The 134,526-nt window shown below is 49.2% G+C and overlaps 12 protein-coding genes and 5 non-coding genes across 18 annotated transcripts in view; 8 read left to right on the top strand and 9 right to left on the bottom strand.

Moving 5' to 3' along the window:
* Nucleotides 1–2,865, top strand: part of JPT1 (Jupiter microtubule associated homolog 1) — a 10,747-nt gene extending 7,882 nt beyond the window's left edge. The window contains exon 5 of the mRNA XM_054278896.1: nt 1,896–2,865. Within this exon, the coding sequence (XP_054134871.1) occupies nt 1,896–2,044 (149 nt within the window). The 3' untranslated portion in view covers nt 2,045–2,865. The remainder of the gene's footprint in view (nt 1–1,895) is intronic.
* Nucleotides 2,866–3,809: 944 nt separating this feature from the next.
* Nucleotides 3,810–10,480, top strand: NT5C (5', 3'-nucleotidase, cytosolic). The gene is made up of 5 exons (XM_054278850.1): nt 3,810–3,992; nt 9,040–9,140; nt 9,227–9,287; nt 10,058–10,172; nt 10,252–10,480. Exons 1-5 carry the CDS (start codon nt 3,810–3,812, stop codon nt 10,392–10,394), a joined length of 603 nt encoding a protein of 200 aa, XP_054134825.1. The 3' UTR covers nt 10,395–10,480.
* Nucleotides 10,481–11,005: 525 nt separating this feature from the next.
* Nucleotides 11,006–13,141, bottom strand: ARMC7 (armadillo repeat containing 7). Its single transcript, XM_054278865.1, has 3 exons — nt 13,000–13,141; nt 12,775–12,918; nt 11,006–11,930 (listed from the first exon to the last, which is right to left on the bottom strand). The coding sequence occupies exons 1-3, from the start codon at nt 13,064–13,066 to the stop codon at nt 11,593–11,595; spliced, it is 549 nt and encodes a 182-aa protein (XP_054134840.1). The 5' UTR covers nt 13,067–13,141; the 3' UTR covers nt 11,006–11,592.
* A 5,853-nt stretch (nt 13,142–18,994) lies between these two features.
* On the bottom strand, nt 18,995–26,163 carry SLC16A5 (solute carrier family 16 member 5). Its single transcript, XM_054278976.1, has 4 exons — nt 25,944–26,163; nt 22,642–22,785; nt 20,845–21,711; nt 18,995–19,236 (listed from the first exon to the last, which is right to left on the bottom strand). The coding sequence occupies exons 1-4, from the start codon at nt 26,161–26,163 to the stop codon at nt 18,995–18,997; spliced, it is 1,473 nt and encodes a 490-aa protein (XP_054134951.1).
* Nucleotides 26,164–34,740: 8,577 nt separating this feature from the next.
* Nucleotides 34,741–43,718, bottom strand: KCTD2 (potassium channel tetramerization domain containing 2). The gene is made up of 6 exons (XM_054278941.1): nt 43,461–43,718; nt 42,060–42,168; nt 41,403–41,494; nt 40,638–40,733; nt 38,776–38,901; nt 34,741–38,067 (listed from the first exon to the last, which is right to left on the bottom strand). Exons 1-6 carry the CDS (start codon nt 43,716–43,718, stop codon nt 38,038–38,040), a joined length of 711 nt encoding a protein of 236 aa, XP_054134916.1. The 3' UTR covers nt 34,741–38,037.
* Nucleotides 43,719–43,826: 108 nt separating this feature from the next.
* Nucleotides 43,827–46,402, top strand: ATP5PD (ATP synthase peripheral stalk subunit d). The gene is made up of 6 exons (XM_054278844.1): nt 43,827–43,882; nt 44,331–44,460; nt 44,990–45,086; nt 45,582–45,653; nt 45,949–46,011; nt 46,129–46,402. Exons 2-6 carry the CDS (start codon nt 44,339–44,341, stop codon nt 46,258–46,260), a joined length of 486 nt encoding a protein of 161 aa, XP_054134819.1. The 5' UTR covers nt 43,827–43,882; nt 44,331–44,338; the 3' UTR covers nt 46,261–46,402.
* Nucleotides 46,403–47,321: 919 nt separating this feature from the next.
* On the bottom strand, nt 47,322–51,635 carry LOC128938394 (5-hydroxytryptamine receptor 3A-like). Its single transcript, XM_054278575.1, has 8 exons — nt 51,521–51,635; nt 51,186–51,346; nt 50,490–50,599; nt 49,323–49,489; nt 48,399–48,559; nt 48,036–48,246; nt 47,699–47,818; nt 47,322–47,542 (listed from the first exon to the last, which is right to left on the bottom strand). The coding sequence occupies exons 1-8, from the start codon at nt 51,633–51,635 to the stop codon at nt 47,322–47,324; spliced, it is 1,266 nt and encodes a 421-aa protein (XP_054134550.1).
* Nucleotides 51,636–52,831: 1,196 nt separating this feature from the next.
* On the top strand, nt 52,832–52,904 carry TRNAR-UCG (transfer RNA arginine (anticodon UCG)). Its single transcript has one exon. It is a non-coding gene; the product is annotated as a tRNA-Arg (tRNA).
* Nucleotides 52,905–53,140: 236 nt separating this feature from the next.
* TRNAR-CCU (transfer RNA arginine (anticodon CCU)) lies at nt 53,141–53,213 on the top strand. The gene has a single exon. It is a non-coding gene; the product is annotated as a tRNA-Arg (tRNA).
* A 1,525-nt stretch (nt 53,214–54,738) lies between these two features.
* TRNAR-GCG (transfer RNA arginine (anticodon GCG)) lies at nt 54,739–54,811 on the top strand. Its single transcript has one exon. It is a non-coding gene; the product is annotated as a tRNA-Arg (tRNA).
* Nucleotides 54,812–55,670: 859 nt separating this feature from the next.
* Nucleotides 55,671–55,743, top strand: TRNAR-CCU (transfer RNA arginine (anticodon CCU)). Its single transcript has one exon. It is a non-coding gene; the product is annotated as a tRNA-Arg (tRNA).
* Nucleotides 55,744–56,701: 958 nt separating this feature from the next.
* On the bottom strand, nt 56,702–56,774 carry TRNAR-UCU (transfer RNA arginine (anticodon UCU)). The gene has a single exon. It is a non-coding gene; the product is annotated as a tRNA-Arg (tRNA).
* Nucleotides 56,775–57,404: 630 nt separating this feature from the next.
* Nucleotides 57,405–59,580, bottom strand: MRPL58 (mitochondrial ribosomal protein L58). Of its 2 annotated transcripts, XM_054278828.1 has the most exons (6): nt 59,399–59,580; nt 59,007–59,043; nt 58,817–58,876; nt 58,194–58,276; nt 57,925–58,094; nt 57,405–57,642 (listed from the first exon to the last, which is right to left on the bottom strand). In XM_054278828.1, exons 1-6 carry the CDS (start codon nt 59,561–59,563, stop codon nt 57,558–57,560), a joined length of 600 nt encoding a protein of 199 aa, XP_054134803.1. In that variant the 5' UTR covers nt 59,564–59,580; the 3' UTR covers nt 57,405–57,557. The 2 variants fall into 2 exon arrangements, with proteins under 2 accessions (XP_054134803.1, XP_054134802.1); XM_054278827.1 differs by having other exon boundaries at nt 57,925–58,276.
* Nucleotides 59,581–62,514: 2,934 nt separating this feature from the next.
* Nucleotides 62,515–82,326, bottom strand: CDR2L (cerebellar degeneration related protein 2 like). The gene is made up of 5 exons (XM_054278722.1): nt 81,903–82,326; nt 69,349–69,461; nt 67,843–67,991; nt 66,780–66,944; nt 62,515–65,301 (listed from the first exon to the last, which is right to left on the bottom strand). The coding sequence occupies exons 1-5, from the start codon at nt 81,979–81,981 to the stop codon at nt 64,416–64,418; spliced, it is 1,392 nt and encodes a 463-aa protein (XP_054134697.1). The 5' UTR covers nt 81,982–82,326; the 3' UTR covers nt 62,515–64,415.
* A 2,779-nt stretch (nt 82,327–85,105) lies between these two features.
* On the top strand, nt 85,106–112,366 carry HID1 (HID1 domain containing). The gene is made up of 19 exons (XM_054278802.1): nt 85,106–85,308; nt 92,339–92,488; nt 94,794–94,964; nt 97,615–97,728; nt 99,336–99,442; nt 99,911–100,027; nt 100,756–100,978; nt 101,379–101,435; nt 101,531–101,671; nt 102,042–102,132; nt 102,760–102,911; nt 104,101–104,179; nt 104,739–104,903; nt 106,008–106,235; nt 106,714–106,847; nt 108,331–108,411; nt 108,797–108,888; nt 109,603–109,761; nt 110,216–112,366. The coding sequence occupies exons 1-19, from the start codon at nt 85,243–85,245 to the stop codon at nt 110,277–110,279; spliced, it is 2,391 nt and encodes a 796-aa protein (XP_054134777.1). The 5' UTR covers nt 85,106–85,242; the 3' UTR covers nt 110,280–112,366.
* A 1,979-nt stretch (nt 112,367–114,345) lies between these two features.
* OTOP3 (otopetrin 3) lies at nt 114,346–120,088 on the bottom strand. Its single transcript, XM_054278948.1, has 6 exons — nt 119,704–120,088; nt 118,485–118,621; nt 117,671–117,729; nt 116,989–117,107; nt 115,240–116,174; nt 114,346–114,516 (listed from the first exon to the last, which is right to left on the bottom strand). Exons 1-6 carry the CDS (start codon nt 120,086–120,088, stop codon nt 114,346–114,348), a joined length of 1,806 nt encoding a protein of 601 aa, XP_054134923.1.
* An 8,182-nt stretch (nt 120,089–128,270) lies between these two features.
* OTOP2 (otopetrin 2) lies at nt 128,271–132,777 on the bottom strand. The gene is made up of 6 exons (XM_054278964.1): nt 132,381–132,777; nt 131,748–131,884; nt 131,094–131,152; nt 130,333–130,466; nt 129,000–129,889; nt 128,271–128,441 (listed from the first exon to the last, which is right to left on the bottom strand). The coding sequence occupies exons 1-6, from the start codon at nt 132,775–132,777 to the stop codon at nt 128,271–128,273; spliced, it is 1,788 nt and encodes a 595-aa protein (XP_054134939.1).
* Nucleotides 132,778–134,526: the final 1,749 nt, after the last annotated feature.

Genomic DNA, 134,526 nt, shown 5'->3' with positions numbered 1-134,526 from the left:
CTGAATGAATGTGAGCAGCCAAGGAGAATCAGGCAGTGCCTGAGTGTACCTGACCCACAGGAAGGTGGAGCCTGGACCCTGCACGGTGCTGGGACTGTCCCCAGGCAGGGACATTCAGCCCTTGCTGACTCAGCAGCTGCAGGAGCTTCAGGCTTAAAATGAGCTGTTAACCCAGCGCAGCTGAAACAAACAGTTAATGAACACAGCAGAGGATCTCTAGTGGAGATTATTCCTGAGTGCATGGGGACTGTGCTCAGATGCTGGAGTTCTTTGAGATTATTATAAGCATGGATACAGAGGGAGTTCAGTGGGCAAAAGTTGGGTTTTGGTGTTTCTGATAACATTTTGCATTGGAAAAAAACAGAATTGACACAGGATGTGAGGAAAGCTGCTGCTGGGAGTAGGAAGAATAGGAGGCAAAGGGTAGGACTTAGTAATTACCTTGCAGGTTGCAAAAATGAGCTATGGGAGATGATGCTGAGGTGGTTTTATTCAGTGCCTTTGTCTATGACCTGGAAAAGGTAATGAGCAGTGAAGTCTCCAGTTTTCTTGGTGATATTACCTTTTTCAAGTAGTCAGATTGTGCTGATGGTGGGAAAATCTCACTGCCTGAAGGACTCAGCTGAATGAGGCAGGCAGGTATAAAGGCAGGATAATCCCTGTGTAAGCAAGTGTAAAGGAATGAATCTCGGGGGTGAGTGGGACAACCCCCCAAAAACTAAACCATGGCAGCCTTGTGTTCAGCTCTGTGCTGTGGCACTCCCAGGATCTGCCTCGAGTCCTTCCCCTTGAAATTCTTTGAGATGTTTGGAGGTGCCAGCAAAATACTGAATGCCATCAGGGAGAGGGTGGAAAATTACTTACTTTTTCCTGTAAACAATGGTAATACCCCCATATCTTGAATTTTGTGTACAGTCTTTGACACATGAAGTGCAGGGGGTTATAGTGGAGGTCACAGGGAAGGTGAAGATGAAGGGGTGCAGTGGCTGCTCTGTGGGGGGAGATTGGATAGTTGTGCCTGTTCAGTTTGAAGGAGAAGGCTGGAAGAGGAGAATTGGTCAAGATCTGCTAAATCATGAAGCTTAAGCTGAATGTGCAGCAGTTGTTTGAATTCTCCCAACCCAGAATTAGTGATCATGAGAGGAAACAAAGGGATCTGTTGAAAACAGGTGAGGTTCATCTTCATCCCCAATATCAGGGGCTGCTTGGTGCTGATTTGCGCCTTTGGCTCAGAACTGGTCATGCTAACCTGTGAAAATGTGAGGTGCTGTACTCAATTGTCAGCAGTTAGTTGGTACATTGTTTGCTCCAGTATCTAAAGTGCTTCCTGTGAAGAATTCCTTCTGTGCCCTGTCTTTAGCTGTGGTTTGCTCAGAAGGATTTAAAGTAAACTATCATGTTCTCTCCAGGGAGTGTACAATCAGAGCCTCCCCATGCATGGCTGTTCCCTGGTGTGTCCTGTGTGAAGCCTCAGAAGTGTGTCAGATCCTTTTCCCTCCAGTTAGGAAGTTTGGGATGCAGTTTGAGCTCTTGCTGGTGCTGCTGTGGCTCCCAGCACCTGCTCAGACCTGAGTGACAATGCCACAGTCACAACACTGACTGATTATATGTGGATGCCTTAAGCTGCTTGTCATTAAAAAATTAATTGTTGGTGTCCCCTAATAGCAGCTGGCTGAATGTGGCTCTTGCTGAGGGCCTGAGACTGAGCTGTAAGGCCTCAGATTTGATCTGAGAAACACTTCTGAGGGCTGAGTCTGCCCTGCCAGTGGGTGACAGCACTGGAGTGTGTCTGTACCCCTGGAGAAATCTGACAGGAGCTGAGCTTCCGTCTGAGCCAGCCAAACATCTGGCTCTCATCATCCACATCAAAACTTTAAAAGCTTCTTTTCTTCTAGAAAACACTGAGGCTGATGTAGAAGCTGCCCCAGGTCAGAGTGAAGAAAAGTCCCTGCCTGCTGCACCTGTTCCTAGCCCAGTAGCACCAGCACCTGCACCCTCCAGGAGAAATCCACCCGGTGGCAAGTCCAGCCTAGTGCTCGGTTAAACCTTTCCCTTCCTGACTGTTTTGAACTTGTGTCTGTTTTCTTTCCCCCATGCTTGTGAACTGCACAACTTGAGCCTGACTGTACATCTCAAATTTCTTTCATTAAAAAGAAGCACTTTATGTACTCCATCTTTTTTTTTGAAATTAAAGGGTTTTTTTCCACTTCTGTCCTGTGTTTCCCCCAGATCTACTGGAAGTGACATGAGTGTTTTCTAGTGATAGACTTGAGGGAAAGCTTTATGAAGTATTGTAATGTAATTCAAAGGAGAGTAGCTTGGTTCTAAGTGTGCTTAGAGGGTTTTTGTACTGAGTTTTTTTTTTAGAACCCCTTAGCTTTACAAGGGTCTAGAATCCTGGTTAACCAGGCCAGCAAACAATCAGCAAGAGCAGTCCCTTCCTCCACATGTGGGATTTAGGTATCTAAAAGTCTTCATTGACTGCATGTGGTAAATGCCTTGAGCCCTGCTGTGCCATATAAATCATTAAATGGTTAATGTACACCATGCTGCCTTTAAAAACAAAAGAAATCTTGATACTGGACTACTCTGACACAGGGTCTGTGCCAAATAGAGGGCTGATGACCAGAGCCACCTGGCCTAGTGCTGGGAAGGGGCTGATTCAGACTTTATTCAGTGAAGGTGGAGTGGATCATATAAATAAGAATTACAGGGCATTTTTTTTTTACAACTGACTCAATGCTGTGCATGATCATGCTGGTGCTTGACCATGAGGTGAAAATCTCATCCTTTAAAGTGTGTGTTGTAATTTCACAAAGCTGGATTGTTGCTTAAAAGTAAATAATATAGAAATTTTGAAGCAGTGTTTTCTGTGTGGGTTTTATTTCACGGGTTTGGTTTTGCTTTGTTCTCAGTTGTCCTTGTCTCAGCCAACCTTCCCTGCTCTAACAGAGGAGAGTTCTTACACCTGGCTTGAGGTCACCACCATATATGCTGACTTCCCCTGAAGAGAAAATCTCTGTTCTTTTTTGGCTTCTAGATCAGAGAACCGTGGAATATGGCTTGATATATATTATGGCTTACCCAAAACACTATTTTTCCTCAAGGAAACAGAGAAAAGTTTATTTTCCTCATTAAAAAGAAAAAAAACCAAAAAAACCAGAAGACCCTAAAGATGGAGAGGGTGGAATTGAGACCAAGCCATGAAATTCTCTGCTGTTCTGGAAGGGCTCTGCTGCCCAATAAGCCACAGCAGAGCATCTCTATGGGGCTGCTGTATTTTATGGTGCTTTTTCCACCCTTCTGCAGGAAGAACCGGTGCCTGAAAGCACCCTGGCTTTCCAGATCCTTGCCCTGGGGGGGCTGAACCTACCGAACTGGATTTGCTGTGACTGCTCCTCCATCCGAGGGGGTTCCCTGATGTACACCGTGCCCTGCACAGAGAGCATATTAATTTAATCCATAAATTAGTATTTCCTTTGCAAGCCTCGTGCCCGGGGGAGCTTGTTAATGCTCCTCGATGGATCAGAAGATGGTTCCGTGCTGCTGAGGCTGCTCTGTGCTCCTTTCTCCTCGGGCCGGGACCTGGCGGGGTCCCGAGGGGTGGCGGGGGTGGCTTTTGTGGCTTTTGCTCCATTCCCGCTGCAGCCCGGCCCTGTTCCCAGGCGGGGCTGCCCACGAGGCGCTCCGCCCCGCCCCTTCATGCATATTCATATGGCGGATCTGCATATGCATGAGCGCTCGCCGTGCCGGAGCGGAGGCGCTGCGGGAGCGGCACGGACGGCATGCCCGGCATGGACAGCGTGCCCATGGGCAGCGCGGCCGCGCCGCTGCGGGTGCTGCTGGACATGGACGGGGTCCTGGCCGACTTCGAGGGCGCCGTGCTGCGGGAATTCCGCGTCCGCTTCCCGGCGGAGCCGCGCGTGGAGCTGGAGCAGCGCCGCGGCTTCTCGGTGCGGGAGCAGTACCGCAGCCTGCGGGAGGACCTGGCGGTGAGTGCGGGCCAGCGCAGCCTCGCTGCCCGCCGGGCTCTGCAAGGCTCAGCCTGGGACAGAGGTTTTTATAAAATCCCTTAAATTACCTGCAGTTTTTTTGTCTAGATGGGATTCGTTTAAGGAATATTCAAACAATAAGTCGTGTTTGTTTATGTAGTTAATAACCGAATTCGTGCCTACTCACTGTATTTACAGGTTCCTAGTTCCAGGAACTTTTGACCATCAATAGTCATTGATCTGAACTCCAGCAGTTTGGAGCTTGTGGAAATGCTGACTGGATTCATATTCCTGTCTATCAGCCAGTGGCAGGAGCCTGCACTTTTCTGTAGGACAGGAGGGAAATGAAATTGTCATTCTTAGCAGTAAAAAACCAGCGGGCTCAGTACATGATCTTAAAATGAGCAATAAACTTCTAGGGAAAGTGTCCAGCACAGCCTGGGTCAGCATCTGTTCCATTTCCTTACAGAGTCCTCGACTGTCCTGTGGTGACCAGAAGGAAGGGTGAAGTCTGGATTTACAGTATTTGTAATTTTGTCTTGCAGATCTCTCTGTTACTCATTCAGTCATTAGCAAGCATTAAAAATAGCAGCGGTTTGCATGGATGGAGGGTGTTCCACCAGCTTTCTCCTGCTGTTCCTGATCTCTTACCTGCTATGCACTCAGCTTGTCAGGGCATGCAGAGGGAATATGGATACAGGATTTTGTTCTCTACTAACTCAGATAGAACATACATAGTTCTTGTCCTGCTGTGGAGCAATGTGAGGATGTGCAGAGCGCTCAGGGAGCTTTAAGTTATTGTTCTGCTGCAAAGCAAGAGCAAGAACATGAGTAGGTAAAGAAGATGGTTCAGTGAATGGTTTGATGGCAGAATTTCCACACACACATCCCTCTGTAAAGGGCTGGCTGTCCTGGAAGAAGTCACTGATATCAGAGCAGAAATTAAGGCTGCATGAAACACAAAATTAGAAATATTGTGAATCCAGACTTCACCCTTCCTTCTGGTCACCACAGGCCAGTCGAGTTCCTTACAGGACTCTAAGGAAACTGCTGATCCGGGCTGTGCTGAACACTTTCCCTGAGAAGTTCATTGCTCATTTTAATATCCTGTACTGGGCCTGGGAGTTTTTTACTGCTAAGAAATGACAATTCACATTCATTTCACTCCTGTTCCATAGTGAGGTAAAGGCTCCTGCATCAGAGTAAGGGGCAGGAGTGCTGGATCCAGTCAGCATTTCCACATGCTCCAAACTGCCGGAGTTCAGATCAATGACTATTGATGGTCAAAAGCTCCTGGAAGCAGAAACCTGTAAATATAGTCAGTAGACATAAATTAGGCTATTACATAGCATAAACAAACATGATTTTTTGTTTAAATGAGTATTCCTTAAATGAATCCCATGAACAAAAAAAAAAAAAAGAAAGAAAAGGTGCAAGTAATTCAAGGGGCCATGACTTTTTATTTTTTTCTTTTTTGGAAGGTCTACAATCTGATCTATGAGAAAATTGCCCTTTGTTCTATTTCTGGAATCCCCATGCCCTAATTTGGTTCATGCTCATCCTGTTCCTCCCCAGACCTTAGGTGTGGCAATGAAATAACCAGATAACTGGTTTGGATCCTAGCACACCAGCAGTGGCAGAAAGCTCTTATCTTGCTGTTCTAGCCTGACTTCCTAAGGAAATAAGTTTTATGGAGCTGTGCTGTGTGTCTGTCTCCTTCAGTAATCTCCTGGAGCTTTGGGCTGGTTCAGTATCTTTGGCAGGACAATAAAATGATAGTTTTAAAGGGGCTCCTTTGGGGTTTATGTAAATTCCATGCATTAGTTTAAAAACAGAGTCTTTGTTTGTTCTGCTGTGGCTCTACAGAGTGTCTGTGGGACAGGAGAATCCCTGTGGAAAGTCTCTCCTTGGCTCCAGCTGCAGGGAAAGCTTTGGCAGGAGCCAGCAGCCCCCACAGGGCAGGTTGTGGGGCCATGCAGGGAAATGGAGCCTGCAGTTTGTCAGTGCTGAAAGGAGGGGGGCAGCTGGACAGCAGGGGGGCAGCTGGACACCAGGGGATCAGCTGGACACCAAGAGGGGCAGCTGGACACCAGGGGGATCAGCTGGACATGAGGGGATCAGCTGGACACCAGGGGGGCAGCTGGACACCAGGGGATCAGCTGGACATGAGGGGATCAGCTGGACACCAGGGGATCAGCTGGACACCAGGGGGGCAGCTGGACACCAGGAGGGCAGCTGGACACCAGGGGATCAGCTGGACACCAGGGGGGCAGCTGGACACCAGGAGGGCAGCTGGACACCAGGGGATCAGCTGGACACCAGGGGCTCTCTTTGTGGCAGGTGTCAGCTGTGTCTGTCCATGAACTTCCAAGGTGTGGGATATTCTCCTGGCAGGGAGGTGCTGGGATGATGATTTATGCATCACCTCTTCCTGAGTGGTGTTCATGCTTAGCTGGTGCTGAGCAGCTGCCCCTTGAAACTTGAGCCATTACTTTGTTTTTGTTTCTGTTTTGATTGCAAGTTGATCATTAATTCCACACTGTAAATCCATTTTATTTAGAAGGACTTCTGATCCATTTTATTTTGTTGAAGAATTTTTCACTGCACTTGCCTACCTCCCCTCCTGTGTGTGTGGCCATTTTGATTTCTCCCCATGTTTCCTGGCCCCAGGCAGTTTCAAGAAAAAGATTCAATATCCCTACCAGTGGGGAATCTAAAAGGATTCAACATCTCCACCAGTGGAAATCTAAAAATTTCTAGAATGATTTTGAAGTCCTGCAAATGGGAAAGCATAGGGACAGATGTAGTCCCGCCAGTTTTGCATCCAAATTGTCATCTTACTAATGGAAGAAAAGCATTGGTGGCATGAACATGAGGAAAGAAAATGGTTTTACTTTCTTTTTCTAGTCACTTTTTTATGAGAGGAAATGGCTTCTGGTTCCAAGAGTCATCAAATCAAATTTCTTTCTCCAACAAAGCCAGACTTTTTTGTGATGTGGTGGAAACTTGCCAGTTTCTGGTGTCTTGCTGAAGGATAAAAGAGCTTTCAGACATGAGCCCCAAGTCTGTAATTCAATCTCCTTGGAAGAGCTCCAGGGAATTGTTGCTGGGATCAGGGAGGCTTTGCATGGAAACAGAGATCCGGGCAGATCTGATTGCCATGTCTGAACCTAGACAGGCTGCTTCACCTCTTCTGATCTGCGTGTGAAATCAGGCAGTGCTCCCAACTTCCTGGCTGTTGATTTATGAGTATTTGTAGGTGATGATAACTGAGTGAGCTTCAGGATCTGCGAGTCTGGCTTAATGCTCGCTCTTCCTCACCGCTGCTTAATTGAAATGGGTTTTTGTTGATGTTCCCCTGGTGGTGTAGAGCAAGGAGACCTTCAGCTGGAGTCTAAAGAGCTGGATACTTCTAAGCAAATGCTGCAACCTGCCTTTGAAGAATACTAAACATGAATTAAGTTTTCCAAACTGTTCGGTGGCATGGGAATATATGACTTTGATGCTTGTGGAACAATGCTGCTTTGCCACCTCTGAAGTTCACTATGTGACCCCAAGGAAGTTAAGATTTGTGTGTCTCAGGGTAAAGAGATACTGGAAGATTAACCTCTCTGTCTGAAGGTGAAACTTAGGCCTGGAAGGGGCCTCAGCCCTGGTGCTGCTGTGGGTCCTTTGCCATGATGGGTGTGGGATAAGGAATGGGAAAACCCCTCAGCTGTGACCTGCTGTGAAACACTTGTTTAACACAAGCCACTGAATAGTCACCAGGGAGCAATTCTTAAAATTAACTAACCAGAGCTGGATTCAAACCAGTAAATTTTCTAATAATAAAAGGCATGAAAATGTCTTACCAGCAAATTAAGAAGAAAAGGGACAGTCCTACCTGGAAATTGCCCTGGAAGTACTGCTCTTCCTTTCAGAGATTAAAGATACCGCTGTACTCTATCATATTTAATATCTTTTGGACCCATTTTTGGCTACATTAGCCTGGGATAACATTACTCCTCCAGAAATCTCATTTCTTTTCTATTTACACTCACCTAGAAATGATTCTACCTTTCAAGCTAACCTCCTTCACCTCTTGTTTATCATTAAGTTCCTCTCTGGTTGGTGTGGCATCCCACCTGCCTGCGTGGAAGGCAGGTTTACACCGAGAGCAGGTGCAGACACAAAAGGGATAAAGCCCTTTTGATCACAGAGCTCAGCCCAGTGCTGGGCCTGGGAGGGGAGCAGTGTCCCACAGCACCCTCACACCCAGCCCGGATGGGGCTCACGGGGTGCACAGATCACCTCTCACAGAGCCAAAAGTTCTTGGGGAAGCACAGGCATCACCTGTGAACTTCCTGCTGCAGTCTCAGACTCTTTGGAGCAGATTTTCACCAGCCCATGACCTCAGGGGAACAGCTCCATCCAGGCTGGAGCCAAGGCCGCCTGCTCCTTCAACAATATTTGAAGTGGGTGGTTGAAAATCAAAAAGCAACAGACATGGGGCTTTCCCAGCACTCTCATCCTCATCCCTCCCTCTTGCTGAAGGGATCCCCCCTGGTGTGGCTGTGCTGGCCTGGCCATTGGCACGGTCACCTCTGTACCCTGTTTGCTCTGAAGGAGAAGGAGGCTGATGGGCAGTGCCTGCGTCTGCCCACCCAGCCTCAGTGAATTCCTGAGCCCTCAGCTAATCTCAGCCAAATGTGACAGAGGAGGAGAAGCCTCCACTTTGTTCCTTTGGTTTTCACCAGAGCCAGCTGAAAAATACCTGCTGGGAAGGGGTGGGGTGGGAGCTCTGCCTCCCTCAGCCCCCACAGAGACTGCAGGGGGTTGGGGCTGGTTGTGGGAGCAAAGCCAGGCCAGGGGCAGCTCTGCCTCCTCATGAGCCACCAGAAAGTGACTTCTCCTTCTTGTGTGCCCAAGCTGGAGCTCTCCCAGAACCCAAAGGTGAGACATTTTATAATTCAGTGCTGGGGGGAAGCACCAGGGTGTTAGACAGGGGGTGACTGGAGGGTGCTGTGACAGGGCACAGCCACTGCTCATGGTCCTCTGTCTCCTGCAGGCCAAGGTAGCCAGTGTCTATGAGTCACCTGGCTTCTTCCTAAGCTTGGATCCAATTCCTGGAGCCCTGGAAGCTGTGCAGGAGATGTTCCACATGCAGGAGTAAGGACGCTTTGCACCCTGCAGCCCTTTTCCAGAATCTAACACACACTTTCACTAGCCTGCTAACAAAAGCTGTTTCTTTTCAGTACTGAGGTCTTCATTTGCACAAGCCCTCTCCGGAATTACGAGCACTGCGTCGTGGAAAAGGTGGGAGAGAATGGTTTTTATTGAGTTTAATGCTGCTTTTGCAAGGCCTTGCTGTTTCATACTACCCAAGCTGGAGCTACTCCTTTCTGGAGACAGTAGCTGCTCCAGCTGCCAGGCTTCCCTCAGTCCCTGTGTGAGGGATAGGTTCTCACACACACACAGAGCAGTAACTCAGGACAGGGAATCTCCAAGTGCCACATGGTGCCAGCATTGCTGTGGAGCATGTGAGCCCTGGGCTCTTGGAGCTGGGCTGGGACCAGCTGTGTCAGCAGGTGACAACAAAGGAACTGTTGTAGTGTGACCCACAGGGATGGGGTATTCCCAGGGGATTCTACTCTGGAGAACCACCAACCAACAAAACCTACTTCAGTCTAGGTCTGGAGCCTGAGATGTCCCAGAAGAGGTCAGTGCTGTGTGGAGGAGGAGGCTGTAGTGTTGGAATAAATCCTTTTTCTCTGTGGCATGAGAATGGAAGGGGGGACTTTGATCACTGGAATGACTTAGATGGGTACAACCCATGTGCTCTGGGCAAGCAGCCAGTGCTTCTCACAAACTCCCCAGCTGGGCACAGCCAGGGCAGTGCTGAGCGAAGGCTGTCACACAAACAGGTTTAATCAGCACCCTGGGCCGCAGCCAGTCTCCATGTGGGGATTCCTAGACACAGATAAGGTTTACAGGGGGAAGAAATTGCTCTATTAGGGCTGGTCTGACAGGAGTGATGTGCAAACTGAGAGCACAGCAGGATTTTCTCCTGTTCCTTGTCTCTGCAGTATAAGTGGGTAGAGAAACACTTGGGACCCGAGTTTGTGGAGCGGATTATTCTGACCCGAGACAAGACCGTGGTGGCTGCTGACCTGCTGTTTGATGACAAGGACACCATCCAAGGTTTGAACAGCATTTCCATGGCTGGCTGCTGGCTGGGGAGCTGATTCCAGCCGATTCCAGCTTTGCCCCCTTCCCACAGGCGCGGAGCCAAAGCCGAGCTGGGAGCACATCCTGTTCACCTGCTGCCACAACCGGCACCTCCAGCTGCCGGCCCCGCGCCGGCGCCTGCGCTCCTGGGCCGACGACTGGAAGGGCATCCTGGAAAGCAAGCGCAGGCAGTAGTCCAGGGAGGGGATGCTGTGCTCTTCCCACTGCCAGGAAACAACCAGCCCATCCCCTGCCATGCCCAGGAGGCACTGTCACCGCAGGGATCAGCCAGAGAAGAAATGAGCTGCTCCTGTCAGACACAGTGCTCTGGCTTTCTGGAGGACTGCTCTGCACTTTTAATCTCTGTAGTGTTCTGGATGTTTGCTGTTGGAGAAGAGAAACTATAAACTACAAGCGGCTGTGGTTGTATTTTTGTGTGTGTTTAACCTCACTACTGTTTGGTTTGTGCTGTCTGGGGGCAGAGGGCAGAGAAAAAGAGGAAGAAGGCTCTGACACGTGAGCAGACCCAGTGTGGGTGTCTGACAGGAAGCACTGGGCTCAACAGTCAAACCTTTTAAATTTTATCTATTTAGCCACCCTGGTTATTGGGTTTTCTCTTGCCTCATGGCTGATAATGAAAAGAGACAAGGCTGGCTTCGATTTCTTGGCCTGTGTGCTTCCCACACAGAAATGATTACACAGCATTTAAGTTAATGTTTTATTAACAGAAGCTTTTACAAGACAGCTGTTCTCATGAGCTGGACTGCCACGACCCCCCTTCCTTTTTTTTTTAATTACTTCACCTTTCTCACCAGTGGTAATAAAAGACAATCTTTCCACTTCTTCATTTATAGAGTAGCTACAGCCTGCCCTATGTAGTGATTCCGTAGCTGGCTACCTGTGCCACGATTAGAGGACGGCATAACTAGTGCCACAGGGATGGAGAGATTGTGAATTGCCAGGGCAGGGAAACTCCTTTCTCTGCAGGAGGAATGCGTTTCTGTGACATTTCAGTGACTTGAGTTGACACTTAGTGTCACTTGTCAGGGGCACTGAAGGGGAGAGGTGTAGCACAATTAGCCAGGAACTGGAGTGGATATAATTCCACCCAATAACCCGAGCAGAACACCCCTCATTGCTGGGAAGGGTTGTTTGTGCAAGCTGGGTGCTGAGCTGCACTTGGCAAAGCACTTTCCAAAGTGCAGCCATGACCTGCTTTATTTTAAATATTTGCAGGCTTAGCTATGTGCTTGGCCCAGCTGCCGTGTTAGTGCTGTTCCTTCCTGTTTGTTAACCCCAGCACTGGTGGGACCAACTCCCCTCTTTAATGCTTCTCTTGACCTGCTGAGCAGAAAGTCACAACAGCAGGAGGCTCCCCTCTCCACAGCCCTGCTCAGTCTTTGGGCAGAGGAATGCCCACTGCCGTGTGCCTGCTGAGGCTCCTGGCCTCCTCCACCTGCGCAGGGCTGCAGTAGTCCTGCAGGAAGATGGAGGCCAGGTTGCTGAGGCGCGTGTTGGCCGAGAGCGAGAAGCGCAGCATGCACTCCACCACGGGCAGCGCCGTGGTCTGCGTGCGCGACCGCGGCGTCGTCAGGAACATCAGCGTGGTCACGGCCGACACCACGGTCTCCTCGTTGGAGCTGGACAGGCAGTTGATGATGGGCTCCACCCCGTTGGCCTCCAGGATGTATTCTTTGTTTGTTTTATCCAAGCACAGGTTGCAAAGACCACCTGGAACGGCAAGAGGAAAGTGTCTGAGGTGATGCAAATTCACCGCTCATCCTGTTTCTAACATCCAGATCTTCTGTATGTATGGAAAATTCTTAACGATTCCCTAGGCCACGTGTTTTTGATTGTTTCAGACGATGTTCCACCAGCACACTCCTCCTGTGTGTCATTAGAGGGCACTGTTACTGCTGCACATAACTGCGTCCACAGAATGATTCCAGGAATGCCCACTCATCCCTACTGGAAGACACAAGCCAGCAGTTTATTGCAGGTGTTACAGAGAGCCAGAGAATGGAGTTAACAGAGTTAGTAGCCAAGAAGCACAGAATGTTTGAAACTTGAAACTTCGAGATGCAGCCACAAACCTTAAAAATCAAATCCATTTAGTATCATCTCACAGAACCACTCACAGCATCTGGCCCCTTAGCTTATGTTCAGACCATGAAAAATCGTGGTAAGGCAGTTCCTCAAAAGATTTATTAAAATTGTCAAGTAAGCATTCTAGAAGACCAGCTGTCAATAGCAGAATGGACCTGTACAATGTACCTGGCAAAATCTATGTATTAATGACTGCATCTCTACAGGAGAGATTTCAGTAAAAGGTTAATCAGGTAGTGTTTAGGATAAAAAACTAAAATCCTTTCCAGATAGTGTCTTCATTAAGCTCTGTAAGGACATGGAAGACACGCCTGCCTCTGACTTCCCTCCCATTCTGCACTAAACGAGGCTTTATCAGCACAGTGTGAGTTTGTTTTTGGAGCATTTGGGGCGGGTTAGGGACCAAACGGAGCGCGGGGCCGGTGTCCCTGCCCCGGTGACAGCGGAGGGTGCTCGGGCCTGCCCTTACCCATGGCAAACTCCACCAGGGTCTCGTTGTCCTCGCTCAGCATATCCAGGAACAGGTCCAGCACCTGGAGCTGCCGCAGATACTCGTAGTTGCTGGGATCGTAGGCGAAGTTGGCCAGGTTCGCCAGTACCTGCTCCTTGGCCTCTGCAAGGGAAAAGGAAAAGGGTTGGGGATGTGAGGAAATGCTCGACACGGAGAGGGCCAGCGAGCAGCGGCGTTTGTTACCTGTGCTGTCCGTCACCTGGAACTCGGTGACGAGCGCCTGCAGGTACTCCAGCCGACCCAGTTCCATCAGGGAACACCGCACCGGGCTGCCTGTTCCCCCGGGCAGCGTGGGCTCAGGGACCGGGTGTAGCGAGGAACGGAGACGAAGCGGCCACCTCTCCGCGGCCGGAACAGCCTGCCCGCCGCCATTTTGTGGGCGGGACAGGGCGGCGCCATCTCCCCTCAGGAGGCGCGGGAGCGGCCGCCATTTTGTGGGCGGGGGGAAACTCTAGTTTCAGGCGATGAGGTGGTGCCTGCTCCGCGTCTCTGCCTTTTTCTAAATACATGATATATAATTATATGCTTTATATAAAAGTAAATGAGCCTGTGTTGAGATATTTGACTGTCTCATTATATGGCAGTGTTTTGCTGTTAAAACTCTTGGTTTTGCAAAGCAGCTAACCTTTCCCCACTGATTACTTAAATAATTTTCACCTCTGTGTATGTTTTGCTGTTCCATCCCAATGGTGTTGTCCTTGCTGCAGTGCTGCTCCTGGATCAGTTCCAGTTTAAATAACGGGATTGCAATATGTGAAGCTGAGGGAGAAAAGGTAAAAACAGGGCACAATACTTGCGCAGTGAGGGAAATTATCTGGGGGGGAAAAATGAAACAAAGCCAGGGAGTGAATTAAAAGAGCAGCAGGTTATTCTGTTATGAATAAGAAGCTTGACTAGGCCAATATTCAAGCAGCAATCAATTTATTATTTAATGTGGTAAAGTATGAGCAATACAGTGCTGAGTACAGTGGGGGAAGTTTTCCCTCCAACTGCACACCGATAATTGAGGGTTACAGGTATTTACAGGGGTACTCATCAGTTGTTTTTCAGCAGCTTCTATTTCCAATCTTTTACTCATCAGCAATTTTTATTCCAAATTATTACATCACAATTCCATACACTATTGTGATTTTAATTTCTCAGATGTATCTCAAAGGAGTATCCCCAGATGGTGACGATCCAGTTTCTGAAAGAAGAAAGACGAATCCCATCTGGTGGGGTCCAGCTCCCCAGATGTGTGTCCACCTTTTAATTGCAGAGATTCTAAATCTCATAACAGTGATGTCCAGCTTCCCTTTGGTCGAAACCATAAACCCTTGAGGTGATGTTCATCTTCCTTTCTCAAGCTGTTTTTCTCTGCTTCAATAAGGTGTGAGATAAGCATATTTCCTTTATATATATTCCAAAGCTATAGTTTCAAGGATACAAGTAATATTCTAAAATTATACTTCAAAAGGTTATTATTGCAGAGCTTTTTATGGATTAAATGCAAGCAAAAAACAACATCTTTAACACCTTAATTCCAATGCCCCTAAATCAACCAGGGTTAATTGCAAACAAAAGATAGGTTCAAAGGCCTTTTTCCATGCTTTATTTTCCTCAGTTATTATTAGAATTCACAGCTCTCCCATTGTCGGGGTCCACACATTTCACATTCACAAATACACACATCACCTGATTGTACCTGACACGAAACACAGCTTTGCATCTCACAATTCCATCTTGGTTGTACAATGCTTTGGGCACAGAGCAGAGCAATTCCCTTGTCTTGAAGTAACAGCTCAGTGAAACCACCACAGTTTTACGTGCAGCAAGAGGGTTCAATTATGGTGCATGTTGTGTAAATATCCAAGGTAAAGGTTAATAAAGATCATAAACTGTGGGAGTAGACTCTGCAGAAATTTGTACTGCTTTTATTGAAGCAATTACGTGCATGGCTGTTCTTCTGTGGATAAGGCAAGGAACAGGCCGTGAGAATATGTTGTCTTTTGTGTTATCTCAAATACAATTGATTTTCATATCAAGCAAATTAGTCATGGACTGATCCACATGGCACCAGTGACAAGAGTGGTGGGCTGATAACCCCCACAGCTGAGGGCACTGAAATATCTGCCCATGACTACATTAAATAGAAGGATGAGCAAAGAAGCTTTACTGAATGGAGTAATGCTAAATATTTTAACATTGTAATGGTGTGGGAAGACACAGAACATGAAAGGGAAGATACTTATTTCTACCTGGTATAAAAGTTTAAGTCAGGCTAAGTGGTAATAACTTCAGCTCTTAGCATGATTATCACCTGAAGTTGTTATGTATTTATGTGTATGTCTAAATATATACATGTATTTTTATCTGTATATTTGAGTATATCTATCTGAAAATGATCAGCAAAGGTGCTACAAAATGTTTTGCTACTGTAGTAAGAAATCTCTTCTAATGTATGCCTTTGTAAGTGGTAAGTGTTGCTATAGTTTAAAGCCTCATCTGTCATTAAATAGAAGGCGAATGAGTAATGTGGGAAAGCAGGGCAGAGAAAGCAAACACAGGCAGCTAGTCCATACAAACAGAGCACTGCTGGGATTGACTAATAAGGGGAGAGAACTGTGTTTAAAAAGGAAAAATGCGATTACTTCTGTTTGTAAGAACTGCATTTACCCACCCAATATTGGCTGTAGAGTTTAATGGTCTGAGTGCTCCAAGCACTGGCTGTTTGCCAGAGCAGTTCCCAGAGCAGGGGCTGGTCTAGCCAGGGTAGTCACAGCTCCAGGGGCTGTTCTGGTGACTTCCATAGCACACCGAAGCCAGAATTCAGGAAATTTTAATTTCTAGTAGTTGTTTCTTTTCTTATAGCTGCTAGCTGTGTCTGCAAACAGCAAACCAAGCTCTTAAATTAAGTGATTTTGCACTTCGGAGGTGTCTTAGAGCGTGTAAGATTGCTGTAACCTTTATTTGGGGTTTATTGCTATTAAATATAAATCATTAATATTGAACTTTCCCAAGTATTACCCTGGCAGGGAATCTTAGGCTTTTAAGGATCATGATCTTGCAATACTTCAGTGTGAATTTCCCACTGTGAATGTTTCATTTCAGTGAGGAAAGGTGCTTCTTGCCAAAATGCTTATCTTGCAATGGTCTTGCAGAATACCTTCAATGATAAAGGGAGCAGGGGAGGGGCAAGAGGGGACATGGGGAGCAAGGAACATTTCATTCTGGTCAAATTTTGTGGCTCTGCTATTTCTCAGAGATTGGTAACCTGGCTGAGTTATTAGTGTTTGTCCCAAATTAAAGCCAGGGTTGTTTTACTCTCTGAAGGTGTTAAAGAAACTGCTTCAGTGAGGCTGCAGCTGCTTTGTGGAAAGGGGCTGACCTTAAACTAATGAGGGTCCCCAAGACTCCTGAGGACTGAGTGTTGCTGCCCCTGTAGGATCCCTCTGAGGGGGAATATTTATTGTTCTGTAGCATGCTCAGGTTACTCCTGTTATCCTTTGCCAAGCTCCTGCTCAAGGCAGCTTGCAGCTCAGGTTGGAGACACACATGGGAGAGGAGATCCATGGAAAGGAGAGGAGGGGGGCTGTTTTCTCTGTTATGGGAACTAAGACATCCTATTCACCTGTGGAAACACAGCATAAAATGTTACTTCTTGTCTGCTGAGGTTTTGCTTCAAACGTGTGGGTTGTGGATTACTTTTAAAGGGTCTGTGGAAAGTAACCAAAGGGACAACCCTGTTTTCAGGCTTGAGTTCTATTAGAAAGGTTTCAGTCAGCAACTTGAGAAATGTTAAAATAACAGGTTTGTGAACTGGTTGTTTTTCTTCCCAGAAACCTCCCTCTGCACCTGTGAATAAATCCCAGTGACCCCAGTGATAAGTCTGGGAGTATCAAAAAGCACTTCTGAAAAGCACTGTCCTTGCCTTCCATCCTAAATTATCTTGCACAATCAAGAAATGATCAAAACAGGTTTCTTTGCCTTGGTGTAGGAGGAGCTGATCTCTGTGTCAGCTTCATTTGGTGAAGATTTTTTGGTTTTGCCCTGTACATTTCCTTTTTTATGAAGCAACCAAGGCAAAAGCATTACAGGTGGATCAATTGGCTCCATGCAGGAGGTGCCTTCCATTGCTCCTTCACCTAACCTTTGTTTCTTGTGAGAAATTTTGGTGGATTGTAGCTTACACCATATCTTGCCTGTTTTGCCCAGGACATTTGTTGCAGTGGTAGGATCTGGGGCTACATAACCTCATATTTCTGTAAGAAAACAGAAAGGGAATATAGAAAGGTGAAAAGAATTTAAAATTTAGGAATTCCACACAGAGAAAATGACAGCCTGTTCAGCAGCTTAGCTGTTTATTTGCAATAGCTAGAAGAAATTTGGGACTTAATCCCTTTTTATTGCTTTTTTGTGAGAAAGCCCCCTCATTTTCCTAGGAATGTACAGCAGTCTCTTTTGGTAAACTGAGAAGCACCAGTCTCTGTTTACTTCATAGTTATGAACCATGTAAGCATTACATAAGTTAATAAACACATGTGATGAGAGATTAGATATGTATATCTCCCCCTAACCATCTTATTTAAGTATAGGTTTGATCAGGAAATGCAAATCCTCCTGGGTCTGTGATACCAGGGCAGTACAGGAGAAGATCCTGAGCTGTGGGAGCAGGAGCCCTTCTGTGTAAAAGTCACCTGTGAAGCCATCACAGTCTCTGAAGACCTTGGAGTCAGTTCATCCAGAATGGGTTTTTTAAATTGGTTTGTTTGTTTTGTCTGGGGAGCTCTAATGACAGCTGTGGGTTTGTCACTGGGAATGTGATAGGTCAGTTCTCCAGAGAAGCACTGCAGCTGAGTTTGATACAACAGTTCTTAGACAGGCACTGCATTATTGAAAGCTGTTACTTCTTCTGTTTCACTCCCATTTTGTGCTTCCATCTTTTTGATTGTTCTGACGTGTTGGGTTATCCTTATCCACGTGCTTCACGAGCTGTTACCCACATCTGTTGGATCAGAGATGACACAGAATATGAACAGATTGAGCTTCTGCTGCAGCCATTGACAGGGACAAGCCCAAATTCTGGAGATGTGGCAGAGAATGCCACTTACAGTCGAGGCTGTATGGATAGAAAGTCAGCAACACTGGCTTTTCTCTGTATGCTTTCCCCATGGATTTCTTTTTAAGTTCTGCTTGTGCTTATAAGAAATATAAGTTATGTTTGTACAAAGTTCTCTATAATGAGAATGCTGGTGTAATTGGGCTCAAAAGTGTAAGACTAAAGAGCTGAACTGATCTCCACAAAGAGGAACTACAGTTGCTTTGTATTTTGCCCTATAAAAGGATGTATATCCTTTTTCTTAGGTCTAATATCACCCTCCCTGCCCCAAATGGGTTCCAGTTAATGCTGAAATGTGTTTACATGAGCCATGAATTCTCTTTTATGATATATTAAACTGCACTTGAGATATCAGTAGTTATACAACGTAGGCACTCCAAGGCATAGTGGGTTATTTTGGGGGTTTTTTTTGAGGCTCTGGAGTTAAATTTTGAGGCTTTGAAACTGTCCTTGGCATGAAGAACTCCTGTGTCTGCTTCATAGGAGAAAATAGTTGATCTTACTAGAGATTTGTCTGAGTTCTACAACCCATCCAGCTGCTTTTGTATAATATTTAGAGATGTGGTAAATAATAACACACTTCCTGTGGAAATGTTTGACTTGCCACCCCCAACATGGGAAGCAAACAGGAAGCCTGTGCACCAAAATTGCATATTCAGAAGAGGCAACAATATTTCTTTGGGAAGAACTACCCATTAATACGTGTTGTCCAGCACTTCCAACTGGAATGTGCTTGTGAAATTCCAGTGACTTCTTAAAGGTGGTGACTTGACCCAATTGAACTATCCCAGGTTTTGTCTCCTGGTGCTGGGTCCCATGGCTGTTATCCTATGGTTTGCTTTAGGAGAGCTCAGATCTCTTTGTGCTTCATCTCCTTGGCTGGTGCTGGGTTCTGTGCTGGGCCCGTGGTCTGGATCTCTGTCTTGGAGTCTGATAAGGCCCTCTGGAGTGCAAGTGCAAAAGGAGGATGACAGTAGTGGAAATCAGACTGTTTTTTTCTGATCTGCCATCAGTGTTGGGCCATGTGTTGGTTTGTACAGACCACTTCATGGTGTTGCACTTTTCCCCCTGTCTTTATTTTCATATGCTCGTGATGTACTCAACTGCTGGAGGGGATTGACTTACAGCCTTTGGTTCTGTTGACATTTCACTGTATTGATATCTGGAGGGATTGTCCAAATGTACTTTGGAAGCCTCTCTCAATTTGTTTTTTTTTTCCAGAGCACAGAAGCTGAGCCCCATAAATAATGCAGCTGATATCAGGAAGAAGCTGGAGGTGTAGAAGACGTAGTGGAAATCACTGGTTATGTCTACCAGGAGACCTGAAATAGAAATCAAAGCTTGGCCAAAGAGAAGAGGCACTAAAGGCATTCAGTTACATCAATGTTAAACCTGAATCGTTCAGCAAACTGCCATATACAAAAGACAAGAATTCTCTCATGAGTTAAGTTCTCTTCTCTGGATTCTAGTGGTTGTTTAGTTTTTTATTTGTAGTCACAAGTCAGGTGATACTTCTGCAGAAAGTATTTCTCAATACACACAGAAATCAGGAAAGAAAGGAAATTGTAATTTTTCCCCAACCTGCTGCTTAATTTCATTTGCTCAGTAGAGAACCCTTGTGCCACTGCCACTCAGTGGCTTTTGGAATGAGTGACCCTATTACATCCTGGGGCAGAAAATAGAACAACTAGATAGAGAAGTAGCTCAGAAACTTACATAGTAAGGTCTCCAAAATGAACATTTGTCTCTAATCCTGTTTAATGAAGGATAAGGAAATTCACAGCACAGCAAGATTATGACTAACATAAAGTGACCTCAATATAAACCATTTAGAAACATGAGATATAGAGGGAGTCATTTAACACTAATATTAGAGAGGGAAAAGTGATACTTAGGCCAAATACATGATGCCTTCCATCATCATAAGGCTGCTTATCAATGTGGAAATACTGGAATAATGTTTTTTTGCTTGTATTTTTCAGTCAAGATTGGTGATGTTTCTTTCCATGGTGTACTTTTCTATAGCAGATTTTAGGACTGTGAACAGAAATGGAGCTGCTTTTACTGTGCTTTTTTTTTTTTGCCCATCTGCTGCTCCTGTCAGAGATGACCAAGAAGGGACCTTTTTTGCTCTTTGAGAAAAGCGACTGACACGCTAATGGCAGGGAGTACCATGAAATACACTGCATGTTACCACCACATTATTGAACCAGACACAATTTTCCTGCTGAGTAGCCACAATTCATTGTCTGGAGAAGAGAACTAAAGCATGAACTGAGGCTGACATGCTCAGGTTGACATTTGTTATTTGTTGGTCTTTTGAATTGACTGCAGGAGCAGGTGTGTCCTGGACAGGTCACTTAGTGCCATTTGGAGTGAACTGTGAATAATTTATTAGACTGAGAGTCTTAACTAGCTCCTTTCTTGTCTCCAGAGAAAAATTAATATGCTCCAGAACTTGGAAAGAAGACTGAATAGAAGCTTTTACTGTGGGGCTTTTGAATAATGTAGGAGTGGTAATAATTGTGAACACAAATAATTCATTTAATGGGATGTTCACAATTTCTTGAGACTTCATGGATAAAGCAATGCAAACTGGTAAAAAGGTGAAAAAGTTCATAGTTATTCCTGTTGGCTTCTTGCCACTGGAAAAAAGCTGTCATTGCTCCCATATGTATCAGATCACATACCAAGTGAGTAATTTTTTCAGTGTGATCTCGATGCAGCTGTTGAAATTACTTTCCAGCTGTCAAAAGAGGCTGATGATTCTTTTCCAACCGTACCTTTTATACTGCTCCCTTTGCATAACTCACCTACCACCACCAAGGGTCTGGAAACTCCCTAATTCCTCTTCTTGATGCTCCCAAGCACTTGCCACCAGTTTCCAAACCACCACCTTTCCCCCAGCCAGGCTTCATAGCCTCTCTCACCTGTGAGTGGGGCCCCGATGAGGAGGGTGGTGCTCTCTAGGATGGTGAAGAGCCCTAGAGCACTGGAGAACCTGTCCATCTCCACCACATCCATCAGCACCTGGAAGGTGAGCGCCCCGACGCCGCTCATGGCTATGCTGAGGATGACGCAGTAGAGGATGAGCACGCTGAACTCTGCTGAGATGACACAGATGAAGTTGCTGAGCCCGCAGAGGAGCACGGCCAGGCTGAACAGGTAGATGCGTCTTCCCGTGAAGACTCTGTGTCCTGAGAGCAGCCCTGTGAAAGGGCGGATGAAGATGTTGATGAGCCCGATGACGGAGATGAGGAGGGCTGCCTTGCGCTCCTCCACCCCGTTGTGGGTGGCATAAGGCACAAGGAACACATGGGGTAAGGCAAACCCCATCATCATCCAGGTTACTCCAATAGTGTAAATCTGGTAACCTTTGTTTTGACAGAAGATGTCAAAAGCCAGGTACTTCTGCAGCATCTGGAAGCATTTTGTCCTTTTGGTGTGCTGCTGGAGTGTGGGGTGGTGAGGAGATGCTCCATTGGACAGCTGTGCCTCTTCTGCTCTGCTCCCTGGCTCCTCTTCGGGCTTGGCAGACTGTGGAAGTGACCCTGATGCCAGCTGAATGGGTCTCATGATGGCTCCACAAACACAGCCGTTCAGCAGTATTCCTCCAAAGATGAGGAAGGTGTTTCTCCAGCCCATCTCATCCAGCAAGTATTGAGACAGCAGCGGCCACAGCGTGAAGCCGAGGGAGACCCCGGTGGAGGCCACGGCGTTGGCCAGCGTTCGCCACCGTACAAAGTAATAGCCCAGCACAGTCACTCCTGCCTGGAAGCTGAAACATGATCCCAGACCTAAAGATGAGAATAAATGATCTTTCTTTGTTGTCTTAAATGGCGAAAAGAGCCCAAATTCAGGGTGTACCCACAGATGATTTCATCTGCCATTGAAGCATTTTCTGACCTGCCAGGCCACATAGCCCCCAGGGATTGATTAATACTCAGAAACCCCACACCAGGATGAAGAAGGTTGTTATGTGTAAATTAAACTATTTGTGTTCTTGGGTATAGTAAATATACTGATCTAAACTGACGTTTTTCTGGGACATGGTGCAATTCTTAAGTTGCTATGGAATTGTTCATTAAAAGCTTGGATTTTATTCCACATGCAATGAGCAGTGCTGCTTTCCTGATGCTTTCATCAGGGCTCAGGGAGTTGCTTGTTTTTTTCTCAAAGCAGTGACCACTGCTTAACTTGCAAGATCCAGCAGGAATGGTTACAGAGTAAGGAATTAATTTCTCTGTGTTATTAAAAACCAAGAGTTGAATGTCAGTTACATAGGAGAAATATTTGGAAAGGAAGAGTTCCCATCTGTTACTTCTGTTCAAAACCAACAGGTCTTTTGTTAGAAAAAGATGTCTCCATTTTCCCCCAGTTTGGGAGTGGTGAAATACAAGCTCAGGGAACCTGAGAAGGACATTATCGCAACACATTATGTTCCAAGATTGGAAAAACAACAAAACCCCTCCCTTCTTGAAAGACAAAAGGCTGAGAAGCTACTAAAAAGAACAGACATCCTTTTTCTCCATTTTACCCTCTGGAGACCAGTAGCTTTTTCCAGAGAGAAGCACTTCCCAGTGAGCTTGAGTGGGTGAGGTGTGTGCTAAAGGCTGTTGAGTTCTCCTGTTTCACAGATGAGTGGAAAAATGTGACCTCTTAGCTGGGGCTCTCCCACTTCCCATCTCCAGCACAGCAGCTGAGTTTCCCTGCTCTCCAGTACGTACCAGTGATGAGGCCAGCTGTGAGGTACAGCTGGCTGATGGACTTGCAGAAGGAGCTGGACACCATTCCCAGCCCGCTGAGCAGCCCTCCCAGCATCACCACGAACCTGCAGCCAAACCGCTTCACCAGGATGCTGCACAGGGGCCCTGGAAGTAGAGAAGGAAAAGGGAAGCAGTTAGGGATGAAGGAAGTATTTTGTACCTGCTGGATTGCTGCAATTATCAAATGATGTAGTCTAGAGACCCTGAAGGTTTTCCCAGCAGCTTAATGTAGTGGGGGAGACAGGAAGAGAAAATATTTTCTGTGATCCTCCCAAGTGCTTGGCCAGCTTGTTGGCTGAGGTGACAACTGTCATCTGCTGGGATTTTGACCATCAAGTAGGATGTGATGGATTTTCATTAAAACCCTTGGAACTGGACTTCTGGTGAATTCCATGAGATTATGATAAATTACTTGTTTGTTAATGACATTAACATCCTTCATTTTGGGGCAGGGAAAGATTAGATCACATCTGCAGCCTGCCAGTGGGGAAGGTGCTTCTCTCTTCATTCTCTGGGAGAAGAAGATGTGAAGGTAGTTTCTTTTCCTGTTCCCTCGAGAATCCTCAAGGTTTTCCAGGTTTTATTAACATTTTTCCCAATTCTGAACACTTAAGGTTATGGAAGCAAATGCAAAACGACTGTAAGCTGCAGAATTAGGAGTCAGTCTGTGTAGGGAATATAACCTGTGGCATATTTGTGACCTAAATCAACATCTGGTTTGAAATAAAATCCACACAGTCAAGTGAACAGTGGAACATTATTAAAATTAGGAGTGCAGCTGTCTGTATTTTGATCTGCTTGGGAGATTTTCACCTTAGACTTCAGTGGCCTTTGAAAAAGTGTCCAGCAAATGTGACTGGATTATTTTTCCTCCTGCTGAAGACATTAAGGATGGCACTGCTGTTTAACTAGCCCAAGAAGGCATAAATTGAACACTATAAAATAATGAAGTTGACTCTAAAAACCATAAGGGTTTGTTGTGATTAGTTCCTGGTTACTTGTTGTCTGGGTTTCAAATGTTATTTCTCACTTGCCTGGGGCTTTTGTGCTTTCTTTTGCAACAATATCAACAAAAGTGCTGCATTTATATGAGTTAGTGCAGTGTGTTCTGTGTGCATGGATATCTAGGAGCAGGAACCTGTAATGGCCTGAAATTCCCTTTTGGACACAGATGTAGCACCCTAGGTCTCTCAAATTATCTTATAACAGAATAATCACTAATGGCTTTTACCTAGGAACGTAGCACCGATAATGGAATATGTTTGGCTGAATTATGAGCTGTTGTTTGCCCTGTGCCCTTCCCCATTTCCTTCCATAGCTCTCCTGCATGGAACCTTCTCCCAGTACTGACTGCTCTGGGAACAGGCTGCTCTGCCCATTTCCCTTTCTCTTCCAATTTTTGCAACAAATAAATTTTTTTCCCCTTCAGTTCCTCTGAATTAAAAGGAATAAATGTGAAGAAAAGAGAGTGGCACCTTTAAGAGATACTAGTGACGACAGCATGCAATTTTGGGAAAGATTTAAGTGCTGAAATGTAACTGGAGAACTTGAATCAAGTAAAGCCTGGTCCTCTCCAAAGGAGGTCAGAAGTTGCAGCAAAAGCCATATGTGCTTGGTCTGAGAGTGGAGTTTTGATCTCTCTTTTTATTTTGTTTTTTTTTTTTCTTCTGGTTTATGTTACTGCTGCCTCCTGCTCCTGGGGGAAAGAATAAATTCTCCTGTGCTCTAACACCCTGCAATAGGAGACATAACCGGCAAGCAAAATACAATTTTTTGGCTGTGGCCTGACAAATTCTATTGTGAATATCAACACAAAGCTATTCTTTCCTTATCTAATTTATAACTTTTGGATCTATGTATTGGCTGTTGTTGTATTACCTTTTATAGTGGTTCTAGCCTCCTACACAACAATTACTTCATTAAAAACGACAGGATAATTGACATTCTTGTGGATACTGCCAGAGTTGTCCTTCCTGGACATGCTGGGACCAAGCTGCTTCTGAGACCGTTTCCCAGAGCCAGCAGGTCCAGTTGGATCCTCCCCACTAATGACAGAAGGATCACAGGGGCTGGAAAGCAGGATGGGGAATGCCCAACAGCTTCCAAATTCCAAGCCCTGAGGATACTGCTTTATTTCTGCTGACTCTCAGTGGTGATTCCTCCCCTTGCCACTTACCTCAACATCTCTTTCCATCTGCATCTTGATATTCTGGACCCAGCTGTTTCTGCTAAGGTGCAAACTCTCAGTTCCATGCAGGTGGCTGCTAGCCATATCCTGCATGGTACAGACTGAACCTGCCATAGCCTTCACATCAGTGTGACTCAGGGCTCTGGGGTTGTTTTTTTGCTTTATAATGTAGTATCAACTTTCACCAGCATTGGAAGGGAGCAGGAATGAACTCAAGGAGAAGCTTGGAAACATGGGCAACACTGGGAACTTTCCTTCTGTTGCCTGGTAGGGTTTGGGTTGTCTGTTTATCAAATAAGCACAGAATTTGCATGGGTCACGAAGCACAGACCACTCATTGGGAAGTCCTTGAGCTGCTGGGGATTTGGTTTTCTCTCTGCAGAAAAAGAATCCCCACATCCCTGTGTGGAATCTGGGACCACTGCCCTGCGCTGCTCCCATGGTTTTTTGAGGGGAAAACCAGTGATTCCCTCCAGTATCCACAGAGCACAATGCTCCTTCCAGCCCTGCAGCCGTAGGTGCTGCCTGACCCACATTCTGCACCGATCCAGCCCTGCTCACATCCACCCTGATGCCTGCGTAGGTGTGCGCTCCGTGCCACCGCCCAAGGAGCTGCTTTTAAGGCTTTGCCTCAGCTGGCAGCACTGAGGAGCTCAGCTTTTGGCATCTCTTCAGCCACAAAGAACAGAGCTGTCATGTGGCATTTGGAAGGAGATGTGCTCTCGTGGACAAGATGAACCAAGAAAGCACCAGAGCTCCAGCACTATGTGCTGGCTTATTCAAAGAGCTTCTGTGAGAAATAACTATGTTTTTGCTGATGTGGAAAAACTGGGCTGAGAAAGGCATTTGCCTTCTTTGACCAAGGGTCTTGGCTGACTCTGAGAGTGACAAAAGGGAGCGTGGAATCTGTGGACATTTAGCTTTGGACTGTGGGATCCAAGTGTCTTGGAAATGCTGTTTACTGCCAAACAGCCAGTCCCTTCCACCACCCGCCTTAATGGAATGCTGAATTACATCCCCCCACCAACAGCACAAGGGCAGGAGGTGGAAGAGGCCATTCCCTGCCATCACTCACCCCCTCCGTGCAGCACGGCCACCATGATGGACGGGAACCACGATGTCTCGCTCTTGCTGGCCTGGAACTCATGCTGGAGGTTGGTGAAGAAGATCCCGATGCAGGGGGGGAAGCCCAGCGTCAGCCCCTGCAGCACCACTGCAGCCAGCAGGACCATCCATGCCCATCCCTGGTCCTGGGGCCTGGCAGTGCCACGTCCTGCTGCTTCTCCTTGGGACATGATAGCTCCGTTCTCCTCTCAGCCAGTCTGCTGGGGAAGGGAGTGCAGCTACCACGCAACCCTCAGCCCAGTGAACAGGCCTTCAGGGAAGAGCTGATGGTGTTCCTGAGGCTCAGAGCACCGGTGAGTCCCACACCTTTCCCAGCTGACACTCTTGACTTCTTGCTCTGCATTTCTTCCAGCACCTCCCTTCCTTCTCACTACAGGATCCTGGCACCAGATTGTTTAAGAAACCACTGCCTTCTCCTTTTATATTTCACAAGACTGTGACCACAGCCAGGTAGAGGACAGGACCACACCTCCTCTGAGGTATGAATTGGCTTTACCTAGTTCCGCCCTTATTTTCCCTTTCACCCGCTTTCATCATATGGAGTCCCCTTGCTGGCAATTGCTAAGGTCACTCAGTCCCCGTGCCGAGGAGGAAAAACTGCAAATGCCAAGCAAAATAGAAACCTATAAAGGTTCTGTGTCACAGCAGAGCTCAGTGTGAACGTTTCAGGAGAACTACACCTACGTACAAAGTGCTGGTGGTGAAAAAATATTTTAAAGGCCATTAATTAATTAGAATCCAGTAATGGCAGATAGGCTTTTGCTTTACCTCTCTAGACCTAGAGCTGCTTCTGAGAGATCCCAGTTTGGATTTCTCTGAGACTGACAGAAACATATAGCAATAGCATTCTGCATCCTCTCCACATGAATAAACATGCATAAAATAATAATCTCTGGCAGCTGGATGAGCTCAGAAAAAGTGCCCATAAGGTCAATGCACAGCGCAATATTTTCTTAGCACTCAAATAGTGTTTTTTCCCTAAAACAACAGCTGCATTGAGGTTTTGTGTGCAGCTTTAGAGATGAGTAATAGTTTGATTTTGCTCGTTATTTCAAATATGCCATGGTGGCAGAAGGTTAGTTTCATACCTCAGGCTGAGACCCGAATTTGTCAAACGGAGGGCGGTGCCGCGTGGCTGCGGCTCATCCCCTGTGCGCGCCGCCCGGTCAGCTCATGGCCCACGGTCAGACCCTTCGGCTTCAGTGGTGACTACAGCCTTTAATGAAGTCTTTTGCAATATTAACCTAGGCATCATTTCTGTAAACAGGGCTCTTATGCTGCCTGGCTCGCAGCCAGAGAGTGAAAAAAAAAAAAAAAAAAAAAGGCTGGGAGCAGAGGGGGCCCGTGGGAAGGGGCTCTGAGATGCAAATCACGGTGGTGGTGCTCAGCACACTTTAATCCTTTGTCCAATTTAGCTGGGCGCAGATAATGCAACTAATTCAAGTGCTTGTCTCTGTGGTGTGAATTAGCTGGATAACAGCCTAAAACCTCTCCCCGGCAACAGCAAACCTGCAAAAAAAGGCAGAAGCACAGCTCTTCTCTGTTCCCAGCTGCCCTGTCCAACTTTTGAGTTTGTCCAGCAGATTCCTGGCTCCCCTCACATCTCCCTGGGTGCCTGCCTACGGGGGAGGACTCTCCAGTGGGGCTGCAGACCCCATGGCTTTCGTCCACCTTCTGCCCCAGGCTGCAGGACACCTTTCCCCTGGGCAGCCCGACCTGCACAGTCGCTGCAAGGACCCCGGGCATCAGGTGCCACACGACCTCCTCGCTGCCTCCTTTACAAAGGTAAAGGAACGAGATTATTCCAGCTCTGGTTTAGCGCCACACCGAGCAGCAGCAGCGCCGCTCAAACCCGCGGGTTAACCCTTCCAAGGTACCGAGATGGGATGGACGGTGTGAGAGTGGAGGGCTGGTGTGTCTTGTCCTGCTCCTCTGGGCTTGATGCTCTTAGGCAAACTGCTGCTGGTGTTGAGCAGTGAGCGTGACAGGACTGGGACACCTGTGAAACATGGGCAGATTTTCACACGCACGTGATCGTCCCTTCTTAGTAGGGCTGGGAATAGGATTGGAGTTCACAGCAATAGCCACACCTGGGTGCCTGCTGAAAACAGTGTGCTTTTGTTGGGAGCAGGCGAAGAGTGCAAAGGTGCTTCTCTCTACCAGCCTGTGGAGCACCTGAGGACACACGGGTGCCCTGGATGGGACACAGGGAACAACTGCCTGTTTCAGTCTGTCTCTCCAGCCTCTGGCAGTCACTGTCTGCCCCGATAAACTAATCCTCTCCTGTTTGTGTCTGAGCGTTGTTTCTTCTTCCAGTGATCCCTGAGACATCAGCCTCCAAACCTGGGATTTTCCTAGCTGTTGTGGAGCAGCCCTGGTAGCTGTTGTTTATGACAGCAGACCAGGAGTCCTTCTTCTTCTTCAGTGCCTCAGTTTCTCTCAGCTCCGATGGGGGAAAAACAGCTGCTGGCATGAGGGGTCCTGGCTGCTCCCTGCAAGAACAGGGAGTGTTGTGTCCCTTTATGCCAAGAGACACAAGAGCCTGGGGCATTTATGTAGCTCACCTCAAAGGAAGAGGTTTATATTTCACAAATACAGGTTTATGTTATGCAAATAATGGTATTTATAGTCTTCAGTAAGAGCTTGTAGCTGGGGCACCTCTGCAGGGAGATGAGCAGCCCACTTCTTCTCTGGAGTCACTGAGGAGGGAGACCCAGGCACAGGGTCCAGCAGGAAAGTCAGGAGTGTGGCTGGGGGGACAAAGAACTGCTGCCCAAAGCAATGGGGCTTGGAGGGGTGCTCAGAGACTGGACAATGCTTGCAGCTTGAGAGCAGGAATGGGATTGGAGAAGAAGGTTTCTTGCATCATCCTGCCATCAAGCTCAGCCCTGGCATGCACTGGACACATATTTTATGAATGTGTAAAATAAGCTGCATGTACAGAAGCAAGATGTTTACTGTAAACTGAGCAGGGTGGTAAACTGCTTTTTGGGGTCACTCAGTGTCTATTGAGGGTAGGAGAGCCAAGCACTTGTCTTGGTAAATACCTTTATAAGTGACTTTTAAAGTACCTTTTCATCCTGAGACCATGGCTTGCTTTGCCATCCTCTCCCATGTAGCTAATCTTGTATACCAGTTGACTTTTCCAAGGTCATCCAGTGAGGTGACAGCAGAGAATCCAGATTTAGCTCTGATTAAAGCATCAGCCCAAGTGGTGCAAGCTGGCCCAGTGCTGTGGCTTCTCTCTGCTGCATGTCACTTGTCAGCAGTTGCTTGCAGCCCTCAGGGGACAGGCTGGGCACGGTGGTGGTGGCTGCAAGTCCCCTGCTCTCTCCCTGTCCTTACCAGCATGTTACAGCTTGGTAAACCAGCCCTGAGCTCAGGAGCCTCAGCAGCAGCTTTGGGGCTTAAAAACTGGGTTTAGTGGTGGTCTTGGCAGTGCTGGGCTAACGGCTGAACTCAATAATCTTAAAGGTATTTTCCAACCTTTAGTTGGAAATGGTTCTGTGATTCTTTGTGGTTGGATACCAAAGTGCAAACGCCTCCGAGCTTGCAAATCACACTTGAGAAAGACCAGTTGAATTTGTTCCAGAGATCCAGATTAGCAAATCCTCTGGCAGATTAATTCTTGCAGAGGAAGTGTGGGGGTTGTTTGGTTTTGGGTTTTGTTTTTTTGTTTAAAGCAAGGGAAATGAAGGGACATTTCAGCTATGGGATTGCAGAGTGCTTTGTGGCAGGGAGCTGTTCCTGCCCCAGGTTCAGTCACAAATTAAACTCTTGCTCTGATCCGTCCCTGGAATGTAGGCAGACCCAACTGAAATCGAGGTCTCAGAGCACCTGAAAACAGGTTCCTGAAGCTGGGACAGGATCTGAACAACCCTGGCAAAACCCCTTCAGACCAGCTCTGCTAGTACTGAGAAAATGGTGCTGTGCCAAGCATGGAGGAAGTGCTGGTTTATCCTGACTTTCCCAAGCAGTTCCCATAGCATCACTCCCATATCCTCCCCCTGCAAAAGGGATCAGGGTCCTTCCTGCACTAACAGGTCTTAATTAGCCCAACCAGCCTCATCTGTATCCTCCTACTACACGCCCTCCATCCTGTTTGTTACCCACCTGCATTTATGTCCAGATCCTTGCATGGATCACTTTTTGCTCAGTTTCACCACTGCTTTCTGCACTCCTGGGTTAACTTGGGGTCTGCTTGGCTGCTTTGTGCTCGTTAATCACTGATAATGTGGCTGTAAGACCAGGTGAGAAATCCCCCTTTTGGGACTAGGTTTAATGGCCATTAGCCAGTGCTGGGATAAAATGGCTTAGCCTGGAGATGGGAAATGAGAGCTGAGGAGACAGCTGGCACCAAAGCATGCACTGACAGCTCCCGTTGGCCTGCAGGAATTCAGCAAGCTGTGGCTTGTCCCCCTCTTTATCCCTGTGGTGGATCTCTGCCTGGTGGGTGACTGCAGATGGTTTGTGTGCATGCTGGCCCTTGCCCTCCTGGCTGCCACCATCCCCTCTGGTCCCCAGCTGTCCCAGAGCCTGTGCTTTGTGTGCAGTGTGGTGCCAAGAAGGACAACATTCCCTGAGGCAATGGGGATCTGGAGACGAGTCAGTGGAAGAAATTGCATAAACTCATGGTGAAGGTACTTTTGGCAGCAGCTCTGGCTCGTGCTGTGTGACACCCTAACCTGCCACACTGCCCTGTGAGTGGGCAGAGAGAGGGACCATGGAGGATCTGAACAGATGGAGGTCCTTGCTAGGAACCTGGCTGAGGTTACTGAGGATATCTGGAAGCTGTGGGTGCTTTTCTTCCAGCAATTGGGAAGGTGAGGGCAGGGCGCGTTCCTAGGAAAATGAGGCTTCTCAAGAAATGAAGTTACCTTGTCATTAGCTGCAAGAAAACTCCTGCGGGTGAGGATGTGGCAGAGGAAGGGAGAAACAGGATGTGATGCTGCTGTGGGTGGTCTAGCCCTGCTGCAGGGCATCTCTTTCACAGATTGATGTTTTGATCCTGAGCAGTGGCTGAAAGTTCCCTCTAACAAGCTCTTAATTATGATTTAAATTGGCTTTTATTAATAAGGAATAAGGGACTCATTGGGAATAGGATCAAAAGGAATGTTTCCTTGTGTCTGACTGCTGGATCTGTGGAGCAGCTGGAGGAGGTTGTGGGGGGTTGAAGGTGTTCAGCCAGAAATTTTGGAGCATGGTTTTTAGGAAGCCAGCTGGATTTTGGGCTCCAGCTACTCAGCTTTGGCTCTTTAGCTCTGGGCAGATGCTCTGCCATCCCAGCCAGGCCCTGCCCAGCTCTCCTGTCCAAGGATGATGTCCTGCTCTGAGGAAAATATGGGTGATGCTTAGAGGTCATAACAGGGTAGAAGAGAAGATACACCAACTTAGTGCTGACACTGAGGCTCATACCCAGAGGGATCACAATGTTTAGTTTTGTGATTTCTGGAAAAGGAAAGGCAGGAACTCTTTATCCCAGTGGGAAGTGCAGGTCCCTGTGTGCCTTAGGGTCATATTTTCAGAGGGGTGTGGAAACAGCAAAACGTGGCCTTGAGCCTTTGTTTCATGGGCAAATCCCCATTGGTTTGGCAAATATGTCCCTCTTCTTCTCACTTTTTACATGTTTCTTTGTATTAAAGTTTAAGATAAAAACACACTGGAACATTAGGTTGAGGGTGACTATTTATTAGGTGTTTTCTATCTGTTTAGTGTTGAATCTGCCTGCTTTTCTAGGACATCTTGAACTCAGTGCTCAGGTTAAAGGCCTGTCTCCTTGCTTGGTTGCCCAAATGGTTTTCCTCATTTTTAGATGCTGTCATTTGAATTCATCAAGATCACTGGTGCATGTTTTCCTGGCTGTGGTAAAGGACCTGCTGCCTAGATGGCCCTGAGCTCAAGGATATTTGTGGTGACACAGAGACCAGTGGAGTTCTCAGCTCACTGATAAAACCTGAGGACTCTGTGCACTTCACACTGGGAAACACCTAGGAGGGATGGAGGCCTCTAACAGGGAATATTACCAGAAGGTCAAAAAAGCTTATCTTTTGAGATAAGCCTTTGCTCATCTGTTACACCACAATCTGAAGGTAATTACTAGGGCATTGCAACTCTTTCTTTACTATGGTTTGGAGTAACCAAATGTGTTTCTCCAGCCTGGAAAGCAAGAGGGTATGAGGCAGTTATTTAACCATGTGAAAGTTGGGTTAAACCGTCAATAACTGCCTCAGAGCCAGATCTAGGTAGAAGGACATGGCCAAGGTCCTTGTTTCCCAAACAAGTTCGAAAGCTGAGTTGAAAATATCTGCAGGCTTCCCGTCTGCAGACAGATCTGGCTTGATTACTTTGTTCCGGGTGAGGGTGGGCGGGTCAGTGAGGAATTGACCTTCGTCAGTGTGAGAGCCTGAGGCGCAGCATGTGAAGGGGTTGTGCAAGATGCAGGCATGGCTGTGGCAGGACCTCTGCATCGCTGTGTTTCACCCTCCCACGTGTGCAGAGGGCAAACGCAGCCTCAGTTTCCACTGCATTTTGCTGGAGCCCCAGGCCAAGCAGTTGGATGCTGATGGGTGCCTGACACTGCTAAAACAATTTTCTATCTTTAATGTCAATTACTATTTCCTCTTTGTCCACAGACACGAACAGGCAGGCCAGAAAAACCAATTAATTAATTAATTGTGTTCCAGGCAAAACTGTCAGGGGCAAGGTGAGGTGCCAGCTGGGGTGACTAATGGGAATGTTGTGGGGAGGTGAGCACCAGCTCCAGGGAGCCTGGTGGGCCCTGGACACAGCCTGGAGGACAAGAGGGGGCCTGAGCCTCTCTTTCCAGAGGAGGATGTAAAATTGCTCTTTTTAAGTGCTTTCCAATGCGGAAAAGTCTGATGAGGGGATTTTCAAGTCCCTCTGCCATAGCTTAGTGCATGCACTACCTAATGACTTTACCCTGGCTGTCAGAAAATGTGATGTTTCATCACTCATCCTTCCCCATGGCACCTGGCAAAGCCACCTGGAGAATTTTTTCCCCCTGGTTGTCTCTGGGGGTAGGAGGGACCAAATCCTGCTATGGGCAAGTCTGAAATCCCTTGGGTGTTTTTGTGGTGCCATTCACCTCCTGCCTTGGTGGTGGCACAGCCCCGTGGACAGAGCCCCTCACTCACAGGAGCTGCTTGTGCCTGGGGATGTGCCCTCACTGGGTGTCCCACATCTTCCTGGGGCAACAGCGCTGGGAGGCAGCCTGGGGTGCTCTGATCAACCCAGACAACAGTCAGGGCCCATAACCCTCTGCTGAGGTCAGTTCTGCTGCAAACCATCCCCCTTTCCCTTCTGCTGCTGCAGCAGCTCTAGAGCAGCCTGGGTTTGGCAACGGGGAGAGCTGAGCTTTGGGCTCCTGGCAGCAGCAGGACTAGCACATTAAGAGCTGATCTACAGGGTTGATTTTCACTTTGGCTAAGTTAACACATGCTGCTAATCCTGCACTACCTCTCATCACTTGGTAATGCTGAGGCATCACCTGTTTCCTGCAGCAAGTAAAAAACCTCATTTTTAAAGGAGTTAATGGGTTCCAAAGCCTTGGATGGGAATGTGAGGGATGGTGCAAAGACCTGGCAACTCCAGCTCCTGGTTCCTGTAGGAACCACAGAGCAATGTTTGTGTCTCCTGCATGGTGCCAGGGCATTGTGTTAGAGGAGCCACCTGCCTGGCACACCTGGAGCTGGTTAAAGGTCCTGCAAAGCTTTTTCCACCTTATGTGGCCTTATCAGACAGCCCTAAGGTGGGGTAGCATGGAGGTTATGGCATTCTGTAAATGCTACCTGTAACCTGAATTTCTGCTGACAAGCCCTCCCTGATGAACAGATATGTGTGTGGTGTCAGCAGTGCCAGCACTGCAGTTTCCACCTCTGCCTAAGACTCTGCTAGCACTTGAAGTGTGGCTTTGCTTTGGGCAAATTCACTGGCAGTGCAGTGAATTGGGATAAATGGGTCTAGAGGTTTGAAAATACTATTTTAAATCAACTCATGCTGTGTGGTGACTTGGCTTAGCCATGGTTTCTGGTGAGCTCCCTGTGTCGGGAGAGTCTCATCCTCTTCCACTATGCTGGTGTTAAACCCTGGTTTGGGGATGTGTCAGCCCTTCCCTGCTCTGTGGCAGTGAGGATGGAGACTGGCAGCCTTCAGAGTACCCACAGGAGGCAACAGCCACTTGCAATCAAGAGTAGGATTAACTCAACTCAAGACTTCTCATTCTTCACTTGTGTCCTTGCTCTTCCTTTTCATTGTGTTGGGCCTGAACTGCCAATGTCATCCAACTTCTGGCAGCACCAAATCTGAAAGAGTCAGACCCTTCCTTCTGTGGTCCAGTGTCGAGTAGGGGTTTAGCAAATGACAACTGCCAAGAAAAAAAATCCTCTTCCCGTTTTAGCTACTCACATTTAGTGGTTGTATTCATGTTCTACGTGCTTGTGGTTATCAGTGGAAATGGTTAGGATAAATTTGAGATTATTTTATAGACTAAAACATCAGAAACAAGCTTCAGTTGTACCTTTATCCCTGAAAGCAGCCTAGGAGGACTCCAGATTCTCCTTTTGGCAAATGATTGTTAGAAGTGAAGCCAGAAGCAAGTGCCCAATCTGCACATTTCATCCCCCATAATGCAGTGTCCGTGTGCTGCAGGCAAAGCAGCAGGCTGCAGACTGCCCCTCAAACCCATTTCAGAATCTTTATTGGGAAAAACAAATTCACAGCATCTCAACTGTTATTCAAACACATTTAATAAACAAAGAGAAACAGTAGCAAAGGGCACTGACACGTGACAAACTGTACAAAACCTCCGGGTAGGAGCCCAGGCCCGGCTACCCCGGCCCTGCCCCGCAGCCAACCAGGCCCCCTTCGCCTCAGCCCACTCAGTCACCCCTGAGAAAAATCAGTTTTTAAAAATGTGCAGAAACAAAGACACTTCAAGAGGATATTTCCAGTCTTGCCATAATGGAACAATTTAGGCCACTGGGAAAGTTTTAAAATAAAATCTAAAGTGTCATACACTCCATTCCCAGGATTAATGCTTTAAAGTGAACCTTCCCAAGAGGCATAAGCACTCTTGGACAGCCAGTAGATCTACCCCTGCTCTCCTACTCTACTCACCACAACATGCTACACTTTTTTAGAGTGAATGGGACAAATTTCATCTTAATTCAACACTAATTTTGATATAGTTGTGACTGAGTGAAAGGCAATGGAAGGAAAAGCCCTGTTTGAGCACAGAAGGGATGCAACTGGTGCATAATGCTGAGACCTGCCCTGTCTCAGGGTAAAGGTGACTTAGCAGAGTCAGGGAAGGAGAAATCCTTCACTTGGAATGTACCTGCTCTGGATGGACTTCATGCCTGGTCCTAAACATCACCCAAAAACTTGAGCATCCAGTACCAATGATTGGTTTTGTACCATAAATTTGTTCTGCTGAAATTCAACAGACCCTGCGATGGAACTCAGAGTCCATGGTCCCCTGGCACCTTCTCACTGCCAAAAGCAGCATGAAAGGGAAAACCAAGATGCAACTTGGATCTTTCTTGTGCTCATCAGGTAAGCAGCTGTGCCATTCACCTGCTAATGGTCACTTCAGGCTCTCTGTGGCTCAGAGGGGAGAGCCATGGCACCACTGCATCAGGCAACCCTCCCTGGGCTTCAGCACGTGTGACACAAAGCAGCCAGGGAAGTGTTTGTTATTCTTGTCTGCTGGAGCTGTACAGAGTCTCCCTCTGCAGCCAGGGTTGCTTTGAGCTCCATGGTTTAACAAGGTGCTCAGCTGGCATCAATGTGGCAAACACAGCCTGACCAGTTCCTCTTGCCTTTAGTTTGGTATTTCTTGACCAGTTCCCAAAAACTCCCTCCTCTGAGGAAGGGCAATAAGACAAATGAGTGTCAAAGGGCTTTTCAGGCTGCTAACTTGCATACATGTGCTTGATTTCTTAGCTATGAGCACAGACAGTGGCTGAGGCTACAGCATAGGGACAGAGGAGGGAGATCTGTACACATCACAGTGTTGTTCAGGCCCAGCCAAGGTGTGTAGTCTGATCACACCAACACCAGCTCACCGTGTTAGAAACAGGGCAGATGGAGGGAAGCAGAGCTGGGTTTTTCAGTGTGATGGAAAGCCAGCTGTGATTCAACAGCCTGTCACTGACACAATGTGAATTCAAAGACATTTGGCACAGCCTGTTGTTACCAGGACTAATCTAGCACAGACAATTAAGCAGTCTGTCTTGAGAATGAGGCAAGGGCTCCACTGGAGGAGGTACACTGGCAAAGCAGGATGGAGGACATGCAGAAGGACTGGAGAGAGGCAGAGCACAGTGGTGCCACTCAGTGTCTCTGCTGCACATCTTGTCACTGAACTGGTTGTTGGACTGTTGGTAGGACCCTCTCAGCAACAAGTGGTTAAGATGGCAAACCTGCCTAATTCTGAGCCAAAACTTTCAGGAGAACATGGCTAGCTGAAGCCCTCCAAAAAGGAGCCCAACCCCTCAGTCCAGGTGAGGAATTTTCTGGTAGCTTATTGAGAAACATCTGCTCTGAGCTTGTCAATGTCTGAATTCCAGCATCTCCTAAGCTTTGCTGTAATGTCAGTTTGGGACTGAAAATGACCCAAGTGCCAGAACACTCAGGCTACAAAGAACAAAGCCAGGATGAAAGGGGAAAAACATGCAGCAAATTCCTATGAAATTCCATTTACCAGACTAGGAGGGACATGCCCTTGGTTAGGGGTGGCACAGAGTAACAGAGGGGAACCAGTGACTGCAGTTTGGCTAAGATAAGAATTCAAGAGAGGCACAAACGAACATTTTGCACATCCATCCAAGGCATTCCAAAAAAAAAAAAAAAAAAAAAGGAAAGAAAACTCACAAAAGTTGACACATCACTTTGGACAAGAAACATTACAATAGTTTGGCAACTTTTCACCAAACCCCCTCCACCCCAGCTCTGTGATGTCCCTCTGTAATTTGAGGTGATCTCTTAAAGGTGGGGACATGAGGGGGCTGCAGGTCACTGTTTGTAAATCAGGGATCTCCTCTGCAAAGGATCTCGTGGGGTCAGACAAACCTGCCTGCTTGGTACAGTACAAAAGAAATTCTGCCTGAAGCCCTCCCTGGTGAGAGGGAAGGAGACAGAGCCCACACTGCTGGAGACAAACAAGGCAAAGCTGAACTTGGCAGCAGCAAGTCCCTAAACCTTATGACTTTACACCAGGCTAAGATATGGCCATGGCAGGGTACTGGGGAGGGAAGATGTCACCACTCTTCCTCTGTGGGGAAGTGTAAAGGATGGGATTATCACTCTATCACTATTTTGGGTGAACACAGGTCTCTTTGTTTATGCATACCAAGTGATGGGCTTTGGAAAATACCAGGAGCCCATGTGGAATAGTGTTACCAGTGAGACCTGTGTCAGATGGATACACAACTCCCCTCCCCTCAGATCTAAACTCAGCTCTTAGGAATTGAACAAGGAACAGATACAAAGCAAGGATAGAAAAGTTTGTGTGGGTTTTTTAGGAGTGCTTGTTTTGTTCCTCCATTTTAAGCCCTGTTCTTCAGATCTGGGGGAGAAGGGGGAGCACTGCAAGGTCCCTGCACTTTTCTGGAGCAGACCTGGGTGCAAGCAATGGCACAGCTCAAATATGGACCTTCCCACCCACAGCAGCCTGTGGAAGGTGGGGTTGATTACAAGGACCTGAGCAACCTTCACAAAGGCTCCGACTGGGAATCCGGCCCAGCCATTGTCGGAAAAATTCAATACAGCGCTGGCCAAGGAAATCAAACAAATACTTGTGGAAAGGACTGTCCAACTGGAAGAGTCTTTTCCTTTCTCGGTTTCCAGGGTAAGAGAAAAGCCTTTGGTTATGACCAGAATTATTTGCCATTGGCAGGACAGGCTCGGCTTTGCTTTGCATTAGCTTGGTTATTGTACAAGGGCTGGGTTGCTCTGTGGAGAGATGCTCTGCCCAGCTGGACTGCCCTGTGACATCTGGGAGTTTGATGGAGTGGACACTTGAATTACATCCGGGATCCTCGCTCCTGAAGAATCTGAAACAGAAGAGACCTTCTGTGAAAACCTCAGACAAGTTTAAATGCACGAGTTCCTGTCCAGAGTCCTTGGGTTTTGCAGAGAAAGGAAGCATGGACTAATGTGAGAGCAGCTTGCAGGCTTTTATGCCACCAAAACAAACGATAGGCTGGTTAAGGGTAAGTGAGCCCCTTCTCTAGAAATCCTGCTCAGCTGCTTGCCAGGAGGTAAAGATGTTGCCTTCTGTTTTAATTCTGGGGAGAAAAAAAAAAAAAAAAAAAAGTGGATTCATGGAATGGTTTGGAAGGGACCTAGGGACCTTAAAGCTTATCTTGTTCTCTGCCATGGGCAAGGACACCTTCCACTAGACCAGGCTGCTCAGAGCCCCATCCAACCTGGCCTTGAACACTTCCAGGGATGAGGAGGGTTGGAAGAGAAGAAAAATCTTGTTTCTCTCTTCAACATCCTTCAACCACAAAACCTAACCTCAAAGGTCCTTGCTACTCTGTTCTCCCTCTTCAAGTTATTCTTTCCTTCAGTATTTTGATCTTAATTTGAAGTTCACAAAGAGCCTTAGCTCTTGTCCTACAGTAAATCATGAAATCTTCCAAGAGGGGATGGAGAAGGCAATGGAAAGCTGATTCACAGAACTACTGCTGCAGCTTGGTGCAGGAAAGGTTTTTCTTTCTAGGGGAATTCAAACTGATACATCTGAGCAGGTGCCTTACCTTGGCCTTCTCACTTGGCTCCTTGACAATGCCATTGGTAGAATTGTTGAGCTCCCTGGACACAACACAGAGGAATTCTGCCTGGTCTTCGTTTCCATAGTTATAGGAAGATCCAATGCTGATCAGCTGTGCAACAGGAGACAGCCAAGGTAACAATCAGTGAGCCTTGATTTTATTCCTGCAGTTGCTGTGAGAGAGGACTGTCCCAGATCTGTTCTGGATGAAGTGTCCCCTGCAGCCTCCTGTGTGTGTGTGTGTAAGGCAGGGACACATCCGAGCTCCACAGCCCTCTAGTGGCACCTGGAGCCCCGGGAAGGAATTCCAGCTTGAAACTAATGCTGAACACAGCAGAACATTGCCCAGCTTCTGGGGGTGGAAAAGGGAAAACAGATTGTGCAATACATAATATCCAGTTCACTCAGATGTGGGCAGGCATTGCAAATTGCCTGGTCCTTGCTGAACTCAGCTCTCAACTGCCTTGTGACTGATGTGGAAATGGGAATTCTTTACCCCAGGCAGATGTTGGATTAGCTGGGGACATGTGGCAAACAGACACTGTCCTTTATGTGGATGCTGCCCAAATGGAGTCTGGTATCTGTGTAAACAGGATTATATTCTATTACTGTTGTGTTGAGGGGGTCTGGACTCAATCCAAGAAATCTCATCTGTCTCATTCATCATTATTACATTAAAAGGACATCCTGGAGTACAGAGCTAATTTGTCATTTACAACTAAGTTCTGCTTTCCAGAAAATAAATCCAAGTCATCTGAAGAAAGCATTGTGACTCTTACTAACTGTGTGTGTCCAGGAAACTTTAATGTGCAGCAAGTACCTTAACTTCCATGTCCAAATAGATTTTGGAAGAGCCAGATCCATATTTATAGATTATAGATGTAAAAAGGAAGATCAGGAAGGATCTAAGGGTGCAGGTTCCCATGAAAGGCACTGCTTGTAGCCTCAAGGTTTTGGGGGTGTAGATATGGATGGGTGAAAGGCAGATTCTGTAAACTGTTGGACAGCAAAACCTGGGTGTTGGAGAACTGCATTTTCATGGAGCAATGAGTGGTTCTTGGTCACAAGATTTCACTATTTCCTTCCAGTGGCAGGTTTTTGGCTGCCTCTCCACTCTGAGATAGTTTTCAGGCATTAAAGAACAGATCCAAAGGAACAACTGATGGGAAGTGCTGTTCCTAATCCTCTGCCTCACTTCATGTCAGCACACTTCCCACAGCATCCACCTGTTCTGAAGCTGGACTAAATGGGAAGACACTGCTGTAAATCCACAGACCCTATTCTCTAGTTTCTTAATATAACATAACACACAGACCAGCTGGCTCCAGTTCTCCTTTCCCAGAAATAAGAGAACTGTGTTTGATTCCAGAAACCAAATGTGGACCTAATGCCATATGCAACTGCAGTGACAGCCCCAGTGACAGAACCAGCTGCACTGCAAACACATCTGCAAAGAGTTCTCCTGTCACTCAGAGCCTCTTCAGCAAATGCAGCAGTTGTGGCTTTGAGGTTCCAAGAAAGTTGTGCTCTGTTTTTTCATGGCTCTGGTAATTTTCCTGGATAGAACTGTTATACTGTGGCCTGGTGTATGTGATAAAATGCAGGAGAAGGGAAGAACTGCCCTGGGATTTGACAAGGAGAAAAGAAGCTCTGAGAGAAAATGAAATCTCTCTGGGAGCCTGAGTGACTTCTGCTCTCCCCTGTCAGTAACTGGACACAAGTGGATTGCTGCTCAGGTCAGGCTGTTATTCAGAAGAGCAGAGCAGTGTGAAAAGCAATTTAACAGGCAACTCTACTTATTCCACATCTAGTTTTCAAAGGAATTCTGCCATTCTTTGGTAATGGTACCTGTTCAAATTTCCATCCGTCGGACATGGTGGACACCATCTGTGTGAGCTCTTCCTCTTGGCACTGCAGCACTCTGTACACGTGTTTCACAGGTCCCTGGGGCACAGAGAACAATGCCTGGGTTTAGTAATTGCTTTACTAGTATCATGCTAGAAAATTAGTATGATATAATTACCAGTATCATGCTAGAAAATTAATAAGCTGCTCCTGCTCTCATCTTAGGAAGTCAGAGCCCCACAGGCTTTCTAAGGGCTTTTCTATCCCACTGATTCCAAAACAGAACCCTGTGCCTGGCACTCTTCTCTTAAAAGCTTTCTAGGTGTCTCAGCTACAGTGAAACCAAAACTTCCTTAGCTTTCAAAGCCATTTGCTGCTTTTTGAAAACATTTCTGAAACTGAATCTACTGGATGTGCTGATATCAGCTGAGCATCAATGGGAAACATGTCACAGAGAGACAAAGGGAAGAAATGGTTTAGAGAAGGAAGAGTTTGAGCTGTTCTTTGCCAAAGCAGTATGTTTTGCTTTATAATAACCCATGTCTGCTCCTGTAAGTGTCCCTTGCCATTCCCTGCAGGGCTGAGATGACTCAGTGGTCTGTGCTTATAAAGCCACACTGAGGACTCTCTGCTCGCCATGCCCTGCATCCACCTAACAGCATTTATTCCCCTGTTACTGCTGAACCAAAGAAGTGCTGCTGCAAGGGCTGCAGCCATGCCTGTCCTCCTGAGGCCCAGAACTGCCTCCATGACCCAGGGGTGCATTACTTGAGAAGTTCTGTTCTCGTTGTCCCGTATCCGCTCCTTCACCAGCCGCACCAGGGACGCGATGTTGTAGAACTCAGCCTCTTCCAGCACCCCTGAGGAGGAACCAAAGCACAGATTCTGTTACTTTGCACAGGATAGAATGAAGATGATTCTATCACAAGGATTCAGCCCTGCTGCTGACTCCAAATCTAGCCCAGATGTCAGAATCCCAAATGTGCCACCCACCTCCTGCTCTGAGGCTAGGAGAAAATGCCTGACTAGCTGTCACCTGCTCTTGTGACTTAAGAGGATCTTTAAGAAAGATGATTCCCCTTTCCCTGGGATTATCAGAAATCTCATGGTACAATGTCCATTTCTTCACCCAGCCCCATCAAGGGAAAGCCCTCAGAGCTGCCTGTTTGGGGAGAACCATGGTCTGTGAGGGGCAGAGGGGCTGCACCAGACCTTGGGCTCAGCACAGTGCCAGGGTGTGCTGTGAGCTGCAGCCTCTGTGCTTGGGAAGACACAGAATCTCATGACTTCATCCCTGCTAATGAGCAATTAACAGTACTAACAGCACTCCTGGGAAACTCGCTCACACTCTCACACAGGTGATGGTGAGGGCTCTGGATGTGCTGTCAAAGAGGAATTCCAGCCTCCCCTGTGCTTTTCTCTCACCTTCCTCTGCGAGCTCCTTGTTGATGATGAGCTTGCCGTGCCGGAGGTAGTTCAGTATGGGCCCGAAGTAGGTGGGGTCTCTGTCGATGAGATACGCCCCGGTCTCGTCCTGACAGCAAAACAGGCACGGCTCAGTGGGGCCAGCAAACAAGAATTTCAATCTAACACAATAAATGCAACAGCTTCTCTTTGAGGACACGGATTCATTTGCCTGCGTAGAGATGTGGTACATTTTTAAACCATTTTTCTTTTTCAGGGTCTGATCTATGAACACTGCAGCCCCAGCAATGCTGGCAGGTGCCTTACATGAAGCACTTGTACACAGTTTAAGGGCCTGGAGAGGAAAGCTGGGATTAGGAGGGCTTTTTCACTGCAGTGAGAACCAAAACCTGGCACTTGTGCTCTGGCTAGGCCTGTTCTCCAGACCAGTTTAACTAGGAGGCTGTGGAGGAAGATGGGATCTCCACTTCTAAAACAGCCAAACTTTCTCCACAGCCAAAACTGTTCTTTTTTTTCCCCTTTTCACTACTGCAAACACACATTGCAATGCTCCTGCCATGTGTCCAGCAATACAACAACTGGCATTAAATAACCAACAACTGACAGCCAAAAGCACCTCTTGAGCAGCTTTGAAGCATTGCCAAGCCCTCTGCAGAACTCTCACATCCCTCTCTTAAGGACTTTAAAGCATTGTTTCTCCTGCCAATCTACTCTAAAGCAATAAGAAACTGCAAACCCACTCAGAAATCTCTCCTCTCCTCACTGATGCTGCTGAGTGATATTTCAATCATAACCAGGATTTATCCTGAGATTAAACTCTGAATGGAGCAGCAACAGACCCGACTGATTCTGGCTGCCCCACTCTCAACACATTTACAACACCACGTGCACCAGATCCCGTGGAAAATCTGCAATTGCAAGAATAATTGTTTGTAAAATCCTTACAACAAACTGCAGTGACTTCAAAACTGTCCAGCCATGCAAGCAATGTGCACCATCATCTTTTATGAATGAGAGTGAAGGGAAATCTATTAAAAGCAGCAAACATGCTCAGGGTGGGAAATGGTAACATTCCTGTTTCTAGGAGTTTCCTTCCTTCCCTCCCTCCCCGCTGTAAGCACCGGGGGAGTGCGGGCGGCTCCTTGAGCGCAGCCCAGGGCGGAGCAGGGATCGGAGCTGCGGCATCCTCTGGGTGCCCCGTTCCCGGGGCTGCCGCCCCCTCCCTGCCCGTGGGGCACGAGGGACAAGCCGGGGATGTGTCACAGTGACGAGCCCCATACCGCGGCACTGGGCCCGGGGCCGTACGGGAGGCTCGGGCACAGCTCTGGGCACCCCGGTGGCACCGGCGGCGACTCGGGAGGGGCTGTCCCGGGGAGGGGCCCGGCCCCGCCGCGGCCTCACCTTGTCGGAGCCGAGCTCGGGCCCGTCCTGGCAGCACAGACGGCACAGGAAGGACTTGGGCTCCCGGCACAGCGTCTGCCGGGTGCTCACGAAGTACGTGCCGCCCACGTTCAGCCGCACCCACTTGGAGGCGGCGGCGGGCGGGGACAGCGCCCCGGCAGCCCCCGCCGCCGCTCCGGCCGCGCGGGGGCTGGGCGGCCCCGGCGCCCCCCCGGGGCCCGGGCTGGGCGTGCGGCCCCTCGGCGGCCCCTCGGCCATGGCGGAGCCTCAGCGCCCGCCCGCCGCCATCGCCGCCCGCGCCGCTTCCGGCCCGCGCCGTTTCCGGGGATGATGACTTCCGGTGAGTTCGCGTTCTGATTGGGCGGCGGGAGCCGAGGGGGCGGTACTTCCCGCGGCGGGGACGGCGGTGTCGGTCAGTGAAGGTGAGAGCGGGGCCGGGCGCGGGAGCGGGAAAGGGGAGCCGGGCGGGGGATCTGGAGTCCCAAGGGTGGGGGACAGGACAGGCTGGGGACGTGCTCGGTGTTGGGAGGCCGGTGGGAGCGGACGGGGGCCAGCGTGAGGTCGTGGCGGGGCTCAGGAGCGACCCCTGTGTCCGGATCCCCGTGCCCCGATCCCCAGTGCCCGCACTCTTTCCGTGCCCCGATCCCCGTGCCCCGATCCCCCGTGCCTGCCTTCCCTCCGTGTGCCGATCCCCCGTGCCCCGATCCCCCGTGCCCGCCTTCCCTCCGTGCCCGATCCCCAGTGTCCCCGTTCCGTGTCCCCGTGTCCCGCCCCATCCCGCCCCTCATGCCGCGTTCCCGGCCCGAGCCGCGCTCCCCAGCCGCGCCCCGCGGTCCCGCCCGCCGTGACCCACCGGTGTGTCCGGGCCAGGCGGAGCCATGGCGGGACGCAGGGCTGCCCTCAAGGCCGTGGACTGGGCGGCGTTCGCCGAGCGGGTGCCGCCGAACCAGCGAGCCATGTTCAACGCGCTGAAGACCCGCAACGATGCGCTGACGGCCCGGTGAGTGCCCGCTCCCAGCCCGCTGCGAGTGCCGCTGTCTGTCTGTCTGTCCGTCCGTCCCTCTTCGGTCCCGCAGGAGTGGCCTCGCAGGTATTAAAGCGGGTCACCTTGAGGCAGCTGGTGGCTTTTTTTGGCAAATCACCTTTAGTTAATCTTCCCCAGAGTAAACCCCTAGCTGCAGCTCTGTGAGCGCACCTTGCTTTGGCACGAGCTTTGTCACTGTCAAATGCTCTACAAATTCATCTTTGTTCTCAAATCCTTTAGCATCCTCTGCCTGATGCAAGTGCTGGCTGCTGCAGGGAGTCCTGCTGGTTGCCTATGGCTCAGTGCTGTGGAACAGCCTCGTCCTGCCTTAAGGGCTGCACCCAGAGGGGCTGAGTGAAGCTCAGCTGCAGGCTGAGCTCTGCCTGGCTGTTCCAGGGGCACAGGGATTTGCAGAAATGGCTTGTTTCAAACTGGAGAGCAGCTAAACTGAGCACAGCAGGCTACTCAGGCTGCTGCTCATGTCTGCTGTGCTCCGTCCTTTCAGGTTGGCTGCGCTGCCAGAGAAGCCCCCGGCCATCGACTGGGCTTTCTACAAAGCTCATGTTGCCAAGGCTGGAATGGTGGATGAGTTCCAGAAGAAGGTCAGTCTCCTTGCCAGCTGGGTGTTGCTTTTTGGAGTTTAATTGGGGCACTGAGAGGAAAACACTGGGATCAGCAGAGGAGCTTGGTTGTGTCAGTATGGAAATTTGCCTCCCAGGACTGGAGGCACCCGCTGAGCTCAGATGGGGCTGGGAGCTTTGTGTGGGGCAGTAACTCTGTCATAGGGTCACTCTGTGGTGTGGGACCTTCCAGCTGCCTTCCAGCGCTGTGGGGAACGGGTGGTGTGTGTGTCCTGGGGGTGGTGGGCAGGACAGAGGAGATGTCTGGAAGCTCCTGGGTGAGCAAGTGCTGCTTGGGAGGGACAGGGGACAGCTGCACTGATCACTTTTGGCTCATTAATGTACATGGTTGTGAGCAAATCCTAGGAAGACAGGAGGGAATGCTGCCCTGCTGCTAGGGAAGGTGACCTCGATGTGAAGGATTGTTTCAGTCAAACAAACCTTAAAAATATTAAAAATATGTCTTTCAATTTACAGTTCAGTGCACTGAAGGTTCCAGAGCCAGTGGATACACAAACTGCCAAGATTGATGCCCAGGAGAAGGAAGCTGTAAGTGAACCACTCCCTGCTGGGGCTGTCCCTGCCTTCTGTGGGGGTGGGAGGGGGTGAGAGGGAGGGGATGTTGTGGATGTGCCCCTGCACACACTTGCCTGGCTTTCTGAGCAAGGGGATCCCTGCCCAGCGCAGGCTTTGGCTGGTTGGGGTCTGCTGGAGGTTGCATCAGTTTCCCAGTGTAACAGTGATGGATTTTAATGCCAGCTGAAAGCCTGGGGGTATGTGCAGGGTCACTCTGGGGCAGTGTGTTTGTCATAACCACTGTGCCCACATTCTCTGCTCTCCCCAGGCCAAGAGCACTGCTGAGTACATTGAGGCTTCCAAGGCGCGCATCGCGCAGTACGAGCAGGAGGTGAGGCTGCCCCTGCTTGGGGAGCATGGTCTGGAGCACAGCCTGCTCTCCTGGCTGTGCCTTGCTCCTTCCTGCTGACCTCTGACTTGTGATTATTGTCTGTCCCTGCTTCCACAGCTCCAGAAGCTCCAGAACATGATTCCCTTTGAACAGATGACCTTTGAAGACTTGAGTGAAGCCTTCCCTGAAACCAAACTGAACAAGCAGAAATATCCATACTGGCCCCACAAGCCAATTGCTGATCTGTAAACTGGGAGCAGTTCAGGGAGCAGTTTAATGACTGTCAGACTCCATGATCTTATAAATAAAGAGCTTTCTCTGTCTGTGGCTTAGATCTTAGACATAAATTCTGAGTAATACAGACGTGGAGCAATACAGTAACTTGCAAACATTCCACTTTTTTTGGATTTTGTGTTTTCTACCCATGAGCTTGTTTTGGTAGCAGGACCAAGCTCCCTGTCCTGCTGATCAAACTGAACCCTGTGAAATGCAAATGAACCTCCAGTCCCTCTCTGTTTCCACGAGGGGCAGGGGATGGAGTTCTCCTGCCCTTGCAGGCAGACACTTGCTCAGAAGTTGAATGTGTGTAGCCCTTTGAGATGCTGGAGTGTGTTTGGCAGTGATTTCTGTGTGTCTGGAGTGTCTCAGGGCTTCTACAGCCACAGCTCTGGGCCTGTTTTCTGAGCTAATTGTGATTGTTTAGGAAAAGCCAATTCCAAAAGGAGGTGAAGAAGTATTGGTGTGTTGAGATGCACATAAAAAAATTACTTTTTTAGTTTTTTTTAAAAACAATCATGGTGCTCCTTTTCTCTTTGCCCTGGATTTCTGCATGGTGCTGATCTCACTGGAACTCACAGAAACAATAGTAAAGACTTGCACTGTTTTATTTAATAATGTGAGGTGGAATTCTTAGGCACCTCCCCTCAAGATGGAAGGTGTTTAATCAAGATGACTGATTGCCTTCTCTCATCTAAGAGAAGGCAATCGGCTCCTTTTCTTTTTGGTCATGTTGGAGGTCAGAATTACAGATAGGTAGAATGAAGGTGTTATCCCCAGATTTTACAACTATTTTATTCAAATACCTTAGTAGCTCACAGAATACTTCAAGAACATCTGCAGTTCTACTGAACCAGAGTACAAAGCACTACACATGCAGATCTTGGGTCCTGTGGCTTTGGATTTTAATTTAATTTTATTTTATTCAGGCAACTGAACTGCAGCTCTATGAAATGACCAGGAACAAAAGACAGCAGGGAGTCAGAAGCAACACAGTAGAGAACAACTGAGCTGGCACTGGGCAGAGCTGATCTTCAGCTGCTCCATTTTATAAAAATCACAGCAAAAAAGAACAGGGACAGGAAGAGGTGGCTGAAGAGAAGCACCTTCTCCAGAACTGGAAGAAACTGATCCAGCTCCTGCAGCTGCCAGAGGCGCTTGGTGGGCTGCCCTTGGGCCTTCCTGGGAGGGTGCAGCAGCTGGGGACCCCCCTTGGCCAGATTGTCTGGGGGTGCCTTGGGCAGCTCGTGGGGGTCTGCAGGAGCGAGGGGCAGGGTCAGCCCTGTGGGGCCACCATGGCTCACCCTGCCCGGGGCACAGTTTGTCCCTGAGGAAACCCACCCTGGCTCCACCCAACATGCAGGAGAATGCCCCAAACCTCCTCTGTTGGAGGTGTTCTGGGCTGTTTTACCTTGCTGGAAGCTCCTGAGGACCTTGTCCAAGCGCCCGGATTTGCGCTGCTGGTACAACAGGAAGAAGGAGTCCAACACAGCCATGATCATGAGCAGGAATGTGCCCAGGAAAAACACCACTGCAGAGCAACAGGAAAACAGAGAAAGCTCTGGGGAATTGGCATTTTCTTACATTCCATTGCCTGGTGGGGAACAGGGAATGCCTAACTCCAGCAGGCTAAACAAGCTTAGCTGTTCATGACTTCAGTGTTCATGAACGTGTCTATCAACACCCAAAACCCTCCTTAGGGCTGGTACCTGGGTGAAAATCGGGGTTTATTTGATAAAGGTGGGTACCTATGATAGGTGGTTTGTTGGAGGAAGTTGGGAGGCTGTTGTTGAGAATCACAGCCAGCATGGAGCTGCCGAGGATGATGGCAATCTGGAAGTTGATTTTCTCCTCGAGAGAGCTGGGACCAAACAGCACAGCCATGTCCAGCAAGTACAGGGCACACGTTGGGAGGATCAAGTTCAGAATGTAGAGAGTGGGTTGTCTATCCATGGAAATCTGTTGAGGAGGATGAGCAAAATTTGATGAGCAGGAGATGACTCAATGTGTTGACAAATGCTGGTCCCCTAATGTAAAAAATTGTCCTGTTTTATACTGGGTTTTTTTTTCATGCCAAATCAGTGCAATATAATATGGAAGTGCTGCCATACCACATAGGTGACCACAGAAAATCCTTTGTCATCCATCATTTCCGTGAATTCCATGATGCTCACGTTGGTGAACTTCCATTCTCCATCAGTTAGGATTAAGCTCTTGCTGTCTCTTATGATCTCAGCTGGTGTCTGTCTCGTCTTCATGACAAAGTCTGTTACTGCTTGGGCAGGAGGCACAGGGGGAGGGAAGTGGAAGAATTCAGGAATTTATTAGAGGTCAGTTATTCCTCTCCCTTTCCCACCCAGCTGAGGGTGTATGCAGACAGGAAGGGGGAAGGTTTCACGCACTGCTCGGGTTTCTCAGCCCATGAGGGAGAAATTAAAAAGGTCTCTGTGAAGAGGCTTCACTGGACCTCTGGAAATGTGGATCAGAGGGGAAACATCTGTTGAATTAGGGCAGTTGTCCTTTGTGGATGGGACTGGGGAGATTTTGTGGCACCTCTGCTTATATTTCAGCCTCCCTCTAGGGATGAACTCTAACTGCAGTTTGAATCCCTGAAACTGTCCTTTTAATGGTTGCATTTGATTCCCTTGGAAATCTTTTCCAACCTTAGAATTCTATTATTAATTTCCTCCCATTTCTGTGGCTTTCAGGTGTGTTTAAAGATCAGTCCTGCAAAATTCTATGTGAACAAGTAGCAGTTTTGCAGGAAGCCTCCTGGTCTCGGGTCTCTTGGTTTGTAGAAACCAGTCCTGGGAGGGGCTTGCCACAGAACATCTGGATTGTTCCAGAGATGTTGCTGGGAAATGTGCCAGGACAGAATGGCAGCATTTTAACTCATTTTCCGTGGTCTCAAATGAGCTCAACCCCGCTCTGAGCATGAGGGGCTGCTCAGGAGCCCAGGAGTTACCAGGGCCCATTTCACCCAGTCCTCCAACAAATGCAGCCCAGAGGTGGTCAAGCTCAGCCTACAGCTGTACCTGGGTAGAGGAATGAAGCTATGCTCAGGTTGCACATCTGGGTGTCGAAGGGGAACTTGAAGATCACCAAGCTGCACGTGAGGGTGGCCTGGTAGGGCCGGGTGGAGTTGAAGGTGCCGTTGTGCATGAGCACCACGTAATTCAGCTCTGGGTCCTGCCCGTTCACTCTGTAGGGGACAGACAGGGAGAGTAACTGAGCCTGAGATGCTGCCTGTGCCTCAGCCCCATAAATCCAGGATGTGGACACCCTGTTGGGGGGCTCTGAGCCATCACCCAGCCGTGGGATGCAGCAGGAAGAGAGGAAATCAGGTCTGGGAGAAGGGTTCCTGAGCCCTTTGGGATCAAGGTCTACTGTAGCTCTGTGTTGAAGTGAAGGGAGACGACCCATCCTTGTTGATCAGCATCGAACTCCAATTTATTGATCTCAGTTACACACTTTTGTAGTGGTGTTAATTAAGCTCATGCATATTGCAAAATCCGAGCTCATCATAGGTCACAGATTACACATTAACCCCTCCTTTTGTTTTCAATACCTGTGGTTTGTTATTGAATCCAAGATTTATTTTCTCACCCTGTTATGAAAGTTCTCAAGGCCTCCATGTTATTGAAGACAGGCTTGAGAATTTAGCTGTTTACAGAAACAGGCTGTGAGAATTTGCTCCTCACAGCTGCCTTTTAAGCCATTTCTGAGCAAAATTCTCCAACAGCTCTGCACCTCCTGAGCATCTCCTGCCTCTCTGTCATCTGCTTCGTGCCCTCACCAGGGCAGGGGCCCATTCCTAGCCCTGCCTCCCACTCCTCTCTCCCTCTGGAGAGCTGGTGGAGGCGCCCATCCCTCTGTCAGACCCTCAGTGCTCTGCTCTGTATCTCTCCACACACTATAAAGGTCACTTTATTCCACAGCAGTGCTGGTTTCTGCTGCTCCCTCGGTTTTAGCTGCAGCCCAGATGGGAAATTTCAAGAGCTGTTACAGTATTACAGAGCCACTAAGTGCTTTGTATAAACTGTGGTCACCATTAATCTAAATTAGGAGGCTCTCAGTTACAGAGAGCTCAAGGGAACAACTTTTAGCCATCTGAATTTATCCCACTTCCTATAATACAACCAACAGTTTGCATCCTCTGTATTTCTGTGAAGCCAGTGGATAAAAATGAGAGGGGGACGTACCGCTCCAAGATGAAGATGGGGGGCGACCAATACGTATCCATGGGCAGAACAATTTCAGAGATGTTACAGAAATCCCAGGGGTCCCAGGTTGCAAAAGGGTTCTGCCATTCCTGAGGGAAGAAGTTGCAGGAGAGAGATGAGCTCTGGGCTGGGCACCAGACTTTGTGTTGAACAGCAGGAGAGAAATGTTCTTGAGGGACCTACCAGGTTCAGGACGAAGTAAAAACTGACTGTCTGCAGCTTTTCCACCTGGAGAAACAAAGATGTTTAGCTGATTTTCTTAGATGTATCCAATGCAGAAGCTCTTCCCTGAGCACAGACTGCAGTAATGGGGCTTGGGAAGAGAGCTCATGGCTCTTGGTCCTACGGCTGAAGAGTGGGAGCACAAAGTGCAATGGTTAGGGAAAATAATAGATTATTGTTAACATTTCCATAGCAGTGTCCTGCAAATGCACTGCCCAGTTCAGGCACTGCAGGGTGTTTGGAGCCTCCTGCTAAGCAGGCTGCTTGTCTGGATGTGACTTCTGGAAGGAGTGAGAGAAAATGCTCCAAATCTTCCAAAAGTGCTTTCCAACAGCAGAAAGCTGAAGTGGAGGGGGCTGATTCTCACCCCTGTGGACTTGCTGTCAGAAGACTCAAACCCTGGCCTAGTAATAGCCCAGTTTCCTGTTGTAAAAACTCATTTTGGGTCCTTACCACAGAGAGAATTGACACCAGAAAGAAATCCACCTTCACTTCCACAGGCTCCTTCGGGTTTATCTTGGGCAGGATGTACGTGTGCAGCTTGTCATGAGAGGAGATGTTCAGGTAGTCAACAATGTCATAGTAGGTGCAGAGGTACTTTGGGGCAGCCCCTGCTGGAAAGAAAATCCCACTTGAAACACAAAAACATCAGGCAACCTGCGAGGATGCTTCAAAAAAGAAAGGGTGTGGAGCTGTGGATGTGAAAAGCGTCATTAACACACAAAAATCCCTTCTCACACAGATGAGAACAGAACTCCTTGAAGGTTTTCAATCCCCCTTGCACTTACCTGTCCCAAGAGAAAAGGTGAGGATGGCTACAAAAACTCCCTGCATCCTCTCCTGCTTCCAAATTAGGAGGAGAGTGGTGCCGTGAGTCTTTTGAGCTGGTCCAGGACACGTCATTGGTTATGTGGAAGTTGATTTGATATTTATTAATGAGGGATGGATTTTTGTAAACACATTTTATCTGTTGGGGGAAGAATTTGCTAATGGTTTGATGCACTCAGCTGACTCTTGGGAGTAGCCTTTAGTTGTGGTCAAGGGAAAATAAGGTCATTAAAAAAAAGAATCCAACAATTTGAGGGAGAGGAAAAGAAAGGGCCCATCCCCATAAAGAAAAGGCAAAGAGGCAGAGCTACTCAGTAGCAAATTTAGTCTCCTTTACAGGGCTGAGGGTTTGCTGCAACCCCAGTGAAAAGGATCGGGGATCAGTGGTTGTGTGACTGAGGGCTGTGGGGGAGGCTGCTCTCCTTGGAGCCTTGTCCTGCTTTCCAGTAGACCACACTCTGTCATTTCCCACTGAGCCCTCCATGCACCCATGGATTTTCTGCTTCTGCCTCCTTGCTGATCTCCCATGCTCCTTGTGTTCTTTTCTGAGTCCTCGCAGTTCAGATGAAGGGCTCAGAGACTTCTGGGGTTTTTTTATGTTTCTGTGTGTGTTCCTCTGCTGCCCTCTTCTCCATCTCTGTCTTTTTTTTTTTTTTTTTTTTTTTTTTTTTTTTTGCTGTCATCCCAGTGATCCTTGTGGGTCTCTTCCAACCCAGGATATTCCATGATTCTGTGATCCTGTGAATGGCTCCAGGGCAGCAGTTGCAGTCAGCAAGTCCCACACTTGATTCCCCCTCTGGCAGCAGAATTCCCCATGGCAGCGGATGGTCCCTCCCCAGCGGTGTCCCATTGCCATGTTCCCTGTCCCCCACGGCCTCCCATGTCCCATTGCCATGTTCCCTGTCCCCCCCGCATGGCCGTGTCCCCCCCGGCCCCGGTGTGTATTTCCCCGGTCCCCGGTCCCCTGTCCCCCGCGGCCCCCGTGTGTTCCCGATGCCGTGTCCCCCGCGGTGTCCCCGGTGTGTATTTCCCCGGTGCCGTGTCCCCCCCGGTGTGTATTTCCCCGGTGTGTATTTCCCCGGTACCGTGTCCCCCGCGGTGTCCCCGGTGTGTATTTCCCCGGTGCCGTGTCCCCCCCGGTGTGTCCCCGGTGTGTATTTCCCCGGTGCCGTGTCCCCCACGGTCTCTGCCCGGGGCTCCGGGGGTGCCCGGGAGGGGCGCGGGGGCGATGCCGGGGCTTGGCAGCATCACTGGGGGCGTTTTAGCGCAGCGACCGCGTGGCCTAATGGATAAGGCGTCTGACTTCGGATCAGAAGATTGAGGGTTCGAGTCCCTTCGTGGTCGGCCTTTTTTCCCCCCTTCCGCCGTTCTCTTTTAAATCATCTTTTTCCCGTTTCTCCGCTCGCATCTCTGCCCCTCGGGGGGCGGAGGGAACACGCGAGCCCGGGCTGGGTGCGGCGCTGCCGGAGCGGCCCCGGCCCAGCCCCGCGGTGCCCCCGGCCCGGCCTGAGGGTCCCCGCGCCGCCCCCTCAGCGCGGGGTCGGGGCCGTTCCCGCGGGCCGGGGCGCGCGCTCTGCGCAGCCCCAGTGGCCTAATGGATAAGGCACTGGCCTCCTAAGCCAGGGATTGTGTGTTCGAGTCCCACCTGGGGTGAGCTCTCTTTTGCCCCTGCTAGCCCCGTTTCCTTGCTCTTTCTCCCCGTTTCAGCGCCGCCGCGTCTCCTCCTCCTCCTCCCACTCCGGCCGCTGGCTATTACTGCTTGGTGGGAAGATATTCCCCAACGCCCTGCCCGAGCGCGGCCCTGGACACGGAGCCTGATGTGGGGAAAGACCAAAGAGCGAGGTCGGGGTGGTCCATGACGTGTTTTGGGACAGCGAAGTCCCCGTGGCAGCTCCGGGCTCTCTCCATGGGCCAGGAGCCGCTGTTGAAGGGATGCTGTGACTGTCTGCTCCCGGCCAGTGGCCCCTGTTTAGATTTCACAGAAAAGGGAAACAACGAGGAGCTGCTACAAACTGCCCCGGGCTTGGGTGCAAAAATGGATGCTTTGTGCGATAAGTTGTGTGGTCCCAGAGCTCAGGTGAGGCTGTGATCAAGGGGATAAAAACCAGGACCCGAGGGTGAGAGGAGAGGTGTTAATGAAAGGCTGATTTTTGGAGGGATTAGCGAAAGGATGGCACTGGCCAGGTCATGGATATCCTTCAAGGTGTCCCAGAAGGCACCAAAGCAGAGCAGTTGCAGTCGTTTAATTACGTCTGGGCAGAGCTGGGTTTTTCTTGACTTTCAGATGCATTTTCCCTTGTTTTTAGGGAATTTCAGCTACATTTTTCTCTCCTTCCTGTATAATCAGCTGCACCCGAGCCCCAACAAAAATCCCATTGATGCTGGTTCATGTCCACCTTGTGTGGGGAGCCTCTTCCCGGAGCAGGACAAGCTGGGATGTCGGGAATCTTTACTCCACCAGAAACCACGTCTGCATGAGGGGCTGGGCAGGGGGGTCACAGCGCTCGGCTGTGCTGCCCCGGGACCAAAGTCCTCCCCTTTGGTAATAATGCCTTTGGGATAATGCCCTCTCAGATTCGTGCCATTAAAAATCTGCCTGGAGGGTCTTTTACTGTGGAGTTAATGCATATTAAAGGCAGCTGTGGTCAGGGTGATGCCACACCAGTAAAACACAAAGTGAAGTTTCTTTTTAAGTTGTTTTTCTCTCTTAGATGTGGGAGGCTCTGCTGCCTGGAAAGCAACGAACCTACTCAAGCCCTGTGCACTGATCACCAATTAAAATACCTTCCTGGGGTGGGCTTCGGGAAACTTTTTCGGGATTAGATAAGAAACAGGTTTTGGGGAGAGTGGCTGCAGCAGGAGGAGAACAACAGGGGGTTAATGAGGCCCGTGGTGTTTTTTCCAGTATTGTTACAGCGTTGTGCTCTAGTGGTGCTTGTCACTGCTGGCACTGTCACTGTGACCGTCACATCTACAGTGACAGTGACCTGTTGGCACACGGGGTCGCAGAGGAGAGGACGCCTCCATCACCAGGGGTGGGTCGGGAGAGCCAGGCGCGCTTTCAGGAGCGATGGAGAGTGGGGGATGCCCTGGGTGAATGTGGGGGATGCCCAGGGGGTGTCGGGGGTACCCGGGGAGCCCCCAGCGCGTGACACGGGTAGAAGCCCCTTCTGTGGGTGACCACGTGGCCTAGTGGACAAGGCGTCTGACTGCGGATCAGATGGCTGAGGGTTCGAGTCCCTCCGCGCTTGTTTTAAAGCTACGGGTTGTACGCGACACATATTTCAATTTTACGGCGCGGGTTTTTGCGCGGCTCGCCGGCGTGGGAATTTAGCTCGCTAAAGGGCCACAAAATGTGCCTGTAGAAAGACCAAATTAAGCTGTTTTGAGGTGAGATATTCTCCGGAAATCCTGCCAATGAGGGGGAATTTATACCCCTTCGGGGGAAGATGAACCGGGGCTTGGAAGAGGCGGCGGATGGGTTTGAGCCCACCTACGGTCGGTTCTTGCGAAAATGGAAGGGCTGAGACGAAGGAGGCTAGGTGTTATCTTACTGCTAGGAGAGTTAATAGTGGGCTCGGGAGAGATTCATTACTTTGCTATGTTACGGTGGGAAGTATCAACCCACTGCCCACCCCTGTGAGCGCGGGGAGCCAACCGGAGTAGTAAGCGTTTAAATCTCTATTAACTCAACCGGGACTCGAACCCGCGATCTATGTTTTAAGGGAAATCTGTCGTACGGAACCACCGTTGTGTCCGCTCGGCCACAGCAGCTGCCTCATTCTCAGCTTGCCGCGCCGCCTCAGCGGGGTCCGGGGCGGCTTCGGGGCTTCACCGCGCCCCAAGCCCGCCCGGCCAGCTCCCGGGAGCCGAGGGCGCTGCGCGGGGATCTCATCCCGCCCCGTCCCCGCCTCGCGGTGGCGTTCCTGAGCCGCGCCGGGAGCTGCGGGAGATGGAGGGGCGGGGAGCGGGGCCTCGCTGTGGGGACTGTTCGGACCGGAGTGATCCCGGAAATCCCGAACGGAACCCCCCGTCCCCACCCACGGCAGCCACACGACCGCCTGGCCAGCAGAGAGTTAAGTGACGGCACCCAGAGAATGCTTCTGCGCAGCCCCAGTGGCCTAATGGATAAGGCACTGGCCTCCTAAGCCAGGGATTGTGGGTTCGAGTCCCATCTGGGGTGACTCTTTTCGCTGCGGCGGGGCCGGGGCTGTCCCGCGGGAACTCCGCATCCCTCCGTTCTCCGCGGGGGAAACGCGATGCGCTCTCCCCGCAGCCCGGAGCGGTTCGCTGCTCTCCGTCTCGCCCCTCTTGGCGTCACCCAGACATTTTTCATGGGGTTAAACCAGCCCCAACCTCGCACTCTGCTTTTAATTCCTGAAATTCCCGGCTCCTCCTCGCCCCGGTGCCACCTGCTCGTCCAGGGCTTTGAGCCTTTGCTTGAACTTCTTCAAAACGGTGGGAAAAGAGCGCCAAGCAGCGGGTGATCGTGGCTGCAAGGTCTCCGGGGCATGGGGAGGCTGGGCTGAGGCTGGTGCTGTCCTGGATGGAGATGGTGCGAGGACGTTCAATGTCACAAAAACATCGGAGTCAGCGACATCCCCGTGTTTGTAAAGGGAGGGCACAGCACGGAGCTTCAGATACCTGCACCTGTGAGAGGGACGCTGGCAGGGACCCCTCCCACGCTCAGGGAAGAAGGGGATTCACCATCCCTGGAAGCGTTCAAACCGGGTGTGGATGTGGTATCTGGGGACATGGTTTGATGGTGAAACTGGCAGTACTGGGTTGGACTTGATAAATATTAGAGGTTCTTTCCAGCTTGAATGATTCAGTGATCCCTTGCAGAAAAGCTTGCGGTGGGGGAAAATGGGTGAGATGAGGTGAAGTGTGAAATGCTCGTGGTGCTGAGCACGGGTGCAGAGGCCAGGGCAGGCCTTTCTGGCGTGTCAGGAAGCATTGGGAGTGCTCCCTCATTCCCCCACCATTCCATTTTGGGGAGGATCTGGGCTTTGAATGCTGTTTGCAGATGGAAATATTCTGTTGGGGGGCAGAGCTGTGATACCTCCGTGTGCCCCAAATTAACGTTAGGGACGACTTCCCTCTCTTATTTGGGGTTTTCCTAAAACAGATTCACCTCTCCCCACCCCAGGTGGGACTCGAACCCACAATCCCTGACTTAGAAGGCCAGTGCCTTATCCATTAGGCCACTGGGGCCCAGCAAAACATTAAAAAAAGGGATAATTTTGATTTCTTTGAGCCTCACAGTAATCACACCTGGCAGTGGCAAACACATCACACCCCAGACCTTCATTCTCCTTAAACAGGGTCCACTAAGGCACCTGGAGGATTCATCCAAAGGATTTTGGTGTCCCACCTCAAAGGCCAGAAGCTTCCTGCACTCACAGGGTGGGTTCTGGCTCCTACTGCTGAGATTTCTGCCAAATTCCTGATGTGGCTTTAGCTTAACTAAATGATGTACTTTGGTTAGATAAAAATCAACAAAAGGAATAAAGATGAAAGGAAGGAAATAGAAGGAAAGAAACAAGGGATACTCTAAGGAATGTACTTGATGATCCTTGAAGTCTTTTCCAAACTTAATGCTTTAAGATTCTACTTTCTACGTAGATGTGTTGTTGAGACTGCTTTTACTCTTCCCTTTCTTTCCCCAAAAATCTAGAGTAGCTTTGTGCTCAGCAGAAGAGGGTGCTCTGATGGAGCAAAGGCTGCTTGAAGAACACAAAGAACGTTTAGAAACAGGAGTGGCTGACAAAAATCAGAAGTTTTAGGTCCTCTCAAATGTGAACAATAGTTATTCTGAAAAATTATTAACAAGCCATCACAGTGTATCACTGGCTACAAAAGAAGATGTTAAATATATTTATTTACACTTTCAGGCTATTTTTATTCAATCCAGCTCATGAGTTTAGCATCATTAACAGCTGCCAACACCACTTCTTTAGGAAGATGGAATGCCAAGGGCTTGGATCTCTGCTGTTCTCAGTCAAAATCTGCCTTCCTGCTCTGTTTTATAGTTGAGTGTATTTTTTTCTGTCGTAGCCGTTCACGGTTCATTTTTTCCACCCTAAAACAAAACCAAAAAATCCCTCAGTGTACAAAGAAAGCATTTAAATATTCAGCTTTTGAGATCTGATGAGCCAACAAACATCCTCAGATAGAAAAAAAAAACCAGTCCCTGTTCTGGGACTGTTAAAATCTAAGCAGTTAAAATCTAATGGATCAGTGATACTCCTTAAAAAAGGAGACTTAAAGGAGTATGACCTTTAAAATTGTTTAAAAATGCTACAAACCAAATTGTGCAACATGATAGCCTGAACCCAAATAAAGAGCATTTTAATGAAGATACCTCTCTATGAGTTTCTGTGCTGTCTCCTTAGACACCACCCTGGGTTTCTCGATGGCCTCCGTGACCATAGCCCGGATTTTCTCCAGACAAATCGCCAGATTCCTCATCTGGTAGCGGCTCTCCTCCGAGGTCACAATCAGCTCACCAGCCCGGTTTATCTTATTCCTGTGCTGAGGGATGGGAAAACACAACGTGAGCACTGAAACCTCGCTGGTTCTGCCACGCTCTGACACTGAGACAGTGAAACCATGGAAGGGGAGGGTTGGTACCATCAGAGCCATTTTTTGTCTCACAGCTTCGGGAATCCAGTCAGCTGATGCCAGGTGGAACCGAACCTCTGCCTTGGAATTCACTGGGAGGAAAAACAGGGTCTTTGTTTCCGTGTCACAGCCTGACTTCCTCAGATCTATGAGGTAATTCAGCCTGATCTCTGCTGGCTTTCAACATGGGATGATTCCATGATGAATTTCCTGAAAGGTCACAATTCTTTTCTTGCTGTGTTTTCACACATCACTCTACAAAACAAACTTGTACCTGTCGTGGTATTTGCCTTTCTAGACACCACAGAATTTATTGCCAGCCCCTGCCTACCTCATTTTTAATGGCAGAACAAGCAGTATTTTAAGTCTATCTGAATTAAGCTGAGAATTTATTGCAGAGTGAACCTTCAGAATCCAGCTGGCTCTGTTATATTTGATCTATGGATAGAGATGGTGTCCCTTGTGGTGTCTGTAGCAGGAATGATCCCTGTAAGTGTTCCTAGGAGCATCTAATGTGTTATCTCTGCTCTCCAGCACTCTGAAGACTCAGAAGCTGTGTTCAATATTTTGCCACATGGTACAGAAAAACAACCGAAAATGGTGATTTTTCCAAGGGAGAAGCTGTTCCTCACCTTTATTCACGTTCTGCCCGCCGGGGCCGCTGCTCCGGCTGTAGGACACGGTCAGGCGAGCTGCAAGAGAGGGGCAGGGGCTGAGCCGGGACGGGGCCGAGCCGGGACGGGGCCGAGCTCGGGGCACGGACTCGGTGCCCGGGGGGGTGCCCGGCTCCCGGCACGGGTGTGCGGGGCGAGGGGGCCTCACCCATGGGGATGTCGAGGGCGAGCGGCTGCGGCTCCTCCTGGAAGAGACAACGGGGGCCGTGTCGGGATGCCCGAGGGTCTGGGGGATCCGGGGTCCCTGCGGCCCCTCGGCTGACCGGGCCCGGGGGCCACCACCGGCGGCCCCGCCCACCGCCAGCGACCCCGCCCACCGCCAGCGGCCCCGCCCACTCCGCTCCTCCACGCTCCCACCACGGCCAAGGCAGCCCTAAAAGCCCCGCCCCCAATTTAACCACGCCCACAAAATTGACACCGCCCCTTTCTAAGACCCCGCCCGCCCGATGAAATAAACCCCGCCGGCAGCTGTCAATCAAAACTAAACCCCGCCCAGACGCCGTCCCTCGCCGTCTTCCTCTTTCCCCCCACCCCTCTGACCGTCGTGCGGGCGGCGGTTCCGTCCTGCTGCGGAGGGTACAGCTTGTCCAGGCTATGGGAGCTCCGGTACTCGGTGCCGGCGGCGGGCCGCTGCGAGAACCGGGCGCACAGCAGCGCCAGCCCCGCCCGCGGCCGACACAGGCCCCGCAGCGTGTGCGCCGCCATGTTGGCCGCCGCGGTGCTCTCCCGCCCGGCGTCCCCGCGGAAACGGCGGCCGCGCGCCGCGTTCCGGGGCGGGGCGGAGGGAGCGAGGGCGCGATTTAGGGGGTTAAAGGGGCTCTTTTGGGGCTGTGGGATGGAGCTTGAGCGTGTGGTGTCCGTGCTGGGGGACTGTGGGGCAGGGAGGGGTCTGCAGCACTAATGGGGGATGTCCTGAGGGCACCGCGGGGCCGTGAGGGAGGTCAGGGGTGCCTGTAGGGTCTGTGCGCCCCAGACCTGCGCGGTGGCCAGCGCTGAAAATGAAAATACATCCCGCTTTTTAATGTTTTGTGTCATTTTTGCGCCTGGAGTGCTTCAATTTTTACATTCTTATCCTCTCAAGAGCGCTAAAGGGTTACATACAAACACACACATGTATATATACACAATTATTTCTTTGAATGCTGACATAGCAGCGGTGGATGTAGCATGCAGGGGAGTGAAGCAGTTGTGGAAATCCTTCAGCTTTTGCTCTTGTTGGAGCTGCCAGGCTGGCTTGGCAAGAAGGATTTGTGTTCCAGAGGGGCAGGGATTGCTATTCCTGGCAGCAGGAAAATGCATAGGCAGGGATGGGCTGTCATTTGCTCTGGTGTTTTGACAGGAGCTGACAATCTCGTATTTAAAACTGTGGATGAAGCCAGAATGGGCGTTCAGAAGCCGATGCAGACTGTGTGACTGATCTGAGCCGAGTTCCATCCAGATAATGCATTTAAAGTCAGGGAACTCAGTCCCCTGGAGGGAGCAAGTCCTGGACATGGATGGTTCTCTGCCCTGGCTGCAGCTGAGCAGCTCAGCGCCACAGAGGGCTCCTCACTTCGCTTTAATTGAACTTCAGAATCCCGGAGTTCTGCTCCACTGCCCTTGTCCAAACTCAGCTGGAAACAAAATGCTTGAAGGAAAAAACCCAGAGCTGTCAGAGGCAAACTGTGCCATCTGGTGACCTTAATTTCTAACAGGGAACAGGTAAATATTTGTGATTTGTAGCCAGAGGGATGGGTACAATACTCAAGGCAGGATGACTCATTTACCAGCTGTTGTCAAACGTGTCTGGTGGTGGTTGTGCAGGAGCACCCTCCAAGGACAGTGCCTCAGAGGGGCTGGGAAAGGAGCTGGAAGGTCACACAGGTGAAGCCAGGCCAATCTAAAAGGACATTTGTTCTGGTTTTGCTTCATTCCCACACTGTGTTGGGAATGAACACTTCATTCCCACTCTGGCCACAGAGCCTCGGTAAAAAGCTGGGTGATCTCTGCTTGGGTGGTTGGAAACTGCTCTCCCTGTCAGGCAGGGCCTGGGATGGCAAGGTCTGACTTTGGTGTGAGCCAAGAGAGCCAAACCTTTGGCATTGGAGAAATGAAGAAATGAACTGCTGGAGAAATGAACTACTTTGTCCCTGGTCCTGGCTGAGGAAGCCACCTCAGCCCCTTGGTGGTCACTGGAGAGCAAAAGCTGTCAGGAGCCATCCCAGAAACCTGAGGGGAAGGCTGAGGAGTCCAAGGATGCAGTCACTCCCTGTGTGAGTGAGGGTGCAGGCTGTTAATGTGTGAGCAAAGTCCCTCCGGGCTTTGAGGGGCCTTCCAGAAGGTCTCAGTTGCTGTAGGAAAGGGAAGATGCTGAATCCTTCCTGTGGGGAGCTCAAGCTCTGAAAATCCTTGAATTTATGCTTCAAGTGGCCCCTCCCTGTTTATAACAACAGGTTATAACCCTTCTGAAGTGTTATTCCAGTGAGAAGCCAGGCCAGATCTGATGGAACTGCACGTGTCTAAATGCCAGCTTTCAAATTCAGCATGCAACCACACAGTTGACAAGCTGTGCCCTAATTATCTTAATGCTGTGAGCTGAGTAATGTCACTGATTTTGCCAAATTCTGAAATTAAGGACTATTTCCTGTGACATCATACTCTTCCTCATCCATTTTAATTGCATGCAGCAATTTTCCTTTCTGTCACGAACCATGGGGGTGTGCTGTTAAGCAGCTGCTGCTCTCTGTTACACCACTTCTCTGGCAGAGTGGTTGCTCAGCACTCTCTTGTTCCCTCTCAGTGGAGTTGTGTAGCTTTCCTTGGTGCTCCAAAAAGCAATTGGAAAAGTTTAGATCAAAGGTGGCACAAAAGGCCAGAAGATGCTTATTTTCTCCTCCTCTGATCACGGAAAGCACCACTTAAGGCAGGAATCAAGTGATTCTGACTCACACAGTCAATCAGGACATGAATATATGGCCACTAATATTTTTGGAGGCAGAAGAAAATTGTTTGCAGCACTTTGCTGAACATGCTGCTGATACATGGCAGCTGTGCCTTTGTCAAGCCAAGTACTAATATCATGTTACTTACATCAGTCATTTTTGGATTTGTGGTTTGCAAAAAAAAGGTCAAAAGAAAAACAGGATTTGAATTGGAAGCTTAGAAATTGTGTGGTTTTACAGAGACTTCCGAGCTGACAAAAGAGAGGTTTGATCGCGTGGCAGTGTTGGCAGCCCAAGTGCACAAAAATGTGTGTTATATAAATAATGCAGCAGAATAGTTCAGCATATTCTCTTTCCTTTCTGCAAGGGCGCCTGAAGCACTTTCTCGACCTAAATTGTACTTGAAAATCAAAGAATTAGCTCTTGTGCTGTTCTTAAAAGTAAAAAGAGCTGTAAGAGCTGTGAGAAAATCAGTGTTTCTCTGTGTTTGAGAGGAGAATAGAGCATTTATAAATATATTTAATGTGTTGTGCACTTAACTGTGATGCTGATCCACATGGGATTGTTTAAACAGAAAGTGAGGGTGATTCCCTTCCCACACCTTTGCAGCATCAGCTGGCTGCAGGGCAAGCACTGCCTGCCTTAAACCAACACTGCTGACATAGCAGTGCCGAGTCAAGGGGTGCTGAACGCTCCCAGGACATCAACGACGCTTCTCTTGCTGTTGTTGTTCATTTTTATTTATTTTGTTTTATTAGACAACTGCTTTCCATTATAAATAAATAAGGCATGAAGGTTCTCCATACTGTTACAGAGCTGGTAGCCACAGCTGTGCGTGCAGCTCCTGATGCATCTGGGGCTGTGGGGCACCTGGAAATGCAGAGTGTGGAAGAGAAGAGCAGTTGGTGGTTTTGAGGAGGAGACCTCTGGAGCAGGGGTGGTTTGCTCATCACACTCCTGCCAGCTTACCTCTGTGGTACTCAGTTTAACAAAACAGGGTGGTTTTGGGGGGGGGGTTCTGTATTAATTCCATGGGGAGTGAAAGAAAGGTTGCTCCTTGTAGCATCAAAGCCCTGGATGTAGGGGATTATTCCATTTGAACAGTCCCTTGGATGTAGGGGATTATTCTATTTGAACAGTCTACCCCTTCCAAAGCCACATTCACATTTCTTTCTCTCAATGTTGCAAAGATTCCAGCTGTTGACCCAAGATTTTGGGATGTAAGCTGGTGAAAAGAGAATCCAGATGTAGCTGATGGTTGCTCCAGGCGGGTACAGAGTAGGTTGCTTACACTGAACTGCTGGGTTTTGTGGCTCAATGCTCAGGGTGTTGCCTAAGCTGGAATGAGATGCTGCTTCTCTGCCTAAAACGTGTCTGACTGTACAAGGTCATCATCTAGTTCATGGAAGCTGGAAATCGGTGATTCCTGAGACTGCAGTGGCCTTTTGGTTGCATGTTTGCATGTCTGTGGAAGCCAAAGTGAGGAGATTTCAGTGCTGGAAAGGGAACTGGAACATGAGAGGCGACAGTGTCTCAGCCAAGAAAGATTATTTTCAGCAGGAAGCTGAAATCTGTCCTTGTGGCTGGGGAGATGTTTGGAGCAGGAGTGAGGGGTGATGTGTGATCCATGCTACTGCCAGGGCCAGACCCCTGACCTGGGAGGTGCTGCATCCCCTGGCTTGTGTGTGAGTCCCTGGGAGTCAGTTTTGAGCCCATGCAAGCTATTTTTAAGGAATTTGCTACAATGGGACGATGACCTCTTGAAGAGCACAGCACAGAGAGCTGGTACCCAGACCGTGAGATGAAAGTGTGTCTCTGATATTGTAATAGCACTTCTTGTCTCGCTGTGGGAAAGCCCTGGGCTCTGAGTTCCTACCAGGCATGGTGCTTCACCTGGGCTGAAATACCAGGGCAGACTGAGAGCGAGTAAATCCCACATGCCTGCAAGGTCTGGAGAGTGTGGACTGAAACACTGAGAGATGCTGATGGAGATGGAACAATCAGTCTTATGTTTCTCTTCAAGTTTTTCCAGTTGCAATGAGCTTGCATTGTAAAGAGCTGAAAAACCTGACTGATTAGAGAATGGCTTAAATAGCAAGACCATGCTGCCCTTTGGGGAAGGCAGAGATAGAAGTCTCTCGGGTTCAAGCATAGGTTCTCAGCCATAAAACCTAACTGGAGGATTGGGCTGCTGTGCTGGGGCAGCCCCTAAAGTTCTGATGGCTTTTTGTATTACTTTGAGGCGCTGTTCTCCAGCAGTGGCAGGATGCTGGAGGACATCCAGGCTTTTGCTTGCAGATAATTGGGCTGTAGGACAAGCTGAAAAAGGGTGGAGGGGGAGACTGGTTTCTTTTCTTTCATGGTGGGGTTTACATTGCTGTTGTGATGTCTGGCAGCAGCAGTAACTCATGCAGAGATCCATCATGTGGTTTCTGAAATCCTCTAACTACAATGTACAATTGTCCCAATGGGTTGTCCAGAGCCTAAGCTTAAAAAAGTGAGTTGGGTCCCTGTGACATTCTCTCGCTTTCAGACCTCTCGAACCTTCAAAGCAGAGGGGCCACGCGGCGTTTCCTGGGGCTCAACAGAAGACGTGGCCGTTGCAATTGCACGTGGGAGCTGCGGAGAGCCAGGACTCATTTGCTGCTCTTGTTTTTCACCTTTGTGGCGTTGATGTCTGCTTTTGTTTTCTGAATGCGGGAGAAGATCTCCTTAAAAAGAGCCTTGTACTCAGGCTGGCTCTGCTCCAGCCGCTTGTCCACGGCCTCCACGTGTTTGCTGATGGTCTTTTCCATGGTTTTCCGCTCTTCCAGCTCGTGCCCCTCTCCTCGGAAGTCCCTGAAGGAGCTGTCGCGGGAGATGGGCCGGGAGGTCTGGACCCCCGTGTGGCGCACGCTGTCCTTGTGCTGCCGGCACTTGCTGAGCAGCTCCTCGTACTTCTCCAGCAGGGCGTGGTACTGCTCGTCCACCTCGCGCAGGATGGACATGCCGCGCTTGCGCACGTTGTTGGCGTGCAGGGTGTAGTTGCCCTCGTGCCGGCTCACGGCGTCCTTGGTCACGATGGCGTTCAGCGCCGTGTCGCTGCAGCTCTTGCGCACCGGGTGGTTTGGGGAAGGGGTCATGGACGTCCCGTGGCTTTTCCCTCCCTCCTCCTCGGACAGGTCGATGTAATCCGCTTCCGGGGCGTTGTTCAGCGGCTCAAGGAGGGCTTCGGACAGGTTGTCCTCTCTGCTGAGCAGGTACTTCTTGACTTGCTTCATCTGCTGCAGCTCCAGGAGCTCTGCCTCCAGCTCCTTGATGCGCAGTTTGCAGTTCTCCATCTCGCACACCCGCTGCTCCAGGTCCGAGTACTCCTGGATAACCGAGGTGTACTCGCGCTCCACCCTCTCCTTCCGCTGCTTCTCCTGGTTCACCTGGGATCTCAGCGAGTCCACCATGGCTTGGAGACGCTCGTTCTCCCTCTCCAGTGGCTTCTGGTTGAATTCTGTGGAAGAGCTGTGGACCTGAAATGCATCCTCATACCTGAAAGAGGAGAAAGATGCTTGAGAGAGTCAGACCAAGCAGTTTGACCCATGAGGGATTTGTGTTTTATTGTTATGTAAGTAGATCTACTGATGTCCAAAAAGGACATGAGCTCATGGAGTGAGATGTGCCTTCTCCATGTGCCAGGAGATCACAAGGTGTGGACACCAAGACAAATCTCTGTCCCACAGAACTTGCAGTTTTATTGGACAGCAGCATTAAAAGACAGGAGGGAAATGAGATCCTAAAATGTAAAAGATACATCTGGTTAATAGACAAGCCACCAGCATTGCAGTGAAGCCAGAATGAATGTTCAGGTGCTGCCAGTCTGAGCTGAAAGTAGGTGGCTTTGGCTTTTTCCTGCTAGAGTCCCTCAGCTGCTCTCTGCACCATTGAGTTCGCCAACTACCCACTGTGTATGGCAACAACCCCAGACCCACCCAGCCAAAACTCTGAAGCACGTGTGCTGCTGCTGTGCAGCCCTGTGTCTGGGAGGTGCTCTGGAGGGAGTGAGGGAGGATTTACATGGCAAGACAAATAGAGATTTTTGATAGAGGTGCCCCTTCTTCATTGCCTGGGAAGTGATAACAAACACTTCCCCCTTCCCTTCAGGAATCTGGGTTTTCCTCCTCAGTGAAGCACCCATGGCATCCTGTTTGTTTAGAACAGACTGGAAAAGTGCAAGTTCCATGGCTTCCCCTGGGAGGCATGGCTGTGGTGGGGGGTATTGAACAGATTTCAGGGCACTGAAGGGCAGCCTGACCTTCAGAGCCAACTGTGGAGCTGCAAGGGGGCCCAAGGTCCTGTGGTAGCGGGGAGAGTGGGATTGGGGGACTGGGGGGAAAAGAACCACAGAGACATTAAGTGGATTTTGCTGGGGGCCACGTTATGGCCTGATTAACATCCTCATTGCTGCTGCAGTGAAAATGTCTTTGGTTCATATCCTCTGGCAGAGGATGCTTTCAGTAACAAAGTTTATTGATTGCTTATCTATTTAAAGAACCCTCTTTTGTGGACAAAGCTGAGCAAGAAATGTCCTCGTGAGGTCAGTGAATTAACACAGTCCTGGGTTTTGAGGAGGATTAAGGCTGCAGTAGTGCTGAAGGTGTTTGTACAGCACTTGGTGTACCTGCATGTGTGACTGGTGTTCCTAGGGAGTGCTGGAGTCATGCAGCACAAAATGCACCATCTCAACTGGTTTCAGTGAGCCAGAGGTGTTGGTGCTGTGCTGGAAAGGCAGCTGGAAAGGGAAAATGGGCTGTGCTGGTTTGGGAAGGGAAGTATCCCTGTGCTGAGATCATGAAGGCTCCGCCTTGCCCACACCTCCTTAGGCAGGTGGGTTGGTGAGAGGAACATCCCCCCTTCAGCTCCAGCCGTGCATTTCAGGCTCTGGTGCCCAGCCTCTGTGTCTGCGGGCTTTCTGCTCCCCTGTTTGTGGGGAGCAGTTTGGAGGGGTTGCCACAGCCAAGGCTCCGTACCTGGGGCTGGAGCACAGCTCCTTAAGGCAGGGGAAGGTGTGGATGGTTCGGCGCCGCTCCCTCTTCTCCCTCCGGATGCGGAGCTGCTCCAAGCTCCGCATTTCCTCCACCTGCTTCTGCAGCTCCTCCACCTGGTTCTGCAGCCCCTCGATTGTTTCTGTCAAGCTGCAGAGAGAGGAGGGAGCACAGGGAAGAAATCAGATGCTACAAGTTCCTAAAAGGTGTTTTTTTCCTATAGAGAAATCCAGTCTAGGGAAGGTGCTTCCAGTTTCTAGCGTGTGCCCTGGGATCATGACAGCACTTATTTTTTGTTGGTCTTTCTCTGTGTGGTCACTCTTGAATGGGGTTAGTTATAAAAAAAGGGATAGGGGGATTGAATGGAGTCCTGTCCTCAAATCAGTTGGCTGAAAGAGTCATCTCTGAGACAAGCACTCTCCTGAAACATCTCTGCACTTAAAACAAGCATCTATTCCTTTTGTTTATCTTGTAAAGAAACACAGAGACTGGGCAGAGATTTTGTTTCATTCTGTCTGCAGATCGTTTGTAAAACACTCTGCTCAGAAATTCCTTCTCCACACAGTTGTTTGCAAATGATGCTGCATTACAAGAACGTGGCTTAGGCTGCTATTTCTAGGGATGACCTTGATCATGGGCTTGTTTTAGGAAAGAAATATTATTGATAAACTGGTGTTTCAGCATGGAGTAGCCAGGGTTTCATGAGTTGCTGGATCTGTGCCTGGCGTTTCTTCAGAGCTTGTGCTGGGGATCTCCCTGATAGGATTATGTGCCTTTTCTTCAAGGAAAATCATCTGAGGAGAGGCTGCTCTGCCTCTCTCCAGGTAGCTTCAGACACTCTTTTATCCAGCCCTTATCCTAGGGATGTCTGTGCTGTGGCTGACCCCTGCTAACCAGCACTACTGCAACACATTTGTGTTCTAAACATCTGCAAAGATGGGCTGATACAAAAGAGAATGGCTCAGATAGCAATGAGAGGCTGCACTTTGGGGCAGGGGAAAGGTGAGCTGAAGGTTCTGGGATCTTGAAGATCCAGGGGAGGCCATACCACTGGATTTTCTGTTGGGAAGTCTTGCTTTCCAGCACCAGCTTCTGGTTTGCCAGCTCCAGGTCCCGCGCTGTCAGGTCCAGCTGCTCATAGACTTTGGCGTGCTGTTCGTTCATCTGCCGCAGCATCTCCAGCTGCTTGGTCAGGTACTGCAGGGAAAAGTGAAACGTGAGCACTCCACATCCAAAACCCAGGGTTTTTCACAAGCAGAAATTCTTACAGCCTTTGCTTCCTCTGATAATGTGTTTTGTGGCTCTGCCTGGTTGAAGCCTCTTCCACAGATGAAATATTCATCCCCCCGACCACTGTAAATATTTTTGTGTCTAAAATACGATTGAACTTCCCTTGCCCTCTGTGAAGGGCACTAACCTCTATCTCTCTCTATTCAGCTGCATTTTTATTCCCAGTACCAAAGAAAGTTGATATCCCTGGGACTGAAAGTTGACTGAAATTGGCCGGTTGGTTACTGGATCGCCTGACAGATCAATTGCAGAAGCTGTGTTTCCTTGGGAATTCAGGCTAAAACTCTGAGTCTGTGAAATATGAGGAGACCTGTGGTTTCTGTGGATTTCCACACCCTTTTCTCTAAGTCTGCTATTGCAAAATCTTATCCTTGAAAGACTAGGAGAGGGGCATCTACTCAGGTGCTCACTCTCAGCTGGGGCCAGATTCCAGATCCTCTGGTGGATGTGCTTCTGATGGGCTGCTGGAGGGGGAATGACTAAATCCATCCACTAGTTCCCTCAAACATCAGCTGTCTGATCCCTGCAGCATCATGTGCTGCTCCTGTGAACTGGCAGACCTCCTCTGCCCTGTGTCCTTTTAAATCAGGGGGTGTCACAGATTCCTAGAAGGTTTCCAGTGGATGAAAACCCTCCCAGGCACAGCAGGTTTAAGCCTCTAAGATCAGTTCTGTGAGCTCTTAGAAATACTGCTCTGACCCCACGGGATGCTTGAAATGGGGGTTTAGATTGCAGCTCTTGGAGAAAGAGCTATTTTATGCCTCTAACAAAGGGGGCTGTGTTATGGGGGTGCCGACGGGCCAGCTGGGAACAAAAACGATTCTGAATCTCTGGAATCAAAGGAAAGCTGCAGCAGAGCAGAGAGAAGGGAGTGTGAAGGCTGACGGATGTGCAGGGGAAGGCCAAACGTGACCCAGATGTAGCCTGGTGCCAAAATCTGGTGCCAAAATCTAGTGTGCACATCTGGGCAGGGAGTGAGGATGTGAGAAAAGGAAAAATGCAAGTTGATAGGGGAACAAGACCCTCTCCAGGGCTGGGATGAGCTTTAATCCATCAACAGACTTTAAAACAGCATTTAATCCGTCCTGCTTCAGGCACTTACAAAGGATACTTCAACTTCCACGCCCCACAGCACATCCCTGCCTTTCTGCTGGCATCTGAGCTGCTGGCACTGGTGGAAGTGCCCCTTTCCCACCTTTGCCCTTAGGTGGCAGCGCTGGCCAAGCAGCCCGTGTCCCCAGCCCTGTCCCGACTGTGTCCCTACCTCGATCTCCTGCACTTGCTCCTCGTTGGTGGCATACATCTGCTGCAGGGAGTCCTCCAGCTCTTTGTTTCGCTCCAGCAGCGTCTTCCCCAGCTCTGCAGCCAAGTGTAAGTCTGAAAAGCAGAGGGACAAAGCTGCTGCAGTTCCCATGGCTGGGTGTGGTGGGATCTCCCCCCACCCCAAAAAGTGACCCCACACCAGGCACAGCAGCACATTTTTCATGACACTGGTTGTACTGGCACGTTTTGACCTGGCTGTATGCTCACAGAACGTACAGGATCTGGCCGCTTGTCTTGCTGGGCTGCAGGAGCAAGGGGAGGCCAAGCTCAGGACTCTGCAGCTCCTCCATGCAATGACAATTTAGTGCTTTGCTGGCTGCAAAACCCTCCTGCATTCCCTGCACACTGTAACCAGGATCAGCCCAGGATCTGGGCTGTGGCAGGTACTCAGCACCTCCATCCCCTATCGCTGGGGAGGGCTCAGCACCTGTCAGAATGGAGCAAAGGGTTGGTAAAGCCCTGCAGGGCCTTGGGGATGCTCTATAAATTACATTATTATCTCTAACGAAGGGAGTGCCTTGCCTTCCCTGTCAGCCTCCATCCATCAGCCTCTAACAGACTGACAGGAGTAATAAAACCCTGCGTGGCCCGAGGGGGCTGGAGGCACCTCCCAGATGTGCTGCCCTGGCAGCGCTGCAGCAGCTGAATCCAAGGCTCTTTCCTTGGGGCAGCTCCGGGGAAAGGACAAACTACTTTGTGTTCACTCTCTGCCACCTCTAAACGCCCTTAGGAAGCTACTGAAAAAGTTGGACATCAGGAGAAATGCAGGGAAAAGTAGATGTTGACAGTGTGGTCAGTTGAAAATGCTGGTTTTGCTGATGGGAAAAGAAAAAGCCTCCAGGCCATGTGAATCCTGTGTTGGCCAAAGTTTGAGCACACAGGTGATGCTGTTTGTGAGGCTGGGACAGCAGAGCTGGCTCTGAGAACAGCCCTTTGCTTTCACAGGAATTGGTTGTCTTCTTAAAACCTGACTATGAGCAGGGAGGGTTCATTTTTCTTGGTGCTTCTAGAGGTAACAGCTCTTAGGATGGCAGAGTGAAAATCTGACCTTAATCCTTGCAAAAGGTAAGGAAACAGGTCCTGATGTGCACGATTGCTCTTTCTTTCTTTGGTGTGGTTATCATGCAGCTGTAGGTAATTGAGGAGTGACAATCCTGCAGGGTGTGAGGGGACCTGGGTCTCCTGCCCTGGCATTTTCTCAGCCTGTTGTAATGCTCCCCTCTAGTCTGCATTTAATGCTGTGTTCTGAAAAGGCTTTGCCAGGGCTGAGAGTAGCTATCATTTTCTTCAGTGGTTCATTTGGCCTTGCAGTTGATTGGGAAAGAGGGATGTTTGGTCACTAAGACAGGAAGAAGGGGAACCAGGACTCCTGGGATGTATCCTGAGCCTGGGAAAGCCCTGACCTCTCACACACCACAAAATGAGGCTCATGCTGACCTTGGACATGAGTGCTTGCCAGGGGTGAGCTACAGTGCTGTCAGTGCCTGGGGTGGGGCTTTCCTGAGGGATGCTGCTGTGCTCTGAGATGTGCTGATTTGTTACCAGTTTGTGTGTTGCCCGTGTTTTTTTCTGCTGGCTCCCCAGATGTGGTGCTGCCAACAGCTGCTCAGGATGTCCTCGAATCTCCCCTTTCCATGGGAATGTGCTCTCCAGCTGTGCCCTGCATTGCAGGGTGTTATTATTAAAAGGGCTGTGACCTTTTTAATTATAATCCTCTTCATTGCACAGTGACCCAGTCTGAGGGCTGCAGTCGCAGCTCTCCCTGCAATCAAGTTATTGGCACGTTTCCCCATGGACAGACCTCCTCCACCTATTTGGTTTTATCCAAGCACCAAATTTCCCTAGTTTATAAAGTGCCCTAGGGAGAGCTGAGTGTTTGCTACACCAGCTGGGGCTGGGGGAACAGCCAGATGCCAGCAGAGATGAAGGATGATTTGTGCCTTTAAGCTGCTTGGGGCTGTGTTTAATGTCAGCACCACCTTGCCAGAGCCAGTGTTGTTCCTGGAGAGCGGCACCTTGGAAATCACATCCCTGGCAGCAAGCAGGGCCCCAGTGTGGAGGTGTGGATGAGAGGGCCCCGTGCTGTGCTCCAGGTAATGAGTCAAGTGTGTCCCCGTCCCTGTGGATTACACCAGTGCTCTCCCACCATATGGCATCCAATTTAATCAGCTGGGGTTGAGTTAAGTGGATTAGGCAGTGCAAGATCCTGCATTGTAATTTAAAGGGCTCTGTCAGCAATAATTTAATGGGGGAAATGGGCAGTGTTTGGGGATGAGTGGGAAAGAGGAAAGAATGGGGCTCGGCTCTGAGGAGGAAATTGAGTCTTCATTTCCATTTTGAGCATAAGGGCCTGGGAGACTCCAGGCTTGAAGGACTTGGGGGAATTGGTTCTTTTAGTGTCTTTTAACTGCCTCAGCCATTGTCACACACACTCCCTCACTCTCTGCCTGCCAGCCAAAGCATCCTTGGTAATCCTGTCTCATCCACCCCCTTGTGCCTGAGTCCTCTTCCCCACCTGTTGGTCCCCCCAGCTTATGGGGCTGAGGGGAGGGGGGGATGCTGTGGAAGTGCTTTAATGTCGTCTTTAGACAAGATCCCTCTTGATCTTTGTACTAATTGTGGCTCTGCATGGGCTGAGGGAGCACACAGCTCCTCTCCACAGAGACCTTGGAAACCCGAGGCTGAATGTGAAATTTCACCAAGTTGTTTGAGGGAGAAAAAGAACTGTTTAGGAATTCAAGAATCCTTTCTACATAGTACTATGGTTTTCCCCCAATTTTTTGTATTCCTTTGCTTCTCCACTGTCAGATCAGCCAGCCAGTGCTGAAGGACTTGCCCTAATTTAGCAGATATGCTGATGACTCCCTTCCCCCTCACCTCTGGATGCAGGAGGAGAAATGAAGTGCTGTGTGTCTGCTCGATGTGCCCAATCCCTCCACATCCTGCCTGTGCTGAAGGCACCACTGTGAAATGGCCAATGTTCAACTTCAAAAATGGAGTCCTGATGCTTCCAAATGTTATCAGGAGAGAACTATGGACGCAAACTGTCCTGACGCCCTCTGGCTCCCTGCACTGCAAGCACTGACGTGACCCTTCTAATTAACACCAGCAACGGGACATGCCGTGTCCCCAAACAAAGGGCTGTGCCTCTGGAGCAGGGGAGGGAGGGATGGAGGCTGCATTTCTCTGAAAGCTGCCATGGGAAAGGCCTCTGAGCAAGGAGGGTGGGGATGGAAGGAGAGACCATATGGTGGGAAGGGAGCAGGAGCTGAATCCAAGCAGAGGAGCAGGGCTGGGCAGAACATCAAGGAGGCACCGTCCTGGAGCTGCAGAGATCAGCAGTAGCAGCCCAGCAATAATTCTGCTACCTCTGTGCCACCGAGGGAACTTGAAAAAACCCCATCCTGATCCAAAAGCTGTCACCTTTGATGGAAGGAGGCTGAGGGACAAACTGCAGGCTATTCCCTCACGGCAGCATCCTGTGGCAGTGCTGGCACAGGCACGTTCCCTGCATGGGGCTGTGGCAGAGCTGGATGCTTCCCCAGCCTTGCAACGAGGCTCAAAGAGGATTTGGAGCTGTTTCTGCCTTCCCAGGCCTGGTCTGCATCTATTTGAGCAGAACACTCAGCCACAGCTCTCAGGAGGGGTTTGTTCCCTCCAGCATCTCCTGGTTGTGACTTTGGGAGGGCATAAGCCTGGTGCTGAGCAGGTTTTGGCTGCTTTTGGCTCAATGATGATCCAGTAGCTGTTCAGATGCTCCTCATAAATGCAGCTTTCTGGAGGAAGCCACCATCTGGTGCAGCTGCTTTGGACTCTCCCCTGTCATTTCTCTTGCAGTGAGGGATTCTCATGTTTAGGCTGTGAGAGAACACACTGGGGATGCTGCACTTGGCTCCTCACCTTTAATAAACCAGCCCTGTCCCTGTCCTGCAAAGCCAGCAGCTTGCAGGGGACACAGAAGTCCTTTGCTGTGTGGTGCAGATGAGCAAGGGTTTACGGGTTTGCAGGTCCTTTTCAGCTGAGCATGTATAAAGGAATGACTTGTGGCCCGTCCCTAAATGTGGGGCTGTGGAAAGGGCTGCTCCTGTCCTGTGCTGCACATGGTGAATGCATCTGCTGAAGAGCAGGGAGGAGGGTGGGGAGGTCTCTGGAGGAAGCTCAGGGTGCTTGTGAGTTGATGAATGGGGTACATTGAGAGTTAAGAACTGATGTTTAATGCTGTTGACGTTTAATTTAATGGCATTTGCTGTCTGCTCCATTACACATGGGTACTTAAAGTCAAGGGTGGGTGCAATTATTCCTTTCAAAGTCTAAATGAACGATGCTATGCTGGTTTACCCTGGGATAGGGTATACTTGCTACTCATTTCTTTTTCCTTCATAGTTGCAGGGCATTGTGCTGTGTGGGTATATCACAGTGAAGATCAGCTTTTGTGTATCACTGACTGCTGCTCCAGGGCAGGTGATGGGAGCAATCTCTGTACTTGGCCTGTGCAAGGCGTTGCAATGGAACTTGCTGGGGTGCAGGGAAGCAAATGCCATCTGGCAGCACCTCAAACACAACCTGAAAAAGCCTTTCCAACATGCCCATTCTACAAAGATGGTGTTTCCCAAGGCCAGCCAGAGCTTCCAGAGAGTCACCAGTGTTTCTGCTGAGACATGGGTTCTCCACTGCTTTTACACTGATGTAACTCAGACATTGCTGATCAGTTCAGCTCTGCACTTGGTGTTTTGTGTGTTTTTGGGGAGGATCTGCTATTTTGGTATATTGGGATGTTCCACAAGGGCAGGGCTTGCTTTGTAAAACAGTCCCAATGAAGCAGGTGGGGAAAAGTCTCTGTTAGGGCTGGGTGAGGGCAAACAGGGTGCCTGAGCCCCTGGCAGCACAGCCACCTCCTCCTCTTCCTTCTCCTCCTTTCAAACTGTGGCTCTTGCTGGGCTGAGCTGATGTTGATCACACTGGCATTTTTGTTACTCTAATGAGATTTGCTGGATTTCCTGCTTGAGATTTTTTTTTGTTTTTTTTCCTTTTCTTTCTCTTGTGTAATCTGTTACATGCTCCTGTGCTGCCTTTGGCTGTGCAAGTGTCCCTGGTTGGGGAGGGGGGCTCAGGTGGTGGCAGAGGGGTGTTTGGCAGGGGGTCAAGCCAAGCCCAGTGCTCTGAGAACAGCTCCTTCCATGGTATCTTGAGCCCCCTGGGCAAAAGTGGCATCACCAAGGAGAGGAAATCCCTGACAAGGGGCTCAGGGACACTGTCTGTACTGTGCTGTGCTGCAGAGAAGTCCTCCAGCTCTCTTAGCCCCTGCTGCTCCCTTCCTTGCCTTCTATATTTTTCAGTTCTATTCAATATTTCCTCTATCAGCTCTCCTTTATTCTTCTCAGATGCTCACCAGACTTTTTAGATTTAATTTATGCCTTTTCTTTCTTCCCTCTTATCATCCTGCACTCCGAATTCTCCCCTGTATATTAATATTTGAGACCCAGGATGGTCACCTCAGCTTGTGAGCTGTGTCTCTACAAACACAGGCAGAGCAGTCCCATCCCTGTGCCCACAGCAACTGCTGTGCCTTTTGCCAAGTTGTTAGAGCATGAGAACACAGAGGATGTTATTAGACCATGGCTGAGGCCCCATCTGCATCTTTTCCTGCTGTTCTCTTATCTAAACAGCCTCAGTGCCTGTGTTTGCCTTATAGGCTGAAATGGCTTGAACGAGCTTGGTGACTGGTGACTCCGAGGCTCTGATAGTGCACCTGGGTCAGAATGTCCTAAATAAATATATACAAGTGGGGCTATTGAAGAGAAGGAGTGAAGAAAGAGGAGGGAGAAAGGGAGCCAGAGCTTTCCTGCATGCGCTCCTCCCCTGGGCAGCAAATCTCCAACTAATTAATTATGTTGGGCTGCAGAAAACCGTGAATAAAGGCTTCCAGTCTTTTAAAGCTAAAGACACGGGCATGTGGATGGCTGCCATGTGGCAGAACTCCTCTTCCCTGTGTGTTTGGGGGCAGGAGGTTGTAAGTGACCCAGGCTGGACAAGGAGGATGAGCACCAGGGTGCTCTCTGCACGTGCAGAGCCCCGAGCAAAGGCGCCCTGCGAAGGACAGGTCACTGTGCTCACGTGGCAGGGGACGGTGCCCACAGCGCTGGGCTGCCACAACCGTGTCACTTCTCCTGCCCTGCCCTTCTCCTGCCCTGCTCCTGAATATATTCCCCTACTCGGAGCCATTCCCAGCCAACTCGGATGCCCTTGCTCCCCTCCTGCTAGGGGGAGGCAGGTGGAGCCACTGATTCTGAATGATTTGGACACTCAGGGCACAGGGAGCAACCCTTGTAGCACAACTGTCACTTTGCAGCTGTAGCAGCCCCCAGGACCCCTGCCAGCACTGCCACTGCTGGTTAATTCTGTCTGCTACCTCGTGTGTCCAGAGGCATTTAGGTACAGAGACCTTTCTTCCATGTGTTACAGCTAAATGCAGAAACAGCCTCTGCAGCAACGCAAAAAACCTGCCCCCCTCTTCTCCATCAGCCTTTTTTCTTAGAAGAAAGTGTATCCTCTTGCAGGGTGCTGCCCCACTTCTGCTCCCTTCCCATCTGCTTCTGGGGAGTTTAGGAAGCCCTGTTCCTCCAGGTGCTCAGCTCACAGCCCAGCTGTCTTGTGCCTGGCTATTGGCACAGGCTGGAGATGCTGCCCGTGTGGGAAGAGATCCTGACCTCAGATGAGTGATCAGTGCTGTTTGTGCAGTTGCGCTGCAAGAGCACAGGGCTGTAACCTTCCAGTCTGAGCTTGCAGGGAAAGGGAGTGATGAAATACTTGATGTACTCTCAAAATGATGTTATGTCCACCACTAGTCCTGAGCAGGATGCAGAGCAATACTTCTTTTGGGAGCTCAACACCAAAACCAGTGTCCCTGACACAGTTCTGCTTCAAAGACTGATGCTTGTGGGGCGTGCTGTGCTGCTCCTTGCTCTGCCTCCTCCTGCAGACACCAGTGCTTGGCCACGACCTCCCAGTTCAGGTGCCTTCCCAGGACTCAATACTTCCTTGTGGCCCGAGAAATCTTGGAGGATGGCACGATCACATCCTTGCTCCAACTGCTGGTGCTGCAGCTGCATATTTGGAAGAGGCCAAGAAGCATGGACCTGGATATTACACACGTGAAGGTCTGAATCCTTCAGAGAGGAGGCAGATTAACTGAGCAGGGCCAGAGCAGCTGCACAGACTACAGTGACTTCCCAGAAAGCTGCAGAGGAATGGTCTGTTTTAACCATTAGAACAGTCACTTTTTGGAGAGATGGTTTATAACTGTTAAATACACATGGAAAAAAAAACAAAAAACAAACTAACATGAAATCCCTTTGAAATTCCCAGCTGTGCAAAAAGCAGCAGTTGTGTAACATCTGGTCTCCTTCCTTTGGGTTATTTTGTATTGGAAATATTTTCCTAAATTCTTGGCCCACGTATGACATAGTCTTTTTGGACAGATTAAGCAGAAGCTTTGGAAACCCTGAAGGTGTGTTTAATGCGAGCACACAGATCTGTTGGAGTGAGATGAGGTGGGAATTTAGCACTGTGCTGCTCTGGGAAAGCCTTTTGGGAGAGGAGACAGAGTGTGAGTGGGGGAGCGAGCGGGCAGTGCGTTATCCTGAGTGCTGGCACTGCTTTTAGCAGGAGCGGGATGGGACCCTGGTGCTGTCACTGCTCTGAGTGGCTCCTGCCTGTCACACTGAGTCAGTGCACTCACCCTGTCACCAGCCAGCACTGGCTGGTACAGGAGCAAAGAGAGAGGATTGGAGAATGCTGGGCTGGGGGGACAGGCTCCATGTGCAGGGTGTTCGTGGCCGGTGCCTTGGCTGCCAGTCCCTCAGGCTCAGAGCTGCTGGGAGAAAACGTCCTTCAGGATTCAGACCATAAATCCTCTGTGCATAGCCTTGCCAAGGAGAATTGCCACTGTTAGCAGATTGTTTCAGGATGAGAAATATGGAAAACTCTGGTTTTTTGTTCGTTTGTTTGGGTTTTTTGGTTGTTTTGGTTTTGTGTGTTTTTTTCAGGGTTTTGTTTTCGTGGTGTTTTTTGGGGTTTTTTTGTTGGTTTTTTTTTGGTTTTTTTTTGTTTTTTTTTTTTTTTTTTTGTTTGTTTTTGTTTTTGTTTGTTTTTTTTGTTTGGTTTTTTTTGTTTTTGTTTTTGTTTGTTTCCCCTTTCCCTTTCCAGCAGTTCCTCTAATTCTGCTCCCTCCCACAGCTGGAACTATGTGCCTGGGCTCAGCAGATGTGGAGAGGAGCTTCTGGTCTCTCACTGAAAGTTGCTGTGTGGGGCTTTCTTGTGCCCCTTGTTGGCTTTCTTGTGCCATTTTTGCTTGCTGCCTTCAAGTAACAGGGGAATTTTCGCTCTAGGAAAATACATCTATATATATTCTTTTTCCCCCCCATATTTGGAGTCTCTCATCACTTCTTTAGACTAACCTGTCATCTTATTTCCTTGTCTCCTGTGACTTTTCTAGTCCCTCTTGTCATTCCTAAGCAGCTCAGCAATTAGTCACTGAAAACTTTCCACTTCCATAAGCTACCTGCTGTACTGTACTGCTAAATAAATAAGTGGCTCAGCTACTGCAGGCAAAGCTCTGTCCTTCTGGCTTGCCTCTGGGGAGGGAGAGAGGGAGGGAGGAGGACAGGCAGGGTGTGTGCCTTGTCCCTGGACTGCTGGGATAACTGCCTCCTGAGGGGTAGAATATGAATTTCACCAGCTCCCCTGTGCAGTGAATGCTTTGGGCAAGCTGATAATGGATTGCAGTGCTCTGGACAGCCTGGGTGGTGCAGGTATGGGTGCCAGCATGCATCCCCTGGGATTACACCAATGCCAGGAGCTGGGCACTGGAGCACTGGTCACCCTGTGTCTTTACACGGATGAGTTGGGAGTGGTGCAAGCTCAGCACCTTGTGTCATTTTCCTTCTTAGTACTCAATCAATCAGATGCTTGGCAAGAGGAGGAGGAATTAAAAACGATCCTTAAATCTGGAGACCTTTAGAGGTTACAGCTGTCATGTCCTAAGCCTGCATTGCAGATGGTTTGGCCCAGAGGTTTCTGTGGCTGCCCTGGAGGACAATTGGTCTCGCAGTGGCAATGAGGTGATGTGCTGGTTCTTGCACTCCCTCTGTCCTGCTGCCTATCTCAGAGCAGTGAGAGGCAGTGAGAGGCTGTTTATTGACATGGAAGGAATCATCCCACACTTATAGAATCCTAGCATATGCTGAATTGGAAGGGACCCATCAGGATTATCAGGTCCAACTCCTGGCCCCATGCAGGACACCCAAGAAACCTCCATGTGCCTTAGGCCATGGTCAGGAGTCAGAAGGGTGGCTTTGAGAGGCCTGCTCTTGGACTGCACTCTGCTCTGGCTGCTGGCAGGGGGATAGGGAGGCTGGGGAGATCGGGGAAGGCAGAGGCATGACTGCAAGGAGGATTCATCTTGTGAGATGCTGCGGTGAGATGAAGGCTGGAAGTGGCTGGCAGAGCTGCTGGCTCTGTTTGGATCCAGATGCAATTGAGTTGGCACACAGCCCTCCCAAACACAAATGCTCCTGATGAACAGGAAAGGTGCCCCCACTTATCTGCAGCTCAGACTCTCTAATTTTAGCTCATTCATTCTCTTGGGGTCTGGCTGCACATAGGCCTTGTGCACAGGATGTGATGCAACTGTAGCCACATCATCAGTTCACAATGGCTGGAAAAACGTTCACCAGAATTTTATCCTGGTTTTAACACTTAGAGGCACAGACTCCCTGGCCCACGGAAGGTGGCTGGACCAAAGCAGCACTGATATCTCTTCAGGCTTATAAAGCAATAAGCTAAGTCATGGTAAGAGGGAATTGCAGCTCCATTTTTACCACTTTTCTCAAATCAGAAAGCCTTCCCAGAGGGAACATCATTGCAAAGGAAACCTCACAGGACACCACTGCTGTTACCCAGGGTCCTGGCTGGGACTTGAGTCTCTGCTTCTGTGTGCTAAGGCATCTTGGTATAATGCCTTGAGCCACAGAGTGTTACAGTGTGCAGGGAACAGGTAAAGGCATCTGAAAGGCACTGGCTTCATCTGAACAAGGCTGGAAGGGCCCTGAGGCTGGGGACCAGATCTTGCTGCTTCTAAATCATGTGATAGATGCACCCTGTTGCTGTGGACACTTCAGGGGAAAGAAAGAGTGAATGGGATTTATTATTTTGAAAAAAAAATGGTTACTTTGGCAAGGTGAAGCTCATGGAAGATGACAAAGAAAGTAACAGGTGCTTGGTGTGGAGCTGGAGGCATGATTTCCACTCTGGTGCTAAAATGGTTAATTAACATAATCATCACAGAGCTCCCAGTTAAGCCATCTGTTGCTTAGCAAACAGTTTTGGATGTAAATGTAATAAATATTTGATGATGCTGTGAAATGATGATAAAGGCCCAGCAACCAACTGGTTCACGGAAGAACCTTCTCTGCTCTCCTAGCTTGGATTGTTTCTTGTTTCTCCCACCCCTTGCTCCTAAGGAATGGTCTTTAAGCCTCTGCTTTTGTCCTCTGCCCTCCTGGTGCTGCTGCCAGGCGTGGGTTTGTGTGCGACCCCGGGCTCTTGGCGTGCCAATCCTCTTAGCAATGCCACTAATGGTGCCACGCTGGAGTCTCGTGCTGCACACCCACCCCCCATTCCAAACCATGGCTCCACGGCTGTGCCGCCACCAAAGACCTCTGGGTGTCATGCAAAGGCACAGTGTGTGTGGACAAAGTCCAGCACTGTCCTTTGTGATGCTTTGTGCATTGTGCAAATTAATTACGGTTGTAATTACCCCGTAGGACCTTTCCATTTGGCTGATTCCAGTTACAGCCTTCCCGCATCTCTCCTTGAGTTTGTGGAAGCCTGTGCAGCCCCTATTCATATACAGGAGGCTGCAAACCCACAGCTGGGCTTTGTTTTGGGTGTGTGTTTTCCTCCAGTTCTGTACGTGCTCAAAAGTGGAGCCTGTACCCAGCCTCAATCCATCATCTGGAGACAGTCATTCTGTTTTTAGGCTGCCGGGACAGAGCTGGGAACCTGGCCTGCAGTGGGAAGGTGCTCTTATTGTTGTGAGCCAGTTGTACAGTGCCAGTGCTGACTCATGAACCTGACACCAGGGACAACGTTAGGCTAAAAATCAATTGGTCCTACGTTGTTCAACACTCCCTGTATTCATCCCTGGTTCTGCTGTTCCTCAGCCTACATCCCACCCCTGGACCAGTGCCCAGGCCCCTTGTGAGCCATGGGAAGACGTCACCCAGAAATGTGAATTTCTGAGCATTCAAAGGCTGCACTGTTTATCCAGCTGATAGCTTCATCTCTGTGCTCTTGGCTTTGTTGGAGTGTCGTGTTTCAAAGAACAGGGCCCAGTATCCCACTACTTCCTGTGAATTGAGAAATTGGGATTAAAGCTCAGCTGTGACAACCCCTGGGGGGCTGGTTATCATTGCTTGCTGGGCCCCTGTCCTGCAGCTGAAGTTGTATAAATTTCAAATCATGACATAATGTACTGGAGCGATGGTGGGCTGAGGCACTGCAGCTGGACTGCCCATCCCTGCTGACAGTCAGCTGGGAAAAGCAAATATAAAACTGTACCTATAGCACAACATGCCAGAGGGGAACTGTGTTCAGGTAGGAATAATTTTTTGCTATGCATTGCCAAATCAGTCCCGTTCATTCCTGGGCCACTGGCCTGAAATGGGACTTCTTCCAGTTATTTACTTACTGCGTGTTGACTCAAAATATTAAGATAAGAAAAATAAAACAAAAAAAAGCCCCAAATACTCACAGGCACCAACTGTCCAGTCTTAGAATAAACATTCAATTGAACTAGGTACAGTTACTTCAAAGCAAACTACAGAAGTGAACATTTATCTTCTGCCATTCGAAACTTGGCCTTGATTTTTTTTCTTCTCCTCCCATATTTCTCCTGATATTACGGCTGGTTGGAAAAATCTCCAGAAGTAATTAGGTGACTAAGAAGCTGAAGATCCCTTTGGATTTGGGCTGGGACAGCAGAGCTTTTGAGACAGACTTTCAGCATCCTTAGCAATACATTATTTCCTTTATATTAATTTCTAACTAATTTGCCTGATAACTCTATCTTGGACTACTTTGAAATAAAAGCAGTGTCATAACTACCCCTGTTTGATTCTGCCTGCAGCAAGTTTTTTGGGGAACCAGCCACCTTGAATATGTAACACAACAAATTATTTACTGCCCTAGTGCTTAGGACAGCTCTGGGCTCCCTGCCTCTATCCATCGGCTTTAAACTTTCCTCGGCCAGGACAGCGGTTTGGAGCAGCAGAGCCGAGATTTGCCGCTGCAGGATGAGGCGCTGGCTGTGCCAACCAAATAGCAGTCCAGAGAGAAGGGATCCCACCCTCTCCTCCCCGGGGTTCGCCCGTTTTCTTGCCCGCGCATCCCGTGGCCCACCATCCCTGGCAGCTTGCGGCGTGCCCGCATCCTTACCCTGCTCCAGGTCCTGCTGGTCGTACCAGGGCTCCTCTTCCTCGCTCTGAAACTCCTCCATCCTGTCGGCGCTCAGCATTTAGCACCAGCGGCCCGGGGAGACGCGCAGCATCCGCCGAAGGGGGGCCCGGCGCCTCCGGACCGCGGAGCGGGATGGATGCGGGGACGCGGGCAGGGATGCGGACGGGGATGCGGCCTCGGTGCCCCGGCCGGGCCGGGAAGGAGGAGGTGGCACGACGTGGCAGCCGGTGCCCAGCCCCTGCCCCGGCTCTGCGTGCCCGGGGGGGCGGCTTCCTCCTGCCTGCCGGGCCGGGGGGGGCTCCGGAGGAGGGGATGCAGCGGGGACGTGCGGCCGGAGCGGGGGGGCACGGCTTGCTCAGGGCTGGGGGATGCACAAAGGAAGGAAGAGGGCCCGGCGCAGCCAGGCAGATCCTCGCTCCGCAGCTCGGTGGGGACCTCTAGCATGGAAATGCTGCAAAGAAAACCGGCGAGAGGGAAGGGGGAGGCGAGGCGAGACCGGCCTCCTTCGCCTCCTTCTTCTCCGCCTCCTCCTGCTGCTCCCGCCCAGCCCTGCGCGGGTGCGGGGCTGCGGGAGCGCAGCGCGGGGTGCCGGGCGCGGCTCGCCCGGGCTGCGGGGAGCGGGAGCTGTCCCGCCGTGCCCCTGCTCTGCCGATCCCGGCTTGCCGGTGGAATGCCGTGTCCCGGCCTCGCCATGGGCTTCACGGACACTTGGGACACTTACGGGACCTCTCAGCGGGGCTTTCAGCGCCTTCTCTGCCTTGCTGGGTTTGTGTGGTTGCTCCACAAGAAGATCATCCACCCTCCCTTAGCTGGGGCTGCAAAAGGGGATACCCCATACAAACAGCCCCACAGCTTTTCCTCAGTGTGGTGTGTTATATATAACCCTGTGTTATTTTGCATTCTGATGGGAAATCAGTGCCTCTGATGCAGGTTCCTCTTTCATTTTTCTTATTTCTGTGAAGGATGGAATGAACTCAATATTCAGGGAAATCGGAATTTATAGAGTTCTCAGGAGGAAATGTGTCTGTTACATATAAGTAAATTCAGAAAATATATTGGATTTTGGTGCTTGCTTTCCACTTTAATGGAATAAGGGTTAGAGATGATGGTCATTCTCCTAGCTGGAGTTTGGCATAAGGGAATTTATTTGTGCTTGTCAGCCCTAGAATCTCTGATAGATTCGAGTCAGCTTCTGTGACAGTAACAGTGTGTTTGGATAATGGTTTTTTTTGGTTGGTGATTTTTGGTGGTTTTTTTTTGTTTTATTTTGGGGTTTTTTTGTTTGTTTGGGGTTTTTTGTTTCCTTCTGCATTATGGAGCTCCACAGATTTAAATTTGATGGCATTGCCTTGCACTGGTGCCTACAGAAAAGGCAATATAAAGTGTCTACGCAAGAGCAGCAGACTGTGCATCCAGAAAAGATGGGATTTGTGTCAGAAAACTCCATCCCATCCAGCAGTGACAGGCAGCTGGGTGCCCCTGGATGATTAAAGCAAGGGCTAGGACTCAGCTCATGTGTACAGCAGCAGAGGAGGGGGATAAAGATGGGAATAAGAGAGGAATTATAGACTATTCCTCTCTTCTTTTCTCTGCATAGACCTCTGCATCACATATACACATCCTGAAAATTCAGTGGCTGCTTGGAAAGTCATCTTTAATACAGTCACAGATCAGAATGAAGGAGTCTCTTTAACCTGGCATTTATAACTCAGCAAACATAATCAAGCACTTGTGGTGTATCTGGGAGAAAGCCATCTCTAGGTCTTAGATTTTTTTCTAAGCAATTTTAATACAGAAATGGGAAAATCTGAACTTTCTCATGCCTATTGAAGAGTCATGTGGACAATGCCCTTAATGACATACTTAAACTTTTGGTCACAGCTGAAGTGGTCAGGCAGTTGGACTAGAGTTCTTCTATTATTTGTGAGAAATAATTGCTTTTGAAAAGTATTCTGTTCATAACAGAATTCTTATAAGATATCTTATGATAAATTCTTATAATTTATCTGTGTACTGTAGCCATATTGAGTACTTGGATGCAAAGCCCCAGGCTGTTTGGCAGCAAAAGCCAGATTACATGGTTTTGTGAAAATATTTTTTCCTGTAGGTTTTACCAGAATGTCTCAGATCTGATATGTCACTCAGTCAAATCAAACATCACTCCTGTCCAGGTTATATGCCAAAAAAAGAGAATTCCCACAGTCTGCCCCAGCTGGAGAGTCAGCACACTGCTTTCTTTGCAGAACGATTGGAGTTACCTCACTTTTTTTTCTGAAGAAAGGTTTGTAGAGTAGAGCATGTGAAATGTGACTTAGGGACACCAAAAAGACCTGCTTGCAGTTCACAGAGCTGCTCAGAGCAGAAAACCGCGACGATGGCTTCAAAGGCAACACTGAATGCCCTCAAACAGCTGCTTTGAGGTGTTCGGTGAGTGCCAAATCCTGAATTCCCAGCACCAAGGGTTATAAAACATCCTCTCCTCGTGTGTGGGTGGAATTTCATTAGGGTTAATGGGCCACCACATGCAATGAGCTCCTCATGAGGTGCTCGAACAGGGTCTGTGTTACAAGCCTGCTTGTACCTGGCTCCTTTCAGCCCAGGGCTAGGGACAGACTGGAGCTGGCTTTTGTCCTGCACCTCTGGACCATCTGGGCTCGGCACCAGGCTCGGAGAGTGGCCGGGGATGCCTTTGCAGAGCTGTCACTGGGCTTGTGCCCGAGCCTGGCATAGGAGCTTCAGGGCACAAAGGCTGCGGGAAAAGGGGCAAGAAAAGGGGAAAAGCGGTGATATGAGAGCAGAGGAGCTCGATGCAGGGATAAGGCAAAGGATGGAGCAGAAGAGAAGGGCCGTAAAGGAAAGCGCAGGGCAGAGAAGGCGGAGGGAGCGCAGGCAGGAGGGGACAGCGAGGAAGGAGAAATGAGAAAAGCCGCGCTCTGCCGTGAGCGGAGATGAGGCAGGGCCTGTGGGGACCACGGCCGTGGGGAGTGAAGTGTGGCAGGGAAGGGGCTGCGACAGGGAGGGCGAGAACGAAAGGGTGAAGCGGCGGAGGGATGACAGGCGGAGGTGGGAGAAGAGGGGAGGCGGCGGGGCGGGATGTAGGGATGGAGAGCTGGCGGAGGAGGAGCCTCGGGAGGAGGGAGGGAGGGATGCGGGAGGAGGCGGGGGAGGGCCGGGACCGGCGAGCCCCGATTTGACAGGAGGAGGGAGGGAGGCAGCGGGAGCCGCCGGTGCGGGGACGGGGATGGCGTCAACGGCGGCCCGGGGAGCGGCGGCGTGAGGGGACAGCCCTGCCCGGCCCTGCCCACAGCCGGGCCGCACCATGGGCAGCGCCGACTCCAAGCTCAACTTCAGGAAGGCGGTGATCCAGCTCACCACCAAGACCCAGGTGAGGGCCGCCATCTCGGGCGGGGGGCGAGGGGGGCCGCGCCATCCTGGGAACCGCCGCCCTGAGGAGCCCCTCACACCCGGCCCTGCCCGAGACACTCCCGGCGCTGCTCTGCGCGGTCCCTGCGTGTGGGGCCGGGGCTCGGGGACCCGCGGGGCCGCGGCTGCAGTCCCGGCCGGCCCTGGCCAGGCTCTCCCAGCGAGGCCGTGCCCGAAGGCCGGGGCCGTGGGGCTCAGGGCAGGCTGCGCCCGTCGCCGTTTCACCGGTCTGTGGAGGGGCCCCGGCCGGGGGCAGCTGCCAGACGTGGCCGGGCCCTGTCACCGCCTCTGGTGACATCTTGTGCCTTGCTGAACAGCGTCTTGTGCTAACAGAGCAGACGCTGCTGTCATAAGGGATGTCCACAGCTCCTGATGTATTCCGCTTGCGGGTTTACATCACACGGTTTGCCACTGCTCCCTTTTCTGGATCCTTTCTCCCACCCCCGCGCATAATGGGTGGAGAACCTTGCCCTGTTTTTAGGTAATAGCTGATGGAAGGGGCTGTTGAGCAGCTGTGCTGTTGGCAGCTGAGGTTTCCATCTCTGACTTGTGAATTAACGCTTGATTTCTGCAGGCTGAGGTGGAGAAGGAGTTAAGTGAAAGTGAGGGCTGTGTGAAGGGAGGGTCACTGTCTAGAGGTCTAACATATGTTGTGCCTGTCCTGGGAGCTTGCTTAATTTTTGTTTTAAGTGGAGTGCCCAGTAGCAGCAGCAGCACACTGGCAGAAAATTAGTAGCCTGTCCTTCTGTCTAAGGAGCAGAGGGATTTTGCTCTATTGAGAAGTCACGTCTTGTGTTCTTCTGAGCTGCAATGGAGAACAGCTGTTATGATCCACCTTTAGAAGTAAGGCAGCTGCTAAGAAAACGTGGGGGTCATGGCAGAAAGATAGTTAATGATGGGGAATGAATTCACATGAAAAGGGTATGGATGCAAAGGAGTAAAGGGTGGTAGGAGAAAATCTCTGAAAACTCAAGAGGCAGAGGCTACTAGTGGGAAATTGAATTATAGATGGATAAGACTGTGAAAGAGACTGGAAAAAAACATGTTTATGCTTTCTAAAGCAGTATCACATTTATCTGCATTGCTAAAGAATGGCTTTTGTGAATATATTCTTAAAAACTACTAGCTGTAAATGTAGGTAAAGAGAGAAGTGGGAGAATTAATGTTTTAAGGCGTTCTTCCAAAGTCTCTCCTGCATTCCAAATAGTTCAGAGTATCCTTAGCTTTGGGCTGTCCTTCCTTCATGGAGAAATGTGCTTATAAAGTGAGGTTGGGGGGTGGTAAATCAGGCCTACAGGGCTCTGCCCAGTCTGCTGTTCACAAAGAAAATCCTGTGAGGCAATCCCTTGGATCAGCAGCCCAGGCAAGAGCACTCCCCTCCCCTGGTTTATCGACCTGTGTAAGGGAAGAAGGTTCACTGGGGCCCCGAATGAAAAGGAAGGAGCTAAAGCTTCAATCTTGGCTGGATTCATTTCACGTCTCTGTGATCTAGGTGAGACTGACTGCATGTGGAAAAGGGTGGGGTGTTGGCGCTCCCATATTTACATTCTGTAGAAGGGCACCGGTGTTTGCTTGTGCAGAACGCATGACTGGGCGCTCCTGGAGCCTTCTGATCTCTTACCAGCAGCAAAGCCTCCTGGTCCATGAGATCCTGGATCCAAAACCAGGCTGCAGTAATGGACAGAGCCAAATCTTTCCAAGCTAGTGGTTCACAACATGCTTTGCTTCTCAGCAGCCTGTCTCCTGTTTTGCAGCCTTCTCCTCTGACATTAGGGAGCTGGACAAAGAGATTTTCGCCAAATCATCTGTAACGTGAAACTCTGAGCTCAGAATGCACTGTGAGGTCTTCCTAAGGCTCTGTTGGGAAGAAGTGGTTGAGCTAAAGTCACTGTTCACTCATTGGTGAAGGTTTAGAGTTGGCACAGAAGTTAATTTTTTCTTAAAAATAAGTTTTTGTAATCTCCAGGCTTTTCTTAATTAAAAAATGACTGTTCCCATGTGAGCATTTAAAAAAAGTTAAATAAATCTGTAAGGAACATAATACTTGAATGCTTACAGCACATGTGGAGCCCAGAACTTGAAAGTGGAACCAAGTGTGGACACAAATGGAATTGACTTAATTGATTTTTTAACTGCCAAAGAGAGAAACTGTAAAGGTGTAAGAGTATTAAAAAAGGAAAATCACTTCAGAATTATTTCAGTGATTAAAAACGGCAGTATTACCAGAAGGAAGAAATTAACTTATGCTACAGATGTATATTTATAGTCACACATGGAGAAATGGTCTTTAGGCTTTTTATAAGATATGTATATATTACATTACTCTGCACACATTATACTGGTAGGCCCATCCCTTTGATAATAAAACAGATGTGCTTCATAATAGAGAATGTGTGAGCCCTCCCAAACTGCCCATAAAAGGGCTGCCTATTTAACAGCTGAAGGGAACGTGGATTGTGGATATGACAGTTCATCAGGGCTGGCCAATTGCAGGTCTGGGAGCTTTAAATGCTGGGGAACCACCTTTTCTTTTCCCAATCAGTTGGGGTTCCTGCCAGCAACCAGCCAGAAGATAAGCAATTTTGATCTTGTGTATCAGCTTGTTAGATTTTAATGGGAGCTATGCCTCTGCTTTTAAAGAGACAGGAGGACTCAAACATGAGGGACAAACCCCAGTCCTTTCCTTTTCCGTGGTGTGGAAATCCAGGAGTACAATGGGCTGTTAGCTTGAGTCTGATAAAAGCACAACTTGTGCTTGGAGAAAGGCTGGTCCCTGGCAGACCATTTCTTTCAGTGTTGAAGCTTGACTCAGCTGTCCAAGAGTCTCAGGTTGATCAAAAGCAAAGCTGTAACTAACACTTGACACAGCTGACTTTTGTCCTGGTCTTTCCCTGCCAGACTTCTACAAATCCCATGTTCCGGTTTCCTTTGCAACACTGTCTCTGCTGTGTTGCAGAGAGCACAGAACTGGTGGTAGACTTGAAGTCTCATTGATTCTGCACTGCTGACTGCAAAGATCCTATAGAAAAAAAATTATTATTGTTCTGAAGCCTGTGTAGAGGTGCTGTCCTTGGCTGAAGGGATAAAATCTTACTAGTTATTCATATTTAGAATAAGTCTGTCCAGAGGCTTTCCTTTTGCACAAACAGGTGGTACAAAGGTGTGTGAATTGCCTCAAACTAATCCCTGGCCCTGCAGCGTTACCTGATCTAAAGCTCAATCAGGTGCTGCATGAATGGTGATTCCACACCACAGTTCTGCCACATCTGGGGTGGAAAGAATCAACTGCTGTAACAGATCACCTGAGCTTGTGCAGTGCTGCCTGGAAAGCCCCTGCTCCAAAGGATTGCTGCCATGGCTGGTGGGGTGCTTAGTTGGCATGCTGGCAAGGAGCAAAAAGAGAACACACTGAGCAAGGCTAGTGGCTGCTTGTCCCTTGGTTCTCTGCTGATGATCTGCAGCAATCTTAGAATTAGTTCTAGGACAGTCCTCCATGGGGGCCTGGAGGAATTGTTAGGAATGGACATTTGATTTAAGTCATAAGTGCAGAGAGCTCTTGGTTGGGAGGAGGTACAAACACACACACACACACACACACACACACTCTCTCTGCTGGAGTTTGTGAGGAGCTGTGTCTAAAAGAGAAAGTGAAGGTGGTGCTGGTGTCAGGTTGAGGACAGTAACAAATAAGCGAGACTGTGCCTTGGGAGCTTTTCCTGTTTTTAGGACATGGCCAGGCCCTCTCTGTTTTCCTGTTTCCTGTGAGGTATCCTGTTTGTCGGGGGATTGCCTGCTCAGGCTGTGATTCTCTGCTCAGAAACTGGCATGAGGCTGGGAAACCGAGCATCTTCCTTTCCTAACTTCTGCAGCATGTGTGTGGTGTGCTTCAAAGAAACACAACATTTACAGTAGAAAACAAAGAAAACACAACTAGTAGAAAACAAAGAATGGAGGTGTCCTGAATGACTGGTTTTACCTTTGTTTGGCCAGCGTGCAGGTGAGAGGTCTTAATTGAAGGCAAAAGTCTCCCTCCTGGCCCGCTCTGTCACATCACCTCAGATCTGCCCACTGCGTCCTCAGCAGCACTGGGCTCTACAGTTACCTCACCCTTGTGGTGTGGAGCTTGGCTTGGGCATCAGAATCTCTCTGCCAGTCAGTTCTGTACCTTCAGCAGCCTCTGCCATGAGATGTGTGTGGGTCAGGAAGATCCTTTGCTCTCCAGATGTGCCAGTTGTGTTTCCAGAGTAGAGTCAAGCTACTGATCCCTCAGTTCTTACCCTCATTGCTCTGCTGGTGCAGAGCTGGTTGTCTGCACTGTGCTGGAGGAACATTAGGCTATTTCTTACCTGTGCTGAGGATTTAGCTCCTCGTGAGCTCTCTGGCTGAAGCATTGTCAAGGCTAGGAGTGTTCTGGGATTTGTGACTGCAGTGTGTGCTGTACCAACACTTGTACCTAAATCTTGACATTTCCAAATGAAGATCTCCCTGGCTGGTGAACAAGGCTGATCTAGGTCTGTATTTCTCTCCTCTGTGAGGCTGGATACAGTCTGTTGGGTGAGCTTAGTGAAGAAACGGATATTTCTCTAGATCCCCAGAGATGCTGCATGCAGAAAACAATCAGCTTAAAAACAGCCAGTAATGTTCTATCAAGGAGATGAATATTATGTGGATTGAGTAGCTTCATGATGCCAGGCTGTAATTAAAACAGGGGGCAGTGGGGATGTGAGTGACTCAGTGCTGAATCCATGTCCCAGGATTGTACATGGGATACCATCTGTTGATGAAGAGCTGACTTGCTGCAACTATTAAAAATGCAAGCTATTGGTGTTTTAGGGTAATCTGGTTGCCAAGATGGCAGCAGAGACAGGAATGCTGCTGTACATCCAACGTTGCATTCAGGGAATTGCCCCTTGTGCTTCCCTGCTCCAGGGTACTGCAGTCAGAGTTCCTCAATCCGTGTTGGGCTGCCATCTGTAAAACAGAGGCTGTGTTCCACCTCTGAGGAGGCCTCAGGCTAGTGGGAGGTAAAGGGATCAGTGTCTGCTGGAGGGAAATGGTTTTCTGCTCCCCCTCTAGATGAGAGTGAAGGCATTATTTATGCATGATGCCCAATTAGCAGCAATTGCTGCTTGCTGTTGTCAGTGGGAGTGGCTGTGGCAGGCAGCCAGGATGTACATGTGGCAGTTCTACATGAGGTTGTGGTGTGTGGTTTGAAATGGGGTGTAGGATTTGTGGGGTATGTCATGCAGCACACAGATCAGATTTCCAAATACTTGGCTCTTTTTGAGGAGTACGATTAGAGACGAGATGTGCAAAATATCCATTCCATTTAAGATTTTCATGCCCAGGTTACAGAGAGCTCAGCTCTTTCACATGTTCAGCTGAAAGTCAGGCTGTGAATATTGGATCGGATTGTTCCTACTGATCCCTCTGAGGACCTGTGATCTTGAGCCATTTGGGAAAACCTGCTCTTCCCTTGGGAAGAGGTTTGGTGGGATCTTGCTTTGGTGTCCAGGTGAAAAAAATTGGGTTTTCAACACTAGGGCTGACTTTAATAAGATGTCTGAACACACAAGAGTTTTTTTCTGGTTTTGTTTTTAAAGACTGGGGGGTCGTTTGGGCTGGTTCATTGCATGACTGGAAGGACTGGGACCAGCAGCACTGAAGCATTAAGGCAAAGAGCTGCAGGGCAATAACCTGCTGTACCAGTCTGAGGTAGCTGGCCCCTCTCACTTTTTGGCCTGCGGTGGTGGTGACACATCACATGCCTGTGGGCTGGGGCTGTTACTTCGGGAGGTGACAGCAAACAGGGCAGTGCAGCACTTCCCTGTGTCAGAGTTGGGAATGGCCTGTTCTCCCCTAAGTGGCATCTGAGCTGCGTTTAGACACAGCATAGAGCTGGACAAATTTTCTGCCTTCTACCACACATCTGAGAGTGGGCAGGAGTTGTTTCAATTAAACACACAGTCATATTTCTGCCCCTTTCATATCTGACATGCAAGACCCACCCAGTGGTGCTGATTATTGCCCTCAGCGAGCGCTGTTTGCTTTGGAGCTGGTGCTGGTGGCAGGCAGGAGGCTCCTCCTGGGCCCAAGCCAAGGGCTGGGGGTGCTCAGGTGAGCAGCTCTTCTGACCTGCCCAGCATGCCCACACCATGGCTGGTGAAACTCCTGGGACAGCTCACATTTTCCTCTTCTGAATGCAATCATGGGTCCATCTCTTTCACACTGCTTGTCACAAACAGCCATGTATTTATCCTGCCCCTGTAGCTCGACCCTGGGGTGGGATGGGCACTTGCAGCTGTGTTTGGGCAGTGCCCATCTCTTGGCAAGTATTAGCAGAAAATGTAGTGGAAAGAGGTGTTTTCCCAGGGCTGGGCTGGGGGCTGAGCTTCTGAGACCACAGGTTTGAAATGGATTTTCTTTGGTCTCCTCCTTCCATCTCCTCTTTGAATGGCACACTTAGTGCTTTTTAAGAACAAAGCCTTGGCAGCGACCAGCTGCACTGAGTCCAGTTCTCTATAAATATTTGATCCAGAAAGATCAATTGCATTTTATCTGTAAGTGCTTTGAGGTGTGTCTGTCAGTTCCATGGCTCTGTTTGTGCCCTAATGAGATGTCCCTGATTACTTCCTCGAGATTTTGATTACAACAGAAGTAATTCCAATGCACACTCAGGGCTTCCTTGACTTGCTCTGAAGGTGGCAGAGTGCACAAGGACAGCCTGGCCCATGTGCAGTGCTGAACACCTTGGATTACTGGCAGCAGTTGCAGACAAACATGAAGCCTCCTGTATGTCTGCAGGAATGTTCAATTTGGGAGATAAATCATCCAAAGCCCTGGAAACAGAGGCTGACATATAAAACCAATGCTAGTATGTTTTACTGAACCTCTTCTTGCCTCATCCCATCCCCAAGCCAGGCATAATTGCTGATGATTGGATCGTATGGAATGGTAGTTCCACATCTATAACCACATTTGTCTCTCCACAGCCTGTGGAGGCTACAGATAATGCCTTTTGGGACCAGTTCTGGGCAGACACAGCCACTTCAGTGCAGGATGTCTTTGCTCTTGTACCAGCTGCAGAGATCCGAGCAGTGAGAGAAGAATCGCCTTCAAATTTGGCAACTTTGTGTTACAAGGTAAGTTTGGTGCTGTTTTATTCTGTGGTGCTGTGATAGGCAGGGGTGTCCCTGGATCAACAGCACTGTGGTTTCCAAGGGATAACAGGCACCTTGTACCACAGAATGTGCTTGCTTTTTGTCCCTGTCTCCTCCTGAGGGTTCCTCAATGTTCCTCTCACAGGTTAGGACAGACCATAGCTGGTGTTTGATCAGTTTGGAGCCTTTTTCTTCTTGTCCCCTTCCTGTGTTTCACTCTGTCCTCTTGGGTCTTACCTGCTCTATATCTATAAACTGCTTCTTGCTCAGGGGACTTTGTAGAAAGGCTGCATATTTGTGCTGAGGCTGAAACATCCTCTTCCTTGTCTGCACCTAATTGTACCTCACCATGCACCACTCTGGCTTCAAGCTGAGAGATCGCAGAGGGATGTGCAGACTGTCACTGCGCAACTTTATCCCCTGCCTGGATAAAGTTTGAGGAAAATCTTAAGACTTTTCTTCGTTCTGCTGGGATATCAGAACATTCCTGATGCTGCTTCTGGTGTTATCACGTCCTTGTATGGAGCACAGGGACATTGAACAGCATTTCCTACCCTGCCAGGTTTGGCAAATTGTCAAGCTGGTGAACAGCAGCCTGAGACTTACTCTGCCTGGGAAAGTGCAGGTGTTAACAATGCTCCTGATTTGAGCCATGCCAAGAGTAGCCTTGAATTTGTAGTTTAAAACATTTGGAATGGCACTTTTCCAGTTTTAAGTAATCCCTTCCCTTTCCAGTTTTAAGTAATGCCTTCCTGTTTTTCTTTCCTCCTCTACAATATGTGAATGAGATTTACTGAATCATAGTGAAGGTACCTCTGACTGTGAATTGTAGACAGATACATGTAGAGGATACTTGAGAAAAAATATGAACATGAGGAAAACTGCAGTGTTTTTCCCCTAGTATTGGCTTCTGGCAATGAACTATTTGGGAGTTGAGAAGGGTTTAGAAGATCTGTAACCCCTTTGACTCTATGTCTTCTTTCTTCCAAAACCAGGAATAAAATACAATCTCTTCTGCCTACTGGAAACAGGTGTGTTGGGAGGCCTTGTCACTGCAGGACTGTTTATGCATGAGCTGTAGATCTTGGGGTATCAGTGTCATAGAGCCCACTCTAGCAGTGCTTTTGCCAGTCTGAGAGCCCTGACAATGTGCCACTGGACTTAGCAATGCTGTGTGTTTGTGAAGAAATGTCATTTACAGTCATGGTGGGAGATTCAGGCTGTACAGTATAAGTGTGCCTGAAGAAATGGTTCAGCTCAGTTAGTGTGTGACAGGCTGGGACAAACAGCACTTAAATACCCATTAATGCAGTGACGCAGGCGGGCAGAGTCACTGACCCAGGCAGTCTGCCATGAAAATAAGCAGGGACACATGACCTCATGAATTAAAAAGCAGCAAGGTGAATCCTTGTTAAATGTTTTGGCTTTCATTTCCCCTCTGTTTCCCCTTGGGATCAGGGACTAAGAGCAAGTGGGGGCAGTCGTGGAGGGAAGAGACTGCTTTTTTCTGTCTGTGGGTAAAACCTCCTGTCACTGCCTCCTGTGGCTGTAGTTGCTGCCTGGTGAGACCCTCATCTATTCTGAAAAGCCCAGGGACCCTCCACTGGCAGTTGCAGCAGCCACTGGATGGGCTGCAGGGTCTCAGCCCAGAAGCTCTTTTCAGAGCAGCAGTCCTGTTCACAGGGGCAGTGGGGAAACCTGGGCTACCACCCTCTTCTGCAGCAGGGCCTTGGCAGGTGCTGCTGGGGGCTGCATCCCTACACATAACACAGGCAGCAGCTTAGCTGCCAGCTCCTGAGTCAGGAGAGGTGCCTGCTGTAATCACACAGACAGAACTGTCAGACTCTGTGTTTCTGCCAGCGCCTCCCTCCGTGCAGCACAGTGCTGCTGCCTTGCTCCTTCCTGCCTGCATCTCATGTTCTTGCTGCAGCTGATTAATCTCATCTGCCCTTTTCAGTGCATGGTGTCATGGAGCAGTGCTGGAAGGAGCCTTCTGGTGCTTTGGCTGTCTGTCTCACGTGGCACCACACATGTGCTGCATGGATTAGCCCTGGCATTTGAGGTCTCTTGCAGTGGAACAGCATAAATTCAAGAAGGTCTGTTTAAAATCATTAACCCTGTTTTTTACAGTTTCAAACAGCCACTGTGCCATTAAGCTGAGAGCAAATGGACTCCCAGGAACTGCTTATAAATCTGTGTGAGGGTATCACTAGCAGGACAGACCTGCCTAGCTCTTGCTAACTTGTGCCCAGGCTAATGCTGCCTTCCTTGGTTTTGTTTCCTTCAGGCTGTGGAGAAGCTGGTGCAGGGAGCAGAGAGTGGCTGCCACACGGAGAAGGAAAGACAAATTGTCTTGAACTGCTGTCGACTCCTCACCCGTATCCTGCCTTACATCTTTGAGGACCCAGACTGGAGGGGTTTCTTCTGGTCAACTGTCCCTGGGGCTGGCCGAGGAGAGGTCTGTCTCTTGTCACTTATTCTTCCTTCTGGAGGGTGATGGGGAGGCTGCAGTGAGGAGACACTGTGTGTATTTAGTTTTATTCTCATTATTTCTATGTGGTCAGAAATTAGGTGGCACTTTCTAAATTCTTTCCCATCCTTTGGTTCTTGCTGCATCTTCTGGATGTTTCATTTGTGTGTGTAGCTGTAGGAGAGCACTGATATGTGAGGAAAGGCTTCTCCAGTACAACTGGAGGTATGACTCTTAGTGAATATGAGAGCTGTAGTGAAGGCTGTATGATTTTCTTAGACTGAAATGTCCTTGTTCCATTTATTACAGTTGATTTAAGTTTCAAATCAAAATGCAACAGGGTGTTGTTTGTGCTGACTTTACAATGTCACATTTAAAGTGAATGGTGCCAGAGAAGCTCTTGGCACCACGACTCAATACCCTGCCCATGAGCTGATACAGTTTTAGCCAGGGGCCTAACCTGGGAGATGAAGCCCATAGCTGAGCAAGAGTGGTTAAAGAGTGGTTGCATTTCTGGCTCTGTCAGTGAAGTGCATAACCCTGGGGAGTATTTCAGCCTCCCCACATTTCTTTGTCTGGACAGCAAGCACAATAGTGCTCTTTCTCATCTCTCAAAGGAGCAGGGTGAAAGTGCTTTAGGTTCTTCTGCAAATAGGAGGAATAGCAGCACTGAGAGCACAGCTGAATTATACCAGGAGTATGTATTTGCCTGCTTGCTCCCTCAGCAGCTGCTCTGTGCAGAGAGAGCCCTCTCCTGTGAGTTTCTGATCTGCGGGTCAGTGTGGCTGTACTGAGGTATGTGGTTCTCCTAAGTGCAGTGCAGTGTCTTTGGGGACAGTTATGAAGGGTTGGCAGTGGTTGGTACAGTATAAACTGGCACCTTTTGCTGTCTCTGCCTGTCACCTCTAATCTGGTTTGCCTGAGGGCACATCAAAAGGAAGTTCTAGGTGATGAAAAGGGAAGTCTTTGCTAGTCCTGCGTTGTGATTTGTGCGATTGGGAGGGTGGTGGTTGTCAGTCCTTTCATCCCTGCAGGGGCCAGGGAGCGCTGGTGAGGCTTAACAATGTTTTGGGAAGGAACATACAGGGGTGCCTGGTGCTCTGATCCAGCCAGGCTGCTGTTATTCCTGTTTTTCCACTTTTTTCAGCACCTAGAAAAGAGTTTCTCAGCCTCAGAGTGGTGGAGTCACCCCAAGGTGATCCAGCCCAGTCCACGTGTGCTGTGTTGGGGAACCCTCTGGAGTGTGGGTGGAGCTGTTGTGGTTGGGTGGCTCAGTCCTTTAACCATGTGCATTCAACATGTAAGGCTGGGATAACAAATACATCCCTGAGATGTTAGGGAAGCTGGAACCACATCCAATCTGGGGCAACAGCTTTGCTGTCTAGTGGCTGGTTTCTGTCTGGCAACTGAAGATGATGGTATGCCTGGACACTTAGTAAATATCTCTGTGATTATGCTTCACCTGCTTCATGATGGGGTGATGGATGGCAGAGCTTCCTGGAGCTATGGCTCCTCCCTCCTCTGTGGGAGTCTGTATTGTGTTCAGATCTACTGGTTTGTTGTGTGTCACCATTTTGGATGTGGTGATACCTGCAGCCTGCAGGGACATTTTTTCTGGCAGTCTATATACTGTTAGTAAAGATCACTCTTGGAAAAGAAATCCCCTTGGACCCTGATGGTTGTCATTTCACCTCTGACTGGGAGCAGAAGTCAAAGCATCTTTGCTGGCTCCATCCATCCTCGCTGTGCCTGTTCCTACATCCGGGCTCTGTTTGTGGTATCCTCCCTGCTGTCACCAAGATGGATTCAGAGCCACACAGACCATTATCTCCATGGCTGCCTGCTGTGATTGAAGAGCTGTGTGTTGTGCTCAGGCTGACAGAGGCCTGGCTGAGGTAGATAAGCTCCTGCCATTCCTGCTCTCTGCCTTTCCCTCCAGCACCGGTGTGTGGTGGGAAGGCCTCCCAGGCAGGATGCTCTTTGACAGGCAGGATCTGGCAAGGTTTCCCGTGGCAACAGCTGCAGAGGAGTAGCCATGCGTGCTTGGAGAGATTGCTTTGAATGCTGGAGATGGCACAATCCTCTCTGCTCACTCTGCTGTGGCAGGCTGGGACAGCCCCTGGCCTGATGCACACAGCCTCACCCTGTTCTGTAACCTCCAGTTTTGGGCAGCCCATGCAGAAAGAACTTTGAGGGGTTTTTTACCTTATTGCTGCTGATTGGCTTCTCCCTATTGCTGTCTCCATGCACCATCCAAATCACCCTCCTTCATAAATGTGAAACCCTCTCCGCTGTCAATGCTTCTCTTCCCTTTTGTATCCAATAAGCCAAGCCACCTGCCAAGGTGTACCCAGTGCTACTCTTCTTTTTCCCTGACATCTCCAGGCCTTTGTCTGCTCAGTTTGCTGTCATTAAAGAGCTCGTTCCTGTTCAGTCAGCACCTTCCAGGGGCAAATTTCTTTCCTGTACCATCTGGGTTTTTGTTCCTTTGTTCTTTTGTTCCCTCCTGTTCCTGTGTAATGTCTTGTCTCCCTATGTGTTTTTGGGGAGTGTGTCTTCTTGTGCTGTGACATATTGGTGTTAGTGTGTGCTCTTTGCTCACCCTGAACTGACAGTGCTCTCGTGTTTGTCACTTCAGGGAGATGAAGATGATGAAAATGCCCGGCCACTGGCTGAGTCCTTGCTCCTCGCTGTCACAGACCTGCTCTTTTGCCCTGACTTCACTGTGCAGAGCCACCGGAGGAGCACGGTGGTGAGTTGGAAGTTGAATCATGAGATTATCTGCATAGAGGCAGATTAGCTGCATGGTGGGGTGGGACCCTGGGAAACCCAGCAGCAGCTTCCTGCAAGCCTGCAGGCAGGAAAATACAGATTTGCTGAGCTTGACCCTACAGTGAGTGATATTGATCATCATTTTGGGTTCATGGTATGGTGTTCGTGGCTTCTAAGACAGATGTTCTGGGGATTGTTGCAGTGTGATTGAGTCTCAAATGGAGTGGCTGGCAACTACCCCCAGACTACAGTTTACCCCTCAGGAAAAGGTGGTTATGCTGGCAAACAATTGCTCTTCTGTTGTTGCCAGCAGAGCAGAGACCTTTAGCACCTTGTTCCCCTCTCTGGCAGTTTGGTGCATTCTGGGGCAGGAAGCAGCTGTTTGTCTGCTCACATGTGCTGTGATCTGAATGAGTAGATGGCCTCTGTTGTGTCTTTCCACCTCTTCTCCCTCTTTGTATCGTGGCAGCAGAGACATTTAAATATGTTCTGATCCTTGTGGTGACTGTCTGTACCTCAAGGAGTTTCCTGAAGCAGGGATCTTCTACCAGGTGTGCTAAGAACAGAGAACAGATTGTGGTGCATCTCCCTCCTTTTTCCCTGCAAGTGACTCTCATGTTTTTTGTAGGTTCAGTCTATAAACAAAAAAAAACAGTTCTCCTTTTTGGGATAGATCTGACGCAAACTAAAAATGAGCATGCTAAACCATGGGGTGCTTGATGGCTGCAAAATTCTGTGACAAATCTGAGTACTAAATTGATTGCTTGGGGTTTCTGAGTAGTAGAGAGTTGAAATCTGTCACCTGGGGCTGAAGGGGTAAGGCTGGATCAGAGCTACCCATGTGCTACGAGTAAGTGGTGCTGAAACAGATGGACTTCCTGTCCAGTGCTGTCACCTGGGATGGATTGCACAAGTCAGGGTGACAGTGGATTTTCCTGGGAGAGCCTCCCCCCACCACTTGCACCTGTGATTTTTCCCTTGGCAACAGCCAGACTGGTTTTTCAGGATTCTGGGCAACTGGAATTAGACACTGAGACTGTGAGTGATTTATGTTCCTTGCTGCTGGCTGCCCTTCTGCTGCCTGCAGCCTCTGTAGTCTTTGCTGAGCTGACTTTTTCTCTCTGGGCTTGGTCTGACTGCAGCTTAAGAGCAGAGGGATGGGTGCCACCATCTTCTGTTCATGGCAGAGCAGCATGTGGCCCCAGAGATACAGGTTGTGGTGGATGTTGGCTGAAGTACCAGCACCACAAAGAGGAAGAACTGTGAGACAGTGGGCAAAGGAGACACAGGACTGACCCATATTCCCACTGAAGTCAGCCCTAAAATTATGGCTGGAAATGTGGGCTCCTTCCATCATGCACAGTACTTTTATCTCTGTGTTTTGTCCCTTGCTTGCAAAGGCTGAGCTCTTTGAAGACATCAGCACCTACTTTTTCAGACCTGGGAGGGAGCTTTTGTACAGTTCAATTGTCTGGGTGCTTCTCTGCTGTTTTTTTCTAGAAAGAGGGGCTGAACTGCCTTGGATGCACCATTGTTGCCAATTCTGGCTCCTGCCTTCTGTCCTTCAACCTCTTATTTCTCCCACAGGACACAGCAGAAGATATCCACTCCATTGACAGCTGTGAGTACATCTGGGAGGCAGGAGTGGGCTTTGCTCATTCTCCACAGCCCAACTACATCCATGACTTGAATAGGTAAGAGCTTCTGCTAAGGCCAAATGGAAAGAAACTGGGCTCAGGAAAGGGAGATCTGGGGGAGATGAGCTCTCTTTGCCTCCTCGAGTATCCATGATTCCCAAGGAGCTTTCTGCTTGCTCCTTTCCAAGGTAACAGGATTGACAACACAGAAAAAAAGCCACCTGACCTTTTGAGTAGCTTTTTGTAATGTAGGGTGGGAGTCAGACTGTCTGCAGCAGGAACTGGGTAAACACTGCTGTTCTGGAAATGCCAAGGAGCTCTGTACTGGATTTCTTTTTTGTAAGGCAGTGATTCTGTTTAGCTCTGTGACAGCAGTATGGCTTAGGAAATTAAATGGGCTTAGCTCTCCCTCAGAAGGACTTTCTGGACAGGACTGAGCCTTCCTTGTGTGTTGTTGTGGTGATTGTGCCTCCTGTGCCCAGTCCCTGCTCGTGAATGGCTCCAGGCCTTTACTTCTCCTTCCAGGACAGAGCTGCTGAAGCTGCTGCTGACCTGTTTCTCTGAGGCCATGTACCTGCCTCCCTCCTCAGACAGCAGCAACACCAACCCCTGGGTACAGTTTTTCTGCTCTACAGAGAACAGGTGAGGGTAAAGGGCAGGGGCCTGGGTGCCAGGGGGAGAAATATCTTCAAATCCATTCCATGGAGTGTTTTGGTAATGGGTAACCGTAGGACTTGTTACCTCCAACATCCAGGGGCTGTTCTTTTACTTTGTCCCTGGCTCATGTGCACTCTATTAGTATTTCTGCTTAGTGAAGAGAGTTCCTCAGCAGAGTCTGAGCACGGTGCCCACTGGAGTTTGCTGCAGGACTGATCGCTGCCCTGTGGGAAATGGCAGGTCCCGTTCCCTGCTGTTCCCTTGGGCAGGGGGTGTGGTGTTGGTGGCGGATGAATGCCGCCCTCTAGTGAAATTGGACCTCTGGGACTTCAGCTCCTCCGGTGATACTCACTCACCCTAGGGGAGTACAAACCCGGCTAGGGGCTGAAGAAATATAGTTTTGTCTTTCCAGAGGCTAGAGAGCTTTGAGGTCCTTTCCCGTTTTCACATTTTGCACATGTTTCCTCTGGGAGCCCACGTGGCCTTTTTCACCTCCCCTCCCCTCTCAGCTGTAGTCCAGGAGCCCAGCTGGGAGCTGGAGTCTTGGCTCTTGGGTTTGAGCTGCTCAGCCATGGACTGCTGTCACAGGTTAGAGGAAATGATTGTGTTTTTTCATGGCCCCAGGCTCCTGGGGAGAGAAATGCCTGTCTCTCTCCAAGGCAGTGCCTTTTGTTTCCTGCTGCTGCCTTCTGAGAACATTTTCTCCTCCTCAGACATGCACTCCCACTCTTCACCTCGCTCCTGAACGTCGTCTGTGCCTACGACCCCGTGGGTTATGGGATCCCTTACAATCACCTGCTGTTCTCTGACTACCGTGAGCCCCTGGTGGAGGAGGCGGCCCAGGTGCTGATTGTCACCTTGGACTATGACAGCTCCACCAGTTCAAGTCCCACCGTGGATGGCACAACCACTGGCACAGCCATGGATGATGTGGATGTGAGTGATACTGGAATCTGTGTTTGCTGCTCTCCTGAACTCACTGGGGTCCTCTCACACCAGCTTGTATTGAACGTTGAGCTGTAGGACCCAGCACTGCTTGTTGAGTAGCACTGCTACTCCCTTTGGAGTCTGCTCTCTCTATTCCAATCCTGCTTCAGTCCTGTGGTCACTAAAGACCTATACAGATCAAAATACATGACTAGATTTTGATCACTGACTTAAATCAGGAGCATGTAAGTGAAAAGCCCATGACTATTCCATGCAGTGCTCTGTCTCTTTGCATTTAAAGCTGAATTACTCAGAGCAGAAAGTTGAAGTGAGAAACCTTGGTGGTTATACTTCAACTTCCTGAATATACCTTGCCAGTAAGCATTTCCCTCCTTTTCTTTGAATGCAGCCTCCTGGACCAGACAATCTGTTTGTGAATTACCTCTCAAGGATACACCGGGAGGAGGTAAAGTGTTCCCTCCTGCACTGTTCCCTGTCTGCTTTCATGCTGATTGCATTAGCCCTGGGCCCACCACAGTCTCTTTCCTGATCTGTTGGCAGGATTTCCAGTTCATCCTGAAAGGAGTGGCTCGCTTGTTATCAAACCCGCTGGTCCAGACCTACCTGCCAAACTCTGCCAAGAAGATACAATTCCATCAGGAACTCCTTGTCCTCTTCTGGAAACTCTGTGACTTCAACAAGGTGTGGATCTGCTTCTTGCTGAGCTTCACCCCAGCTTGGCTGTTGTGACTCTGGCTGGAGCAAGCCCTGGTGAAGGGCTGTGGTTGGAAGTTGGGAGTGGCTCTGGGATGCTGTAGTCATCAGCCCCTGATGCAGGTCTGGGGGTCTGGCTGTAGAGACAGCCTGGGAGAGGGGCTGCAGCTCCTGAAGGTCTGTGCTGGAAGCAGGTTGTGCAACAGGTATTATCATAACTCTACAAATAACACTGGTGTTGATGAGGTAGTGCATACACCAGCCTTTTTAATGTTCTTGAGGGACTGACTGTCCTGAGTCCTGTGGATGGTGCAGGGTATATACTTATGATTGTCTGAAATACTCCCTTTTCTTCCAGAAATTCCTTTTCTTTGTGCTGAAGAGCAGCGATGTTCTGGACATTCTTGTCCCAATCTTGTATTTTCTCAATGATGCCAGAGCAGACCAGTGTAAGTTGGTTATTTTCAATATTTGGAACAATTTGTGCTTGACAGTTGAGCTAGAATGTTTTTGAGATGCTTCCTCCCTACCAGTTGACAGCATTTTGAATGCATGTTCCTGACCTTCTACAGACATGGAGTGGAGTTGTCCAGTTAATTGGGTTTTAATGTTTGTAGGGGGCTAGAATCAGGACACAATCTATCCTGCAATATAGGGAAGGGAAATCCTTCCTTAGTATGCGTTAACATTTTGAGTCCTCTTATTGAAAATTGTGTCCCTGATCCAGTGAAGAGGGAAAAATGACTAATCTGCTTTGCTAAAGCAGAGTAGGGAGTAAATCAGGCATAACTCCATCATTGTGTAGTGCAGGGAAGTAGTCAGATCTTCACTGCTATGATGAAAGGTTTACATTAAGAACATAATGAAGAAAACCATCCAAGACTTAACACTGATAAGACTTAACACAGATGTGCTTGGGAAGGACACTGGTGCTGACAATGAAGGGAGCACTGTGTGGGATGTCCCTTATCAGGATGGTTTAGTCTGTGCAGTTTTTTATCAGTCCCATAGTGTTTCTCCTCTCTCCTCACTGCCCCCTCTGTGACATATTTTTCTGTTGTTTTTTCTCCTTGCAGCACGAGTGGGCTTGATGCACATTGGGGTCTTTATCCTGCTGCTCCTCAGTGGGGAGCGTAACTTTGGGGTGCGACTGAACAAGCCGTATTCTGTACGAGTGCCTATGGACATCCCTGTCTTCACAGGGACACATGCTGACCTGCTCATCATAGTGAGTACAGCTCCAGCACTCCTTGAACCCTCCTAGCTCCACAAATCATTGTCCACCTTTAATATACTCGCCCTCCCTAAACTGGAAGCCCACTGAATAGCTAGGAAGTGTGTGGGATGCACACTGTTAACCTGAGGTGATGTATCTGCCAGGGTGCATATGCATGAGGTGTAATTCCATCTGCATTAAATGATCCCAAAGAACAGGACTCCTCATGGTGCTGCACTGCTGTCATGAGGGGGTGAGTGCATGCCCTCTGCTCTGCTGGTAGGGAGGGCAGGAGATCTGGCCCTGTCCCAGGTAGACAGAGGTGTGTGGAGCACATCTGTCAATGGGGACAACAGTGATACCAAGCTCAGCTCTACAGCTTTGGGTAGCTGCAAGTTTCATTGACCTTTCAGTCAGCCCACAACACTGCCTATGAGCAGCTGTGTGGTTTGCAATACAAGCCTCAGGTGCTTCCCTTCTGTCATGTTCTCATTTGCCAGAGAAGAAGCTCTCAGCAGCTTCTGAAAAATCTCCAAGAGGAGATTCCTATTAAAAGGAGCAGGAAGAAACCTGCTCACCATAACTGCTCTTGATGCTATGTGTTTTGCTCTTGCATTCCATTAATCTCAGATCATCTCTTTGTTTTAATTATGCTTAGGACTTCTCTACAGACATGCCAGCTAAAGGTGGGAAGGCCAAGATTGCGAATGCCTGAACTGGTTAGAAGGCACTTGAATCTTTCCGTGTCTGAGGATATAATTAAAAATAGGACAAAGATTTGAGTTAGAAGTCTGCACTAAAATCAGGTGTAAAATCATTAGTTCTGTGGCATTTCAAGCAGCTATAAGGGTTCAGAGTCAAAGTCTATTGGAGGTGAAGGTGTCTCTTACTTCCTGGTGGTTTAGTTTTGTCCCAGGCTGCCTGAACATTGTTGAACAGCTCACAGTCAGTTTCTGTTTGCAGTGTTATAGGGCTCTAATCACATTCCCAAAGGATTCCTTGTAAATGAAAGCTTGTACTCCTGGAGCACGAGTCTGCAGTGAGAGCAGCCTTCCCCACCTGTGTAATTGTGGAGTGTGCAGGGCCCTGCCTAGGTAGGAATGGTGTCAGGAAGCGATTAGTGTGGGGGTGGCACTGGTTTTGGTTGAGAGGGTGCTTTCAGTAAGGTGCTGCCTTGCTCAAGAGCTCCTTCCTTCCACAGGTCTTTCACAAGATCATCACCAGCGGGCACCAGCGGCTGCAGCCCCTCTTCGACTGCCTGCTCACCATCGTTGTGAACGGTGAGCACTGTGTGGGGGGAGAAACCACAGCTCACAGTGCTCTCACTGCCCTCTCCCTGTGCCCCTCTCTGTGCTCCCCTGCTGCTGGAGGGCACTGGCCAGTGCAGATAAGATCTGCCTGCATGGTCAGCTGGGGCAGAAGGAGGGACAGCAGAGTCCTGGAGCTCCCTTGGGGAGGCAACAGGACATTTGCCAGCAGGCCTGGTGAGGGTAGTTGGCAGTACTGTCCCTTTCCAGCAGGGAGTGCCACCTCCTCACACTGGTGGTGCTTCCCTTGGACTTAGTGAGTGCCCAGGTGGCTCCAGCTGTGAAGCTTTTCAGGAGCCACAGCAGAGATGGTGTTACTAGTGTAAGCCTAAACAAAATCCTCTAAAAGCAGCAATGCCTCATTTTACCAGGCAATATCTCTGTTTCATTTGCTTTGTATTTGGAAATGTTTCTGTGGAACCATTTGTGCAAGGGTGGGAAGGTCATAAAAGCAACATTTTTAGTGGTGTATTTTTGAGAATATATACACCTTGGTTCTTTCCCTAGTTTTCATTTGCTTTGCCTCCCACAGTGTCTCCATACCTGAAGTCTCTCTCCATGGTGGCTGCTAACAAGTTACTGCATCTCTTGGAGGCTTTTTCCACCACCTGGTTCCTATTCTCTGCTGTCCAGAACCACCATCTTGTTTTCTTCTTGCTGGAAGTTTTCAACAACATCATTCAGTACCAGTTTGATGGTAACAGACTGCTTTATTTAGTGGGTTTGCACTAGTTTAGTCCAAGAGAATGTCAGATGGAAGTTCAGAGGAAGTCCAAGGAGATGAGAGGAGGTGAGAAGTGTAGAAATGAGCTATATAGTTGGGTTAGTAGATAATCACCATTGGGTCCTGGCCCAGGCAGATTTGGTTAGAACAAAATAAGATGGTAGCTAATTATCAGCATAACCTCAGCCCTCCTGCAGAAGGTGAGATGCACAGAGAGGAAAAGAAACAAAAAGTGAGTGTAACTCATAAGTTGTGACTGGCTGGATATTGCTGTGAAACTGCTCGTGTTGCTCAGCAATGTAGGTGATAGACAAAACAATTTTCAAGTGCCTCTCAGTTCTGCTTTGACAAATCTCTGGGGGCTTAATACCAAACCACCTAATCCAAAGAAAGTTCTGATATTTGCTACTTTCCAGGAAATGCCTTATGCTTTCCCTGTTAATAGCATAACAGTCTTTTGCCTAATAAATAATAAAGTAAGGTCCCTAAACCTGGTCAAAATTAAGTGTTTTGCTTTAAATTTGCTTATCAGGAATGGCCATTCTGCTTCCCTGATAGGAATCTTGCATGTGGCAATTGCCAAATCCAAAAGCAGCCTTTGTGAGTGTAATTTGTGTTTTATATTAGAGGATGGTTTCATTCCGTTCTGTACCATCTTGCAGGCAGTAAGAATTCTGACCTTTTGGCTTTGCTATTTCAAGCCTGTGTTTCAGATTAAATGCCCTGATTTGTTTTGTGAGTTCTTTTGAAGATGGAGGAATGTTGAACCTTGGCTAGTAACCTTTTCTTCTAAAATAGATGCTAATATGCGGTTTAAACTGTCCTTTTTCTTCTCAGCTGTTTGAATATCCCTCACCAAACCATTTCTTGCCAGCTTTCCGGCCTAGGAAGGATTTCACTGAATTTTCTGTACTGCTTTGTAATGGATAAGAGGATATTGAGCTCTGCTCTTTCTTTCCTGTGCCACTGCCTTTGTGGGTGGGAGCAGTCAGGCTTTGTGTAGGCAGCGAGCTGTGCTGGGTCGGCAGAGCTCTTTGAGCCCTACTTCTCTGCTCGTTTTGTTGCTGTGATTCCCAGGGAACTCCAATTTGGTCTACGCCGTGATCCGCAAGCGGAACGTGTTTCACCAGCTGGCCAACCTGCCCACGGACGCGCAGGCCATCCAGAAGGGGCTGCAGCGCAGGAAGAAAACCCCCGAGCCCATTTCTCGCACCAACTCCCAGGACGGGGTCTCCATGGAGGGCTCACGGCCTGCTGCCCCTGCTGAGCCAGGGACGCTGAAGGCCAGTCTGGTGGCTACTCCAGGTGAGCTTTAGTTTACCTTCGGGACAGGAGAGGTTTGTTTTCTCTGTGGGATATGGTGTGGACTCACCCTTTCACTGGGTGTGGAGAGATTAAGAGTTTACATTTGTGAATAACTTAACTGCCTTTCAGTCTGAGTTTCAGATCAGTTGGCCCAAGCTGATCACAAACAAACTGCCTTGAGTTTCTGTCCTCTCAGACTTAGTGTCCATAAGACCATTTGTCCTAATCTTGACCTGTTGCCTCAGGTTAACTCTATCCCTGTGAACCTGTGTTCCTCCTCCTTCTCAGGCAGCATTTTCATAGAGAAAAATTCCTTTGGGGTTGTGAAATCAAAGCTAAATCTTGCTTCTCTTGTTGAAAGGGGAGCTTTTCCAATATCAGGCGAGACACAGGATATCTGTGCATGGTGGGGCAGAGAAGAGCTTTTGAACCTATTTAATTAACTTGTGTTTCTGAGCTTTTCTTCTTTTGAACACAGGGATTGACAAGCTCACAGAGAAGTCCCAGGTGTCAGAGGATGGGACCATGCGTTCGCTGGAGCCTGAGGCTTCCCAGCTGTCCCCAGAGGGAAACCCACCTGCAGCCCTGAGTGATGGGGAGTCCTGGAGTGGGGTAAGGCTGGATGCTGGTGTGCAGGGAAGGTCTAGGTGTGAAGTGAACAAAAATGAGGGGTTAGAAGAAGAGGTGTGTTGGCCCATTGAAGAAGGGCATCGCATTAAAGGCAGCGTGCACACGTGCAGGGTGCTGGGACACAACGTGGTCCAGAAGGGCTGTTGCATCATCTTGGGTGTTTCATGTTTATGCTATGACACAAGAGCTGGGGCACTTGAGTGAGCTTTCTCCAACACAAAGACTATGACAGAGCAGTGAGTGCAGAATTGCCAGAGGATGTCCATGAGACCTCCTGATCCTGATGTTTCCAACTCAGGTTCTTACTGCTGCTTCTTTTTCATCTCCCTTGGGATGGAGAGCTCTACCAGAATCTTTTAACTCGCTGGTGCTGTGTTCCCAATGTGTTCCCATGAAGGCTAGGCTGAGGTGCTGCCCTCAGAGTGGCCTTGAATAAATTGGAATGTACAGAAACCCCAAATACTCCAGGACCAATTTTCTTACCCTTCCTGGCCTTGCCTGGTACCAGGTGAAGCCCGTGGCTAGCAAGACATCTTAAGCACACAATTAATTATGTTGTCATTAAATGAGATCTTGACTGAGAACTTGTGGAAGGTTTTCTTCTTCCAGCAGCCCATGAAACACAATCATGGGTCTTTCCATCTGTGTCCAGCAGCTGGCTCAAACTGTTCCCCAGCTGGAAAAGCACTGGCACAGCTCTAGCCCAAGCTGCCTGTTTCTGGTTGAGAAGGTAATGAGTGGATGAGTTTATTTGTGTGGAGCTGCAGGGTGGCTGTTGGAAGGAAGTGCTGTGCCCATTTGTTTTGTAGAAAAGTCAGCTCTATGCTGTAGCAGTGAGTGGTCAGGGAGCATTGCTAAAGGAAAAAGCCTCTCTGTTTTCACCTTGTGCAGAGATTCACAGTGATTTTAGAGGGTTATTTCCTTCCCTCCTTCCCACCATGAATATGGAAAGCCAAGTTGAGTGTGTCATTCCTCAAGAGGCAAGAGTTATTAGATAGGAGTTGCTGGGAGCCTCCCCTTGGAAAAATGCTCTTTAAGATATTCCAGAATGGACCTAAAGAATCCCAGAGATACTCAGTAGACAGAGGCTGAAAAATCTGTGGCTGTTAGCTATATCATCTCTGTGCCAAAAGAGAAAAGCATCCCTCTGAACAGTCTCTTGTCAGTGCTGTTTTAACTCTGTCACTGTGGATTGTTCCAGCAGTGTCAACAGTGGTGACTGGAGCTGTGACCTTCCACAGGGTCCTGCAGCTTCATCAAATATTGCCACTCTCTGGGTGAGAGCACATGGGTTTGGTGAATGAAGGTTGGGTGGGTTTGACATGTTCTAGAGACAGGCTGAGCTGTCTTTCCCAGTAGTGGTCTAGAAAGTCTGGGGGAATATCAGCAGAAAATTGATTTCTTACTCTTAAGTGTGATTAGCATTTGTTTGCTTTTATTTGTTAAAAATAATGTTTATTGATAGGAGGCATCACATTCCCGGAGGGATCGAAGGCGTCTCTCCAGTGCATCCTCCAGTGGACAGTGGACTCCAACTCCTGACTGGGTAAGGGCATCTGGACACAGGAAATAAATAATGAGAAAGAGTTGTGGCAGAAATGCCTCACACACCCTGCCCCTTCCCTGCCATCAGAGGCTTTCCAAGAGCAGCATTTCCTCACAGACACTTGAGGTCAAAGCTCCAGAACTTCATTTTACTGACATTTTCAAAGAAATATTTTATTTACCTGTTTCAAACCAATGTCCCACTGGTGTTATTGGGTGCCTCATAATTCTAGTGCTCCAGGATTTATTGTATTGCTCCTATGCACTCAGTTCACCCACCAGCTTTGTGATTATTGTAAACTTCATTTGTTGCAGAGATTGTGGAGACAGCTGTAAAAACCTGCTAATGCAGTGTACTGATTTCCCTGCTGTTTTCCTACCTACAGGTGATGTCTTGGAAGTCAAAGCTCCCCCTGCAGACAATCATGCGGCTCTTACAGGTGCTGGTCCCTCAGGTGGAGAAGATCTGCATTGACAAGTAAGGAGATTTTTGGAAAGGAAGGGCTGTGTGGTGTTTAAAGAGCAATGTGAGGTTGGCAGAGTTTGAATTTGGAGGGCCTCAAAGGGAAACCTTGTAAAGTTTAATTGAAAGCATCCTGGGCTCAGTAGAGTTGTTACTTGGCTTGCCAAACATCTTGTTTGTCTGATCCCTTCTCCACTGTGTTTCCAGAGGAGAGGGGTATTGCAGCGACCTGAGGAGGTCTCCATGGTGAGAGAAGGATGAGAATCTTGTTTGATGATCAGAAGGCTGGATTTATTGATATATGATATATAATACATTATGACTATACTAAAAAGAATAATAAGAGAAGTTGCAGAGGCTTGCTAAGCTAAGAATAGAATAGAATCTATAACAAAGTTCTGTGTCCAGAGACTCTGTCCCCAGCTTGCTCCTGTGATTGGCCCTTAATTAAAAACATGGAACATGAACCAATCAAAGGTGCATCCTATTGCATGTCACAGCAGCTGATAACAATTGTTTACATTCTTCTTCTGGGGCTTTTGCTTCCCAGAAGATGCACAAATCCCAAAGAAAAGGATTTCTGTGAAAAAATGTCTGCGACAGAGGGGGTGTGTTCTCCTGGGCCACAGCTCAGTGTCTGTGTTTGTTTAGGCTGGTCCTTCATGCTGCAGCACTTTTGGAGGTGTCTGTGGGACATGCTAAGGATGCTCCTGGTCTGTGTCTTGGCAGGGGTCTCACGGATGAGTCAGAGATCCTCAAGTTCCTGCAGCATGGCACCTTGGTGGGGCTGCTGCCAGTGCCTCACCCCATCCTCATCCGCAAGTACCAGGCCAACTCGGGCACTGCCATGTGGTTCCGCACCTACATGTGGGGAGTTATTTATTTGAGGTAAAGCAGCTGGGTGCAGCCTGGCTTGGTCTTTTCCAGACTTTTGGGAGGCCTACAGAGATAATTGCATGCCCTCAGCCAGCCCTGGCTTATCTCATATTTACAGGATAGGAAGATGTTTTTCCCTTGGGTGTATCAGCTGCTCCTAAACTTTGAGTGGGTGACATGAAGGGGGTTATTCTGGGAGTGCTGCTTGTTTAGGAACTGGCAGCAGCAGGGAATAGAAAAACTGCCCAGAGGGTCTGGTGCAGAGATTTTATGCAAAGCTCTGGCTTTGTGGGATGTTGTAGATACTGTCATCCCTGTAAGGTGTGTTGTCTCTCAACCAGTGATTTCCTTTTATGCAAAGCTGAAGGCACCGCTGGGCAGCCAGCTCCTGTAATCATGGCTGTGAGATTTGAATTCTATGTAACTGGCCTCAGGGAGTAAAGTGGCTCTTGTCTTTCTGTCTCAGGAATGTGGATCCCCCCATCTGGTATGACACAGATGTTAAGCTGTTTGAAATTCAACGGGTCTGAAGAGAACACTTACCTCTACTGAGAGAAATACACTGGATCTAAGGACTGTGGTGTGCTGCTTCATCACAGCTATTCCTGCATTTCACGTCCAGCTGAGAGACCAAAAGGACAATCACTTCATTTACCTCCCTGTCATTTAAAGCTTTAATCGGGACCTGCTTGGGCATCCCTCCCCCCAGCTCACTTCTCTTCCCTCACCTTTCACCACGAACCTTGAGTAAAAGATATCTAAGGGATTGTCCATTGTTGTGGTTGCACTAGAAATCAAGACTGTTCTTAGCTCCTCTGTTACTCTTTTGCTTCTGGATGTGGTTTGGAAACCAATCTGACCCTGTCCTTGCCCTGGTCAGAGTCAGCATTTAATTGAAAAAGACTAGCTGTAAATTAGGTGCAAAGGGAGAAGCTGCTATTCCTGCAGGAGACAGGGTTTGGAAACTGCAGTTACTTCCATGTAGCTCCATAAAGTTTCCAAGGCACCCCTTCTGGCTGCAGGTGTCTCCCTGGTGTCTCTGTTGCATATAGGGAAGTCTTTCCCACCTAAATGATGTTGAAGGAGAACTTTGTGTCTCAGTTCTGAATCTCTCTAGTCCTTTCCTGGAAAGCTGCTTGAGAAGTTTTGTTGGTGTGGGTCAGAAGTTTTTCCTTGGCTTCCAAGCCCAGCAGCCTGTCCTTCATGGTGGACTGTTGCAAAGGAGCCTGTCTTACTTTTAAAAGCCCTTTTTAATCCATGTGAGCACACAGGGAGGAAGGGACTGGCTCAGTGAGGGCAAGGAGAAGAGACCTGACTTAAACTCTTTTAAGTTTTCTCCCACTGGCTGAAAGGACACCGTCACCTGGATTTGAAAGGAACCATATCCTTCCATCTTTGCCTGGCAGGCTGATGCAATGCAGGGAGCAGAACGGTCTTTTGCACACTACTGCTAAGGCAAGGGTTTGAGGGAGCCACTCAGGGAAGTTGTAGGAGGAATTTGGAAGTTGTAGGAGGAAAAGCATCTCCATGTCAGTAGGGAGTGGAGAGTGCTGAGGCAAAGTTGAATTCTTCAGGGCATTTTGCTTATTGACCAAGTTATTGGATCTTGAATGTATTGGGTCCCAAGCATGTGTAAAGTTTGGGAAGCCAGAATGGAAACTGGTGGGAGATCTGCTGTAGCTGGCTTGCTTTAGCATCGTGGGGTTACACATTGGTGAGTGGAGACACTCTTGAGGTTTGAGTCAAATGTTATGTTCTGCTGGGAGGGGCTGCTGTCTTAGACCCACGTGGTCTTTAGGCAATGAAATGTGAGGGGTCCTGTCATGAACTGAGACCTTTCCATCAAAGCATAATCCTTGGTGCTCTTTTATTCAAGCTCTTGGGAGGATTGCTGGTCATGAGCTGTTTGCCACAGGTTAGGCCCAGTGGTGTCACTGCATGGAAACAGGTCGGTCACATGAAGTACAGGGACAGTGTGACACACTCTGTGACTTGTAACCCTGGCCTAACCCTCGCAGCTGCGGTGGTAACAGCACGGCCATCCTCTCCCAGAGAGCTGCTGCAGTGTGCTGCTGGCTCCCACTGGCCTCCAGTCAGGTGGTTTCCTCCTCTGGTCACTGAGAGAGAATGGAGTCCCAGGCCAGTAGAAAGTGAAATAAAATCAGAATGGTTTTCTGAAGGGTAAGAAATATGTGAAATAGAGAGAGGTTATTCCCCCATCTGCCTCCCACCTCCAACCCCCTTTGCCACCCAGCACTACTCCCACCCTGACCCCACCTCTGTTCAGGTGTAAACAGGGTCTGTTTCACTTGGAGAATCTCATGTATAAGAATGTGATTTGGTGGGGCCACACTCTGATTGTATGGCACTCGCACCTCACAGCTGGAATGGGGCCTCCTGTGTCCCACGTGCTTTGCCTCTTCCCTCCCATGGATCTGCTGCTTCTCATGATCTCTTCCGTCCTCTCTTTTCTGCTTTATTTCTTTGTGAATTCCTCTGGAAGCCTTTTTGTTTGTTTCTTGGTGTTTGGAGTCTGATCCTTGTTCTGTGGAAATCAACTTGCACTGTAAACTCTTTGCTTACTTATGGACAGAAAGATAAAGATAACTGAAACATGCACTTGGGTACTTTTTTTTTCTCCTTCCGCAGAGGGAGGTTTATAATCTTGTTTGTTTTATGTTGAGGTTTTTTTTTTGTGCCACTAGTGGACCGTGGGCTGGCTTCCTCTGCAGTGGTAATTTTTTTTATAATCAAAAATGAAGATTTGACTCTGGGAAATGAGCCTGAATTGTGTGGGTTTGGCCATTTCTGTGTTTATAGCATCATCAAAGATCAAACAGGATCAAGTCTCCTGAGTTAGTGAACCATGTGCTACAACCTTTGTGCAGTTGAGACCTGTAAAACAGGCACCCTGGCCCTAGGGGCTGTTAGGAAAGGACATGGAGGGCCTTGACTGTTTATCTGATCTGTGGTGGCTGTAGGTGAGAGTTGGAGCTGGTGGGCTTCATTCCTGTCCATGCTGATCATGTCTTCAGTCATGTATTCAGTGTTCATTCCAAAGTCACCTGCTCTGTGAAAGCTCAGTAACTTAAACCAGTGTTTTATCCATTAAACTGGATAAAATCCAAGTCATGTTTGCCCACAAAGTGCCATCTCTCCTTGTGCCCAGGCTGTCAATCACTACAAAGAAGGATTGAGGTCAGACGTTAGCATGTATGTCCTGTGGATCCCATGGTACAAACACTGACATGAGAATAATAATTAACTTTATTGGAGCCTAATTTATCCAGCTGTTATTTCTCATGACATATTTCTGTTGACATGGGCCCAAATACAAACACTTATTGGGCAAAGTTCATGCTCATGCAATCAGTCTCACTTAGAGTTTTACAGAAAGGAAAACTGCCTCAATGCTGAATCCTCACTGTTACTGTCTTGGGAGAGTTTGCTTTACTAGCAAATCCCAAAAAACCCCCATAAATGGGCTCTAATCCTAAACCCACACTGATCCTGGGATTCATTTACAAAGGAACAGAAGCAATAATGAGAATGCCTTTTGTGCCACGGTTGGGTAAGGGTCATGACAGATTTTGATTGAGAATCCCAGAATGGTTTGGGTTGGAAGGGACCATAAAGCTCATCTGCCATGGGCAGGAATTCCTTCCTCAAGGCCAGGTTGCTCAGAGCCCCACACAACCTCTGAATGTAAGAGCAATTTAAGTGAGCTGACCTTGAGCAGACCCAGAGATTTCACAAGACACACATGGAAACTCAATCTCTTTTATTTTAGTTCATCAGCTCTGGATTTGGACCCATAGTCACAAGCCCCTTGCTCTCCCACATGCTTTCAAAGCAAGCATCCCTATGGAACACATCCCAATGGGTCTTTGATCAGGCACCTCTGCAGCTGCCTTCCTTTGTGCATGGTGACCTCAAGAAAGGTTTGTGGGTGTGCAAGGCAGCAGCAAGGGCCAATGTGTTGGGATGGGGAAAGATTCACAGTGGATGTGGCAGTGGCTTGCTCTTGAACTAGCCCTTGTACAAGGATGGGACCTTGGCTAGTCCACACCAGTGATAACATCATCAGTGGTGTATAAAGATCACCCACAGTGCTTCCATAGTGATTCCTACCTCTGGGAGTGCCTGTAGGAAGAAGAAGTGTTTATTCTCAGTAAGGCAAGGTCATGTAATAGCTTTTATTTTTTGATTGCTTTTGATTTTCTGAATTGGTGTACGCCAGTCTTCATTGCTTTTGCTGAAGGCTGCCCTTGCATTCTTTTATCTGGGTGATCTCAATAGGAGTTGGTAAAGTCCCATTTGCTGCCAAACAGCATCCACTGGCAGACTGCTGACTGCATGTGTGATTCCTGAGAGCAGTGAGAGTTTGTTTATGGGCTTTGAGTCTATTCTCTATGGTGGAAAAGGACAACATTAAAGAACCTCTTCTGAAAGTCACTGTGATGTTGTACAAGAAGTCCAAGCAGAAACTGGAGGGAAAACGTCTTAGAAGCTTCCATGTGCATATCTACTGCTTACTGCATCTTTGTTCAGCATCACTGATTCTCCCCAGCCCCTGGGGAGGGGGTCCAGCTTGGCTCAGGCTGTCACGTAGACCTCCAGGAGCGCCCCGATGGAGTGCATGCGGTAAAACACAGCCAAGGGGAGGCCGAAGTTCACGATCACAAACCAGGTGGAGTAGCCATAAAATGACCTTTCCATTCCATTCTCGAAGAGGGGGTGAGACCCAAATGTGGGCATGATCCACAGCTGGAGAGATGTGAGGGAAAGAGACACAAGTCAGAGGATGACAAACTGTCCCCTACTTACACCCTAATCTCAGCACTGGCTCAAGAGCTGTAGGAATATTTTAGGAGTATCACAGTAGTCACCTTGCCAGCGAGGAGAAGGAAAATCCCAGAGTTATGCTGTTGACTCCTTGCTCTAATTCAAATCCTGTTGAATCCCTGTAAACCTAAAGACAGCCCCATTCTGCCCCAGCCTGCTTCTCTTTCTATGGGGTTTCATTGTTTCCCTGGGCAATGGGTTTTCACTGGATTAAGGCTGCAATGTTGATTCAAGATCCCAGACCACAGTGTACTTTATTGTGTGAGTTTCAAGCCTGGACACTCATGTTTACAGAGACTTAATGCTGGTACCTGACATTTTCTTTCATGTTTCTCATGAAACACCCTTAATAAACCTAGTGGGGGTTTTTTCAGAGGCTAAAATCTTGGCTAGTAAGGACTCAGTAGCTGTCTCCTCCCATGAAACACAGTAATACTTGACTCTAAGGGTAAAAGAGAGACTTTCTAATTATGAGGGTGGGGTATTATCAGCAAAACCAGTCTTGGCTTTCCTCACCAGTACTTGAGGCTTGGTGGGCAAAGGTTTTTTGTTTGGAATACAGAGAAATACAAAGAGGTCACGTCTGTGTCACAGGTCACCGTGGCTCAGCCGGAGCTGTGACAGAGCAGAGAGCACAATACTTACTATGATGTTGCTCAGAACTAAGAAGAATGAGATCTCCCTCAATACTCTTCTCTTCCAGGTCAGGTGAGAGTAGGTCTGGATGTAGGACAGGGAAACTTTCCGGATCTCCTGTCCCAGCTCCAGCACGCTCATTCGTCTCTGGCGGCAGGCTTCACAATTCTGCACTTCTTTAGTGTCTTCCTCCTTTTCCTCCTTGGCAGGAGGTGTCTGGCTGTGCTCCTGTACTCTGTCCTGCGTGCTCTCCTCTTCCCCAGGCAGCTCTGCAGCCACCGTGTGCTGCTCGCAGCGCCTGGCATGCTTGGCCTCAGCTACAACGTGCCGCCGGTGGAGCCCATCGATGACAAAAACATTCTGGGTGATGTTCTGAAGGATAATGAGCACAGAGTAGGCCAGGGCAAGCCTGTTCAGCAGGTCTCTGCGGTTGCTGGCCACCAGGGCCACAATGGAGAAGTAGGACATGCAGATTTGGCCAAGGGCCGCGGCCATCAGCAGGACCACGTCCAGGCTGCGGGTTGGGTTTTGCACCGTGTCCAGCTCCTTTTTTTCCAAGGCATGGACGAGTGTCCCAGCCACGGCACACACACTCATCAGGGGCAGGAGCACAATGTAGTAGGTAAAATAGATCACAAGGACCTGGCGGCTGGGGTCCAAGCTGGTGGCCTGGATCTGGTACATCATGAAAACACAAGCCCCGATGATTACAGCACTGGTGCCCAGCACAGGTCCAAAGAGCACTCCCTTGAGCTTGAATTTGGGCCTCTTTTCCAGGTTGTGGTGGTGGCTGATGCTTCTCCCCACGTTCTTCCATATGACGTAGAGCATGGAGGAGCAGACCAGGCTGTACTCGGTGTTGAAGGGGTAGAGCAGGATGTAGCCCTTCTGGAAGATTCTGCAGATGGTCGTGTTTGGGCATATGCACAAGGCACTCTCATTGCCTGGAGCTTGAGAAGAGGAAGGTGACAATTAAGAGAGGGATGACCTGGATGTCACGGCTGTCTTTGGGAGTTTCTTGAGTACAGGCACAACATGTGTGTCTGTGCCTCAGAAACAGGGATCACAAGGAAGTTATTTGGCTACTGCTCAGTCCTGAAGTATATGAGGATTCAGAATAACACAGCTTAGCTAATGTCTTTTCCTATCTATGGTCAACACCACAGGTACTGGATGAGAGACTCCTCTTCCTTCACAACAAAGCCTTCTCTGTTTCTCCCCCTGGAATATTAGACTCCCCTTTACTCCTCTATATCCTCACAAAGATGACCACAGCAATTACATGAGCCTCTTCTAGTCTGGCAATCCTGTGCTTGCAGTTAGTAGGAAAAAGTGAGCAAAAATGCTAATTCATGGTGGGCTTTTCCTTTCCTAGACCTCAGTTTTAGGGCTTCACAGCAGATCCCCTCCCTCCAGGTGAAGATCTTCTCCCCTTGCAGCCCACTTCCTCGAGACAACCTCCAATAATAGGGAAGTTGCAGCATTTGGGGGAACTGGAGATATCTGAATCACTGAGACCCAGAGGGTCTCCAGAGAAGTGCACCAGCACCAAGCCTGACAGAGTTCAGAAGTGTTGGACAATACTCTGGGGCACACAGTGGACTACTTGGGAATGGTCCTGTACAGGGCCAAGAACTGGGCTTGCTGATCTTTGTGGGTCCCTTCCAACTCAGTATATTCTGTGATTCTGTGAAATGTTTCCCTAGAAGTCACCTGTGTCAGCCTAACACCAATGGGGATGGGAAGAAGGAGCCTTGCCTATGAATCGCTGCTCCACCTCACGCAGCTGAGACTCCATCTCCATGTGCAGGGAGTCGTTGGTCACGGACAGGAGCCATTCCAGAAGGTTGGTGGCTATGGCGACCATCAGCCCACACCTGGGAGGAGACACAGGACTTGTACAATGTCTGCAGATGGTTCACAGCCAGCGTGTCCTTCCCCTCTCGCTGGCCCATGCACAGATTTGAGCACAGATTTGTGCCCGCTCTACCTGAGGCCCGTGGGGTGTGGCTTTGCATAAACACACCTGAGCATATTCCCACTTGCCATTTACAAAGGAGCAGGGCAGGCAGTGCCTGGTGAAACTGGCCTCAGCTGGAACATCTCCCAGTAACAGGAATGGGGAGACCCCCCCCCCCCCCCATCCTCCAGTCTGTGAGCTGGTGCCTGAGACAGGCAGTAGGAAGACGTTTGGGAGGAAGGAAGAAGCTTTGCAGCATTCCAAGGCACAAAGGAAAACTGAAGGGAGCTGGTGAGCTCAGTTCAGTGGAGGGAGGATGGGTCTGAACAACACATAGTTTGGTTCCTGTGTGACCCAAAATATAAGGTCTGTATAGGATCAGATGCACACATTTCTAGCAGGAATCATAATGGACATCACAGGCAGAAAGGAAAAGTGTTTTTAGAGCAGTAGAAGGCATTTTTTGTCCTTGTTTTTTACCTGGTGAAGTTGTGCTGGACTTGAATGCAGTCCTTAGAGTGATGCCACAGAAAGTAAATCTGCAAGTGGAGAAGAATAACACTGTGAGCAGGGTGAAGTTGGCAGCTGGCTGCACACATGGTGGAAAGAAACAGGTAGAAAAGAAGGTACAGGTCCAAGCAGGAGCAAAGCTGCCTCTGTGTGAGGGTGCAGGGCCATGTGTGCACCTGCACCCCAGTGCTGAGGCAGGTGCTGGCATCCTTGGGTAAGGGCAGCATTTATGTGTGACTGCAGTGAATGCACATCCCGGAGCTCTGTGTTCCTCTGTCCTGTTCATGTGGGAATTTGCTGTTGAGGTGGGAATTAGTTTACTTTTCAAATATGGCTTTGGGTCTGTAAAGAAGAAGGGTGGTGTTGAATAACAAGGTGAAAATGGTGTGAGATATCTTTGTGTGGAAAGGATTTTGTTGGGTGGATGGATTGGCAAGTACAAAGAGGAGCTGAGGCACAGACTGGTGCAAAGACATCTCTGGCAAAATGTGAAATTTCCTCTCTTCTTACTTTGTTTCAAAGCAAATTCCTCTGGATCCTATGGTATGTCAGGTATTTCTAGGGTAATTTTTGAATCTTTCTCCCCTGTCTCTCTAGGTGGCACACAGGGAGGGAGTGCAGGTAGCATTTGAAGTGGTGTGTGATGCTTTAATGCTTTCAGTGCTCAGGAGAATGCCCCATGTTCGTTCACCTTCCCACATCTCCCAGCTTCCCCCCAGCCCTGGAGCTCCCAGGAAAGGGACAGAGAGAACAGACAAGCTTACAGAAGGGTAATGTGCAGTACCTGGGTGCCAATAAAAAGGATTGCAATGACAGGGAACAAAATTTCCACATTGGATTTGCAGCGGACAAGGATTGTGCTGTAGCCAATCTCAAACACATTCAGGAGGATGCTGCAACTGCCAAACAGCAGCACTGACCCTGCACAAAGAGCAAAGGACCAGTAAATAAACCCAGATATGTCTGTTGAGCATCTGAGCTTGTCTGGGGATAGGGGGCCTTGTGCTTCTTGGATTTGTGTGGAGCTGGCAGTCTTTCTCCTGGAATTCTTATGATTTGAGGAGAGGAGGACAAAGGAGAGCCTTTGTCCTGAACCTGACTGCGTGCTTTGACTGGTTAAAGGTGTTAGGAAAATGCAAAGTATTTTCTTGTGCTTGGATGAAGGTGGGGATGGGGGTTTGGGGCTTTTCTGTACAACCTGAAATGACAGGGGTAAGTTAATGGTGAGTCAAGCTTTCTGCCTTGTGGAGGAAACCTGCAATGACCACAAGTCTGCTAAGGCTTGTAGCAGTCCCATCTGCAGTAGTTGGAACCCTTTGACTGTTTCTCCCTTTTGCCTTGGACATGCCTCTGCAGCTTTAGGTACACAAGTACTTTGCAGCTTCCTTCAACTGATTCTCCATGCTTAGTTAACAAGACAGTGCCTAATTAACAAGACAGTGCCTAATTAAAAACTCCACGATAGACCAGAGGCAGGGCTGCTGCGGGAAGGGTAATTTCTCAAAGTGGGGCAAATACTGAAGGGAAAATCTCCCAGGAAAGCCTGGGTGTCACTGGGATGTGACTCAATGGGTAAGAATCCTTCCCTGGCAATAAGGCTGTGGTGATGTTAAATGAGGATGATGGTGACATAGGGCCACTGGTGCTCTTGGATAAACACACTTCTCGAAGTGCTCCTGCCTAAAACCTTTCCTATGGTTTTTCCCACAGTGCTCAGTTGCTGTCCTGGAAAGGGGTTATGCCTGGATTTCTCTTTGTGAAGGGACCAGAGAGCAAAGTTTGACTGGAGGCTGAAGGGAAGCCGAGTTTCAGGTTTTCCTGGCTGCTCTGCTTCTGCTCTGTGGCACCCACTGCGCCCATCAGCCTGACAAGAACTGGGAAGTTCCCAATGCCCTAACTGCATATCCTACAGCTTCTAGCTCTTCTAGTAACAGGGGGAGAATTTCTTTGCCTTCCAAGCCTTTGGAAGAAGGCATGAGAGAAAAAATAAAAGCACAACTCACCCCTAACCCAGATGGGTCCGGCGTGGGAGTCCCTGTAGAGCACGGCGTGTGGCTTCCGGCTGGTGCCCATCAGGTAGTAAATAATCCAGAACACACACAAGACCTTGAGGACGGAGAGCAGGATCCAGACATCTGCCAGAGTGATGGCCACCCTGTTGAAGATCATGCTGCTGATGAAGGCGCTGCCCAGAAACACCACGTTCATGGCCAGCAGCCCTGAGAAGAGCTGCCCAGCCTTCTGAGCTTGCCGGTGGCTCTGCTCCACTGAGGAGCAGTGACGGTACAGCCAGAACTTCTCATAGTGGATTGTGGTGGTGTCTGCTGGGAGTGATGCTGATCTGCTCTTGCAGTGATGGCAGGGCTTGGAGACTTTCTTGTCAGACATGGCTCATCTGCCTGGGGATCACCTGCTGCATTGAAAACAGGGGAGGTTTAAAGGGGGCATGTGCTGAGATGGGAGGCTGTATGCTCTGCTGTGAAGGCCACTTCACTGTGTGGTAACCTCCCTTCCTTGCTTTGCAGCTTTTCCTTCCTTCTCCAGAAGCTGGATGAAGGGGAAAAGGAGATTGGTTTTTAGCCCAGGTTAGGCATTAAAACTTTCCCAGTGAACAGAGTCATTGCAGGGCACTGGGGAAAGGCCCTTCTGCCAAAACCTGTCCAGAGACACGGGATTAATGTGGGTGTCTGATACCTGTACCTGCCCCACAGTACCAGGAGCTGCTGGGACCAGAGGTGCTCAAACCATTCCCACCCTCACCTTTCACAGCTTCTCCAGCCCTGGGTTCAGGTTTTCTCCTTACCCCTTGTTGTCGTAAGGATTAGCTGGAAATGAAGAGCAAGCTTAGACCTGCTTTGAAATTCAGAGCTGTTTGATTTTCAGTCGATGGATCCAACCTCTTCCTTCTGTTTTTGGGCTCTGAGAGTTACAGGCTCCCTGAATGGTCACACAAATTGTGGTAGAGTTGGAGAGAATAAACAAAGGATCTGTAAAGCTTGGAATAAGCTGCAGGGAGAAGATCCAAACTCCCACCCAGGTGGGCCGAGACTGGGAAACAATCAGTACCTGTTTTTCTTTGCTTTTCCTCTCGAAGCTCAAGGCCGTGAGGGCACTGACAAGGAGGAGCTGGAGGGACGGGCCCAGGCTGAAGTCAGAGCCGGGGAGCTTTTCCATCCATCTGCCGGTAAAATCTTGGTAGGGCTGCACTGCTCTTGAGAGGGAAATCTTGCTGACATAAAGCAATCAGGCAACATCAGCCTCTCTATAGATTTGGTACATGGAAAGATGCTTTCATTCCAGAGCGTGGCTCTGGTTGTAGTGAAGTGTTGCCGTTCGAATTTATTTTATTGATTCCTTGTTAAGTGTTTTGTTCTGTTGTACCCCCCTGTTCTCCCCGAGTTGGTTTACCCCTGGGTTTTACCCTCCCTCACGGCTGTCCCTCACGCCATTCCCCGCCCTTGTTCCAGCTCTTTCCCTGCCTGGCAAGGCAACCCAGCCCCTTTTGTTCCCGAACCTTCCCTGCCACTCAAACCTCGGGCCAATCCATGTCTGAACACCCCTTTGGAATCCCCCTACTCCTGGAAGCCCCATGTGCCCATGAGGCCCATCCTCTCCACCCTCCTGCCCCAAGTGGCCCCAGACACTGATGGAATCCCCTCAGGGCTCCCCTGAGGATTCCCTGTTAGTTAGCTGTTTGTATCCACCCCCTGACTTGTATCTGAGCAAAACCCCTTGCACAATAGAGCAAGGGGCTTTTTGTCCTGCTCCCTTCGCCTTGTGGGACCTCGAGATGGAGAGCCTCCTCCTTTCTCCTCTGGGTTTTGTGGCTGGCAGCAGAGATTCAGCATTTCTTTATAAGTTGGTGAGTTTAGAGGGTTCATTAGGAGAGGATGAACCTCTCCATGGAAGGACAAGAATAATTTGTGTGTCCCAGAATGAGCCCCCAAGCCCTGAGTTCCTTGGCACATCTCTTGGTGGAGATTGATCCTAAACTCTTCCCCATCTCCCTCCTCTCTTCTAGGACCATAGTGCTCCAAAGGGAGCTCAGAGGCCACAACATCAGCAGGAAGCCCGTTCAGGCTGCACCAGGAGGCACCCAAGTGCCCAGACAGGACTGCCCACAGAGGGAGCCGAGCCCCTGACCCCTGTGCTGTGCTGTGGGGAGCAGCCCAGCCCAGCCCAGCCCTTACCTGCCCGAGGAGCCGGCCCAGCCTCGGGTGCAGCCGGTCTGAAGCCGGTGGCTGGAATGGCACCAGGATGCACGGGAGACTCCGTCAACCCAAGGTGCAGACAGGAGCCGTCAGGGCTGCTCCTCACTAAATGCAGCCTCTGCTCCGAGCCCATTGATTTATTTTCTTTCCACCTTGTTTACTTTGTGTCTATTATTGTCATTTCATTAATTACTCAGTGGGAAGCTCTCAGATCTGCCACAGGCAGCCAATGGGGAGCAGCTCCTTTATGCACCTGCTGTGTTGCCTCACACCAACAGCTCTGCCAACTGGTAAAACCACAACGGTGGTGACTAATTTGTGCCATGGCTCAGGCAGGTGTAGAGCTAATCTCCTGGCACAGGCTTGTGTTGGGAGTGCTTACCCACACTGCCTCAGCCAAAACCCATTTGAGTTCCCCACTCCCTTGTTTTTAGGTAGATCCTAAGATTTTATTTTTTTTCCCTCACGTGTACAATTTCTTTTTGCTTTTATCCAGGGCACACATCTTACCCAAAAGTGCAGGTGCACTGGTGCAGGAATGACACCAGTTTGATGCCTTTTTGGCAGAAAGGTGCTGCTTTTGAGGGTGATAACTACAACTTACTAATGCTGATTTCAGAGTGAGACCCACATGTGCCAGCCCCACAGTCTCGGCCAAGTGTGGTCAGGGATGCTTTAGGTCCAACCTGTGCTGTTCTTGATCCCTCTCTTTTTGCAGGACAAACTGATTCTCACTTGGGACTCTGTGGTGAGCTGATGCCCCAGGTTTTGTGGCTGGCAGGAGGGATTCAGCATTTCTGAGCTGGTGAATTTAAAGGTCCATCAGGAGAGGATGGGCCTCTCCTTGGCAGGAGAGGACTTAATTGTGTGTCCCAGGATGAACCCCCAAGCCCTGAGGTCCTTACAGCTGGCAAACACATGAGCTGGGAGTTCAGAGCCATGAAATAATTCCCAAGAAGCTGATTAGGGGTAGGAGTGGTTGGGGGAGCACAGGTTATCGTGTGTGGGGATGTGACGAAAGGGGTGGAAAACAAGGCTGAAAGGGCCCCATTTCTGCTGGGTGAGAACACCCGGTGTGTGCTGGTGCAGCCATTGTTTGATGTCTGCCTGCAAAAGGTCATGTTTAATGTCTGACCAAGCCCTTGCACGGCTGTGCTGGAGCCCAGGTGCTCCAGTCTGGGCAGGTGTTCATGAATACCCATGCTTGGATTTGTTCTGCCTTCCCCCAAAGCATCAGCATCTCCAGCCTGTCTGGATGGCCTACCTGGATGTCCTTGCTTTCATGTTTTGAGATCCCCTGAGTGCAATTGAGCTCTTTCAGGGGGCTGGCTCTTTTCCAGAATCTGTTCCAGAGATCAGCAGGGAACTGGGATATCCCAAGAGCCATTTGGTGGCCTCTGTTGGCTAAAAGCCAACTATTTCTGTGCAAGTCATTAACAAATCTAATCTTTTTCAGTGCTATGATCCTAAATTGGGGTAGCCATGCAGAAGTAGGAAATGGAGGCCATGATTCCGAATGTATCCTAAAGTTTGGCTGAAACTGGAGGTTTTTCCTTCAAAGATTGGTCTGAAATAAAATGCTAGTGCCTGCTGTGATTCAGTAGTTTTGTCAATCTGTGTTGCAAAGATGAGGCATCCTTCCTAGCCTGACTTGCCCTATCTTGGCTTTGGAGCTGAAATTGAACCCAGAGGAGTTTTAAAGCTCTGGGAGATGGGTTAATCCTCCTTATTTGGACCTTAATTTGAAGAAGAGCAGCTATTTTACTGGAATGTATTGACACAAGTTTAACTAAATCATTAAGTAAGCAAGCGTGCTGGGAAGAAGGTGAGTCCAAGTCACTGGATCGATCACAGGAATCACTGCCCCGGAGAAGCTGCCTCTGCTCACAGGCTGGGAGAAAGCTGGTAAACGTTAGGAGCAGTGTTTGCCCCCCTGCTATCAGCAGTGTGCTTATTAATGGTGCTATCTGTGCACTCAGCAGTGATAACAGCCAGGCCAGGCCCAGCAGGTCAGTAAACAGGGCCTGGGAGGAAGGAGCTCCGTGCCCAGGCACTGTGTTTGCCCAAAGGCCACCTGAGGAACGCGGGGCTCCTCACATCTCCCCGGCCGGCCCACGCCCTTCCTTTGGCACTGATAACCACGGCCGTGACGTCTCCTTGGGGCTGGGAGTGAGAGGCTTCTGGGGTCACTGCAGAGAGCAGCTCCATCCAGCGGGGGTGAGGGTGAGCTGTGCTGCACTGCCCAGCTCTGCCCCTCCATCCCCTCCATGGGTTCTGGGGGTATGGCCTGGCTCCCCTTGTGAGCGTGTCTCTATCTTCCCTGCTGCCTCTTGGTCCAGGTCCTTTTGACCTCCTGCCTGCACTGAGTTCCTCCTCACTGCTAAGGACCACTGGGAAATGCCTCCTCTGCCACCACCTCCTGACTGGGCTCTCAGCACACTGCTGGAGCCAATCCTGCTCACAGGCACCTGGTGCTGCAATCCCATCCCTCATCTCCAGCCTTGTGACCTTCTCAATCCATCCCCTTTCCATCTGCTGCACTGACAGATAATAATTAACTCGGATTCCTCCCGTCTCGGACACACCTCAGAGCAAACCACCTACATAAATAGTGTTTTGTTTTGGTTTTTTTCCCCTAATAAAACAAATCTCGCCCTCAAATAACAGATGATTAAGAAGCAGAGGAGAGGATGCAAAACCCAGGTGGGGTGGGATGATGCCTCAGGCCTGACCCTCGCTATGGCCTTCCCTGCTCTTTTCTGAGCAATGATTTCTGATGTCCTGCTCTTCCTCTCTTCCTCTCTTCCCTCTCTTGCTGCTCTGGCACCGTGTCCCTCAGGCCAGGGTCTGAATTGAGACCTTTTTGACTCTCACATGGTGTCTCAGGTCTTGGGACTGGAGCAGCCGAGCTCAAGCAGTGCTGAGCTCTAAACCCTGCCAACCCATGGGGAGTAATTTTTATTTGTGGGGTTTGGGGTTCCACCAAACGTCTGCAGCACAGCAGATGCTCAAATCTCTGGGAGGCCAAAGTGGATTTTATACCAAAGTGGGCAAATCTGGAAGCCCCTGTGAGGACCTGGTGCACCCCATGGCAGTCCATTGCTTTCCTGTAGCTCTTCACTTGCAGTGACTGCCATTTAAAGAGTCACCCTGAGGCACGTCTCTGTCCTGGCTCCCCATCCCTTGATGGGAATGGAATCCCTGCTCCCTGAGGATGCTCTGGCAAGAGCAGTTAGCAAGATGCTGCTGGTGGCCTTGGGGCCCAGCCTCGTTCTCTGCTCTGACAGGCTCTCTGCTCAGCCAGCTCCTGTGCCTCAGTTTCCCTCCTTGCAGGCAGGAAGATGGAGCTACCAGCAGTGCTTTTCTGCAGGGATCTGACATGAGGATGTGTGTACAAAGGGCCAAGCGTGATCCCTTCCATAACTTGGGTACTGTGTTTGTGTGTCCTCCCCTTCCACCAAACCCTCCATCAAGAAGATGCATCCTGCTCTTTGAGTGGCCTGTGAGGAGCTGTGTCTCAGCTCTGAGGGGAAAGGGGCACTGATGGAGCAGCCAGCAGCAGTGTCACCTGCTGTGTCACCTGCCAGACTGCAACTCCAAGGAAAGGCATGGATTTGTGCACTTAGCATGTGGCAGTGCCTGCTCCAGGGCTGTGCCTGGGTTTGGGTGACACACCTGGGAGACTGAATGTGCCAAGGAATCGCCCAGAACATTTGGATGATTCTCCATCAGCCCTGGAGCACACCCCTTTGCACAGTAACTGACTGTGAGCTGATACCTTCTGGTATCCTTGAGCACACAAGAGGGTTTACAGCAGAGTTTTCTTAGGGTTTAGATTTTTAGGCCTCTTCTTTTTTTTTCTTCTTTGCATTTATGCTCACTTTCCCTCTGGCTATATATATACCCCCTTATATTTATATACCCCTTTTTTTGGTATATAGCTGGGGTTCACTAGCTCTTTCCCAATCTACTGCTTTTCCCAAGGTACAAGTTTGTGGCTGGAGAGCAGAAGAAGAATTCAGCCCTTGGTTGGAAGCCCCTGTCATCCCTGTGCTTGCAGCCTGGAGACACCTCAGGTTAGCCAGGGATCCTTCTGGAGCCTCTACCATCCCCAGGGTGTTTTGGTTTATCCCAACAGGACTGTGGTTGAATGTTGTGGTTCCAGCTGACCCACCACCCCAGAGAAGTTGATTTGGGATTACTGCCTCTATCAGAGCTGCTTGAGTTGTTGGGGGATTCTCCTCACATCCATCCTGAATCTATTTGGCCCCAGAAGTGCCCCTACAGCAGCTGCCCAGAAGAAAAGAACAGTTCAGAGTGTGCCCTGCTTGACCCAGGGCACCCATTCCTGGGAACCTGGGAGCAGGAACCAGCAAGAACACGTAGGAGGAAACCTGGTGTGCCCCCTGGGAACAGATTGGGTGATTAAAAGTGTTTTCTGCCCCTGTGTGTGCTCAGCAGCTTGGGCTCAAACAATGTGTGGAGCCGTAGGAAGGACTGACGTCTGCACTGTTTGCGTCTCTTCTCTGACTTAATTTCAACTGCAGGAGCCACAGAATAATGAGGCTTTTGTTTTAGGAAAGGTAAGGTTTCTAGAGGAAGATTTTATCTTTACCAGATCAACAGTAAAAATAGAACCAGGCCTTTGGAGGGTCAGTTGGGCTTGGGAAGACTCCCAGGCTGGTGAGGGAAAGGAGTGACCCAAGTGGAGATGCTGGATCAGCGCAGCCCTCTGAGGGCAGGGGAGGTTGGGCTTTCCCCCATGTCCTACCCAGTTCAGAGGAAGGCTGCTGGCAGACAGGAACACTGGTGTCACACCAGCCAGAGGCACTGGTCCTTGCTGGTTTGGTGATCTGGACTTGGAGGGGAAGGTGGCTGGAAACACGTCAGCCTGGTCTGTAGGATGGAAAATTGCATCACTCCATTTCAAGTCCCGTGACTTCCATTTATTATTTTTTCTTTGGTGGATGTGCAAACGTCCATGGGAAAAGGCTTGATGGTTTCTGTCACCTCTGCAGTGTTTTTTATTGGAACGATAAACCCTGATGGAACAATAAAGCCTTTATTAGAATGGTTAAACCCTGATTTCTCAGGATGCAAACAGAGCTCAGCTGTGCCAGTTTGACATGCACCCTCCTGTCCTGGCAGAGAGGGCTTTCTGAGGCTCTGCCTGGATGCTGGGTACAGCAGAGAGGCCTATTTCTACTCCTGCAGCCCAGGACTCGTGCTCTGAAAGCCCCCTCAATCATTCAGTGGTTCGTGGAGAGCTGCAGGCACCCAGAAACCTGAGCCAGGGCCACAGGGTCTGGGTGCAGGGCTGTACTCTAAGCCTCAAAGCACACACAGGCTTGAGGATCCAGCACCAGCAATCCCTTCAAGGTGCTGGAGATCAAACTGGCCACAGCATTGCATTGATTTCTGTGTCATAGGGTCCCTTCAGGAGTTCAGTTACAGTGAAAATCAATAAATAACTTTGCATACAAAAAAGTTCATATATTTTTTTAAAAAATCATTATGTATTAAAAAAAAAAAAAAAAGAAAAAAGAAAAAAGAAAAATCTCTTTATTATCCCCCAGACTGTATTGCCCACATCATCTTTATGATTCTTGAGCCCTGATTCAGGAAAGCTGAGAAAAAAAGTGTGCTAGAGCAATCCCATATCAGGGCTAGCCCAGGACCACAGGCACAGCTCTCCCTCCTTGGGAAGAGGAGGCTGCAGTGAAGCTTCCTGGAGAGGAAGGCACGGGCTGGCACAGAGAAGTGTTGAGAGGGCCCATACACATGGGCAACACAGAGAGGAAAGATTAAAATGTTTCCCAAAGCCTTTGGTGGTCACCAGTTTGTTTTTCACATCTCTGCAGGGGAGTGATTTCCGACTGGCCATACTAGGAGGTGAAGTGGATTCCCTTTCTGTCCTTCCAGGCCTTTGTCAGCCCTTGCACTCTCCAGCTCTCTGTGTGCAGGGAGGCTCTGACTGCCCGAGGGTGCTGAGAACACTCTGGAGAGTCCATCAGTAGCATGGAGTGAACAGGCTTTACAAGGAAGGTGAGTCTCTGTGTGAACCAAGGGTAATCACCATGATCCCACCCTAGATAACTTCCTTTTTTAAAATCTGTTCTCTTTTAAGCTTTAAGAACTTCAGACACACACAGGCACATCCACACACAAGTAGCAAAAATAAAATCTGGACTATGTTTGGATCATCTTCACTGACAGTTCATAAATGCCCCAACACTGCAAGGGGACACGATTCAGGCAGTGTTGGGGACCCCTGGGGACATCTGGGCAGCTCCCAGCCCTGGGGTAGGAAGAAGGTGGATTGCTTGAGGAGGATCTCATCTTCCTTGCAAGGGAGCTCTTTAGGACATGATGTAGACCTCCAGCAAGCTGGCCACGGCGTGCATTCGGTAGAAGATGCCAAAGGGCAGGCAAATGTCCACGATGGCCGGCCACATGGAATCGCCATAGAAGTTCAGTTCTGTGTCATTGTCAAACTGGGGCCGGGCACCGAACGCTGGCATGATCCAGAGCTGTGGGAGGAAATGGGAGAACAGCACTGTGTGAGAAAGGTGTGTGCTGCATCAGGGGCCTGCAGCCACAGCTTCCCAAGAAAGGAGCAACCTCCTAGGCCATGGGTTTTGAGAAGAGATGTGCTGCCATGTCTCAAGAAAACCCAGACTTCATCCCAGATATTTGTCACTTTACATCCCTTCTTTAGGGGGTGAAGGGAATGGTTTAATGTAATTTATTAACGAAATCTATCCCACACATCAACTCAATACTCAATAAAAATACTGAAACTGATTATTCTCTTGCATCCACCTCCTGTGTCTGATATTCTGGTGGTAAGTGATGGGTCTGTTGATCTAGCCTGAAATGTCTTAATTTCAGGGCAGTCACTTTGTTTTTTTAGGGGACAAGGGAATCAGAATTCTGCATTTATAAATATAACTAATGTACTTTCTGTACAGCAGAGGCACAGAAAAGACTGCTTTTCCATAGGCCACACCTTTTCCTTCACAGACCCTTCTCCCTTGTGCTTGTAGCCCTCTCCTTCCCCACAAACTCTTCTCCCTGCATGTACTCACTATGATATTGCTCAGCAGCAGGAACATGGAGATCTCCCTCAAGAACTTCCTCCTCCAGTTCATCTTCTTGGGGGCAGTGAGGGACCTGACGAGGTCAGAAGCGTGCATGGCTTCCGTGCCAGCTGCCGCGCTGGCGGCCAAGGCGGTGCCAGTGTCGGGCACCCGCAGGGACACGGCGTTGATGTTCACAAAGGTGAGCCCGTAGAGGTCCTTCTGGTGAGACTCGTGCTTGCAGTCCTCCTTGGGGGGCTGCCGGTGGAGGCCCTCGATGATGAAGACGTTCTGGAAGGTGTGCTGGGCGATCATGAGGAGGGCGTAGGTGAGGTTGAGTGCGCTGATAGTGTCCCTTGGCGTGCTGGCCACGATGGCCACAATGGAGTAGTAGGAAATGGCATATTGCCCCAAGGCTGCCCCCATGAGCAGGGCCACGTCCAGGGTCCTGGTGGGGTTCTTGTGCCGGTCCATGTCCCTCTTGTCAAACCGGTAGATGACGGAGCCACCGATGCAGACAAGAGACATCAGGCTCAGACAAACAATGTTGAAGATGTAGTACATGGTGAGTGCTTGGCTCTTCTTGCTGGATTCAGTGCTGGAATTTACCTGCACCTCGTACAGGATGAGGACTCCCAAACCACTCACGAGGATGATGAGGCCCAACATGATGCCTACAAAGAAGGTCCTTCGGAAGAGCCTGAACTTCAGGCGCTGAATGTGGTGGGAGTGGTGGTCTATGAAGCGTCCAACGTTCTTCCACATGACATAGACCATGGCAGAGGCAAAGAGACTGTACTCAATGTTAAAAGGGTACAGCCAAAAGTAGCCATTTTTGAAGATCTGGCAGATTTGGCTGTTGCAATTGCATTCCTCAACTGAGCTGCTTCTCATTCCCACTGAAACAAGACAAAACCAGACAGGTGTCATGGTATTAAAACAAGGAACAAGACTTCTCCCTGAAGAACTGGATGTTTGGGGTCAGTGAAAATCAAAACAAAGAACAAAAGAATATGTGACCACTTTAAAAATAAGGACACTTTACCCTCAGCTTTCTTGTGCCCAAGTTCTTAAAACGTTAACTGTTAGGTTAAATCTTTCTTTTTCCTTCCCTTCTTCAATCCCATCCCACTTGTACAGAGTCTTCCACCTCTCTGACTCCTGTCTGACAGGTTAGGAAATGAACATCCATACTTGGCTTTTAACAAACCAGCCCTGACAAAGGTACCTCCAGCTCTAAACAGACCTTCTGAAAAGGGATAAAATCTGACTTGCTAGGGAACAATTTCTACCTGGTGGGATCTCTCCCTGGACCACATGGCTTCACAAAGAGGCAGATTACCTTTCAGGAGCCACCTGAAGATTTCCTCTGTCATGTTTTTCTTCAGCTTTGAATGTGCCTTGTGGACAGACTCATCTGTCACTGCTGACATCCACACAGCCAGGTTTGTAGTCAGCGTCAGCATCAAGCCACATCTGCAGGAGGAGGAGAAGGTTTGGGACATTAAAGCAGTGGCTCTAGTCCACGTTTCTCCCATCCATGATTTGGGACTGTGGCATCTGCCTGAAGTGGTGCGAGGACTCCAATGGCCCAGGCTAGAAATCTCGATCCTTTCTTTGCTGCTCTCACTCTCTTCCTGTTTTTTTGTCCATGCTCATGAGAATTAGCAAGGCTTGATTCCCATTGTTGCTTTTGAAAGAGTTTCTCAATAGTGAATAAATTAAAATATCTGAACTGGTCTCCAGCAGATCTTGCAAAAGTGGACAAGATCTCATTTTAGCCTGAGTCTTGCCCACTGCATAGTTATCTTCCCCAGGGAAGAAAAAAGTCAACTATGAATCATTATTTAATGATAATTATTTATTTAATACTATCTGCTTTGAGTAATGCTTGTATTCTTTAATTGAATCCCAACCCTGATATATCTACAGGTCATTAACCACAGCTGCTTGAGCTGGGATCTAAGTTTAGCTGGAGATTGAGCAGGTTTCGTTTTGGGCAGCATTAAGGGATTATCCCCTGGTTACACATTAGCTGTATGAGAGAGTACAGAACGCCCAGGTGTGCTGGGCCAGTGGGGTTCAAGGAGCAGCTGTGCTCACCTGGTAACGTTCAGGTGCACGTGGATGCAGTCTTTGGCAGAGACCCACAGGAAATATGTCTGCAGGGAAGAGAAAAGGAGTTGTTACTCCCAGCAAAACAAGAAAGCAAAGGACCCCTCTGAAGGAGGGAGAGCAGAGCAGAGAGCAAACTGGAGCCTCTTTTGCTTGGGTCCATCTGGGCTCAGCCTCACAGCTCATGATGCTGGCCCTCTGCTGGAGGTTCTTTGCTCTCACTGCCATTGCTCTGCCCATGGCAAATCCTTGTTCTGTCTAAATTGTCCCTCTCTGATCTCTTCCCTCCTTGGCATTGTCCCAGAGCAGGGGGTCCTCTGTGTGGCCCCTCAAAGTGCAAGTAGCCCCTGCCTTGATTGCCCTTCTCCCCCTCTGCTCTTCATGGGCAAGGAGGCCTGGCTGGCTGGGGGCTTTTCAGAGTTTGTGACAAAAATGCCAACAAGTTTAAATCACTGCCATAGAGTGAGTTGAGTTGCCATAGATGGAAGCTGTTGGAGGGAGAAGATGTGGGCTGGGTGGGGGCTGAGTTAAGCCCTTGCATTTGCTGTGGGGGCAGTTGAACTAAATCCAAGAGATCAGAGCTCCTTCCACTGGTGCCTGTGTCTCTCTACCGCTCCCCAAGACAGAGCACAACCATCTCACCTGGACCACCACAAATATTGCCTGCACAATGGGGTAGATGATTTTGATTGCAGACAGGCAGCTGTAGAAGCTCGAGTAATATCCTATTTTGAACACATCCATGACAAGGCTGAAAATGGCAAATAGGATCAGGCCTCCTGTTGGGGAACAAAATTATCTGTGGTTGGACAGATGTGTGCACATGGGCTAATGCAGATGGATGAGAGGAAGAAGAGGAAATGTTGTCATGAAGAGGCTTTGCTTCTACTGATGTTTTTCCTCTCCCAGCACCCAAATTATCTTGGCAGCAACAAAATCATACAATAATTTTAGCTGGAACTGATTTTCAATCAGCCTGGTATGCTGGGACTAACAGCTCTTGCAAAAGCAGCAGAAGAGATCCTGGTGTAAGTTGCCAAGAGCCTTTGTGGATTCAGAGAGTCCTGGCAGTGAATCCAGTGCAAGGACCAGGAGCTGACCTGAGGCAGGGCATGGCGCCATGTCCCAGTCCATCAGCAGGAAGAGGCTGTGCCCAGATCTTGGCTGCTTCCCTTGTAATAACAGATGCTCCCACGAACTGTCCATCTCTAGCACTAGAGAAGGGCAGGATTTAGGGACTGGAATTTGTATCTCCCCTCCAGCCCCAGCACCTACCTCTCAGCCAGATGGGCCCAGCGTGGGAGTCCTTGCCCAGGATGGCACCGGGGCACCGGGAGGTGCCGGCGAGGTAGAAGATGATCCAGATGATGACAATCAGCATCATGACTGTCAGCAGGAAGAAGACGTCGTAGTCGTGCACGGCGATCTTCTCGAAAGCGCCGCTGCTCACCAGCGTGCAGGCCAGCAGGGCCAGGTGCACGGCCAGCAGGATGGAGAACATGCGGCCACCCTTCTTCCACACTTCCTTGGAGGCAGGAGTGGAGGGCGGCTGGTGGCTGAAGGACACGCTCTGGCTCGAAGCCAGGCCGGCTTTGTCGTCCTTGTGCCCGCAGCCCATGCTGCAGGGGAGGTGTCCGAGCTCGCTGTCCTTCTGCCCGGGCTCCTCGGTCATGGCTCAGCCAAGGCTCTGCCTGAGGGTCAGAGCTGTTAAGAAGAGAGGCCCGTGAGTGAGAGGTGCATTTGGAACAGCCCAGCACACGTGATGAGCAGCACAGGATGTATTGCAGAAACAGGGAGTGCAAGAAAAAGGGTGAGCTCATTTTTAAACTTTCCCTTTCCTGGTTCCCTGACGACTTTTTTTACTTAAGATGCTCTTGCTCGGGAAGATCCCAGTTCAGTTTAATGACGTGTCACACCACATTTACGTGTTTATTGATGTGAGAATTGGAAAAGCACCAAAAAGCACTCACGGGATCAAATACCCTGGGGCAAACAGCCAGTGTGGTTTAAATTCTAAATGTCACACACTAAATATTCTGAGAAATTGTTATACTTCCTTGCTGAAGAACAGGCCTCCAAAAAGTAAGAAACCCCCGAAAATCTTTGGACTATCACATCATAATTTGTAGCAGTTCCTGCAGGAAGGGTGTGAAATACTTGAGTTGTCACGCCCTCTAAAGCCCCTTGCCTGTGCCAAGTTTGGCATTTCATTCATTCTCAGTGAAAAGCCTGAAATAAAGTGAATTAACCATTCAAACAAAGCCATTCCACCAACCTGTTTTGCTGCCTGGGATACAAATCTCTGCTCCTGCCAGGCTGAGAAGTTTCCCTGTTGCTGCAGCTTGGTCAGTTGAAGAATTTATACCTGTTGGGACGTCTCTGTGGTTTATACCATATCTGGAGCTGACAGCAGGGCTTTGTGGGCTTCTCAGAGAAACTCATGTGATCCATTTTGTGCAATAGCTGATTTTGGGGAAGCTGGAAAGAGATGAGGAGATAAGGGTTATTTACCTAGCAAGAGCATGAGTTGACAACACCGCTAAGCATAGCATGGACTGCTCGGTCACAGGGTCATGGCCACCTCAGAGCAAGGCCACCCCACCAAATCCATCTCCCTACATGCATGAGGTCTCTTCCCTTGAGAGGAGATGGTTTAGGTGATGAACTTGTCTTTGGTGATGATTTTGTGCTTGGCTTTCCGCTTACTGGAGCAGAATAAACACTGTGCCCCACCCTGTGCTATTCAAATCAGTCCACTCTATGCCTCGAAGGTTCTTGAGGAAAAGGAAGAAATTTGCATTTGTACCTGTTCAGTGCCACAGTAACTTAATCCTTTCCCAGCCATGCTGTCATCAACGAGGAAGGTTTAGCACTAGAGAAGGGCAGGATTTGGGGACTGGGATTTGTGGTCTCCTTTGCTGACGCAGTGCCTTTGATCTTTCAGGGTAGGATCACCTTTCTCTGGACCTTAATTCCTCTCCTTCCAAGGAGTAACCATGTCATAAACCACAGGGCAGGGATGATTCAAACCTTTGTCTGGTAAGGGAAGTTTCTGCTCAAGGTCCCTTTCACCCAGCTATGTTTTGTGCGGGAGCTATAGGAGTCCTGTGGCAGTTCTGGGTGGATGGGGACAAGTTTTAGTCCTTGAGATGCCTCATTTGGAGATGTCTCTGCTGCTTTCCCCCTTCAGGGCAAGCACAGAGCTGGGGCCATTTGCTGTGTGTTTTCTCAGTCCCATTCCTGCCCGCTTGAGTCCTTCTTGGCGCACTGCAGGACAGCAAACTGGATTGTGATGGGGAAGGAGAGCTGAGGATGCACTGCCCAGCCCAGGGACAGCCCCTGTGTCCCTGCCCTGCTGCCACCAGCTGCACCAGCTCTGCCCTGCCTGGCCTCTGCCGAGCCACGGGGATTCCTTTTGGGG

Source organism: Melozone crissalis, unplaced genomic scaffold, assembly GCF_028551555.1.
Source record: "Melozone crissalis strain CALT ecotype California unplaced genomic scaffold, PUWL_Pcris_2 ptg000026l_1, whole genome shotgun sequence".
In the NCBI taxonomy this organism is placed as follows: domain Eukaryota; kingdom Metazoa; phylum Chordata; class Aves; order Passeriformes; family Passerellidae; genus Melozone; species Melozone crissalis.
Note: the sequence above shows the minus strand (reverse complement) of the source record. Positions and strands in the feature narration are given on the sequence as shown.

Bases quoted from the DNA above. Each gene is read 5' to 3' on its own strand.
- HID1 (XM_054278802.1), top strand. From the start codon at position 85,243: ATGGGCAGCGCCGACTCCAAGCTCAACTTCAGGAAGGCGGTGATCCAG. The intron at 102,133-102,759 runs GTAAGTTGGTTA...TTCTCCTTGCAG, and splicing joins TGATGCCAGAGCAGACCAGT to CACGAGTGGGCTTGATGCAC. The intron at 104,904-106,007 runs GTAACAGACTGC...TGTGATTCCCAG, and splicing joins CATTCAGTACCAGTTTGATG to GGAACTCCAATTTGGTCTAC.
- NT5C (XM_054278850.1), top strand. From the start codon at position 3,810: ATGGGCAGCGCGGCCGCGCCGCTGCGGGTGCTGCTGGACATGGACGGG. The intron at 9,141-9,226 runs GTAAGGACGCTT...GTTTCTTTTCAG, and splicing joins GAGATGTTCCACATGCAGGA to TACTGAGGTCTTCATTTGCA. The intron at 10,173-10,251 runs GTTTGAACAGCA...CCCTTCCCACAG, and splicing joins TGACAAGGACACCATCCAAG to GCGCGGAGCCAAAGCCGAGC.
- ARMC7 (XM_054278865.1), bottom strand. From the start codon at position 13,066: ATGGAACTGGGTCGGCTGGAGTACCTGCAGGCGCTCGTCACCGAGTTC. The intron at 12,919-12,999 runs GTAACAAACGCC...TTTCCCTTGCAG, and splicing joins CCAGGTGACGGACAGCACAG to AGGCCAAGGAGCAGGTACTG. The intron at 11,931-12,774 runs GTAAGGGCAGGC...TTGCCGTTCCAG, and splicing joins CCTGGTGGAGTTTGCCATGG to GTGGTCTTTGCAACCTGTGC.
- OTOP2 (XM_054278964.1), bottom strand. From the start codon at position 132,777: ATGACCGAGGAGCCCGGGCAGAAGGACAGCGAGCTCGGACACCTCCCC. The intron at 131,153-131,747 runs GTGAGATGGTTG...TCTTCCCTGCAG, and splicing joins CAATATTTGTGGTGGTCCAG to ACATATTTCCTGTGGGTCTC. The intron at 130,467-131,093 runs GTGAGCACAGCT...CTCCTCCTGCAG, and splicing joins GTGCACCTGAACGTTACCAG to ATGTGGCTTGATGCTGACGC.
- SLC16A5 (XM_054278976.1), bottom strand. From the start codon at position 26,163: ATGTCCCAAGGAGAAGCAGCAGGACGTGGCACTGCCAGGCCCCAGGAC. The intron at 22,786-25,943 runs GTGAGTGATGGC...CTCTACTTCCAG, and splicing joins GGCCGTGCTGCACGGAGGGG to GGCCCCTGTGCAGCATCCTG. The intron at 19,237-20,844 runs GTGAGAGAGGCT...TTTCTATTTCAG, and splicing joins CATCGGGGCCCCACTCACAG to GTCTCCTGGTAGACATAACC.
- ATP5PD (XM_054278844.1), top strand. From the start codon at position 44,339: ATGGCGGGACGCAGGGCTGCCCTCAAGGCCGTGGACTGGGCGGCGTTC. The intron at 45,087-45,581 runs GTCAGTCTCCTT...TTCAATTTACAG, and splicing joins TGGATGAGTTCCAGAAGAAG to TTCAGTGCACTGAAGGTTCC. The intron at 45,654-45,948 runs GTAAGTGAACCA...TGCTCTCCCCAG, and splicing joins ATGCCCAGGAGAAGGAAGCT to GCCAAGAGCACTGCTGAGTA.
- LOC128938394 (XM_054278575.1), bottom strand. From the start codon at position 51,635: ATGACGTGTCCTGGACCAGCTCAAAAGACTCACGGCACCACTCTCCTC. The intron at 49,490-50,489 runs GTACGTCCCCCT...TGTCCCCTACAG, and splicing joins CCCATCTTCATCTTGGAGCG to AGTGAACGGGCAGGACCCAG. The intron at 48,247-48,398 runs GTATGGCAGCAC...CCTCCTCAACAG, and splicing joins TTTCTGTGGTCACCTATGTG to ATTTCCATGGATAGACAACC.
- OTOP3 (XM_054278948.1), bottom strand. From the start codon at position 120,088: ATGTCTGACAAGAAAGTCTCCAAGCCCTGCCATCACTGCAAGAGCAGA. The intron at 117,108-117,670 runs GTAAAAAACAAG...GTCTCCTCCCAG, and splicing joins GTCCAGCACAACTTCACCAG to GTGTGGGCTGATGGTCGCCA. The intron at 114,517-115,239 runs GTAAGTATTGTG...ACATCTCTCCAG, and splicing joins TAGTTCTGAGCAACATCATA to CTGTGGATCATGCCCACATT.
- CDR2L (XM_054278722.1), bottom strand. From the start codon at position 81,981: ATGCTGAGCGCCGACAGGATGGAGGAGTTTCAGAGCGAGGAAGAGGAG. The intron at 69,462-81,902 runs GTAAGGATGCGG...TCTGCTTTTCAG, and splicing joins CCAGCAGGACCTGGAGCAGG to ACTTACACTTGGCTGCAGAG. The intron at 66,945-67,842 runs GTATGGCCTCCC...CTCTCTCTGCAG, and splicing joins TCCCAACAGAAAATCCAGTG to CTTGACAGAAACAATCGAGG.
- KCTD2 (XM_054278941.1), bottom strand. From the start codon at position 43,718: ATGGCCGAGGGGCCGCCGAGGGGCCGCACGCCCAGCCCGGGCCCCGGG. The intron at 42,169-43,460 runs GTGAGGCCGCGG...TTTTGCTGTCAG, and splicing joins CCGAGCTCGGCTCCGACAAG to GACGAGACCGGGGCGTATCT. The intron at 41,495-42,059 runs GTGAGAGAAAAG...GTTCCTCCTCAG, and splicing joins CAAGGAGCTCGCAGAGGAAG to GGGTGCTGGAAGAGGCTGAG.
- MRPL58 (XM_054278827.1), bottom strand. From the start codon at position 59,563: ATGGCGGCGCACACGCTGCGGGGCCTGTGTCGGCCGCGGGCGGGGCTG. The intron at 59,044-59,398 runs GTCAGAGGGGTG...TGTCTCTTCCAG, and splicing joins GAACCGCCGCCCGCACGACG to GAGGAGCCGCAGCCGCTCGC. The intron at 57,643-57,924 runs GTATCTTCATTA...GTTTTGTTTTAG, and splicing joins GCACAGAAACTCATAGAGAG to GGTGGAAAAAATGAACCGTG.